This window comes from Syngnathus leptorhynchus, chromosome 7, assembly GCF_054491065.1.
Source record: "Syngnathus leptorhynchus isolate UIUO chromosome 7, UIUO_Slep, whole genome shotgun sequence".
NCBI classification, from domain to species: domain Eukaryota; kingdom Metazoa; phylum Chordata; class Actinopteri; order Syngnathiformes; family Syngnathidae; genus Syngnathus; species Syngnathus leptorhynchus.
Genome location: NC_141201.1, coordinates 12,208,791 through 12,349,809, shown reverse-complemented (window position 1 = coordinate 12,349,809; position 141,019 = coordinate 12,208,791). Strand labels below are relative to the sequence as shown.

Sequence of the window (141,019 nt, the reverse complement as noted above, 5' to 3'; positions counted from 1 at the left end):
TGTGGCCTGGGGTGACCTGATGCCAAGTGCACACATGGACACCCTTATGCTTGAACATGGTGTTCATTATTGACAATCTGTGTCGAGCACAGAATTCCAATAATAGAACAGCTGCAGGGCAATAAGTATACCCACACCTGCTTGACGCCTCCCACCATGGGCAACTCCAGAGTGGAAGAGAGTCCAGCCCCTCTCGAGAGTGCTCGTACCGGAACCCAAACTATGTACGGAGGCAAGTCCGACTATGTCTAGTCGGAAATTTTCTGCCTCGTACACCAGTTCGGGCTACTTTCCAGCCAGAGAGGTGACATTCCATGTCACAAGAGCCAGCTTCTGCAGCCGGGGATTGGACCGCCAAGGTCCCTGTCTTTGGCCGCCGCCCAGTTTACAATGCACCTGACCCCTTTGGCCCCTCCCACAGGTGGTGAGCCCATGGAAAGGGGGACCCACATTTCCTTTTTGGGCTGTGCCCGGCCGGGCCCCATGGGCGAAAGCCCAGCCACCCAACGCTCGCCTTCGAGCCCCACCTCCAGGCCTGGCTCCAGAGGGGGACCCCGGTGACCTGCCTCCAGGCAGTCCAGGTGTGACTTATTTGTGAACGATTACAGAGAAACCTAGAATAGAATGAAATGGTGGCAATTCTGTTGACAATGTAATGTACATGTGAGGCAGTCGAACAAAATCCCTGATAGTTTTTGAAATTCCCCCCGGACACATTTCTGGGGCTGAAAAGTAGGACATGTCTGGGGAAAAGAGGACGTTTGGTCACCCTAGCAAATGCCATGAAAACGAGTGCAGACACAATATTAAGTGAAATACAGTTTAATATTTTTGTGTCATCTCAAACTTAACGCTTTTTTTTCCCGTCGTTTTCAAAGATCTGATTCCTGCCTGTTCTAATAGATTTCATTTCAATAATGTTTTCAGAAAATAGCTTTTTTTTTTGCGGGGATTTGGGATATTTTTTATCCACCAGCTCAGTGGCCTAGTAGTAGAGTGTCCGCCCTGAGACTGGAAGGTTGTGGGTTCAAACCCCGGCCGGGTCATACCAAAGACTATAAAAATGGAACCCATTGCCTCCCTGCTTGGCACTCAGCATTAAGGGTTGGAATTGGGGGGTTAGATCACCAAAATTGATTCCCGAGCGCGGCGCCGCTGCTGCTCACTGCTCCCCTCTCCCCCAGGGGATGGATCAAAATCACATGGGGATGGGTTAAATGCAGAGGACAGAGCCCTTTGAGACTGCTTGTGATTTAGGGCTATATAAAAACTTGACTTGACTTGACGTGTAAATGGTTTAAAAGTTCATTTCTTTATAAATCTTGTTTAATCTTAAAGTGCATGACTGTTAATGTTTTAAGTTATGTTAATGTAATGCTTTTAATGTTTTGTAAAAGGAATGTTCATTAAATTTCAACATTTTCCTCATGTTCTTGTGCTTCTTTACACCAAAAAAAGATATTATTATATTTTGGTCATTTATAGCAGAGTATGGTATAATTTTAATGGTCCGGCCCACTTGACATCTACCGAGGCCGTATGTGGCTCCCAATGTGAAATGAGTATGACATCCTTATCTAGGGCACTTAGAATTCAAAACGACCTGAGGAAACGTATGAATGCTCCTGTGAAACATGACCACACTATTGAGAACTGCAGTAAAACTATTAACACTGCTACTGCTCAACACTTTTGTAGTCAACTTTCAACACAGTCTTCCTCAAACAATGTAATTTTCCAGGAGTTCAATTTAAGACAAAATATACTTCATGAGTCAAACAAACACAATGAAGATAGTCTCTCTCATTTTCAAGCATTGAATATAAAAATGCAATGAGACACAATTTTGAAATTGTCCAAAGTGGTAGCTACAGAAATTAACCACAGACAGGACAAGGGATATAAAAGGGATTAGTAAACCATTAATAAGCACTCCTGTATCTCAGAAGCTTCCTGTTTTATTTGATAAGGATATAGAAGAATGGTAGGGATTGTTGGGTGGCTTATTGGGAATGGATCTGTACATGCTAGACCTTTCTTGATGGGAATGAGAAGTTTGAGATGTGAAGAGAAAAGGCAACCTTCAACCTAACATCCCCCATATGGTCTGGAAAAAGAGTGCCTTGCAAGCCTCCAGGCAACTTCCAACCCACCCCAGCTGTTGCCTTTTCAGGGGAAGAGGCACTCCATAACCCACACCCCACCAATGTGTTTTTGGCAAACTTTGGCAACCTTTTTTTTTTTTCATTCGTCAACTGCCATATCCTCAACTAGCTGCTGACCTTGTCACTCAAATTTCTGAGCAAAACCTGTGAAGCAAGGTGAGCGCAACATTTGTCATTTAGAAACCCTAGTTTGAAAGAAATGGCAAAAGGCTGCGCCAAAGTAGTCAGCACATTACAATTTACAGTAGGCAATGTTAACTCAGAGCAGCTGTATTGACAACAATGCTGCAATGATCATTTACTGTGACTTCAAAAGTGTGTGTTAAAGCTGACCTATCATGGTTATAAATCCTTCCTTTTTACATTTTACTCATTCAGTTGTGGTCTATATGAAGTGGAACAGCAAAGTTTTTGTCTGGGGGCTATTTCTTACTCTGTTCAGTTTTGTCCATTTTCCATTAAGTTTTTTTTATCTATTACATCACAGTCTTTGGGGCGGGACTACCAAACAAGGTAGCTGGGTGTTCCCAAACGGTTCCGCAATTCCACCATCTTTATAAATTGGAGAGACTTTTGTTCAAACAACTCAAAGATCCAAAATTGGAGAGATTGTTGGATGCATCAAACACATTACAGTCCCCCAGCATGAGAACCTCAAAGAAGTGCCTGGTTAAATTTAATTTTTAAGAACAAAGTTTCTACATCTGTGGGCAAAATCCTGCTTGTCTGTGCAAAGCACTTCTCTTTTAGAGAGAGAAAGATTCAGCGAAAGACTGTTCCATAGGAATCACTAATATATACATCCGACCGGTAAGGGAGGCACACATCTTGCGGCCTGGAGTGGGCGGGGTGTGAAGTATGTCATTTGTATTTAAAGAGACTGCACCAAAACGTCTTGCTCTAAACCCTCCTCGGAACAAGGGTAAAAGAAGGGCCTATGGTACTGTGTAGTGTTGGGTCGTATGTGAACGATTCGTCCAAAAAGAACAAATCTTTTCACTGATTGTGAGTGAACGGATCACTTCCTGAAGTAATTCGTTCTTTTTTCAGTTCATATGACTTCAACCAGCATGTCCGCCTCACAGTTTGGAAGGTGCGGGTTCGATTCCACCTCCGGCCCTCTCTGTGTGGAGTTTGCATGTTGTCCCTGGGCCAGCGTGGGTTTTCTCCGAGCACTCCGGTTTCCTCCCACATCCCAAAAACATGCTTGTTCGGCCGATTGAGCCCTCCAAATTGTCCCTGAGTGTAAGTGCGAGTGCAAATGATTGTTTGTCTCTGTGTGCCCTGCGATTGGCTGGCAACCGGTTCAGGGTGTCCCCCGCCTACTGCTCGATGACAGCTGGGATAGGCTCCAGCACACCCGCGACCCCCGTGGGGACTAAGCGGTTCGGAAAATGGATGGATGGATGGATGGATGGATGGATGGATGGATGGATGGATGGATGGATGGATGGATGGATGGAAGTGATAATTTGTTGCACTAAAACCAAATGGACAGTTCTTCATTTAAGACCCTTATAATGGTGTTGGGATCTTTGTGAGAGTACAGGACACTTGTGTCGTCTGCAAATAAAATTTGGGACAGTTTGGCTGAGACATTTGACAGGTCATTAATGTATATCAAAAATAACAAAGGCCCAAGAATTGATCCTTGAGGCACTCCGGATTGCATATAAAGTAAGGAAGAATTGGTTCCATTGTAGGATACAAACTGTTGTCTGTCTTGTAGATAACTCTTGAACCAGAGAAGCGCATTATTTTTACTCCAATATGAGACAGTTTTTGCAATAGAATATGATGATTGACCGTGTCAAATGCCTTCGATAAGTCCAGAAAAATACCTATTGTGTTTTCCTTTCTATCCCTCGCACTATATATTTCATTTACTAAATGTAAGCGGGCCATATAAGTCTAATGTTTTTTCCTGAACCCATACTGGTGTGTACCGTAATTTTCGGACTCTAAGTTGCTCCGGTGTATAAGTCGCACCAGCCATAAAATGCACAATAACATGAAAAAAAACATATATAAGTCGCTCCGAAGTATAAGTCGCACTTTTGGGGCACATTTATTTGCCAAAATCCAACACCAAGAACAGACATGAACCAGCAACAACAGGCTAAACTATACGGTATGCTAATGTGACATACACAAATGAGGAGCTGAGAACGGGCCTAACGTAACATTCAGAGTTATTCAAATGAGTATTACATAAATAACACGTTTATCAAACATCTGTGTCACTCCAATTCATTAAATCCATCGATCGACTACAATGCCGCATACGCGCGCCGTCGGACTCGTCGTGATTTGCATTTCTAATTATTCCACAGACCCCTATAACGATATATCAAGTATATTTCAAATAACTATCATATAGCAACAATATTATCAAACCATCTGTGTCACTCCAAATCATTAAATCCATCGATCAAACTCCTCGTCTTTTGTCAACAAAGCCGCGCGTGCGCCCTGACGTCAGCTTTGTCGTTATTCCACAGATCTGGTCTATAACTATATTGTAGCGTTAACAAAGTACAAGCAAAGACATGGGTTTGGTAAACGGCTCTTTATTTAACAAAACAACAGTTCAACGAGCAAACAACTACTGAACTGTAACGATAAAAACATATACAAGTTGCTACGCAAAATAAAATCTATCTAATAACTATAACATAAATAACAACTTTTTCAAACCTTCTGTGTCTTCTGTCTAATCATTAAATCCTTCAAACTCTTCATCCTCCGTGTCACTGACAAACAACCCCGCTACTGGTGCCTGTAGTACGTGGGGCCCTTCGTCATCTCCGTCGCTGACGTCAGACTCCTCGTCAGTTTCAGTTGCACTTATTCCAGCTTTTCTGAATCCTGACAGAATGGTTTTGAGTGTAACCAAAGCCCATGCCTTGTCAATCCATCCAATGACGTCCAGGAATGTTGCACGTCGCATTCTCCCGGTTGCCATGAAGCTGTGCTCTCCGTCCATTATCCACTGCTCCCACAGGTTACGCAGAACTGTTTTGAAGCTCCTATTCACAGAGACGTCAAGTGGCTGGAGTATTTTAGTGCAGCCTCCAGGGATGATGGCAGGTATGGGGTTTAAGTTTTTTAATTTATTTTTTATCTCTGGTGTGATGTGCGCTCGCATGCTGTCCATCACAAGCAGAGCTTTGTTCGCTCTGAAGAAGCCATCCGGACGCCTAGTGTAGCACTTCGTAAGCCACAAGTTCATCATTTCTTGATCCATCCACCCTTTCTCATTTACGGCGACAGTAACTGAGGGAGATTTGATTTTTGGCATCGTTTTTTGTTTCAAAATGACCATTGGTGGCAATTTTGAGCCATCTCCGCAACATGCCAGCACCACTGTCAAGTGGGATTTTTTCATGACCGGTTGTTAGTATATTAACACTCCTCTGCCCTTTCTCTGCAACACTTCGGTCCATGGGAATGTCAAACGTGAGAGGGATCTCGTCCATGTTAATAATATGATCCGGTGTCACGTTGTGCTCACCTACATGCTTCTTAATGAACTCACGGAAACAGTCGATCTTTACTTGGAAGTTTGCTGGAAGTGATTGGGACAGTGTTAGGATACGGATTTTTAGCTATTGATCTGACTCCAAATTGCGATCAACACTTAACACAAGTTTCTATGTCCCAATCCACACACTGGCGCACCTAACAATTTTGCGAGTTCGTTCTGTCAAAGAGAAGACCAGTAGATCAATCAGACCAAATTTACCAATTGTTTATTCCTAAAAAAGCGCACTAATACAGACCTGGGTCCCGGGTCCCTCACACTAAAACTCGTGCGTGTTCTTGACCACCAAAAGACGACACATTCTTCTGGGTTGCCCAGTTTGAAAGAAACACAATATGAATATTAAAGCATGCAAATATTGTGTGATGATTGGTCGATGGCTATCTCCTCCCCGTCGAGGTGTCATCACTCTGGTCAGGGGGTTGGGTTTTTTCCTCTCGAAGCCCGACCACCTGGACGTGGTGTTGTTCTTTGTTCTCGTTCCTCATCGACCTTGAGGTGTTATCGTCCGGTACTCCCCTCGTCCCGTACCGTCCCGTACTCTCTTCGTCTGGTACTCCCTTCCTGGGCCTCCCTGTTCCACAACTCTTAGAAGAAAACAAGTTCATGCAGTGTGCCTGCACATTCCTCACCCCCACCATTCCACACAAGCACTCCAATACTAGATATTATATTGATATGATTATAAGTTTAACACAACCTTTAAAAATATGTTTGCAAACTGCTGAAAGCACATTTCCCTTTAACAGCGATGTTCTTGCTCTGATAGAATAATAATAATAATAATAATAAATTATATTTATAACGCACTTTATATTCGGAGGAATCTCAAAGTGCTACATGGCAAGTAAAAACAAGAATAAAAAGCAAGGACGTATAAAACAACTGGACGACAACCAGGATATAAAAACAGGAATTACAGAAATGCCAAAGTAAAAAGGTGAGTTTTAAGTCCGGTTTTGAAAGAGTCAATGGATTGGGGTGCTCTTAGGTGGTCGGGGAGGGAGTTCCACAGTGTGCGGGCTGCATGGCAGAAGGCCCGGTCGCCCATGGTGCGCAGCTTGGTGTTGGGGACATGGAGAAGGTGAGAATTGGATGAGCGGAGGTTTCGGGTGGCAGATTTGGGGGCAAGGAGTTCTTTGAGGTATGAGGGAGCATGTCCGAGGATGCACTGGTGAGTGAGGAGGGCGATCTTATAATTTATTCGAAATTTGATGGGGAGCCAGTGCAGAGAACGGAGGATGGGTGTGATGTGGTCGCTTTTCCGCACCCTCATCAGGATCCTAGCAGCGCAGTTTTGGATGTACTGGAGCCTCTGGAGGCTCTTGCTAGGGATCCCGATGAGGAGTGCGTTACAGTAGTCTAGCCTGGAGGAGACAAAGGCGTGGTCAAGTTTCTCAGCATCTGTCAGGGTAAGTGTGGGGCGGAGTTTGGAAATGTTCCTGAGGTGGAAGAAGGAGGTTTTGCAGATGTGTTTTATGTGTGACTCTAGGTTGAGTTGAGAGTCCAGTATCACACCCAGGTCGGTGACAGTGGCTGAGAGGGGGATTGTGTGACCGGCGAATGAGATGCTTGTGATTGGGCAGGTATGGATCTGATGGGGAGTGCCAAATAACATGGCTTGGGTTTTATCGCTGTTGACTTGTAGGAAGCCGAGATTCATCCACGCCTTTATCTCCTCCAGACACAGTGAGAGGATGGATGAGGGAGATGGATGAGGCTGGGTTGCAGAGGGTGGGGGGTTGAGTTTGAGGTATAGCTGGGTGTCGTCCGCGTAACAGTGATATCAATCAATCAATCAATCAAGTCAAGTTTATATAGCCCTAAATCACAAGTAGTCTCAAAGGGCTCTGTCCTCTGCATTTAACCCATCCCCATGTGATTTTGATCCATCCCCTGGGGGAGAGGGGAGCAGTGAGCAGCAGCGGCGCCGCGCTCGGGAATCGTTTTTGGTGATCGATGAAATGCCGAACTTCCTGATTATATTGCCAAGGGGTAGCATGTAGAAAATGAAGAGGGTAGGACCGAGTACAGATCCCTGGGGGACACCGGAGGTGACTGTGTGTGTGTCTGATTTTTTCTCTCCCAGGGAAACGTACTCGGTTCGAGAGGTAGGACTGAAGCCAGGTTACAGCAGTGCCAGAGAATCCAGTGGAGTGAAGTTGGTTAAGGAGGATGTTGTGGTGGACAGTGTCAAATGCAGCGGACAGATCCAACAAAATGAGGAGTGACAAGGAGCCTGCATCGGCAGCCATGAGAAGGTCGTTGGTGACCCTAACAAGGGCTGTTTCGGTGCTGTGGCCAGAGCGAAAACCGGATAGAAATTTCAGCGATGTTATTGCGGGTGAAATGGGCGTGAAGTTGGGCAGCTACCACTTTTTCCAGAACCTTGGGGAGAAATGGGAGGTTTGATATTGGCCTGTAGTTGGCAAGGTTGTCCGGGTCAAGCGAGGGTTTTTTGAGCAGGGGGGTAATAATGGCTGTCTTCAATGCAGGGGGTACAGAGCCAGACTGGAGTGAGAGGTTGATGACATTGGTTATTAGGGGACTGATGGCTGAGATTTGATGTTTAATGAGGGCTGTGGGGAAAGGGTCCAGGGCACATGTGGAGGGTTTCATCTTTTTGATGATGTCCTCTGTTAGAGATGTTCCGACTCTAACATATTTTGCAAGAACCACACGAGAGACAGTATGCCCTTTGAACACTTGCAAGTGGAGAATTTGTTCGTTACTGTAGATACAGCAATGTCCGAACAAAGTCTGCCTTTGCATTCTTGCAAGAGTGTATTTATTGAGAGAAGAAGGGTGGGGGTGAGAGTGGCAAAGGTGGGGGTGACAATTTACATGTGTGGTGGTCACCACAGACAATGGTTGACCACTTCAGAGGGTCCCAGTTTATTGTTTAACGAGGTCGTGGAAATAAAACCTAGTGGAGCCTTCCAGATGACTATCTAAACAACACACCATTTGGAGAGTGGCAACAACTGAATGGTTAAACTTTTCAGAGTCAAAGAAAGGTAGAAGGTTAAAACAAAGTTCATCATTCTAGTCTACATCCCAACATAATCATACGATCAAGATAGTTCATAAACCCTAACATATCCCTCCTGTTTATCATATGATTATGCTCACCCCGATCAATCAAACATAAGTAAGAAAATAAAATGTAGAAAGAAAAACAACAATAAAATCAAAACACAGAAATAGCACACCATTGTACCCATCAGTTGCGAAGCATTTTCGATGGTCAAATCATTAAGTTTCTGTAAAACATGCTCGGCTAAACATCATCTACGCAATCTACGTAGATCAATTTTAGTGCGTGAGTGAAAAACCTGCGGCAAGATGTTATAATGCAGGAAAAGTCTCACACGGTCCCTCTGCCTTAGGCGACCAGAATGTTACCAATAACAACAGTCAAGACAAAAATTGCTCGTGATTGTTCAGCCGTCGGGGGTTTGGTACGCCCACTGTTGGAGGGTGAGCACAATTCTCACCCCCTCTGCAGCACTGCTTCGTCGGGGGAGAACCTAGAAGTGTCTGCCGTGCGGTTGTCGTCTTCAGTCTTCAGTGGCCAGGGTAGACTACCTGGCCACCAAGGGGGAAGAGGATTATTCTGCCTCTATTTGAATTGGGGGCGGGGAGATAGTGGCTGTAGCAACGCTGATTAGCTAAGGAATGTAGTGTAGTGTGATCTAGCACTCGTCGGCCCTCGACCCCCGCATTGGGACTGCAGAGTCTGCTTTCTTCCCCCAACCAGTTGTCCTCTCCATGAGTGGCCGACTCCTCCTCGACTGTGATCAGATAACTTGAGGCACGTTGAATGTCGCTTACCTGTGGAACAATGCAACTAAACCCTTGCTAAGTTTATCTTCTTAGTAAACTAACACAACACATAATAATAATAATAATAATATCTAGCCCTACTTAAACATTTCAACACATATTAAGTAAATGTAAGGTAACTGGCATACAGTTCCTTAAACGAACATTGAGTAAATATGGGATAACTTTAATGTGACTACTTCAAACTGTATATATCCAGTTTCTATCATCTACAATCTATGAATCAAAGCTACAGTTAACTAAAAGGAATGAAGTCCCTAAACAAAGAACATCTCGCAAGCAAAGAAGACCTGCTCATTGTCATTGAAGACTTCTTACAAAACAAACACAAAAGGACAGGAAGGAACCATAGAGCTGACGGGGATCAATAGACTTTCTTTAAACCAAATACAAAGTATTTAGTTTAAAGGAGAGTCGTAAACCCGTAAAAGACAAGGCCTCCTGGTCTGGCAGGCCAAGGCTTCCCCCGAGATTATTCCAACAATTCCCTCCTGTTTATCACATAATTTGTTCAATCAATACATCACCAAACACAACCACTTCTCTCGATTCTCAGTTGTCGGATCACAAGTATGAGCACAAATATGTTCACACCAAAAGGATAACCGTTGCGACACCGTCATTCAGGAACTCACAGATCTGGGAAAAAGTCTGCGAACTCAAATGCAAGAATTCCGTCATCATCATCATGCTGGCGTTCAGACATTAGGCATACCCGGGCCATCTTGTCTTCCATAGGCGATATCGCTGTAGTGATGAGACGATTAAACAGAGCACGCAGACATGGAATACAACAACATCCACACAAGGTGAGTATAGCAGCAAATACTGCAATTGATATTATAATTGAGGACACAAGGGCTTTATACTTCCCAAAGGCATTCATCCAGGTGTCCCACACCGATGTGTCCACACCAGAGTGCTCTTTCATCCTCATGTTGAGGGACCGCAGGCCTGCAATGGCCTTCGTCAGGCTCCCATCAGGGGCAGTGTTGTTGGGGATGAAGGTACAGCATTGTTCTCCGAACATGGCGCAGACCCCCCCTTTCTCAGACAACAACGTATCAAGAGCAATGCGATTCTGGAAGGCCATTAGGGAAGTTGTGGCTAGCTGTTCGTGCACGGCCTCAAGCCCCGCTTGTGTCCAATTGCCCAATTTCTGCACATTGTAATGGATGTAATTTATCCTGTCTACGTTTTTGTTTATCGTACACCACCAACAAAGGGAAGACTCCCATCCTGCTGCAATTTGGTCAACTAATTTATATTCACTAGGAACCCCTCGGGGTACTCCAATTGCATCTATATAAGTTGGATCATGGTCACCCTTCCAATTTAAAGATCTTTTGCTTCTACCGACTTTAGCCCATTCCACCGGCATCACCCTTTGCTCCTCTACCACAAGATTCATGGCAGTCACTGGATATATGGAGGTGGGCAAAATTAACGTGACTAAAGCACAAATACCCATATGGTTTTTTGGCAGACGATCAAAAATCCTACTATCACCGCACCACCACCATATATCACTTCGTGACACAGGAACAAAGGATACATCGGCTTCAATTTTTTCACTGCACCAGTCATCTGACAGATTTCCCAGCTTTTTCCCAGATCCTGTTATGTAAATACACGTAAAATTACCTTTGGCTACATTCCTTGAAAACAATGTTTTTTTTTTGTTGAACAGATGTCATAGGGAACACTTTTCCCACACTTTACACTCTGGGCTAGGATTTGCAGTAGTCATAACAGATTTCACACAATCTTTGGATAACGACGACGGGACAACATACAACAATGGTCGGGGACCCATGCATACGACACATTCAGTTTTTGCTGCCTGTGCAGCTTGTTCTGCCAATAACAACCAATTATTACTCTTGCCAGTTACACCCGTAGTCACTTGAAACCAATCATCCACATCCATTCTCGATAGATTTACTGCCATTACAAAAGGTACCTGTGGCAAAGAAATTCGAGTGGCATCTTTTTGATCAGGCAGGCTTTGATGGATTAATTTTTGTGATTGTTTCTCATCAATTAATTTTATCTTTATCAGAGCCAAAGGGTCTTCACCCGGCACATCTACTCCCATTACCAGATAAAAATCATTAACTGAAGACACCCCCCCACAACCTGGTAATGGTAAAACAGGCGATCCATAACCCCCCACTGTTTGAAATGAGTATGGGTTACTTGTAAGATTTGATATAGTCAATAAAAGTGGATTGTGCTGGCCAAATTTCACTGGCTGCATTTGCCCTCTAGCCAAAGTAATCCCCTTCACTAACATCCTTTCCCATGGCCTAGTGTAAGTGGAAACATACCCCTTAGGCCCAGTATTCCACAGCACATTTGCCCATTGACACCATGGTACTGCTTCCACAGCATTTGTTTTCAAAGTACACATGTAAACATCATACGTTTTCCATGTGGGTCTGGATCCACGACAATGAATTACACTGCAGAGGTCAAATTGATAAGTTACCGTTGTCCCTTTCTGGTGCAATAATTCTACATAACTGCCAGACATTCTCACACACCTGTCTGTAGTTCGTCCCGCAGACTCAATAACAGGTCCAGTTTGTCGTTTAGCCCGATATGATGCAATAACATTTTTGAAGGCGGTATGGTCAAATTGCCCATCCATCTCTGCCTCACTCATCATGGCTGGGCGTGCCCCCACTGGTTCCCACAAATACCCTATTGCTAAAAACAACATAAGGTCAACAAATGCGGCTGCCAGGCATGCAACAGCCCCATTTGTCCACCTCCTTGGCATTGTCATTTCACTGGGAGGTAAGGTCACCTTAATCAGACTTTTGTTCACTTTTTTTTTTTTTTTTTTTCGGACGTTACCTCAAAGGAAATGACTTTCTTGCAATGTGTCAGGTGTATCCAGGTTGACCTCTCAGCTATTTTGATCGCTGTTGGAGTGGTCAACAACACTTGGTATGGCCTTTCCCACTTGGGAGAATGCCAGTGCTTTTTGATGCTCTTAATGAGAACCCAATCACCTGGTTCCACTAATTCCAGTTCCTGTTGAGGGACAGACACATCTTCATTAGTGGTTTGTTTTTTTTTTTTTTTTTTTTTTGCTTCTCAAATATTTTTCTCTGAATCATCATCAGTTTCCCATTCATTTTTAAAATATGGTAATCTATATCGTCGCCCAAACAGTTTTTCATATGGGGTTAAACCCGCAGTGCTTGTAATGTTGATGTATAGTTTAACCAAATCTAGACATTTTTTCCATGGTCTTCCGGTTTCCTCCATGCACTTTTTCCAACCTGCTTTTGATAGTAGCGTTTGCTCGTTCAACCAGGCCTGCACTGGATGGGTGCCAAGCACAGTGGTTTTTTAACGTTATCCCAAGGTGTACAGCCATGTTTTGTACAACTTGGTTCACAAAGTGTGGACCATTGTCACTGTAAATGATCTGTGGGATGCCATGAACCGGTATGACGGTTTTGCAAATGGCTTTTGCCACTGTTAAGGCATCTGCTCGTTTAGATGGAACTATTTCAACCCATTTGGAAAATGCATCAATCATCACTAGGCAGTATTTGTGAGGTCCACTTTGTGTGAGTTCAATAAAATCCATGTGCATGATTTGGAATGGGTAAGACGGTTTTGGAAATGAGCCTCTCTTAGGTCTCATGTTCCCTTGTGGATTATGTTTCACACAAACAGGACATGCTTTACAAAAAATTTTTAAGTAAGCATCTAAACCAAAGGTAGTGAATTGTTGATGTATGATGGACCTCATCCCTCCTGTCGACACATGGCAAGGCCCATGTGTCGCAATTGCTGCTGCCTCAAAAAGTGTCTAGAAGCGTGTGTGGGTCAGGCACATTAGGTGCTGCTTCATTTACTACTCGGAAATCTTGTATCATTCGCCAATCAATTTTATTGGCCTTTTGGACTGGAAAAACAGGAGACTTGCAAGGAGAATCCAAGCACTTCCTAAAGATTCCTCCTGACAAAAGACCATTTACGACAGGGGCTATCCCATTTATTGCCTCCTGGCCCAAAGGAGATTCTCTGATCCCGGTTAGATTTGGATGTTAAGTCCTGTCACAAATGGCTCCTTTGATCAGTCAAACAAATGCTGACTAGCCAGGGAAGCGCATAAGCGCGTGCCCTTCAAAACACCCACACCACTTCCTCATAGCTTCTTGAGTAATAGGCAATCCAAAAACAAAATTTTCTTTGGGTTTTTTGTTTTTGTTTCCTTAGGATTTAACTTGCACAAAATCACTCTTTCATCAAAGTTGCTCTACCAATCTCCCATAGTAGTCTCCAACAACCTCAACCATTCAACCTATATTTTCCTTTGATCCAGGAAATCATTCGTCCCTGCTCATTTGCATCTCACACACAGTCACCAAAGAGGAGTCTTTTCATCACATTGGTCTCAAGTTATCCAAGTCCTCCACACAACATTCATATACCATTCACAACACAATCCCTTTCGTAATTATTCCTAATGTTCCCGATAGAACAATTCACCAATCCCACAAAACTCAACACAAAAAAAAACAGCCGGCGAATTAATCAGACTATTATTATTTTTATTTTTTTTATTTTTTAATTAACCAACTCAACCTTTCAGATTTAACTAAAATATAGAAGTTTATAGACTCTTACAACACAACTAATCAATTATTTTTCTCAAATTAGTTTTGCAGTGTGTGAAAACCACAATTTTGCTTCATCCAATTCCAGAAAACATGTTTTCTCTGTGTTTCAAATTTGTCATCAGGGTGAGACACAAATGAGCACTAGTGTAAACCAGTTTTCTGTCTACAAACAGATTTCTTTCTTTTCTTCTCTTATTTATTTATTTATTTATTTATTTATTTTTTATTCTTCAAAATTGTTTCTGTTTTGCGGTGCAAATTGGATAGACCACAGTCTAACAAATTTCTTTGTACACAGGTTTAGCCAATTTTATCAGTTTAACAAATATGCACACACATGCACAGCTCTCGGAGCGAGGGGAGGAGACCTGGCATCAATGATTCGTCACAAGCTGGCCATTTCTTGCGGTCGATCATGAAGCTGGTCCCACCCACGCACGCGAGGACAGCACATTCTAATTTTTCTATTTATCTTTTAGAAACAAGTTGTATTACTTTACCACTTGATTTGCAAATTTTAACTTCAGTGTGCACACATAATTTGACCCCTTGTCATTTGCCGGGCATACAATCAGCATTTTCATAATTTCATTGTATGTACAGGAGTTCTAATAACCTAAAAAAATGTTTTTAAACCAAAAGTAGGAGCATGAGAGGTCAAAGGAGAGGAAGCCCGTTCTGCTGAAAATTTGGCTTTTCCTCTGCCCCTTCCTCCACCCTTTGATTGGTCTCGTTTTGCATAACGACACACTCTTGCAAAGTGTCCTCGTCTCCCACAGTTCCAACAGTTGTCAGAATCTGGTGGGGGTTTTGAACCATATGGCGGCCTGCGACCTTGTTGGCCTTGACCTCTTCCTCTGCCCCATTGGGAACTTTGGAAGAAGACTGTTGCATCTTCATCTACATGATTATCATCATCATCTAGATGAAATACATCAGAACCTTTGCCTTTCTTGATCACTTTGTCAGCGTCTCTGGCCCACTGCATGGTTGTTGTAACACAAGCAGTGTGTGCTTCCACCAAGTGTTTCCGCACCCTGTTGTCTAATTCAGGTGGGGAACCATTGAGGAGCGCATATTTTAGCTGTTGCTGATAAGCACTCTCAGCTGCATCATTGAATGGGATGCCATTATGCACCCTAAATTCTTTTTCAAATGTTAATGGAATGGCAGCCTCATCACTTTTTATCTTTCCATTTTTGGTCTTTTGAATTTGTTCACATCGCTCTTGTGAAGTTTTCAACCACACTCTAGCACATTGCAATTCTCCCTCTTATCTTTCCTTTCTCAGTCCTTTTGTCTTCCCAGCCACACTCTCCTCCAAAACATCAACCACTATTTTCCACATTTCAACTTCCCTTCTACTCCATACTTTTTCTTCCACTTTGGCATGTATCGCATACTTGCCATGTACTTCTCATCACCTTCAAGAGTTAGAGATTTACCGTTTTTTGTTTCCTATCTTAACTTGGTATTTTTCGATTTTTCCATTTTTTATTCAATTTTTTTTTTATTTTTTTTTAACTTTTTTGAGGATCCTCAATGCAGGATTAAATTTACCCTTCAACAAAATTACTAGCCTGTGTATTACCGTTGGTTTTTGCTAGTACTGCTTTTTTTTTTTTTTTTTTTTGTCAATTTATCCTACCATTCACACTCTCAACCACACAACTTTCATGCAAACAGCTCGGAAAAACAGGCAAAAAAAAGAATCTACGCCCTTCTTCAATTAAGAAAAAGAAGCTCTGTCTTTTTTTTTTCAACCTGTTCCTTCCACTGGGACTCCAACCCAAGCTGTTCTTTGGCTCGGAAAAACGTACAAAGAAAAATCTACGCTCTTCTTTGAATCACAAAAAAGAAGCTCTGTGTTCCTTAGCACGTTCCTTCCACTGGGACTCCAACCCAAGCCAGATCCCGCAGCTTGGAAGAACAGACAAAGAAGAATCTACGCACCTCTTCAATGAATGAAAAGGAAGCTCTGTTTTCCTTAGTCTGTTCCTTCCACTGGGACTTAAACCCAAGCTATATTCCGTGCACCTTGACTCTTACGCGTTTCACAACAACACAATCACACAATTTTAGGGCTTTAACTTACTTGTCCCCTGGTTCGTTGCACTGCCGGATTCCGTCAATCCACTGTTGTCCGACGAAGGCAGACCTAAGATGCTGGCCCAGCAAAGAATTTTCTTGCCAGGACTTTTCTTTACCAGGTCCTCCTAATGGACGCTGGCTTGTCGACAATGCAGCACGTCGTCCTCCGTCGATCAGCAGTGGGTATGTTGGATCCGGGTCACGGCACCAAAATGTTAGAGATGTTCCGACTCTAACATATTTTGCAAGAACCACACGAGAGACAGTATGCCTTTTGAACACTTGCAAGTGGAGAATTTGTTCGTTACTGTAGATACAGCAATGTCCGAACAAAGTCTGCCTTTGCATTCTTGCAAGAGTGTATTTATTGAGAGAAGAAGGGTGGGGGTGAGAGTGGCAAAGGTGGGGGTGACAATTTACATGTGTGGTGGTCACCACAGACAATGGTTGACCACTTCAGAGGGTCCCAGTTTATTGTTTTACGAGGTCGTGGAAATAAAACCTAGTGGAGCCTTCCAGATGACTATCTAAACAACACACCATTTGGAGAGTGGCAACAACTGAATGGTTAAACTTTTCAGAGTCAAAGAAAGGTAGAAGGTTAAAACAAAGTTCATCATTCTAGTCTACATCCCAACATAATCATACGATCAAGATAGTTCATAAACCCTAACATCCTCTACCTCCGACTGCAAGATAGGGGAGAAACAGCGGAGAGGCTGGACTGACCCAGGTGGAAGGAAGGGGAGTGGAGGTGAAGTGGAGGGGCCAGAAGAGGAGAGGAGCTGGGTGCGGATGTTGTCAACCGTAGCGGTAAAGAAGGTCATAAAGTTATTGCACACTACATCTGAGGATTCCGTTGGAGTGGTGGGTTGGGATTTGAGAAAGTGGTTGATGGTTGAAAATAGCTGTTTTGAGTTTCCAGGGGTATTGTTTATGATGTTGGAGTAGAACTGGGCACGTGCAATCCCAAGGGCTTTTGAGTAGGCCTTCTGATGTTCTTTATAGGCCTGTTTGTCAGACCTGAGGCATTGAGACGACGCTCCAGGATGCGTCCAGTTGACTTCATCAGCCGCAGCTCACTGGTGTACCAGGGGGCTGAGCGTGAAAAAGTCACTGTTTTGTTTTTTATGGGGGCGTGGATACCTCGAAGTTTGGTCAAAGAGTTATTGTAATGGTCCACTGCCTTGCTGACTGATGGAAAGGTCGCGGAGGAGGAGGAGAGAAGCAGGAGGTCCTGTGCTAAAGTGTCTTGGTTGATGTATTTGAAATTTCTGAAAGAGATTTGCCGCTTGGGTTTGGAGAGGGGGCGTGGGAAAGGCAGTTCCATTTGAATAAGTTTGTGGTCAGACACACCAACCTCGTGAACTTGTAGGTTGCTTATGGCCGATGAGGAAATGACAAGGTCAAGTGTATGCCCTTTGTCATGGGTGGGGACATTTACATGTTGAGTGAGGTGTAAACAGTCCAATAGTTGCAACAGGTCAGAGGCAGGGGGGCGGGAGGGGGTGTCGACATGGATGTTAACATCACCTAATATGATTAAATTAGAGGAAGTGGAGGTACAGAGGGTAGTGAGTAGATTGTATAGTTCTGGAATGAAAGCAGAGTTTGGTTTAGGAGGGCGGTAAATAAGTAAAACTGTGACAGGATATGGAGGTTTACATTTGAATGCAAGGGATTCGAATGAGGAGTGATCAGGTAGAGGGAGGGGGGACAGCTTTAGATCAAGACGATGGAATACAGCAAGGCCACCGCCAAGGCCAGTGCTGCGGGGTTTAGTTATGTATTTATAACCAGAGGGACAGGCTTCATTGAGGAATTGATAGACATCCGGTGGTTGCCAGGTCTCAGTCAGGCACATTATGTCTAAGCCTTTGTCCAGGATGAGGTTGTGAATGAATGATGATTTATGGGTGAGTGCTTGGATGTTGAGAAGATCCATTTTGATTGTGGATGTGGGGCTGCGTTTAGGTAGGGGGCGAAGAAGAGAGAAATCCACTCCACGTCTTCTGTTCTACATGAAGTGCAGTCCACTGTGTGTTGGAGTGAAATCCAGTTCGTTTTGTCCTGGCCACCCCGGGGCTGCTCCGTGTTGAAGTCCGTTCCGTGCCAGAGAGATATCCATTCCGTGTTTTTCCGGCAACCCGGTGTCTGTCTTGAGTCGGAGCCCGCTCCGTGTAAGAGTGGACTCCACACCATGTTTTTCAGGCCACCTGGAGTACTGCAGCCCCGCTTGGTTGCTACAATAAGATCCAAGTGTGCCGGGTCTCTGATGACGTGTTGGACATGCGACGGGATATCGGGCGGTGGAGGAGCAGATGGGTGGAATAGCGTTATGGGCAGGTTGGGAGAAAACAAAGTTACGATGGGTACTTCTGTGGATGTAACGAGGTCTGCGGAGAAGTCCGAGTTCTTTGATGACTGAGACACACCCTGGAATGGTGTGATTACTCAGCTCCAGCAAGCGGGGGATGGAGTAAGTTAATATAGTGCCGGTTGGAGAAAGCTGAACTTGCGTGTTAGCCATTTGCTAGGCTAACGGCTAATAAATAAATAAATAAATAAAATACTAAAAACACTAAAAATAAACTAATTCTGGTGGAAAATTAAATAAAACACTAAAAACACTAAAAATAAACTAATTCTGGTGGAGAAGCGGCGAACAATCAGCGCCAGCGTCCTCTCCTCAGATTGCTCACACAGGTGTGACCTCAAACATCAGCGCTCAATGATAGAGAGGCGATTGCCTTGCATGAAGCGATAACACGAAGCCGGTCCTCCTTGAAAATCTTTTAAATTCATCTCCTTGGCAAGCACCTGGGCATGGATTTAAAGGCGTTTGTGTTGCATGAAGCGATCACAAGATCCTCCCACTACAAAGTCATTTATATTGATGATTTTGGCAAATACTTGGGTGTGGAGACGCAATTGCATTGTTGATAAGCCTCTCCCAGCACGTTGTTCAAGCACCCATGTACAAACTCATTCTTCGAGCTGTGGCCACCTAGCTTTTAGCCCGCGATTAGTTTTTTTTGTTTTCTTCATTTTGTTTAGCGTAACCTCCGCTTTTCGCCAATCCAGGAGAAGAATCTTTCAGACCCTCTAGTGTCTTCCGAACATCTTCACAAACAGCTGAGAAATTCATATAATCTAGGATAGGTGAATTCATGAATTTGAGGGGATTATGGTTACTATGTGGGATCTTGGAGGTCAGATTAGGACCAATTTCTGAGAAAGATTTATTGAAATTGTTTGCAATTAGTTGAGGGTCAAAAATGAGCCCTCCTTTAGCCTTGAATTCTTTAGATAGTTTCTTGCAATTTTTGTTTTTCTTGCGAATACAGTTTATTGTTTTCCACAACATAGTCATGTCATTTTTATGTTTAGAAAGCTCTTTGATGTAATGTTATTTAGCTCCTCTAATAATATGATTTAATTTGTTTCTATAGTTTTTCAATTGAGCATGATTAAATGTTGTTGGACTAAGAAGATATTTTTTCTACAATCTATATTTACTATTTACAGATTTGATGATGGCTGACATTATCCATGGTTTGGATGGGTTATGATGAGGTTTGGAAGACACCAATCTAAGGGGAAAACACAGGTCATAAGCTTGACAGATACATTGTGAAATCAGAGTGTAAGATTCTTGTAGGTCTATAGAATGAGGGGTATCGGTCCATGGATGGTTGCTGATCACTGACTTAAATTTAGCTGTGTTTGTTATATTAACTGTTCTCGGAGAAGATTTTGTTAGCTCAATTTGTTTCTTGGATATTGTTGCGTGTTGTGCGTGTTAGGATACGGATTTTTAGCTATTGATCTGACTCCAAATTTCGATCAACACTTAACACAAGTTGCTATGTCCCAATCCACACACTGGCCCACCTAACAATTTTGCGAGTTCGTTCTGTCAAAGAGAAGACCAGTAGATCAATCAGACCAAATTTACCAATTGTTTATTCCTAACAAAGCGCACTAATACAGGCCTGGGTCCCGGGTCCCTCATACTAAAACTCTTGCGTTTTTGTGACCACCAAAAGACGACACATTCTTCCGGGTTGCCCAGTTTTAAAGAAACACAATATGAATATTAAAACGTGCAAAACATTGTGTGATGATTGGTCGATGGCCATCTCCTCCCCGTCGAGGTGTCATCACTCTGGTCAGGGGGTTGGTTTTTTCTTCTCGAAGCCCAACCACCTGGGCGTGGTGTTCTTTGTTCTCGTTCCTCACCGACCTTGAGGTGTTATCGTCCGGTACTCCCCTCGTCCCGTACCATCCCGTACTCCCTGTCTGGGCCTGTTTTACAACACTTCGCAGAAAACAAGTTCATGCAGTGTGCCTACACATTCCTCACCCCCCGCCAATCCACTCAAGCACTCCAACACTAGATATTATATTGATATGATTATATGTTTCACACTACCTTAAAAAATATGTTTGCAAACTGCTAAAAGCACATTTCCCTTTATGCGGGATGTCCGTTGTTGAGCCAGGACAGCAAAGGTGTGGAGTTTAGAGGTGTTCTTTTATTGGCAAGATCTTGGGTTGTTTAATGGTGGTCAATACACAAGGCACGGCAGCAGATGAAACAACAACTTCTGTCTCCTGGTCAGCTTGTTTTATACTGTCCAGAAAGGCGGGAACTTGTCACATAACCATTTCGTACCTGAGGCGGGAACTTGTCACATGATCAGTTCGTAACTGAGTGTGGGGGGCAGCACCCCCCTGTGTGCCTACGTCAGTTTGCCTATGTGTGTGTGTTCATACAGTTATGTGTGTTGTATTCGTGTTCTGATTGAGCAGTTATGTTTGCATAAAATAATAAAAGAATTGTACATATATGAGCATCATATTGTACAGAGATTGTCCACCCTAATAGAACATGTCCACATTGCTGTTGCTCCCTCTTCAATCCCCCTTTTGACCTCGAAAGAGGTCACCAAAAACAGAGCACAAAAAACCAACCCTAAACGTAAATGATAAGGGACATGTAGAGGATCATGAAGGGTGATAAAAAACAGCAAACAATGACAGCAATAATTCTCAGTGAAGAGGAGGTTTTGCCTCAATATTCCAGTTGAATTTTAGTGTGTGAGTGAAAAACCTGTTATAATGCAGGAAAAGTCTCACACGGTCCCTCTGCCTTAGGCGACCAGAACGTTATCAATACCATCAGTTTAAGACAAAAAATTGCTCGTGATTGTTCAGCCGTTGGGGGCTTGGCACGCCCACTGGTGGAGGGTGAGCACAAATTTCCGTCCTGGTAATGTCTGCTGCGCAGTCGTTGTCTTTGGTGGCTCAGGGTAGACTACCTGGCCACCAAGGGGGAAGATGATTATTCTGCCTCTGTTTGAACTGGGGGGCGGGGACGCTGTCGATGGCGGATCTGGTTCCTTGCAGGAACCCTTCACTGGGGCGCACTGGGACAGATGATACCACGTGTCTCCTTTGCCGGACAGCATGTGAGGTTCGTTTCACCACTTTACAAGGACCTGTCCACCTCGGCTCCGTCTACCTCCGTCTCAGGACCTTCAGCCAGACCGATGGAGTCATTTGGATCTCGGCTGTCCCTTCCGGGTCCGCTGTCGTCTGTTCTGCAAACCTGGAACCAAAGAGCTGGACAATAGTTTGGAAATTGTGTGCGAGAGCGCTTACCGCCCTCTGAATCTGCAACCGGAAAGGGTCGACGCAGGTCCCGGAAGACAGTGTCCATTCTTATAGGGTCTAGTCAACGCAGGCTCCGTCCCCCTCCTTCTTGGGACCTTCAGCCAGAACGTTGGAATGATCTAGACCTCGGTCTTTGCTTCCGTATCCGCAGTAGTTTGCTGAGCAAATCTTTTTTGCAACCTTTGCAGTCTTTTGAGATGTTTCTTCTGCTCCTCTCATCACTGTGTGTTGAATTCTTACGTCCTGTTAAGACTCCAAAAACAATTACATTTGACAAAACATTGAATCTTCCATTCGGCTAAATTATTCTACTCCCCCCCTTTTGACACATTCACGTAATGTGCCAATAGAGTTGTTGGGGATCAGACGGGACCAGCAAGGTGTCCCGGACACATTATCATACCCATCCCGGCTGGACTAGATGATCCTGTCTTGTCTAACCACAGGAAACGGGCCTTCTCCATCGAACCATTTGTCGTCAATGGTGCCCCTGAGTAATCCTCAAATGCTAGACCATTCATATGCGCGGACACACGTACACACTGACACAAAGGCGTCCATTCATTCAGTCCCTGTCCCACAACATGTAACTTCATGCTGGCCGTGAGCAGGTAGATATTGAAGTCCACTGGGCCTCAGTTACAGTCGTGCACATCCCAATGTCCTCATTCATTCTTCCATCATCCTGTCTTAATCTCGCTTGCCACCACGCCCTCAGCATACACCTGGAGCGGGTACGACTCCACTCCGCGCGCAGCCACAACAAGGGACGCAAGAGGGGGGGCCAGGCATTTCCATACTGATTCATTCCAGCCTGGCCAGTACTGGGACGATCAATGCCATTGTCCCCCACCCGCGCCAACCCAGCAAATGGCCACCCGCAGAGCCCAGACCCCCGCACCTCCATCAGTCTTCCCCACAATCAAATTACAATATCAATCACCCCACCCACATTCCAACATCTGTGTAGACAATGGAACAGAAAGGCACAGGTGACACACGCTCCAGCAGTCCTTACATAAGGAAATTACAACAATCACATACTCTCCCATTCACACTCCAACGCCCGTGGAGACAAAGAAAGATGGAGAGGCACAGGTGAGACAACTGGGGCACACGCCCCAGCAGTCCTTTCATAAGGAAATTACAACAATCACGCATCTGACTCATTTTCAAAGATCGCAGGGGGGGAAACGCCGCGGCCAACTGACCACACATAGATATTCCAAAAATGGCGGCCGCCACACGATCACACAAATACATAAAAAAAATTGGCGGGAAAAAATGCTGCCGCCACACGATCACACAAATACATTCAAAATATTGGCGGGAGAAAATGCCGCGGCCAAACGATCACACAAATGAGGAATCCCGTTTCCCAAACGCTGTTCCACAAGGCGTGAATCTCGAAATGCCTCGCAAAAACACGCTGCTGAGGAACTCGTTTATCAAGTTTTTCTCAAATAACAAACGCCGTTCCACAAGGCGTAAGTCTCGAAACTTTGAGACTGCAAAAACACACTGCCGAGGAACCCGTTTACCAAGTTTCTCTCAAATAACCCAAACGCCGTTCCACAAGGCGTAAATCTCCAATTGCCTCGAGACCGCAAAAACGCACCGCCGAGGAACACGTTCACCAAGTTTCTCTTAAATAACCCAAACGCCGTTCCACAACGCGTAAGTCTCGAAACTTCGAGACCGCAAAAACGCACCGCCGAGGAACCCGTTTACCAAGTTTCTCTCAAATAACCCAAACGCCGTTCCACAAGGCGCAAGTCTCGAAACTCCGAGACCGCAAAAACGCACCGCCGAGGAACCCGTATCCCAAGTTTCTCTCAAATAACCCAAATGCCATTCCACAAGGCGTAAGTCTCAAAACTTCGAGACCGAAAAAAAACGCACCGCCAAGGAACCCGTTTACCAAGTTTTTCTCAAATAACCCAAACGCCGTTCCACAAGGCGTAAGTCTCGTAACTTTGAGACCGCAAAAACGCACCACCGAGGAACCCGTTTACCAAGTTTCTCTCAAATAACACAAACGCCGTTCCACAAGGCGTAAGTCTCGAAACTTCGAGACCGCAAAAACACACCGCCGAGGAACCCGTTTACCAAGTTTCTCTTAAATAACCCAAACGCCGTTCCACAAGGCGTAAGTCTCGAAACTTCGAGACCGCAAAAACACACCGCCGAGGAACCCGTTTACCAAGTTTCTCTTAAATAACCCAAACGCCGTTCCACAAGGCGTAATGCAAGATGGCGGCGCGTGCACACGCAGTGGCCTCTCTCCGTCCCTGCCGATCGGTGTTTTTGTTCATTTAATGAGTGTTTGTCAGACAGTTTTATGTGTTTGTCTGATCGCACCACGTAGCGCTACGAGTACAGCAGGCAGGTTCTGCTCAACGTCGGCGAAAGCGAGTTTTGCGGCGTTTCGGACTTTGGTGCGGGGACATTAAAGTCACTGGGACTACAATGCCTGCATCATCGCTGGACTCGTCTGCTACTGCTTCCCCGGACCAGCAGCGTCGGAAGCGGTGTGCGAGGAGGCAGAAGAGGGGGAAGCGCGGAGGCGTCCGGGCCAGGCTAGCGGCGTGCCCAACTCGCCCGGCCGTGCCTTCCATTCTTCTGGCGACTGTCCGGTCGCTGGACACCGGACTCTGCTGTGCTACTGGAGCGGCTGGCGTGCTATCGAGCGGACCGGGCACTTATTACTTCTTCGTTGCTCTTGTCTGTTCGTTTTTACTCTTTGTGCTATTTGGTGCGAGTGTTGTGTACTGTCTAGTCACCGTGGGACGGTGGGGAACGTAATTTCGATCTCTTTGTGTGCCTGGCATGTGGAGAAATTGACAATAAAGCGGACTTTGACTTTGAGATGAAACAACTTCTGTCTCCAGGTCAGCTTGTTTTATACTGTCCGGAAAGGCAGGAACTTGTCACATGACCATTTCGTACCTGAGGCGGGAACTTGTCACGTGACCATTTCGTACCTGAGGCGGGAACTTGTCACGTGACCATTTTAACCCCCCCCCCCATGTGTGTTCATCCAGTTGTGTGTGTTGTATATGTGTCCTGATTGAGCAGTTATGTTTGCATAAAATAATAAAGAATTGTACATATGAGCATGACATTGTACAGAGATTGTCTCCCCTAATAGAACATATACACATTGCTGTTGCTCCCTCTTCAATCCCCCTTTTGACCCCGAAAGAGGTCAACAAAAACAGAAAAACCACGTTACATAAGAGTGCCCGGAAAACCGTCGGGCGGGCCTGCGTTATGCGGGCCCCCCTGGAACATCGCCCGGGGAGAACTGGATAATCTGATAGGCGGGCGGGCGGTCAAAGTCGCGTTTTTCAATGGCCGCAGTCATCAGGCAATTACACAACGACCGAACGCACGGAATACAGCAGCATCCACACACCACCAAAACAGAGCCCACCATGGCCAGAGAAGAAAGAATAGACAAAAAGACCGACTGGTATTTGCCGAAAATCCTCCCAAACACATCCCAGTGCGACGTGTCAACTCACGAGTGCGCCTTCATCTTCCCATTGAGGGTGCACAGCCCCGAAATGGCCTTAGTCGGTCTGCCGTCCGCCGCGGTGTTATTTGGACTGAACGTGCAGTCTCCGAACATGGCACACACCCCACCCTCCTTGGCTAACAGCATATCTAATGCCATGCGGTTCTGAAATGCCATAAGGGAAGTCGCAGCCAACTTCTCATGCACAGCCTCGAAACCGGCTTGTGTCCAATTACCAAGTTGTTGCACATTGTTGTGAAAAGTGCCCAGTGAGGGTTGGACTCCGCCAAGGCTGCCCTTTGTCACCGATTCTGTTCATAATTTTTATGGACAAAATTTCTAGGCGCAGCCGAGGCGTTGAGGGGGTCCGGTTTGGAGACCTCAGCATCGCGTCACTGCTTTTTGCAGATGACGTGGTGCTTTTGGCTTCTTCAGTCCGTGATCTCCAGCTCTCACTGGAGCGGTTCGCAGCCGAGTGTGAAGCGGTCGGGATGAGGGTCAGCACCTCCAAATCCGAGTCCATGGTCCTCGGTCGGAAAAGGGTGGAATGCCCGCTCCGGATCGGGGATGAGATCCTGCCCCAAGTGGAGGAGTTCAAGTATCTTGGGGTCTTGTTCCCGAGTGACGGCAGGATGGAGCGTGAGATCGACAGGTGGATCGGTGCAGCGTCGGCAGTAATGCGGACTCTGTGCGGGCATGTCCCACCGGTAGGAGACCCCGGGGACGACCCAGGACGCGCTGGAGAGACTACGTCTCTCGGCTGGCCTGGGAACGCCTTGGGATCCTTCGGGATGAGCTGGAGGAAGGGGCTGGGGAGAGGGAGGTCTGGGAGTCCCTCCTAAAGCTGCTGCCCCCGCGACCCGACCCTGGATAAGCGGAAGAAGATGAAGGTGAAGATGAAGGTCATGAGCCATCCTGAACTTTCCACCTTGCTTTTTGGGCACCTGCAAAATCGGGGTGTTCCAAGCGGGGTCAGGCTCTACCTGAAGAACACCAGAATGGAGGAGGGAGCAAACATTTTCGGAGACCCCTACTGCAGCCTCAGGGGAAATACGGTACTGTCGCAAACGAACCGGTTCCGGTGTGATCTCAAATATAATTGGGGAGACATTGCGACACACGCCTACGTCATTGGAGCCCTGTGACCAAAGATCGGCAGGGAGCGCATCCAACATCTCACCGGGACCCTCCGAATCTGTAGTCTCCCGGCCATGGTTGCGAGGCAGGAGAACATGTTGCAGAACGGAGGGCATCAGAGTCGCCGATAACTTTATTCAGTAAGAATCGCAAGACTGTCGAATTCAAATCCACAAGTGACCAGGGAGTATACTTAAACTGTGGAATCCCTCCAGCGGAGGACGTGGACGCCAAAGGCATAGCCAATGAGGTAAGAGGTCCGGGCTCCTCCCGATCATGCACAGCCCCCCCTGTACCTCTTCCCGAAATACAACCCCGAAGGATGCCCAACAGAGGGAAGGCCATCCCCATTATCAAACGCCCTTCCGTCCAACAAATTCAGTTGAATAGCCTCGATTGTTCTGACACAGTCCCCAACCGGATCCGCAGAGGGAGACCGCGGGGTCACCGGAGAGAACCGAGCGGGTATGAGCCAGAAGGTAGTTAAGTTGTGCCCGCCGGTTACCATGCAGAGGAAAGTCGTTTGTGCAGCTATAATTCGATCAAGCGCCAAAAGCGCCTTTGCAGGGGACTCCCCACCCCGGAAACAGGAATTTTTATGTCTACAACCGTTTCTGTAGTGGTGGACAAAAGTTGGTCAAAATGATTGCCTAGCATAGGGTCATCACCCCTTTGTGAAGCCACCGGAGCAGACGCAAGCGCGGGGACCCTGACATTGATGGGAGGGGTCCCGGACACGTCTCCACAGAGAACGGAACAATCTACTTGGCCACCCGTAATTTGCACAATAGGTGCTTGCAATGCTGGGGCTACACAGGTAGACTGGGATGCCGCCTGGGAGAAAGGGTTGAACAATGTAGGGTAGCGTGGCGGTCTTGGCACAAACAAGTCATCATACTTATTAGTTTCGGGCTTAGGGGGGAAATGCCCAGACCTCTGAGAGTCCCTTATCGAATCAGTTATCACCTGTCGATTTTGGATGCGCTTCTCTGGTGGGAAATTCTCCAGATGAATTGCCACCGTGGCATCAAATTGAGTCCGCACACTTCCATTCGCCAATGGGAGTGCCTCCAGATGAAACCAATCCCCTTTAGGTCAAATTCTCCTTCCATATTGTGTACGCAATTAGAGGTAGCACTATCAATATCCCTAAACAAACGCACCACTAGCCACGTATGTAGGATATATCCAAACAAGTATCAACAGCCCAACAGGACCGTTCAGGGCCACCGCTTTATTGAGGCCCCACACACGCAAGAACTCAAAACTCTTTCACAAACAAGTGACCATAAACCCTCACCCCACCCACATCAGTGAAGACAATGGACAATAGAAAGGCACAGGTGACACACCGGGGAGCACGCTTCAGCGGTCTTTTCACAAGCAAATTACAACGTTCGCCCCCCCTTTTCCCACTCCAACGTCCGTGGAGACAAAGAAAGATGGAGATGCACAGGTGGGACACCTGGGGAACACCGCCCAGCAGTCTTTTGACAAGCAAATTAAAACGATCACCATATCTGACTCACAATCAAAAATTGCAGGGGGAACACGCCGTGGCCAAACGACCACACAAGCCCATTCAAAAATCGGCAGGAGAAAATGTCGCAGCCAAACTATCACACAAACACATTCAAAAAATTGGCGAGAGAAAATGCTGCAGCCACACGATCACACAAATATATTCAAAAAATTGGCGGGAGAAAATGCTGCAGCCACACGATCACACAAATACATTCAAAAAAATTGGCTGGAGAAATTGCTGCAGCCACACGATCACACAAATGAGGAATCCCGTTTCCCAAAAGATCAACCCAAACGCCGTTCCACAAGGCATAAACCTCGAATTGCCATGAGACCACAAAAACGCACCGCCAAGGAACTCGTTTATCAAGTTTCTCTCAAATCACCCAAACGCCGTTCCACAAGGCGTAAATCTCGAAGAGCCACGAGACCTCAAAAACGCGCCGCCAAGGAATTCGTTTATCAAGTTTCTCTCAAATAATAACACAAACGACGTCTTACATATACCCCAATAAAAGGAGCAACTCCTGCCCACACCCGTCCGCTTTATTCTACCAGAACAAGTTCGTGCGCACAAACCCGTTCAACTCACGGCAAAATACGCTTAGCGCCAGACAGGGCAATGCCACCACGGTGCGGAGGTCCCAGTTCGTGAAGGAAAAAATCCTTTTACCTTGCAATGGCGGGGACCTCCGGACCAGAGCGGCAAGCCTCACCTGAAAGCGGCTGAACTCGCTCAACTGGACAAAACCCACGTCAGGGTCACCATTTGTTGCGTGTTGTGCGGGATGTCCGTTGTTGAGCCGGGAAAGCAAAGGTGTGGAGTTTAGAGTTGGTTCTTTAATTGGCACAATCTTGGGTTGTTTAACGGCAGTCAATACACATGGCACGGCAGCAGATGAAACAACAACTTCTGTCTCCAGGTCAGCTTGTTTTATACTGTCTGGAAAGGCGGGAACTTGTCACATGACCATTTCGTACATGAGGCGGGAACTTGTCACGAGACCATTTCGTACCTGAGGTGGGAACTTGTCACGTGACCATTTTGTACCTGAGTGTGGGGGAGCGTCACCCCCCTGTGTGTGATCATCCAGTTGTGTGTGTTGTATACGTGTCCTGATTGAGCAGTTATGTTTGCATAAAATAATAAAGAATTGTACATATGAGCATTGTTAGGCTACGGATTTTAGCTATTGATCTGACTCCAAATTGCGATCAACACTTAACACAAGTTGCTATGTCCCAATCCACACACTGGCGCACCTAACAATTTTGCGAGTTCGTTCTGTCAAAGAAAAGACCAGTAGATCAATCAGACCAAATTTACCAATTGTTTATTCCTGACAAAGCGAACTAATACAGGCCTGGGTCCCGGGTCCCTCACACTAAAACTCGTGCGTTTTTGTGACCACCAAAAGACGACAAATTCTTCTGGGTTGCCCAGTTTTGAAGAAACACAATATGAATATCAAAACATGCAAAACATTGTGTGATTATTGGTCGATTGCCATCTCCTCCCCGTCGAGGTGTTACTGTGATGGTCGGGCGGTTGGGTTTATCCCCATGAAGCCCAACCACCTGGACGTGAAGTTGTTCTTTGTTCTCGTCTCTCACCGACCTTGAGGCGTTATCGTCCGGTACTCCCTGTCTGGGCCTTTTCCACAACACTTCGAAGAAAACAAGTTCATGCAGTGTGCCTGCACATTCTTCACCCCCCACCAATCCACACAAGCACTCCAATACTTGATATTATATTGATATGATTATAAGTTTAACACAACCTTAAAAAATATGTTTGCAAACTGCTGGAAGCACATTTCCCTTTAGCATCACATTGTACAGAGATTGTCTCCCCTAATAGAACATGTACACATTGCTGTTGCCCCCTCTTCAGGAACGGCCGGGTCCTGCTACCTCCAGCAGAGACTTCCCCCTTATTATATTGTCTGCTGGATTGTTTGGACTGTCGACATATCGCCAAGCCTGGCGTTTGGTTAGTTCTTGGATCTCCGATACGCGGGTTCCAACAAACACCTTATATCGACAGGAATTCGATTGAAACCATTCCAATACTATGGTGGAGTCAGACCACAACACTGTCTGTCGAAGGGGAAGCGTCATCTTCTTGTCGATGAGCGTAGACAGTTGAGCTCCAGACAATGCCGCACAAAGTTCCAGGCGGTGTATGAACTGTTGTCGTTTTGGAGCCACCCTGGACCTAGCCATCACAAAGGAGGTGTGGATGTTGCCTCCAGTCTCGACCGTGAGGTAAGTGACTGCTCCACAGGCTCGCTCAGAGGCATCACAAAAGATGTGGAGGTCGTACTTTGCGTCTGCACTTATGACAGAGTGGCGAGTAACAGTGGGGGATGGATATGCTGTTGAGATGTTTCAGCTCGCTCTCCCAGGTTTCCCAGGCTTCTTAGAGGGCAGGAGAGAGGGCAGGATCATCCCAGCCTCTGTTTAGACCAAAGCTGCTGAATTAGCACTTTGACGCAGGTTGTGAATGGTACCATGAACCTTAGAGGGTCATACTGGCTGGCTAGCACTTGACAGGCAGTTCTCATTGTCAGGGTAGTGTGCTCAATGATTCGATACAGATAGCCGAGAGTGTCAGCAGCACAGTTCCATCTCAGGCCCAGCATGGGCTCAAGTGGGTCTGTCCGGCTCTGACTGAGTCACTGCTCTGTGACTGAAGATCTGGCCTCAGTTCAAAGATGGGCTATCACTGTTGGTTGATTACTGGCCCACTGCCTGAGGTTGAAGCCTCCTTCTGCTAGCAAGGTGTGCAGCTGGTTGACTCTCTGCTTGGCCGTGGACGTGGAGGGAAAGCTTTCTAAGCAGTTGTCAATGTAGCGACTGCAGGACCTCAGGGTGATCCTCTTGATGTTGACAAGCATGTTGCTGTAAGGCGAAAATCGCACAGCAGGTGCTGCCCTTCGGCACAACCAGCAGCCCCTGCTTCATAAACATCTGGTGGCTCCTCACAGCGCATGTCCCTCCAGATGACCCGAAGGAGCGGTCTGTCCTCGGGCGGCAGGCGGATTTGGTGAAACATTGCATGAATATCACTGCTCACTGCAATCTGATGCAGCCTGAAACGGATGAGAACTCCCACCAGCGATGGACCTAACTTCGGCACAGGTAAGAGTTGGTCGTTCAGGGAGAGATTTTGGTGTATGAATGAGCAGTTGAAGACCAGGCGTGGTTTGTTGTTATGACACACGAGATGATGGGGAAGATATCACGCTTCTGCAGACTATTTCACCTCTTTCTGTTGAAGCTTCATAACGTACCCAGCGTTAATCAGCTTGTTGATCTCAGCAAAGTAGATGGCTGCTTTCCCTGGCTCTCTCTCTTCAACCGCTTCTATGTAGTTCTAAGATGACCAAATGTGTGGAACTGTTGAGCTTGGGCGCTTCTGGTTTCATCAGAAAAGGGGTTGCATAACTCCCTCAACTGTCAGTCGCTGTGTCTTTGCCTCCAAGAGGTTTATGACAACCTGATCCTGACGAGAGCCGATGACCATCTTCTTATTACGGAAAGGTAAAACGTCAAGTTGCCATAGTCTCTCAACATTCCGGTACAGGAGATCATCTGAGCTGGCAACTGATGAAAAAAGACACTTAGTCACTGATGATTGCTCTGACACGTACCTCTCTGCCCCTTGTAGGGCCCATCCGAGGGCAGTGTGGATGGCGATGGGTCCGCCGTTGGATCCTCTGCTGATTGGCTCTGTGGCTGTGATGAGGTGTACGTGGTCTGAGCCGAGTAACACCAGTGGCCGTACACTGCTGGACTCAAGTGGTATTCCCCGCACGTGGGGATGACGTTTCTGAAGCAGTTGTACAGGATAGGTCTGCTCCACGAGATCTAGACCTGCTGCCGTGAATGCTCCATGCACTTTGAACCGCTTCCGTGGGTTACATCATGGGGAGATCTCAAAGTTTACCCCTCGGAGGTACGATACATCTGACCTTACAGTGCGCAGGGCAAGGGTCTCAGAATCACTATCCAAACCAAGCTGCTGGACGGCTATTGGCAGGATCATAATTTGCCGGGCTCCATCATCCAATTTGGTGAAGGTTTCTACTGACATTGAGTTGTTGCGCAGCAGAACGGGATTTACCTTCAGGAGCACTTTGCCGGAGGCTATGCTGGGTGTCAAGTAGACTCTTGATGCTCCTGACAGTTGGTCGGTGGAGTAGCACTGAGCCATGCTGTGGAGCACTTGTCACTGTCTCCACAGTCACTGCAAGACTTCTTGAGGTTGCAAGTTTCAGGTGCATGGGCAAGTGCACACTTCCAGCAGCATTTTCCCTCTGTGATCCATCTGTCCAGCTCTGCTGCTGATTCCGCTTGAATGCTGGGGGAGTGGCTGATGTAATGTTCTTTGCTATCAGAGAAGAGGCACTGCATGTTGAATTGTTTCTTGACGCCAGCCGACGTGGGTTTCTTTGTAGTGGTTGGTTGGTTGGGCTGTGCACCGTGATACACTGCTATGCTCTGACCTTTGCCTTTGAATGGGACTTTTCTCTCTTCCAGCAGGTTTCTCAAGTTGATAGCGTTGTACTAGTCTGCTGGACAGGCTTTGTTTCTGAGCTTTACCTTGAAGCCAACCATTCAAGTCTTGTAGGTTGTACGGATTGAGGCTTGTGGTGTTGAGCTTCCCTTGCAGCTGGAGATACTCAATAAATCCATCTCTATAATATTTAGGCAGTTTACTGAGTAGGCAGTCAACGTGAGAACAGCAGTTGAGTTCCCAGACTTTACATCTGGTGAGGTGAGGATAGCTGCGATTTCACTCTGGGCTAGCTGATGTGGCTGTCTGTACTGGAGCTGTAGTGTCTGCAGGGTTGCTGAGTATGGGAATGGATCATGTCTGCAGGACTGTGCAATCATCTGTGCTTCTTGGAGCTTGAGATGTTTGAGTAGCACATGGTATTTGTACTTCTCAGTAAGTTCTGGATAGGACTCAAGCAAGTTATCTAAGGCTAGCTTCAGGTTGGCAAACTCCCTTTCACTGTCTGTAATGAAATCTGGGATTTGGGGTTTAGTAACACCATATGCCAAGCGTGGTTGTAGGCTAAAGTTGTGATGAGCTGTAGCCTGGCTAGCAGGGAACTGTGACTGAGCAGCGAGGGGCGTGTTTGCCACAGCTGGGGGGAATGACAGGGAGTGAAGTGGCGCTACAGGTCTTGGCATAGGTGCATATTAAGGCAAACTGTAGACTGCGGGAGACTGAGGTGGAGGATAGTTCGACCCTGCCTGTGGTCTGTGATATGCAGCTGTGGGCTGGTAGGCCAGGGCTGCGGTTGTCAACAGTGGCTGGGCTTGAGGGGAGTGACTGGTGGCAACTTCCTCACCAGTATTTAGTCCTGTTAACTGGGGTTGCAGGGAGACTGGCTTTATTAGCTGTTGTGGTGCTGGAGTTTGAGTCTACTGGATGAGATGATGGGATAAGAGTGGAATGAGTGCTCTGAAAGAGCTGGTTGTACTGGTGTGAATGCAGATCTTGCTCGTGGTTCGGTGGTGTAGCCTCTTAGCTCAGCCTCGCCCTCTACTGCAGCAAACACATTTGCTGGAGTGCATTTCTCCGTGTGAAACTCTTTATTGTTCACCTGCTTTACTCCTGTTGGGTAATGGCTTGCAGAGTGTATGTATGATGGGGAGTGTAGAGGTGAGTTCAAATTGAAAATTCTCATCCTCCTCTTCTCTTAGAAATGACTTAATATTCTCCATCAACTCATGTCGACGACGTTGTCGATGTTCATATTGACGGAGTTTGTTGGTGACCTGAGCTATTTCGGCCTTTTCTTCCCTCACTCTGTTATATGGATTCCATTAACTGCTTGAGTGATGTGGTGCTCAGAGGGTCACCTGAATGGGGGCCTTGTGGGGCCCTGTCCATATCACCCCGGAAGCTTGCATCCGCTTGTCTACTGTCAGCTGCGTGAGGATGGGAGGCAAGGATGTAGTCCTCCAGGTGCTTGGGTGTGCGGCGGGCCCTCGCATGTCGCTTTCGTGCATCAATGTGTGTGGGAGGTGTATCTTTTCCTGATGACATTGTCTGTAGCAGTCAATTACCCGGCTCAAGGGACCATTTGTTGAGGATAGCGACCTCTAATGCTAGACTTTAAGGTGATTGACCACTACAGGGGTTCAGTCAGAAACCACGTTGAACATCAGGGAAGATTTTCTTGGTTCATACAGTGGAGTTGAATATGTATTTAGGCACGCAAACAAGCCATCCAGTTAGCAAGTAAGCAGCCAGCAGCAAGCAGTCTGCCCTGAGACTGGAAGGTTGTGGGTTCAAACCCCAGCCGGGTCATACCAAAGACTAAAAAATTGGACTCTTTGCCTCCTGTTTGGCACTCAGCAATAAGGGTTGGAATTGGGGGGCTAGACCACCAAATGACTCCCTAGCGCGGCACCGCTGCTGCTCACTGCTCCTCACTGCTCCTCACTGCTCCCCTCTCCCCAAGGGGATGGATCAAAATCAAACGGGGATGGGTTAAATGCAGAGGACAAATTTCACCACACCCAGATGTGTGTGTGACGATCATTGGGACTTTGACTTGACTTTTTAACGTTGTCGGCCCCCTCAGCGAGGTCCTCCGCGACAAGGGGAGGGTCGCACAGCCACAACAGAAGCAGCATCGGGTCCCTCTACTCGGGTGTAGAAGTATTTGGACACAGAATGGTGAGCCAGGCCAACAGCCACACACTGGCTACACCGCCAGTGGGACGTGAAGCATCGTGATCTGTCCAGGTGGCGCCAAGGCATGTGAACCAGAGGCCAGATGGTGCGACAGGATATCACTCTGTCTCAAAACGAGGACAACCCATGGTTTCAGTGGGCCATGGGACGTCTCGAGTTGCGTTGCTGAAGTCATCATGTCAGAGTAGCCACCCCATCTAAGGCGCTCCACTCAGCCTGCTCTCCTTGCTTGACATCAGGGGCAAGCCATTTAAAGATGGCGGGGATGTAGGAAAGCCACAGCTCCCCACAACCACCCTTCCGACCGTTCAGGCGAATTTTCGACATATTCAATCTACTAAGAACATAGAACGGTCAATCTCTCCGCATGGCATTACACTTTGACACTCTCTGACTAATGCCTTCCTAGACAGGCTTTTTGGAGCCCTGTTAAAGAGACTTTTATGATTTAAAAAGGAGGAAGTTGGGGCCGGGGATGCAAATTCCTCTGGTACTTCACTTTTTGTTTTTTACTTTCTTCTCTCAATAACTGCTGCATTTGGTCTTGGGTAACGGGACACACTTGGCATTGCTGTACCATTGTGCTTGACCCTCCCCCTCCTAGAAGATAAATGTCCTCGAACAAATTTATCCTCTACTTGCATTTGCAAATCAAATATAATGTTAGATTAGCAAAGTTGGCAGGTGCGTAAAAACTACTAAATTTACCTCTCTAAATTCGCACCATTCTACATCACCGTTGCTGGGGAGTTACCCCATCAACTCAACATAGCTGGGACAGTAAGCATACTCACTCACTAGTTCCCTATTTGTCTTGTAAAACATCTGAAGACCCGGGGCCGCAGAGGCTCCGGGAGTCGTCAAAACGTCAGTCCATGTGTCTTGCCTCCGAAGCACTGACGTCGTCTTCCTCCTGGATGCCTGGGTCTTTACTTTAGACTACTTCCACTTGACAACGATGCTCACAGATGCTCACACAGTGTTTCGTCGTCCCTGTTCCAATAAAAAGAGACACATCGACTAGGGACACAGCCCCATGTGGCTCTTCTCAGCAGGTCCAGGGCCCGACCGGACAGTTTTCTGTACGGTGTTCTTCGTATGATAACCGCACCTTTGCATGCGGCTAAACACACCAAGGTAGGGACAGCTAAGTTGTCAGCTGTGATCTGGTTCTTTCGGTTACTTAGCTCGAATCGGGTCAGCTGGCAATGGTTTCAACTGCTCACCCTCTGGATTATTTTCTTCTAGCGTCTTGATCACGCTCACGATTACTGTTGGCGTCGGCTCTTCTAACAGCTTCCAGCCCTTAATGTCTTGACAAAGAGTCCATAAGCACACTTCTTGCGCCATCGACTCGCATGGGTCCAGCAACATACTGGCCCCCATGGCACACTGCTTGAAAGTCAATCCGTCGGTTCGCTGTCCTCTGAGACCTGTGCTGTACTTGTTACACAATTCACGCAAGGTGGCACGAATTGCATTTTCGGAAATCCAGAGCTCCAGCTTCTCCAATTACTCCCGTGTAGGCAAGGGGCCCGTGGCCTAGCGCTAACTTTACGGTCGACACCACTTGCTTCACGGACACATCCAGGACCACTGTCCGCGAGGGGTCTTGTCCCATTTCTCAACTCCTACAACTATAATTCTCCTTTCTCTGACGTATTGATGAACCTTTATTGTTAACCAGCGGGCCCCCTCCTAGGGCCCATCCGGTCTTCCTTTCACACCCCCGTAGCCATGTTCTTCCCAAAAGGCCAGAACGTCTTTGAGGGCTTCCTCTCTGTAACGGCTGTCGGTTATGACTCTCACGCCTCCTGCATGTCTGTTCACAACCTCCAACAGTCTTTCCAGCACTTTAGGAGGGACTTATCCTGCCTGTGCGTCGTCTGTAGTTCTTCCTTGATGTTGGTAACTCCTCTTAGAGATGAAGCCCCAATGGGCTTTCAGGTCTCCATCCTTTTTTGATACGTCTCTTTTCGCAGTGTCTGCTTCTGCGGGCCTGTCCGCAACTCGTTTCCTTTTGACATCTCATCAGTCTTTTGTGTGTGTGTGTGTGTGTGTGTGTGTGTGTGTGTGTGTGTGTGTGTGTGCGCGTGCACTGGACACATACATATAGTTTCTTTTCGTGGCAATTGGACTGCCTCCACAACTTTTTATTGCTGGCAAATCTTCAGTCACTTTCCAGTAATCTCCTGATTGTTTACAGCAAAAATGTTAGAAATTTTGAAAAGAAAAAAAAAACTTCAAAAATGTTTAAGTCAGCTGGACTCAGATGTATCACTCAAGGATGTCGACAGTTCCCTTTTTCAAGACAGCCGTTTCCTGTTTTTCCTCTCTCAAAGATTCTGATAACCCACTCACTTCCGCAAAAGAAAAAAGGATCAACAAAACAACTGGCAATATTCATCAAAATTCTTGTTGTCTCAACTTTATATTACTTAATCTCTCTTATTTTCCTGTGCAAATACTTGTATAGTCTTGACACAGCCAATCAACTAGTTCTCCTGACTTTAGGATTGAAATGTCTTTATTTCATAATTTTGCTTCATCCAATGTCAGACAGAATGCTCTCTGTCTTTAAAAAAAAAAAAAAAATCTATTAGGGCTAGACCCTAAACCAGTGGGGACCAGTTTCTGTCGACAACTAATCCCCCTCATTTTTTTTTCCATTTTGCAGTATAAACCAGACAGGCTACAGTCTAGCAAAATCTTTAGCACACCATTATAGCAAATTTAGTCTTACAACACATAACACCGACAGAAAACATACACACACACACGCACACAGGCAATGCAGCGCAAATGTCGTCTTCTCCCCGCTTCAAACACTCTGTGGGAAACACAGACTGTCCCTTTAATATTCTCCTTGAGCACACTGAGCCCCCACCGGCCAAACGCCCTGCTCTGCTCTTCCTTCTTATCCTTTTTCTTTGTTCTTCATTCTCTATTTTTCCTTCCTCAAAAACCGCACACACAATATAGCGAGGCGCCGGTCCAACGCTAGCTCTACTGTTTATTTAAAAAACTCTGGAGGCCAGCTTCACAAGCCGTCTCCAAAAAGTATTACACAAACTGGTCATCTGAATGGCAGAACGCTTAGTTGTAGGTCGAAGGTGTTCATTTCCAAAGCTTCAACCTACAATTTACTGTACTTCGGGGCTGGGATGGGAGCTTCATAGTTACTCGACGGCGCATTTTGGGTTGACTCTACTCACACAAGAACACCAACCTGAGGACCCACGCCTCGCTATTTGATGCTCTCAACGACGGGATGCACTTCTTGCATTGCAATGTATCACTACGCAAGATACGTGCCCAATTACCAACCCCTCTAGAAAAAGTAATCTCCCTAGCGTCTTCACTTGAAAGCTGCGATGCGAGGGGCTTAGTGTCTTTATGCCAACTCAAGGCCGTTCTGACATGATATCAATCAGTGAGTGGAATTCTAACAGCTTTTGGAAAGAAATAAAAACTGAAAAAACTTCACACAGGTTCTTTTGGAGTCACGAGTGAAATCTGATATCAAACTTAAATTGCAACTCCCCAAACCACGTTGGGCGCCATATCCCATATCTGCACTTATCGACCGTATGTGACCCAACCCTCCATTTAAAGGGTTAAACTCCCCTTCGACCCCGCTGCTGTAACGCAGCCTTCATAGGGAGACGAGAGTTTCCAGGTCGGGGCGGGGAAAGATTCGTCCGAGTCTAACCGCGGGAAGGAGAAGACGCGAAAGGAGTCGCTCATTCCACACTTGGACAGCGGAGGAGCAACATCGTCATTATTAATCAATTCAAGTGTGCTAGACCTGAAGAAGGCCGATTTGGCCGAAACGTCGGTGCACACTTTTATTCATTTTTTCTTGGCCAAATAAAACCATTTAACGATTTTTTTCAATAAAAATTTTTTTTTTCAACTTTATTCAAAACTCCTTCATTTTAGAAATTTCATTTGAACAAATTGAATAAACAAACGTTTTTACAAATCCTTTTATTGTTGTCATTATTTATCACCCCGGCATGCCACACGTGCGTGAGGACGAATGGACGCTTGTCCGCCGTGGGAAACAGCGCCAGCCGGCGAGCCGTGGGCGAGGGACGGGGGCGGGCCGTGGGGGGATGGACCGTGCGCTGTCCTTCTCTCCCCGGGGAGAACGTCGGTTCCCCATTCCGGGTGGGAGGAGGGCTCCATACTCCAATCCTAACCCGCCAGTGCCTCCTCCTAGACCCCAAGAGCCGCACCTATGCTGAGGTGGTTCGACGTGGCCAAAAGAGGCCGGCCAGGACAGATGAGCCTCGCCGGGCCGGGCCTCCTGGTACCGGGCGACAGTCGTCGAGTACTAATTTTGGTTACCTGATACGCCAATTGCATAAGGTTATAAAGTTGTTCCACCATCTACACAACCTGGAGGGGAACCAACAACCTCGCATGATAGCCAGAATGGTGTCTATCCTGTCGTCCATGATCAAACCGGCGTGTCCATCTGAGGATACGACCTGGTTCATAAATGGCAATGCAAGAAACTGGGGTCACACTACCATCAAGTCAAGTTTATTTCTATAGCCCTAAATCACAAGCAGTCTCAAAGGGCTTCACATAGACAATCAATTGACAATAATTCTCAAAGCATCCCCTGATCTTAGGCTCCCAAAAGGGCAAGGAAAAACTCAAAAACCCCTACCAGGGGAAAAATGAGAAACCTTGAGAAGGGACCACAGATGGAAGGATCCCCCTTTCAGGATCATCAGGATGCAATGGATGCAAAGAGGGCACATAAAATACATAATATGGAAATAAAAAAGTGGATGTCCAGGCCAAAGCCAAGAGCTGTCGGAGGTGCCTTCGATTGTCCTGGCAGTGTCCTCCAGGAGGGTATTCCGCTGCAGTTCCCTCATGCTGAATTGGTCCACGAGAATCTAGATAGTAACCCCATCATCACGTCAAAACAGCACTACCAGGATCGTCTAAAGGAGAACCTCACAAAATTGAGGGACCTGGACACTTCAGAATGGGAGGCGGCGTTTGAAGTAGCGGTCAGATGGGCTAGGCGCAATTTGCCACATATCAACCAAAAGGTTGTGGACCAGGCGGCAGCTGAGGTGGCTGAACGCTTGAGGATGGTAAGGCCGGTCCCAAATCAACTTACGCTGCGGACGTCCCAGGCTTCTCCTCCTGGTGCGGCGCGCCCGAGAACAGGGCCACCACCCGCTTCTCAAGCCCGACCAGAATCCGCTCCGGTGATCCTCTCCGGGGGACCCCAGGAGATGGGAGGGCTGGAGACTTCGAGGAATACCCTCTACCTCAACGAGACTTCCGCCTGCAACAGAGAACCGTGAGGGGCAAGGCCCCGAGAGCCGGGGTGGACCAACCACGGGAAGATCCTGTTGTGTTAAAGCCAATCCAATGGGTTCCACCGGGGGTTCCTGGAACCTCGGGAATCACCCAGGTGCGACCACGTGTAGACTCCCCGCTTGATACTTACCTGGAACGGCCAATAGAGGGGACGCCACCAGGGATCCCTGGGACGCCAGGGATCACCCAGGGACGACCACACGAGGGCTCCCCGGTTGATACTTACCTGGAACACGGGTCGCCAGCTGGGAATGAGCGGTCACTTACCCTGGAGGTCAGCCAAACGGGAACTACGGGCCCGACGGGTGATGGCGGGGCTGACCTAGTTGAGGATGAAGGGGAAATTGATGAGGCCCTAGGTGAATCGATGGTGGAGATGGCCGAGACTCCCACACACAACACAGTCACTCGACACCCTGGGGGGGGAAAGAAGAGTAGATGGCACCTGCGGGTGGAGAAAGAAGTGGTGATAATTGGGGATTCTAACTTGAGCCGAATGCCGGATGAGTTGGATGACCACCTGCAGGTAGACAGTTATCCAGGGGGCCTCTTTAGGAATGCGGTTAGACTCTTCCAGAGGGCCGAGGTGGCCTGCGACACGAGAGTGGAGCAGGTGATTGTAGCATTTGGCATATGTGAGAAACTGAACAAGCCTAAGGAGACCGCGATCAGGGGATTGCAGATGGCGGTCAAGGCTGCAAAAGATCGATTCCATGGGGCGAGAGTGTGGGTGCCAATCATAAACTATTCATTCCTACTTACAAATTTTGAAAAGAACAACCTCTCGGTCATTAATGAACATATTGAGAGGAATTTGGAATTTATTCCACCGCTCCCGGAAGACCAATTCCAGGTGGTTGAACATGACATAGTTCATTGGACGCAACAGACTGGGAGGGCCATGCTAGACCACTGGGTGACATTTTTAAACTCCCAAGCCCTTGGAACCGGAATGTCGGGGGGGCACGTGACCCAAATGGTGAACACATCGACCCAAAAGTAAGGTCTGATGTTGTTGTGCTGGCCAAGAACTGCAAACTATCGGGACCGCAACGATCAGTGCTCAGTAAGGGCTTGTCTTTTGTCCCATCGGTTGGAAGTAGCGCTAATCAAACAATGCAATTCCAACACGACGTGCAAAATTACCATCGCAAAGTCAAGATTATGTCATATTTTGGTGGGTGTGGCAATAATAATATAATGCCGTTCGTAGGACCATCTACCTGGGTTCCTCCAACGTGTGAACTGCCGTTGGAAGTGACGCACCTGATTGATCTTGACACCAAGGCCCTCAGACAGCACCATGTGGGATCCGGTGGGTCTGGTAACTTATCTAAGGAAGAGAGAGAGGCTTTGAGGGAATTGAGGGACAACAAACAAATAGTCATCAAACCGGCAGACAAGGGCTCGGCTATCGTGGTACAGGATAGAGAGCAGTATACCAAGGAAGCCTTGCGACAGCTGCGTGACACAAGGTACTACACCGCACTGGACGAGACGATCTTTTGGGAAACGAGACCGATGATGTCCGCTATCATGGACCTGCTGAGAAAAAACAAATACATTACGTCCAGACAGCATGAGTACCTTATCGGGTCTCCGGAACCCAGACCGCGGCGGTTTTATATTCTCCCCAAAATCCACAAAAAAGTGGAAACCTGGCCGGTTCCGTATGAGATACCACCCGGCAGACCCATTGTTTCCGACTGCGGTAGCGAAACGTGTGCGTCAGCCGAGTATTTGGAGTACTATCTAACCCCGTTATCTACGAAGCACCCCTTCATATGTCAAGGACACTTACCATTTCATCCAAATTGTGAAGGACGTGCGATTAGACCTGGACCAGTCCTTCTTCTTCTTCACGATGGACGTCGACAACCTGTACACCAACATCCCGATATCGGCGGGTATGGAGTGCATCAGGGAAGTCTTCGAGAGGTTCCCGGATCCAAAAAGACCGGACCGGTACCTGCTGCAACTCCTGGAGATTAACTTGACAAGAAATGACTTTGTGTTTGACGATCGGTTCTACCTTCAAATAAAGGGGACGGCCATGGGAAAGAAATTTGCTCCAGCATACGCCAACATTTTTATGGCGCATTGGGAACGTGAGGCCTTGGCAAAATGTGGAAAGAAACCACTTAGATACGTCAGATACTTGGATGACATTTGGGGCATATGGGTCGGTTCGGAAACGGAATTTCAAGAGTTCTTCCACCTACTCAATTCCCACGATCCGTCCATCACCCTCAAGTCGGAAATTGGGCGTGACTCCATCAACTTTCTTGACACCACGGTGTTCAGGGGCCCCAACTTCCACAAGTCAAGTGGAGTTTATTTATATAGCCCTAAATCCCAAACCGTCTCAAAGGGCTTCACATAGACAAACAAATTGACAATTATTCTCAAAGCATCCCCTGATCTTAAGCTCCCAAAAGGGCAAGGAAAAACAAAAACAAAAAACTAGGCGAAAAATGAGAAACCTTGAGAAGGTACCACAGATGGTAGGATCCCCCTTTCAGGATCACCAGGCTGCAATGGATGCAGAGAGGGCACATAAAATACATAATGTAAAAAAATAGTAAAAACGTGGATGTCCAAGTCAAAGCAAAGAGCTGCCGGAGGTGCCCTCGATTGTCCTGGCAGTGTCTTCGAGGAGGGTAATCCGCTGCAGTTCCCTCATCTTGATTGGTCCACGAGAATCCAGACAGTCGCTGTCAGCTTGGGTGTCGCCTAACCACCTCCCCAGCCGGGGAGGGGTGGGGGTGGAGGGGGGAATCGGGGGAGAGAGCAAACTCCACACAAACTCCAGCCGAATCGGCCACTACAGGTTAATTAAAAGCCATATCATAGAAATGTGTCTTTCAACATGTCTTAAATGTTCCTACTGAGGTAGCAGTTCTAATATCCATTGGTAGGTCATTCCAAAGCTCTGGAGCCCAAATAGAAAATGCTCTAGACCCTGCAGACATTTTCTTTGCCCTCGGGGTAACTAAAAGACTAGCGTTTTGCGAATGAAGGTTACGAGACAGAAGGTAAGGAACAACTAGGTTGACGAGATAGAGACCACAGATGCGAGGATCCTCCTACCAGGATGACCAGGCTGCAATGGATGCAGAGAGGGCACATAGAACACAATGTAAAACAATCCAAAGAAAAAGTGGATGTCCATATTCAAAGTGCAGGAAGGTCCCTGTAATTGTCCTGGCAGTGTCTTCAAGGGTGGTAGTCCATCCCTCATCCCGATTGGTCGACAAGAAATCACCCATCCCACAGTTCTTTTAGGTGAGTGGATGGATGGATGGACAGACGGATGGATGCCGTGACCCTGTCAATTTGTTTTTGTCTGGACTCCCAATTGTATGAAGTACTTATGCTTGTGCTGCTTTAATAAAGTTTTTTCCTGTAATTATTAGTCTAGTTTTCTAAAATATGTGTATTTGTACCTACCGTATTTTTCAGACTATAAGTCGTGTTTTTTTCATAGTTTGGGTGGGGGGGGGGGGGCACTTATACTGAGGAGCGACTTATATGTGAATTTTATCACAAGTTTTCAAAAAAATAAATAAATAAATGAAACCGCGATAGACGAACCTCGATGTAGCAAGGGGTTACTGTAATTTGAATTTCAAGTGATGTCAGCGGCGCGGCGGTTGTTTACATAAAGGACAAAGATTCGATCACGGGATGACGAAGGGCCCCACGTACTACTGGCATCATTAGCGGCTTTGTTTGCAAATGACACGTAGGACGAAGAGTTCGAAGGATTTAATGATTTGGAGGGACACAGAAGGTTTTGAAAAACTATTATGGCTTTTACACATGCCTGGTCCTACTCTACGGAGCTCTTTTTCACCTCCGTGGATGGAAGTTGGGGGCCGGCCGGGTGGCTTCCGGGGACGGTGGATGGGGCTCGGACATGGCATTTACGAACGCCCGGTCCTATTCTATGGAGCTTGGGTGATTGGGGCCGTGTGGCGGTGAACTATTTATGTTATAGTGATTGATATATTTTATTTCGTGTAGCAACTTGTATATGTTTTTATCGTTACAGTTCAGTAGTTGTTAGCTCATTGAACTCTTGATTTGTTAAATAAAGAGCCGTTTACCAAACCCACGTCTTTCCTTGTACTTTGTTCACGCTACAATATAGTTATATACTAGATCTGTGGAATAACGATGAGGTTGACGTCAGGGCGCACGCGCGGCGTTGTTGACAAAGGACGAGGAATTTGATCGATGGATTTAATGGTTTGGAGAGACACAGATGGTTTGATATTATTGCTTCTATAATTGTTATTTGATATATAATTTATATATCGTGATATGGGGCCTGTGGAATATTTTGAAGTGCAAGCGCCGTCAGCGGCGGGCACCCGGCCGGCATTGTTGACATAAAGGATGATCGATGGAGTTAATGATTTGGAGTGACACAGATGGTTTGATAATATTATTGCTTATATAATTGTTATTTGATATATAATTTATATACCGTTATATGGGCCTGTGGAATATTTTGAAGTGCAAGCGCCGTCCGCGGCGCGCACTCGGCCGGCATTGTTGACAAAGGACGATCGATGGATTTAATAAATTGGAGTGACACAGATGGTTTTATAAACGTGTTATTTATGTAATAGTTATTTGAATAACTCTGAATGTTACGTCAGGCCCGTTCTCAGCTCTTAGTTTGTGTTTATGTCACGTTAGCATACCTATCGTTTAGCCTGTTGTTGCTCTTTCATGTCTGTTCTTGGTGTTGGATTTTGTCGAATAAATTTGCCCCAAAATGCGACTTATACTCTGGAGCGACTTATATATGGTTTTTTTCACGTTATTGTGCATTTTATGGCTAATGCGACCTATATTCCGGAGCAACTTTTAGTCCGAAAAATACGGTATGTGTATCTTTACACGAGGTGAAACTTTGCGATTGGCTGCACAAAGCACGTGTGTGTGTGTGTGTGTGTGTGTGTGTGTGTGTGTGTGTGTGTGTGTGTGTGTGTGTGTGTGTGTGTGCATGTGAACATGCATGTGCACTTTGTACCTGTAATAGGAACATGAAATTTGCATTGCATGTACTAAAAACCACCTGGAGCTGAACCCGCTCAAGACCGTGGAGATGACAGTGGATTTAAGGCGAGACCCTTCACCACTTTCACCCCTCACTATCCGCAGTAATACTATACTCTCCTCAGACACCTTCAAGTTCCTGGGTATCACAATCTCACGGGACCTGAAATGGACCGGCCACATAGACTCTGTCCGGAAGAAGGCTGTACTTCCTGAGACTGCTCAAGAAGTTCAACCTGCCGCGGAAGCTGCTAAAGACCTTCTACACCACCATCATCCAGTCACCACCATCACTGTCTGGTTTGGATCGGCCTCCAAACAAGACAAGCACAGACTGCAACGGACAATCAGGACTGCAGAAAAGATCATTGGAATCAACCTCCCATCTATCCAAGACTTATACCTGTCCAGGACGAGGAAACGTTCAAGCAACATGTCTACAGCCCCTTCTCACCCAGGTTACAGTCTGTTTGAACCACTCCAGACGGTGTTATAGAGCTCTGTACGCCAAAACCAGACACAGAAAGAGCTTCTTCCCCCAGGCTGTTGCTCTGATGAACTCACACCACTCTTAGACTCTCAGAGTCATTGCTGTGCAATAACATCCTGCTCCCCACACCTTTTGGGATTGTCTACACTGTACTATGTGTCTTCTCTGCATCCATTGCAGCCTGGTCATCCTGGAAGAGGGACCCTCCCATCTGTGGTCTCTTCTCAAGGTTTCTCATTTCCCCTAGTCGGAGTTTTGAGTTTTTCCTTGCCCTCATGGGAGTTTAAGATCAGGGGATGGCTGAGAATATTTGTCATTTGCCATTTTCACATGTCCTGAGTGTTGTTAGTCACCTAAATGTTGAACAGAGGCTGCGATGTACCGAAGTCAAATTCCTCGTTTGGCACGCTCAAACATGGCGAATAAAAAATTATTGAATCTTCTTAGGTGAGTGTATCTGTAACAATGCATATGAGGCTCACTGAAAAGGAGAAATTTGCGTGTGACATTCCCGAATCATGTTTCTAAATGTGTGGCACCAGCGAGCTGTGACAAAGCTCACTTTGAAAAACAGGCATCTTTGGCTCCAGGCTGTGTTGGCCTCACCTACAGCCTCCCCAACCTGATGAATGTTACATGATGCTTTGACATCTCATGAATAGCGCATTACCAAAAACATGCCATTCAATGATACACATCCAGCATTGGCACCTGGATTCGCCTTCACTCACAACCTGATCATAAATTTTTTATCTGTGGGAAGACTTTTTTGAGGACAGAAAAATGAACATGTTTTCTACCAACATACTTCATTGTAAAAGTCCGATTGTTGGACCTGATATTTTTCCCCCTTTTGAGTCTGGACTTGTTTTTAATTCACATTTCAAGGTCGTGTGTCGACAAGATTTTAAAATTTTACAAATCTTGAATTCCTGATTGTTTTTAATGTGTTGAATTTTCCCAGCTTGCCTCTCCTGATGTCATGTTCTTTTGAGTTGCGCACAACAGAATGTAAATCCCAATGTCTGCGTCTTTGTTTGAAATATCTAATAACTTTGTTAGGGACAGTTTTTTGCCCATCGCCTTACACCTGAAGGAATGGGGTCGAAATACAAAAAGTCCTGCCTAGCTCCATAAACAGATATGCTCAAACCTCATTGAATAAAGTACATAAGCAGACAAGTATTTATTAAATCAATAAAAGAAACATTTTAAGAATATAATTATACCTACACACCAAATCAATAAAAAAGACATAACTAGATATTTTTGATAGGTGGTAATGACAAAGGTTTTTATAACTTTATGATCTGTATTTCAGTGCACTTTAAAATAAGAAATGTTTTTTGATATATTGCCTGAATAGCTTAATGACCCTTAAGGAACTGTTTAATGCATGCCTGATGTTTTTCTAAATCACAGACACTGCCAAAGTCCAGGGCCGGCCAATGGATAAATGACACGTCATCAACACGTCGATGACGGCTCTGAGGAACACTGGTGTGCGCAGTCGAAACTGTCAGCAGCAGGTAACAACAACAAAATTCTAGCATTTGTCTGAAAAAGAGAATCTAATAATAGCATTCAGAAGACATTAGGAAACTAATTGAAATCATTCGAGGAAGTTATGGGCAAGACTCAGTCAAAGCGATCCGCCGTTTGGAGAAGCTACAGAAACAACGAGCACGCTACAAAAACCATCTGAGATTCAACTTACGATGCAGAGCTGAAGGAATAGCATCAACATAATGTGTTAGGAGACGGATTTTAGCTATTGATCTGACTCCAAATTGCGATCAACACTTAACACAAGTTGCTATGTCCCAATCCACACACTGGCGGACCTAACAATTTTGCGAGTTCGTTCTGTCAAAGAGAAGACCAGTAGATCAATCAGACCAAATTTACCAATTGTTTATTCCTAATAAAGCGCACTAATACAGGCCTGGGTCCCGGGTCCCTCACACTAAAACTTGTGCGTTTTTGTGACCACCAAAAGACGACACATTCTTCCGGGTTGCCGAGTTTTAAGGATACACAATACGAATATTAAAACATGCAAAACATTGTGTGATGATTGGTCGATGGCCATCTCCTCCCTGTCGAGGTGTCATCACTGTGGTCAGAGGCTGGGCTTTCTCCTCTCGAAGCCCAACTCTCGAAGCCCAACCACCTGGACGTGGTGGTGTTCTTTGTTCTCGTTCCTCACCAACCTTGAGGTGTTATCGTCCGGCACTCCCTTCGTCCCGTACAGTCCCGTACTCCCTTCGTCTGGTACTCCCTTCCTGGGCCTGTTCCACAACACTTCAAAGAAGACAAGTTCATGCAGTTTGCCTGCACATTCCTCACCCCCACCAATCCACACGAGCACTCCAATACTAGATATTATATTGATACGATTATAAGTTTAACACAACCTTAAAAAATATGTTTGCAAACTGCTGAAAGCACATTTCCCTTGAATAACAAAACCCATCCCGACCAGAAATACAGAAAAGTTTATCCAAAAGGCAAGAATTAAGTTTATCAGTTTGAACATTAAATATGTTGTCTTTGTAGTTTATTCAATTGAATATGGGTTGAGAAGGATTTTCAAATCATTGTATTTTGTTTTTATTTACATGTTACACAATTTTCCAACTTCAACCAAATCCAGTTTGTGTGAAAAAAAATCAAAATGTTCAGGGGGCCGGACCAAATGGGGAGATGGGCTGTATTCGGCCTGCGGGCCGTAGTTTGGGGACCACTGACCTAAATGAACGAATAATCGTTAGGACGAGAACAATGTTATAATGTAACATCTGTTACAGTTAGAGTTCAACTTTTGTGTTGTTATTATTGCTATGTATCAATAGATTTTAGTAATACATCTTGTGACAAATATTTTAAAAAGGCTTCATCTAGTCCAGGGGTCGGGAACCCAAAATGTTCAAAGAGCCATATTGGCCCAAATAAAATAAAAACCATACCTGTCTGGGGCCGCAAAAATCTAAAGACTATTATAAGACAAGGTAGACTGTCAATACATAAGCTGTAAATAATTATAAATAATAAAAATAGTGGTATCAATTCGATCATTTCTTCTTGCGGCCCATTAGAGTTCATGTACCTACATAGCAGAGTTGTCTGTTCGATATCGGAATTGATGTCCTTGATCTGGTGATTGGTGATATTGTTTGTGCGCACAGGCATGTCTTTAGTTTTCTGTATGATTTCGGTTTGATTTTTGAAGTCCCAAAATAGACACTGATATTTTAATGAATGAATCCCTTCCTATACTCGGCATCGGTGAATGGTTTTCCGCGCTTTATAATCTCCCGGGCTGCAACAAAATTTGCAGCAGTAGTAGAGTTTGGAGATGCAATCCACTTTTTGGAAATGTTTTTTCGGTCTTCAAATTTCTCCACCAGCACTGCAATTGCACGTTTCCTCTCAGTTGCAACTGGGTGATCAGCAGCAAATTTGGCATGCTTTATCTGAAAATGTCGCTCCAAATTCTTCTTCTTATTTGACAACTTCTCATTGCAAATCAAACATGCAGGCAATGCTTCAGCATTGGCAATGAAAGCAAATAGTTCAGTCCATTCTTTCTTAAAGCCTCTGTTCTCATCAGCAATATTTCTCTTTTTGCCTTTCGAATCCATGGCCAATCACTCACTTGCATGTGCTTTTGTAGACCACGACGCAATTTTGCTATTTGACGCCATTCTTAAATTCAGTATTTTTAATATATTTACAACTACATGCATTTTTACAGCATGAGAATGGTTGTCATGATTTCCATATAAAATAATATTTAAAAAACAACAACAAAAAAACAACATATTTTTTCATTTTCACGCATTTTTTCAAAAATTCCAGGGAGCCGTTAGGGGCGTGCTAAAGAGCCACATGCGGCTCTGGAGCCGCAGGTTGCCGACCCCTGATCTAGTCTAATTGTACACAGCTGCTTACCTTTCTCACCAGTGACGATTTCTCTAAGCTGCAAGGGAACCAGCTTGCCCTAATATGAAACCCTCCAAACAACGTGGTGAAGTATGTATTGCTGCTGTGTGTACATTAAGTTGAATAAATGATAAAATTACAGTAGAACTTCAGCTATTAACGCTAATTCGTTCCAGAGGGAGCATTAAGAAGCAAAACCGTTGAGTTCCAAAGCAATATTACCCATTAGAAATAACTGAGCGCAATAATCCGTCCTCAGTGAGCAAGTTTTTACTCTAACATTGCCTATTTTATACCACAATTGCAGAGCGAAAATGTACAGAGTTGAATATGCAATTTAAATTAAACGAGAAACACATCAGGGGGCCTCTGATGCTCTTCGAGACTGCTTTGGCACTACGGACTGGGAAATGTTTAAGCGGGCGGCCACATGCAACAATCGGACGGACATTGAGGAGTATGCTGACTCTGTGACCTCGTACATTGCAAAGTGCATTGATGATGTGACTCTCACTAAGTACGTCGTCGCTTGGGCTAACTGGAAGCCATGGGTGACAGGGGCTGTCCTCGGGCTGCTGAGGGCCAGAGACAAAGCCTACAGGGCTGGGGATGTAGCGGGCGTAAGATCAGCCAGGGCGAGGCTGTCCCGGGGCATCAAGGATGCAAAAAAGGCGTTCTCTTCCAAGATCACTGCCCACTTCAAGGACAGCAGGGATGCTCGGGGCCTGTGGCGAGGCATAGAGACCATCACGGACTACAAGCCCGCGCCGCGGAGCTGTGAGGGCAACGTCCCTCTGCTCAACGAACTGAACCGCTTCTTTGCTCGCTTCGACGCTCAGAACGACACTTGCCCGCTGAAGAACCCTTCCCCTCCGGACAAGCAACCCCTGTGCCTCTCTGCCGTTAGCGTAAGGAGGGTGCTTGCTGCTATCAACACCTGTAAGGCGGCCGGCCCGGACAACATCCCGGGACGGGCGCTGAAGGACTGCGCTGAGGAGCTGATGGATGTCTTCACGGACATCTTTAACATTTCCCTGCAGCAGGCCATCGTCCCGTCATGCTTCAAGGCTGCCACCATCATGCCTGTGCCGAAAAATCCTGCTCCTTCCTGCTTCAATGACTACCGCCCTGTGGCACTGACCCCCATCGTCATGAAGTGCTTTGAGCGGCTTGTCTTGGCGCACGTCAGATCTGTTCTTCCCCCCACCTTTGACCCCTTCCAGTTTGCCTTCCGACCCAATCGGTCTTCTGAGGATGCCATGTGCTCTGCCCTCCAATCTGCCCTCACCCACCTGGAGAACAGGGACTCGTATGTGAGATTGCTGTTTGTGGACTTCAGTTCTGCATTCAACACTATCGTTCCACAGCGTCTCATTTGCAAACTCGACAAGCTGGGCCTCAGTACCTCCCTTTGCAACTGGACTTCCTCTGTCAGAGGCCTCAAGTAGGCCGTGTGGGCGACAATGTCTCCGGCAGCATCACGCTGAGCACAGGGGCCCCTCAAGGCTGCGTGCTCAGTCCGCTGCTCTTCACCCTGCTGATGCATGACTGCACTGCGATCTACAGCAGCAACCGCGTGCTGAAATATGCAGATGACACGACTGTGGTGGGTCTGATCACGGGTGGCGACGAGACTAGCTACAGATCGGTGGTCGACCGTTTGGCCGCATGGTGCAGGGACAACAACCTTCTGCTGAACGTCATCAAGACCAAGGAGATTATCATTGACTTCCGGAAGGGTCACACCCACCACCTGCCGCAGACCGTCGACGGTGCTGTGGTGGAGAGAGTGAGCAGCACCAGATTCCTGGGGGTGCACATCAGTGAGGACCTCTCCTGAACCACCAACGCTGCGTCGCTGGCGAAGAAAGCTCAGCGTCGCCAGTACTTTCTGCCGAAACTCAGGCGAGCAAGTGCTCTTCCCGCCATCATGACCATATTCTACCGTGGCACCATTGAGAGCGTCCTCTCCAGTTGTATCGCTGTGTGGGGTGGTGGCTGCTCTGAGTACAACATGAAGGCCCTGCAGCGCATAGTGAACACTGCGAGTAAAATCATCGGGGCTCCACTCCCCTCCCTGAAGGACGTTTACGCCTCCGGTCTCACCCGCAAGGCGGCCGCGATTGTGTGTGATGTGAGTCACCCCGCTCACTCTTTGTTTGTACTTCTGCCCTCTAGGGGGAGGTACAGATGCCCGCGCTCCCGCACCACCAGACTCAAACAGCTTTGTACTCCAAGCTGTCCGGATCCTGAATTCCCTCCCCCCTCTGCTGCATGACGTCCTGTTCTTTTGCGCTATGATCTGGCTGTCTGCTATTAGCACGCTTGCTCCATTTTGCTGCTCTTATTTGTCCATTTATTTATTGTTTATTTATTTGGGTTATTTGCTTATTACTTATTCGTTGCTTTTGTCTGTTCGTTTTTACTCTTTGTGCTATTTGATTGTGAGTGTTGTGTACTGTCTAGTCGCCGTGGGATCTCTGTGTGCCTTAACGTGAAGAAATTGACAATAAAGCGGACTTTGACTTTGATATGGTGATTGACCTCTGCCATACTGTCCAGTCCGTAACACACAAACTGGTGGGATCTCAGGGTTCCCTTTGAAGTTGTGACCTGGATCTTCAGGAGGTAGCACTTGGTCTCTGTCACTGTCACTTACATCCCACCGACTCCACGGACCATGAGCGTCACATCCTCACTCCTCAAATCCAGCTCACTAGCAGCCTCATGGGCAATATAGTTCTTGTCAGACGCCAAGTCTATCAAAGTCCCAATCTTTTGGCCAGCATTTGCAGTGACTTCCAGGATCATCATTATGACGGGGAACTCTTCAAGGCCATTGTCTGCCAGCAGACTCCTCTCTGCCACGGTTGACCTGAATGTTTGTGAGACAGAATTGCAGAATGCATCTTGGCATCGCTGAGCTAAGCGGGGGGGCAGGCTTGTCAGGAACTCTTTTTGGGCCTCTGTGTACTGTCTCCGTCCACCTCTTGCTGGGCTGGGCCTTGGGCCTTTTGGCACATCTCCCTCACTTCCACTTTGGACAGGGGTAGTAGTGATGACCTTGAGCATCCTTACACCCCTCCTTCTTGCACAGGAAGGTTGTCTTGCATTCTGTGTCATTGTCATGAACCTCAAGGCAATCCTATTATTTGTTGCTTATTACTGCAAGCGCTCTTGGCTTTTTTAAACTTTGTCATTTCTTGAATTGTTTTTATGCCTATGTGTGGCGACCTTGAGTGTCCTGAAAGGCGCCTTATAAATAAAATGTTTATTATTATTATTATAATGTGTGGATTTTATTGTTGTTGCAGAGGTGAGGTGATTGTTCCACTTCAGTCCATTCAAAATCTGTAATTAAAGTGGATTATAGTAAACCGCGATCAGTACCCTGTTTATTCTTGTATTGGTTACATTTATGCCACAGTGTCATGGGTTGTTCCTATTAAGCTGCTGGCTGAACTTCTGGAGTGCTTTTGACATGTAATATTACAGTCGATTACTGATGCTTATACATGTATCAGCAGCCACAGTTCATTATTTGTGAATTTGGCCATGACTGTCAAAATCAAGCAATTTGAATTTGTGAAAAATCAGAAACAAAAATGTCTACTAATGTGAAACTTTGCATACAAATTAAAGCACATATGTCAGAGTCAAGGCCCGCGGGCCACATCCGGCCCGCAAGAAGGTTTTTTACGGCCCCTGGGATGATCTTGATTTATTATTAGAACCGGCCCGCAGCAAGCCGGCAGCCCGCAGATCTTTTACACGCACCAATACTACATTTCCCACAATGCAAAGGTGACGCACCGAGCAGTAGGCTGCTTCATTTCAATATTTATTGGCACAGCAGTCGTCAGCATCACAGTAAAATTAACTTTCAGATACCCATCAAAAATGGCAAAACGGAAGGTGGATACTGAGAACCGGGGGTTTCAAACAAGGTGGGAGTCGGAGTATATGTTCACGAAGGTAGCTGGAAAACCTGTGTGTCTTCTGTGTGGAGAAAGTGTGGCGGTACTGAAAGAGTATAATCTGAGACGACATTATGAAACGAAACACGCGGACAAAAACAAGAATATGGACATGGAACAAAGGCTACAAAAGGCAGAGGAATTAAAACGAGGCCTCAAATCTCGACAGGCTCTGTTCAAAAAAGCCAAATCACAAGGCCAGGCTGCTGTCAAGGCCAGTTTTATTTTGGCAGAAGAGATCGCTAAATCAGCCCGGCCATTTACGGAGGGGGATTTCATCAAAAACTGCATGATTAAAGTTTGTGACGAAGTTTGCCCAGAAAAAAGGCAACTCTTTTTAAATGTGAGTCTGAGCAGAAACACCATTGCCGAGAGAGTAGACCAGTTGTCCATCAATCTAAAAGAGCAGCTTGTGAAAAAGGGAAAAGATTTTATTGCATATTCCTTGGCTGTGGATGAGAGCACCGACATTTCTGACATTGCCCAGTTGTCAATTTTCATCCGCGGAGTGGACTCCAACCTAAGCGTGACAGAGGAGTTTTTGGCTTTACGTCCTATGCATGGCACAACTACGGGGCATGATTTGTATGAAGAGGTGTCAAGATGTGTAAATGAGATGGAGCTGCCTTGGGAAAAACTCGTGGGTTTGACAACCGACGGAGCACCTGCGATGTGTGGACACAGGAGCGGACTGGTGGCGAAGATACGGGAAAAGATGCAAGAGGAAAACGCGACAGGTGAGCTGACAGCTTATCATTGTATCATACACCAGGAAGCGTTGTGCGGTAAAGCCTTGAAAATGGAGCATGTAATGAGCATCATCACGCGCACAGTTAACTTTATCAGAGCCAAAGGTTTGAATCACCGCCAGTTCAAGGCATTTCTGACGGAGTTAGAAACGGAGCATGGTGATTTGCCTTATCACACAGAGGTGCGATGGCTAAGCCAGGGAAAGGTGCTTCAAAGATGTTTCGAGCTTCGTGAGGAGATTTGTCTGTTCTTGGACAGCAAAGGGAAAGACACAACACAACTCCGAGACGAAATGTTTCTGTGTGAAATGGCTTTTCTGTGTGACATTACGAGTCATCTGAATGCAATAAACTTGCAGCTGCAGGGTCGGGATCGTGTCATCTCTGATATGTACAGTACAGTGAAGGCATTTAAAACCAAACTGACTCTGTGGGAGACGCAGATGCGGAAAGAAAATTTGAGCCACTTTCCCAGCTGCCAGACCATGAAAGAGAAGCTCTCTACCAGTGCGTTCCCGAGCACACAGTTGGCTGATAAAATAGGTATGCTTGCCGCTGACTTTCGACGCCGATTTGCTGACTTTGAAGCACAAAAAAGCAGGTTGGAACTGCTCGGTAACCCATTTGCTGTTGACGTGGAAAGCTCACCACCAAACCTCCAAATGGAGTTGATTGACCTCCAATGCAATGATGCACTGAGGGCAAAATATGCGGCAGTGGGTGCTGCGGAGTTCGCCCGTTTCCTCCCCGGCACAATGCCCCAGCTGCGCATCCAGGCTGCTCAAACGTTGTCTATGTTTGGCAGCACATACCTGTGTGAACAACTGTTTTCTTTGATGAACCTGAACAAAACATCACACAGAAGTCGACTTACTGCTGAACACCTCCACTCAATTCTGAGGATTTCTTCAGCTCAGAGCCTTACCCCGAACATTGATGAACTTGTGGAAAAGATGGGACACCACCAAGTATCACCCTCAACCTCAAACAAGTGAACATTACTGTGCAATCACATATTTAGAGTTTTTACTCAGTTCAAGTTTAAAAGTTAAAATTTAATATTTGTTTTCACTGCATGTTACTTCTCCTTAAACAAAGTGTTGTTTTTGATTAATAGATTTTTGCACTTTATTTTTTTGTATTTCAATCCAATTATATTTTAAAAATATTTCAGTTGAGTGGATTGCTATTATTGTTTTTTCTTTGAAGTAAATTTAGCCCACTTTTGCTAAAATAGAAAATATAGTCTACTGATGGTGCCTTGAATACCGGTTTCTTTCATTTAATGTTCATGTTATGGGGATATTTATATAAAGGAAATTTGTCTTTTGTGTCTGTTGAAAATTAAAGATTACTGACAGAGCCATAAGAAAATATTGCTTTATTTATCTGATCATATTGTAATATATTTGTTATGTTTTCAGTAGGTTCAATTAGGTTCACTAGACTATATGCGTCATTTAAAAAATTTTCAATGAACATTCGAACAGTCCGGCCCTCGTCTTGTAGCTGATTTTTTTATTTGGCCCTCCGTCCATTTGACTTTGACACCCCTGAATTAAAGCATATGGAAGATTTGCGGATTGAAATACAATGTGCTTTCTTTTGAATTGTGAATCCGATCTAGGTAGATAAAACTTTCAATATTTTCTTGTCTCAGATTAATATTACGTATGATGGCTTTTTTCTCCACTGCAAAACATAATGGAATTTGCCTCAAGTTCCAATACGTTTGTGAGGAAGTGGGCAGACATTCTTCTCCATGAAGTTTGTTATCCTGTATTCCAACATGCCAGAGCACCCCAGGGCATGGCCATATGCCAGTGGCTTGGCCGGTTGATCAACACTGCTCCAACTTTGGATGGAAGCTCATAATGCGCGCAGACACAGTCACACAGAACCATTATGACAGATGGATAAAAAGGTGGGCCACATCATGTGTGAAGTGAACAGAGGGTGGGGTGGGGGGGGTAGCGATGTGTGGAACAGACTGCAGAGAGACGTATTTGTATAGCTGTAAATGAAAACGAGTAAATACAGAATGACCAAGAACACTAAACAAAATTAACTTTGAACAAACAGTGGATTTGTAAGTATATGGATACTATATATTACACTAGTAAATATTTATAGTGATTTAAGTTGAAACATTTAGAGCAATAATTTTTTTATTACCATGTCTGAACCGGGTGAAAGACACGAATAATCCTGTGACCATGCAACACAGATAAAGACAGAGGTATTAGTTTGACACAGGAGATTGAGCTCATTACAGAAATGGTGGACAACACACACAAATGGACAAGCGTGCGCACACACAAAAACGCACGCGTGCGCACACACACACACACGCGCGCAGACAAACATGCACACCGACGCACAATTATGTATAAACACGCGCGTGTGCATGCGCGTGCACACACACACCAAATGTACTGTAGAAAAGTGGTTAATGTCTGTTCTGTATGATGTAGGAATTAAACTGTACATTTCAGCATCCAAATACATGCAATTGTGATTTACTTTCCATTCTTCCTACCTTAATTTCAGGGTCTGCATCCATCCCAACCAAACCCCCCACCACTGGGTGTCGATGTGTGCGTGTGGCACTAGAACACCCTGTGAACACTCTTTGATCGGCTTTATAGTCATGTCATCGGATTTGCAGTCGCATGTTTTGGAAACTCGGGTGAAGAGAGAGGCGGAGCGGTCAACTGATCACCACCTGGTTGTGAGCTGCCATCGATGGTGGCGGAAGATGCCGGTCTGACCTGCGGAACCAAATGTATTGTGAGTGTTTGGTGGGAACATCTGGCAGAATCCCCTGACTGAAAGAGTTTCAATTCCCACCTCCGGCAGAACTTTCGTCCCGGAGGAGGTGGGGGACATTGAGTCTTAGTGAACCATCTTCAATGCCTCCATTGTTTAGGCGTCCGATCAGAGCTGAGCTATGGTCGTAAGGTGGTTGATGCGTGTCGTGGTGGACACCAGAGGTAAGGCATGCTGTCAAACTGAAGAAAGAGTCGTATCGAGCCTTTTTTGAAGCTATGAGCTTGCATAAGCCATGGATAATTTGGAGGGGCGGAATAGCTCTGTGTTACGCTTCCTTCAACACACAATATGGCGGTGACAAGACGTCATTTTTGGCATGACCTGGCTGCACTGCCGGTGTCTAAATTCACCCTACCTTCGACATCAAGCATTACTGCAGCCACAGCTATTTTGAACAGTCCAATATTATTTAAATCCGTTTTTATGGGGTTGTGTTTAGATTTCTATCTCGTTACATGATGAAGGATGTCACAATTAATTTGTTTGCATCTTGATCATAAGAAGAGTGTCTATTCAAACTAAATCCGTAACAAGGGGAAAATTGACAGTTTGAGTGCATTTGGCTTGTTTAGTGTAAGTAGCTTCACCGTTTTGGACAGTGTGATAATAAGGAAAACAGAACTTCATGCTCTTTGAAACAGGAGGGCTTTTTTGTATCCTTTGCTGGAGCGAAGCTGAAGAATGGGTGCCAAAGCATATAAATCTGCAGCACTTACCCACCACGTGCAAATTGTCTAAACAAGGGGCGTCAAATTCATTTTTTTTGCGGACCGCATTGTAGTCATAGTTTCTTTCGGAGGACCATTTTGACAGTCAACCCAAATAAATGCATGAACACCTCATATTATATACAGTATAAGCTACAAAAAAACCTGATAAATAACTCGTTTTCAAATCCGGCTAGTAAAAACTGGTCAATTTAAAAAAATATCCATCCAATCCATCTTTTTCCGCTTATCCGGGGTCGGGTTGCGGGGGCAGCAATTTGAATATCTTTTCCACCTCGTGTCATCTCCCCCTCAATGTTTTTTTTTTTTAGTTTTTCATGTTACCTGTGGCTCCACATGCTCCATTTGTCTAGACAGGAGCTCGGCCACCCTGGGAATCAACCTTGATGAGAACCGACCTATCTCACCAGAGAAATTAATGACATTTTATGTAGATTCATGCGCCCAATGTTCTTCTTAACTTTCTATTGACTGAAAGCAAAACGTGAGTAAGCCTAATTCCAAACTTCTACGTTTGTAATGTTTTCATGTCATTCACTCTATAGTACAAAGATACTCCTTGTACATGTGCTGGAAGTATGACTTCATTGTAATGTGATTTTCAAAAATGAATTGATTATGATATTATGTTGTAGCACAGCGAGAGCCAAGCATTTCAAGAAGACTTGTACAAGGGAGGCCTGCATCATGGAACACAAACTCCCAAACACACATGACTTCTCCTGATTCTTCTGTGAGTAGCCAACAAGGAAAATTGTCAGGAAGCACTCTTCGATTTTACCGCTTCTCCTCAACACCTCCTTCATGTTTTTCTAGTATGCTCTTGGCCCAAGAGTCTTGGGTCTTGCCTGTGGTTCTACATGCATGCAGTCATGCAGACAAAGAACACCTTGGCCTTTAACTGTCGGAAGCTGTCCCTCTGCGAAGCCTCATAGTATACAGTCTGTGTTCTGTTCTTATTTATTTATTATTTGTTGATGATTTTTTTATTTGGCTATTTTGAACTTAGAAGTTTTAACCGTTTTGGGTTGCACAATTGTCGGCCTTTCTATATTTCTTTGCCTTAAATTATGTTCACATTATCTTTTGTATATCATATGTACCTCCAGTCTGACTCACAACATCTACAATCATGCTATACTTAAACCTTTTAATAAAAATAGTTTGATTCAGTTGGGGGGAATAACCATTATCACATCAAATTATCGATTCAGTGAAACTTTTTTTTTAATTTCTGTTATTTCTTCAGAGTTTCTAAAAGTTATTTATAAAATTTCAAGCACTACATCTTTGATTCAGAAAACAAACCCTGTATTTTTGTCCCAAAAAGCACCAACTGTTTTTTTATTTTCTTGTGATCGGTTTATCATGTTTTGTGTTTCCAATATTTACACATAAATTTGTACACATACAAGTCAAGTCCAATTGATTTATTATTGTTTGTCATTTGTTATGTTCATTATTTATTGAAACAGTAAAACAATAGATTTTTTTAATTGATTTTTTTATTTTTGAAGAGTTATTTATAATAGTTCAAGCATTATATATTCGATTATGCCCCCCCCAAAAAAATCATACTGTATTTTTATTCCAAAAAGCACCATGCAACTTTTTTTTTTTTTCATTCTTGTTTAGAAAGAAAAGTCTAAAGTGTATGTTGACAACTTATGTTGTGATTTGTTGTATAAAACCACCTGTTTTGAATGACATTATTCATAATTTACATTTATTGAATTCCTTCTTTAAAAGAAAATAGGTCTTTTCCGTGTTCATATTAAATACTTATGTTTTATCTAAACTGTTGGAATAATCTCGGGTGAAGCCTTGGCCAGACCAGGCCTTATCTTTTACGAGTTTACGACTCTCCTTTCAACTAAATGCTTTGTATTTAGTTTAAGGAATGTCTTTTGATCTCCGTCAGCCTTATGGTTCCTTCCTGTCCTTATGTTACTTTTGTGTTTGTTTTGTAAGAGGCCTTCATTAACAATGAGCAGAGCTTCTTTGCATAGGCGAAATGTTCTTTGTTCAGTTTAAAGGGACTTCATTCCTTTTATTTAACTGTAGCTTTGATTCATAGATTGTAGATGATCGAAACTGGTTATATACAGTTTGAAGTAGTCACATTAAAGTTATCCCATATTGACTCAATGCTCGTTTAAGGAACTGTATACCAGTTACCTTACATTTACTTAATATGTGTTGAAATGTTTAGGTAGGACTAGATATTATTATTATTATTATGTCTTGTGTTAGTTTACTAAGAAGATAAACTTAGGAAGGGTTTAGTTGCATTGTTCCACAGGTAAGCGGCATTCAACGTGTTTCAAGTTATCTGATCACAGTCGAGGAGGAGTCAGCCACCCATGGAGAGGACAACTGGTTGAGGGAAGAGAGCAGACTCTGCAGTCCCAATGCGGGGGTCGAGGGCCGACAAGTGCTAGGTCACACTACACTACATTCCTTAGCTAATTAGCGTTGCTACAACCACTATCTCCCCTCCCTTTAGTGTGGCAACGCCTCTGTAACCAGGGCAACCAAGACATTAAAAAGAGGATGTTAGGGTTTATGAACTATCTTGATCGTATGATTATGTTGAGATGTAGACTAGAATGATGAACTTTGTTTTAACCATTTGCTGAGGTGACCACCACACATGTAAATTGTCACCCCCACCTTGGCCACCACACATGTAAATTGTCACCCCCACCTTGGCCACCACACATGTAAATTCTCACCCCCACCCTTCTTCTCTCAATAAATAGCATCTTGCATGACTTCAACGGCAGACTTTGTTCGGACATTGCTGTATCTACAGTAACGAACAAATTCTCCACTTGCAAGTGTTCAAAGGGCATATTGTCTCCCGTGTGGTTCTTGCAAAATAAGTTAGAGTCAGAACATCCCTAACATTTTGGTGCCGTGACCCGGATCCAACATACCCACTGCTGATCGACGGAGGACGACGTGCTGCATTGTCGACAAGCCAGCGTCCATTAGGAGGACCTGGTAAAAAAAAGTTCTGGCAAGAAAATTCTTTGCTGGGCCAGCATTTTAGGTCTGCCTTCGTCGGACAACAGTGGATTGACGGGATCCGGCAGTGCAACGAATCAGGGGACAAGTAAGTTAAAGCCCTAAAATTGTGTGATTGTGTTGTTGTGAAACGCGTAAGAGTGGAAGGTGCACGAAATATAGCTTGGGTTCAAGTCCCAGTGGAAGGAACAGACTAAGAAAAACAGAGCTTCCTTTTCGTTCATCGAAGATGTGCGTAGATTCTTCTTTGTCTGTTCTTCCAAGCTGCAGGATCTGGCTTGGGTTGGAGTCCCAGTGGAAGGAACGTGCTAAGGAACACAGAGCTTCTTTTTTGTGATTCAAAGAAGGGTGTAGACTTTTCTTCGTACGTTTTTCCGAGCCATAGAACAGCTTGGGTCCAAGACCCAGTGGAGGGAACGGGTTAAAAAAGACAGAGCTTCTTTTTCTTAATTGGAGAAGGGCGTAGATTCTTTTTTGTCCGTTTTTTCCCAGCTGTTTAGAAGGGTTTTTATACCCATCCGGGATAGGCCTAAAAGTTAAAAAGCGCTAAGTTGTGTGGTTGAGTGTGTGACTGGTAGGATAATTTGACTAAGAGACAATTGTTGTTGAACGGTCAATTTAATCCTGCATTGAGGATCCTCAAAAAAGAAAAACAAAAAATTGAAAAAAAATTGGAAAAATCTAAAAATACCAAGTTAAGATGGGAAATAAAAACGGTAAATCTCTAGCTCTTGAAGGAGATGAGAAGTACATGGCGAGTAGATTTCTTAAGTGTATGCGATACATGCCAAAGTGGAAGAAAAAGTATGGAGTAGAAGGGAAGTTGAAATGTGGGACGTAGTGGTAGATGTTTTGGAGGAGAGTGTGGCTAGGAAGACAAAAGGGATTGAGAAAGGAAAGAAAAGAGGGAGAATTGCAATGTGCTAGAGTGTGGTTGAAAACTTCACAAGACCGAAGAGAACAAATTCAAAAGACCAAAAATGGTAAGATAAAAAGTGATGAGGCTGCCATTCCATTAACATTTGAAAAATAATTTAGGGTGCATAATGGCATCCCATTCAAAGATGCAGCTGAGAGATCAGCAACAGCTAAAATATGCGCTCCTCACTGGTTCCCCCCCTGAATTAGACAACTGGGTGCGGAAACACTTGGTGGAAGCACACACTGCTTGTGTTACAACAACCATGCAGTGGGCCAGAGACACTGACAAAGTGATCAAGAAAGGCAAAAGTTCTGATGTATTTCATCTAGATGATGATGATAATCATCTAGATGAAGATGCAACAGTCTTCTTCCAAAGTTCCCAACGGGGCAGAGGAAGAGGTCAAGGCCAACAAGGTCGCAGGCCGCCATATGGTTCAAAACCCCCACCAGATTCTGACAACTGTTGGAACTGTGGGAGACGAGGACACTTTGCAAGAGTGTCGTTATGCAAAACGAGACCAATCAAAGGGGTGGAGGAAGGGGCAGAGGAAAAGCCAAATTTTCAGCATAACGGGCTTCCTCCCCTTTGACCGCTGATGCTCCTACTTTGGGTTTAGAACATTCTTTTTTAGGTTATTAGAACTCCTGTACATACAATGAAATTATGACAATGCTGATTGTATGCCCAACGACAAATGACAAGGGGTCAAAGTATGTGTGCACACTGAGGTTAAAATTTGCAAATCAAGTGGTAAAGTAATACAACTTGTTTCTAAAAGATAAATGGAAAAATTAGAATGTGCTGTCCTCGCGTGCGTGGGTGGGACCAGCTTCATGATCGACCGCAAGAAATGGCCAGCTTGTGAGGAATCATTGATGTCGGGTCCCCTCCCCTCGCACCGAGAGCTGTACATGTGTGTGCATATTTGTTAAACTGATAAAATTGGCTAAACCTGTGTACAAAGAAATTTGTTAGACTGTGGTCTATCCAATTTGCACTGCAAAACAGAAAAATTTTTGAAGAATAAAAATAAAAAAAAATACAAAAGAGAGGAAAAGAAAGAAATCTGTTTGTAGGCAGAAACTGGTTTACACTAGTGCTCATTAGTGTCTCATCCTGATGACAAAGTCGAAAGACAGAAAACATGTTTTCTGGAATTGGATGAAGCAATATTGTGGATTTCACACACTGCAAAACTAAATTTGGAAAAATAATTGATTAGTTGTGTTGTAAGAGTCTACAAACTTCTATATTTTAGTTAAATATGAGAGATTGAGTTGGTTAATTAAAAAAAAAATCTGATTCATTTGCAAGCTGTTTTTTTTGTGTGTTGAGTTTTTTTTGGATTAGTGAATTGTTCTATCGGGAACATTAGGAATAATTACGAAAGGGATTGTGTTGAGAATGGTCTATGAATGTTGTGTGGAGGACTTGGATAACTTGAGACCAATGTGATGAAAAGACTCCTCTTTGGTGACTGTGTGTGAGATGCAAATGAGCAGGGACGAATGATTTCCTGAAAGAAAGGAGACTATTGGTTGAATGGTTGAAGTTGTTGGAGACTACTATGGGAGATTAGTAGAGCAGCTTTGACGAAAGAGTGATTTTGTGCAAGTTAAATGCTAAGAAAACAAAAACAAAAACCCCAAAGAAAAAGTTGTTGCTAATTACTAACGAAGTTATGAGGAAGTGGTGTGGGTGTTTAGAGGGGGACGCGCTTATGCGCTTCCCTGGCTAATCAGCATTTGTTTGACTGATCAAAGGAACCATTTGTTACAGGATTTAACATCCAAATCCAACCGGGTTCAGAGAATCTCCTTTAAACCAGGAGGCAATAAATGGGACAGCCCCTGTCATAAATGGTCTTTTGTCAGGAGGAATCTTTAGGAAGTGCTTGGATTCTCCTTGCAAGACTCCTGTTTTTCCAGTCCAAAAGGCCAATAAAATTGATTGGCGAATGATACAAGATTTCCGAGTAGTAAATGAAGCAGCACCTAATGTGCCTGACCCACACACGCTTCTAAACACTTTTTGAGGCAGCAGCAATTGCGACACGTGGGCCTTGCCATGTGTCGACAGGAGGGATGAGGTCCATCATACATCAACAATTCACTACCTTTGGTTTAGATGCTTACTTAATTTTTTTTTTGTAAAGCATGTCCTGTTTGTGTGAAACATAATCCACAAGGAAACATGAGACCTAAGAGAGGCTCATTTCCAAAACCGTCTTACCCATTCCAAATCATGCACATAGATTTTATTGAACTCACACAAAGTGGATCTCACAAATACTGTCTAGTGATGATTGATGCATTTTCCAAATGGGTTGAAATAGTTCCATCTAAACGAGCAGATGCCCTAACAGTGGCAAAAGCCATTTGCAAAACCGTCATACCGGTTCATGGCATCCCGCAGATCATTTACAGTGACAATGGTCCACACTTTGTGAACCAAGTTGTACAAAACATGGCTGTACACCTTGGGATAACATTAAAAAACCGCTGTGCTTGGCACCCATCCAGTGCAGGCCTGGTTGAACGAGCAAACGCTACTATCAAAAGCAGGTTGAAAAAAAATGTATGGAATCAACAGGCAGAGCCTGGCTGGAGTGCCTAGACTTGGTGAAACTCTATATGAGAATCACCCCCAATTCAGAAGGGCTATCACCTTTTGAAATCATCCATGAGAGACCATATAGACTACCCGTGTTCACTCCAAATTTGTAAAAAGCAGATGAAGAACAGACCTTGGCAGATTACATGATCAGAACGCTCAAAATGAAAGATGTGTTAAATGCAAATTTACTGCCGCTTGATTTTTATTCCCCACAGGTCAACAACCGCTCCAAGCCAGGAGACTGGGTCTACATCAAGGTCATCAAAAGAAAGAACTGGGCCAGCCCACAGTGGGAGGGACCATTCCACCACCCCCACTGCAATAAAGATTGCTGAACGGCTCAGCAAGCTATTGAACAAATGGTCTTGCAAAACAGGATGGGTCTGGACTTGATGACTGCAACACAACGGTTCCAGCAAGGAAGCAGATCCACCATCGACAGCGTCCCCGCCCCCAATTCAAATAGAGGCAGAATAATCCTCTTCCCCCTTGGTGGCCAGGTAGTCTACCCTGGCCACTGAAGACTGAAGACGACAACCGCGCGGCAGACACTTCCAGGTTCTCCCCCGACGAAGCAGCGCTGCAGAGGGGGAGAGAATTGTGCTCACCCTCCAACAGTGGGCGTGCCAAGCCCCCGACGGCTGAACAATCACGAGCAATTTTTGTCTTGACTGTTGTTATTGATAACATTATGGTCGCCTAAGGCAGAGGGACCGTGTGAGACTTTTCCTGCATTATAACATCTTGCCGCAGGTTTTTCACTCACACACTAAAATTGATCTACGTAGATTGCATAGATGATGTTTAGCCGAGCATGTTTTACAGAAACTTAATGATTTGGCAATCGAAAATGCTTCGCAAGTGATGGGTACAATGATGTGCTATTTCTGTGTTTTGATTTTATGGTTGTTTTTCTTTCTTCATTATATTTTCTTACTTATGTTTGATTGATCGGGGTGGGCATAATTATATGATAAACATGAGGGATATGTTAGGGTTTATGAACTATCTTGATCGTATGATTATGTTGAGATGTAGACTAGAATGGTGAACTTTGTTTTAACCATTTGCTGAGGTGACCACCACACATGTAAATTGTCACCCCCACCTTGGCCACCACACATGTAAATTGTCACCCCCACCTTGGCCACCACACATGTAAATTGTCACCCCCACCTTGGCCACTCTCACCCCCACCCTTCTTCTCTCAATAAATAGCCTCTTGCATGACTTCAACGGCAGACTTTGTTCGGACATTGCTGTATCTACAGTAACGAACAAATTCTCCACTTGCAAGTGTTCAAAGGGCATACTGTCTCCCGTGTGGTTCTTGCAAAATAAGTTAGAGTCAGAACATCCCTAACAGAGGAGCACGTGGAGGAGGAATTCAGAACTGGTGGTAACTGTAACTGAGCTTCCTTTCTCTATCGTTCTCCTCGCGAGTAAACTCATCCTGGTTGTCTTCTCCTCTTCGTTCCAGCATGTGATTTAATGTCTGATCATATTTAGACCCAACATAAACTCTGCATGTTCATTCATTACTTTCACACTACTCACTAAGTATTTTAATGTCATGTTGTCATTATTCATCAGCCAATGCATGGATCAGGGCTGAAGTGGGTTGGGATAATCGGAGGTTTGTTTTTGGGGAAATGAGAAAATTATAGAAAGTTTACTATTATATTGTCTTGTGATCATAGTTTATTGTTATGTTGTCTTGTATGTACATTCTATAACTTGATATACTGTATATTGTTTTATCTTCGCGATTGTACTGATCACATTGCATTGAAATACTTTGAAAAATATCGGTAATCTCATGAACTGAGGCGATTAAAGTTATTACCATTACTGTAAAACTATTTGATTACTATCATGACCATTTTCTAAAGATGCTGAAACATGGTCACTCAATCGTATCGTCACGTATCGCGTGATTTTACAGAAATGTGTTTACAGTCTTTACTTAAAGTTGACGCTACCATTTTTCACGTTTTAAGGGGGGGTGATCTAAAAGCATTGAGTTCACGTAAATATAAACATGTATATGTTCACTCAATTGTGTAAACATATTTCACATGGATTTAGAGTGATGTGTTCCGCTCTCAGTGTTTTTCTTCTGTGTGTAAAAGTTTTGACGCTACAACAAAAAGTTACCTTCTGTTTTCAGACTTCCACAGACATGTCGCGCCGCTGAAAAGTTGGTGGAGAATATTTGAAGGCACATGCTCTCATTATTAGCTTGAAGACAGGAAAGGTAAGTGGCTTTTCAGACGTCTCACCCCCAACCCGAGATTTTCTCACAACTTTCTAAAAAACCCTGAGTATATGCTTAATTTTTAACCAGGATTTTTGCGATTGTGCGGAAAGTAGCACTTCCTCACTTCAAACTGAAGTTATTTCAGATCGTCACAGTTCAATTACTGTACTATTACTATTACTGTTAGGACTCGCCTCTCTAAGCCTCCTTCCAGGACCAGAGGTGCTTTATCTCGCACCTGAGGCCTGGTATATAGCTGCCTGCTTCCCAGTCACCAGTTGCAGGTTCGTGTTGTCAGCTCCAGTGTGAGGATCTCTCTCTAGCTGCTGCTGCTGGATTTCTTCTTGATTTGGATTACAAGCCTCCTCTCACCTGTGGTAATTCCTGACTTTCTGTGGATTTCTTTTTGTGGATTACAAGTCTAGTTTTTTCCCCCCCGAGTTTTTCCTGTGTGGATTTTTCAAGAGACTAAAGAGAATTACCTTTGTTGCCTTTATTTCCTGAGTTCTCCTAGACTGACTTGTCTTGTACTTTGAGAAATAAACACGCCTTTGAAGGCTAAATCTCATTTCCGTTGTGTCGTGCGTTTGGGGTCGAAGACAAACCTTAACAATTACATCTTATTACGCATTAACTGTACATATACATCGACGCAAAATTCATTTAATTCAGTCAAAATCTTGTAGTGTACGATGCATAAATGGATAATAACAAATCTCGACCATTCGTGCATTCACATCTTTGGTTTCCATCGAGCAAAAAAAAAAAAAAAAAAAAAAAAACAGGCCGTCATTACGTAATGCGCATATAGCAAATGAACATCCATCCATTTTCTGAACCGCTTTGTCCCCACGGGGGTCGCGGGCGTGCTGGAGCCTATCTTAGCCATCATCGGGCAGCAGGCGGGGGACACCCTGAACCTGTTGCCAGCCAATCGCAGGGCACACAGAGACGAACAACCATCCGCACTTGCACTCATACCTAGGGACAATTTAGAGTCTTCAATTGGCCTTCCAAGCATGTTTTTGGGATGTGGGAGGAAACCGGAGTGCCCGGAGAAAACCCACGCGGACACGGGGAGAACATGCAAACTGCACATAGGGAGGGCCGGAGGTGGAATCGAACCCGCACCCTCCTAACTGTGAGGCGGACGTGCTACCCAGTGCTCCACCGAGCCGCTGCAAATGTACTTGTAATTAGTAATTAGTTAGTCAGTCGAAAATACATATTTCTTTTGCGTTTCAATTAATTACAGAGGATTCCCAATTTTTATTGCTCTTGGGTATGACTATTTGGACCTATCATCCGCCGTTTGCTTCTGCCACAATCACAAAATGGACATGCCACGCCCATGATGCATGCACTTTGCGTTACGGAGTAAGGACATTTCTGGAAAGATACACGACGCGTAATTCATTTATTTCAGACGACATCTCGTAGTCCGCCACACATAAATGGATAAAAACAAGTTTTACAGTGTTCTTTTATTTAAATATTTGATTTCGGTTGGCCCCCAAAGATATTTACCGGCGCCATTATGAAATGTGCTTCTCAAATTATATAGCAGATGACATTGTAACTGTAAGCACTGATATGCACTGACCGAGTAAGCTCAGTAGTATAGAATCACCATTTTTCACGTTTAAAGGGGGTGACCTAAAAGCATTGAGTTCACGTAAATATAAACATGTATATGTTCACTCAATTGTGTAATCATATTTCACATGGATTTAGAGCAATGTGTTCCGCTTTCAGTGTTTTTCTTCTGTGTGTAAAAGTTTTGACGCTACGACAAAAAGTTACCCTCCCTTTTCAGACTTTCACAGATATTTTGCGCTGCAGAAAAATTGGTGGAGAATTTTTGAAGACGAGAAAGGTAAGTGGCTTTTCAGACGTCTCACCCCCAACCCGAGATTTTGTCACAACTATATTAAAAGCCCTGAGTATATGCTTAATTTTTAACCAGGATTTTTGCGATTGTGCGACTTCAAACTGAAGTTAATTAAGATCGTCACAGTTCAATTACTGTACTATTACATCTTATTACGCATTAACTGTACATATAGATCGATGCAAAATTCATTTAATTCAGTCAACATCTTGTAGTGTGCGATGCATAAATGGATAATAACAAATCTCGACCATTCGTGCATTCACATCTTTGGTTTCCGTCGAGCAAAAAAGAAAAAAAAAACCTGGCCGCCATTACGTAATGCTCATATAGCAAATGAACTTGTAATTAATTATTTAGTCAGTCAAAAATACATGTTTGTTTTGTGTTCCAATTAATTACGGAGGATTCCCCTTTTTATTGCTCTTGGGTATGACTATTTGCGCCTAGCGTCCACCGTTTGCATCGGCCACAATCACAAAATGGATGTGCCACGCCCATGATGAATGCAGTTTGCGTTACGGAGTAAGGACATTTCTGGAAAGATACACGACGCGTAATTCATTTATTTCAGATTACATCCCATAGTTCGCCACACATAAATGGATAAAAACAAGTTTTAAAGTGTTCTTTTATTAAAATCTTTGAGTTTGGTTGGCCCCCCCAAAAAATGCACAGGCGCCATTATGAAATGTGCTTCCAAAATTATATAGTAGTTGACATTGTAACTGTAAGCACTGATATGTATTGACCGAGTAACGTTCGTACGTATTGAATCACTGCCCGGTGTTAATTTGTAGCAGTCTTGATATGCTACACACTCATGAACTATTGCCTTTGTCACTCTGCACTGACATCTGGTGGATGTTAAAAATCCCTGCTGGCAAACTTTTTTGTTTTAGTATAACATTTAAATAATTGTGTGGTTTTCTTATTGTACGTGGCATTCATTTATGTTTATCCAATTTGAATATGATAATGATATCTTGTGTAGTTAATAAATTAATCGCAGACTCAGTCAGATGTATTATAATAGTAATTATTAAAAGAATAATTTGCCATTTTTCATCTACAAACTAAACAAGTCAATTTCTCCCTTTTTTTTTCTCTTTCAGAATGGCGACAAGAATGATCCCAGCGAAGGTGGTTGCAATCAGGAGTGCTGTTCGAGCACGAAGCTGGATCTGTGCTGATGATGGCACCTTGTCCATGCAAGGACAGCACAACAATGTAGCTGTTGCCCTCTGTGATGAGAAGAAAGCATATAAAGTAGTTCTGTTTGAACACTTGGCAGCCCTCGTCACAGAGGGCAACAGTTACATTTTTTTAAACTTTGGCGTGGACGAACGGGGGCCTTCATCATTGTCACGCGTGTGCAGGGTGCTGTGACAAAGATTGAATGTGTGAATGAATGCTAGAATTAATGCTTTAATGAATGAATGAATGTTGCTGCATAATTGAATGAATTGTTGACATTAATTGAATGCTTGAAATTAATTGAATGTTTGAAGGAATGGTGAGAAATAAATGTTTAATATTTAATTTTCTAACAACAAAGTGTTCCTTTTATTGATTAGTTAACACTGAGTATCTCTTATTTAACGCGTTTGTAGATTTGTTTGTGAGCTTCCTCTATTTTCATGCGTTTCAGATTCCATTTGGGAAGGTTAGTGGATATAGTTTAACTTTGCTCTCTCTTATTTGACTCAATTAACACAGTACAAATGAGCAAACAATATCAAACAGGAAACTTTAAATTTGTACATATAATATCCTTAACTCAATCACACTTACAATGCAACTGCGTTTAGACTACTGGTATTAACATAAAGACTTGTTCACATAATGTATGATGTGAACAGACATGCCAAAACGTTTAAAAATGTAGTATTTCGATCTAAATTTGAACTCAATATTGGAGCTTTTGCGATTGTTCATTGGGTCTGACGCAACTCAATCAAGTGTTATTTTCAGCTATATTTTTAAGTCATCCTCTCACTTCTCAATTGTTGTCAATTTTGACTTTAAATCATGAGTTTAGTTAGGCATGATTTTTTATCCCATCATGACGACTTTTAATCTCACCATGATGACCCTAAATATCATCAAAGCGCCCGATTAACTTTTGGCAATGGAGACTCTAAACGCTTTCATTTAGGTGCACCAGCACTAAATCTAGGTGCGCCTACATTTCACTTATTTCTCCATTTTTCAATTGATTCCAAAGCATTTACATTCTTCCAGTTTGACATTCACATCATTCAGCACATTCAAATCATATGAGTGACATTTTCAAAATTCCCAAATTCTCCAAAATATAAATTTTCAACTCTAATTTCTACAGTTTTCAACCGATTCAACCCGTTGCAACTTTCAACTGTTCTCATTTTCCTACCTATTCCAAAATCTCCCACTTAGCAAAAAATCCACATTTTTCAACCGATTCAACCCATTCCAACTTTCAATTGTAATTCCGAATTTTCAAATTTGATATTCGACCAAATTCCAAAATTTCCTTTTTCGAATCTAATATCTACATTTTTTAACCAATTCAACCCATTCCAACTTTCAATTGTAATTTCTAATTTTCAAATTTGAAATTTGACCAAATTCTCCACAATTTGGTTTTTCTACTCTAAATTTTACATTTTTCAACCGATTCAACTCGTTTCAACATCATTCTGCAGCATTCCGCAAGTATTTATTCAACTTCTTCACTTTCACACGCAATTTCTTCAGGAATTGCAAATTCTAGTTATTAGTGTGAAGGTGAAGAACTTCACACTATTGTTATTCCCGTCCTTTATTATCAGTGTGAAGGTGAAGACCTTCACACTATTGTTATTCCTGTCCTTTACTAGTTCGTCTTCACACTATTGTTATTAGTGTGAAGGCCTTCACACTATCGTTATTCTACTTTATTAGTGTGAAGGCGGAGGTTGTTATTCCACTTTATTATTATTTTTTTCGTATTAAACAACTTATTCGTGTTTAGCACAGTAGGTAGAACATTAGACTTCCAACCTCAACGTCGTGGGTTCGAGCCTCGCATTGGACAACTTTGTCAATGCCACTTTTATCATGATTTCTTTCCCTAACTTATCTTTATCATAATTTTATTAGCGGGGCAACTTCATCATTTTGTATTCATTTTATTTCTCATCATTTCTCATCATTCCAGCGCATCGGGCAAGTTCAGCATTTTTTATTTATTCATTTATTTTATTCAACATCATTTAACATCATTTTTTTCCCAAACTCAATTTTCTCACTTTTAATTTTAACACATCATTTTAAACCACTCATTTTATTCAACATCATTATCATCATTAATTTACTATTTTTATTTCTCCTTCATTTAACATTTTTTTCCCAAACTCATTTTTCCCGCATTTCATTTTAACACATTTTACCCATTAAATTTATTCAACGTCATTTCTCATCATTAATTCACCATTTTAAATTTTTCCCTTTTTTCATTTTACGTAAAAAGTTGAATAACAATAGCGTGAAGTGTCTTCGCCTTCACACGCAATTTCTCCAGAAATTTCAAATTCTAGTTAGTGTGAAGGCGAAGGCCTTCACACTATTATTCTACTTTATTATTATTATTTTTATTATTATTAGTGTGAAGGCAAAGGCCTTCACACTATTGTTTTTCTACTTTATTATTATTAGTGTTCACACGTTATTATACTTTACTATTTTTTTCCATATTATTATTTTTATTATTAAACAACTTATTCCTCCCACTTTTCTTACACCTAACTAATCCCACATGCTTTAACCGATTCACCCCATTCCAACTTTCACACGTTCCAAAAATTTACATTTATGTTTGCTACCATTTTTTATTCATAACATTTACCGTTCCTTAAAAATTTTGTTCCTTAAAATCCCTCATTCGTTCTTAATGGCACATCCAACACGAGCCATTTTCCCAAGTAGGTTCGAATCTCACTTGGCTGTTATTTGTATTCATTCATTCATTCATTCATTTAATTTTAACACATATTTTAATAATTTCTTTTATCCAACATCATCATAATTAATTCACCATTTTTATTTCATTTAATATTATTTCTCATCATTTTATCTTAATCATTTTATTTCTCATCATTTAGCATCATTCCACCGCATCAATAGTAAGTCACTGTTTAGCTCAGTAGGTAGAGCATCAGAATTCCACCCTCAATGTCGTGAGTTTGAGTCCCAACTCGTAATTCATTTATTTCAGACGACATCTCGTAGTTTGCCACACATATATGGATAAAAACAAGTTTTATAGTGTTCTTTTATTAAATTCTTTGAGTTTGGTTGGCCCCCCCAAAAAATGCACAGGCGCCATTATGAAATGTGCTTCCAAAATTATATAGCAGATGACATTGTAACTGTAAGCACTGATATGTACTGACCGAGTAACGTTCGTAGTATTGAATCATTGCCCGGTGTTAATTTGTAGCAGTCTTGATATGCTACACACTCATGAACTACTGCCTTTGTCACTCTGCACTGACATCTGGTGGATGTTAAAAATCCCTGCTGGCAAACTCTTTTGTTTTAGTATAACAATGGTTATGTTTTTTTTATTGTATGTGGCATTCATTTATTTTTATCCAATTTGAATATAATAATGATATCTTGTGTAGTTAATAAATTTATCGTTAACTCACTCAGATGTATTATAATAGTAATTATTAAAAGAATAATTTGCCAATTTTCATCTACAAACTAAACAAGTCAATTTCTCCCTTTTTTTCTCTTTCAGAATGGCGACAAGAATGATCCCAGCGAAGGTTGTCACAATCAGGAGTGCTGTTCGAGCACGGAGCTGCATCTGTGCTGATGATGGCACCTTGTCCATGCAAGGACAGCACAACAATGTGTCTGTTGCCCGACAAGAAGGCATATAAAGTTGTTCTGTTTGAGCACTTGGCAGCCCTCGTCGCAGAGGGCAACAGTTACATTTTTTTAAACTTTGGTGTGGACGAACGGGGCCTTGTGCTCCTCACCAAACCCAGCTCCAAAATTGTTATCGGGGCTCAAGTCACCACCAGCCCGGAATTGGAAAAAGAGGCCAGGGCCCTCGTATACCCTGACCCAGTGGTATCATCTCCTCAGAAGGTAGTGAGAAAGCTTCCTGAGGAGATGGTGTCACTTGATGGCATCATAAGTGATGTAAGTTACCTGCACCCACAAATGCACATATACACACATGTATTTGTGTACATCTGTGAAGACATGATGCATGTGCAATGATGTACATGCATGCGCATGCTAAGCCCCACCCACACACACACACACACACACACACACAAAATCATAGAAATCCTCTGTTTTTTTCTGTTTTCTTAATATCTGAACATTTGAATATGTATACTAAGCATTATAACTTCTCAGCTGCTGGTTAACCTGGCCAATCTTCGACCCACTTTTCTCCAGATTGTCGCTACAGTTCTCCATTTTCTGTTAGCTCTTCTCTTATTTTCTTTTCTTTCTTACTACTAATTTTTATTTTTCTTCTTCGTGCTACTGTTATTTTTATTTTTATTATTTTTAAGCCAAAGGCTTCCTGTTTGTCTGATTTGTTTTGATTTCAACTAAATAAACAAATAAATAACTAATAAATAAAAACTAAGTCCATAACTTCACAGTATAACAGTGCGTTTTGTCCACAGGATGACAAAACTAAGGTATCAAAAGTTTTTTTTTTTTGTCATCGTTAATTTTGTGTACACAGACACGACACGCTCATTGTCAAACACAATTATTGTAATTGGGATTTCAATTTGGTCCACTTTAGATGCGTCCAATCCGCATGGTCTGCCAGAGAGGCAACCACCTTGTGCCGTTTCGGAGTGTGACTCTGAAAAAGGTAAGTAGCCATTTGTACGTCACGTTTTGTAGCACTTTGCACACATACTTATATGCATTTTTAAACAACTGCAGGATGAAGCCTCTGTCAAATTTGGCCTCTGGCGGGAGGCCAATCTCGTGGAGCTGAAGGTCGGGGCTTCCTTCCGATTCACTCATCTGAGTGCTCGGGTGAATGATTCGGGAGTGATGCTCCACTCCACAGTTTACACAGAAGTAGAGGTTAGTAAATGGCTTCACATATCTGTACTTTGTTGTTTTCCACCATTGGTAAACATTGTTATCCATTCATCAAAACTAATTTGATTGTTGTTGTTTTTTATTCAACAGGCCTGCAACTCCAGCCTCTCCTTCAACATTTTAGGGATCCATTATGGGGAAGAGCTGGTGGAGGTCCTGTCAAATACAGGAGACGTCACTAGTATCAATCTTGACGTCTGGAAACTGACATTCACCCAGCCCCCCCATATCCCACAAGATGGGATCCCCGTCATTGTCACGCGTGTCCAGGGCGCTGTGAAAAAGATTGAATGTGTGAATGAATGAATGAATGAATGTTGTTGCATATTTGAATGAATGGTTGACAGTAATTGAATGCTTGAAATTAATTGAATGTGTGAAGGAATGGTGATACGTAAATGTTTAATATTGACGTTTCTAACAAAGTGTCCTTTTAGTGATAATAACACCTCAAGGTCGGTGAGGAACGAGAACAACACCACGTCCAGGTGGTCGGGCTGCGAGAGGAAAATAACCCACTCCTGACCACAGTGATGACACCTCGACGGGGAGGAGATGGCCATCGACCAATCATCACACAATATTTTGCATGCTTTAATATTCATATTGTGTTTCTTTAAAACTGGGCAACCCGGAAGAATGTGTCGTCTTTTGGTGTTTACAAAAACGCACGAGTTTTAGTGTGAGCGACCCGGGACCCAGGCCTGTTTTAGTGCGCTTTGTTAGGAATAAACAATTATGGTTAAATTTGGTCTGATTGATCTACCGGTCTTCTCTTTGACAGAGCGAATTCGCAAATTTGTTAGGTGCGCCAGTGTGTGGATTGGGACATAGCAACTTGTGTTAAGTGTTGATCGCAATTTGGAGTCAGATCAATAGCTAAAAATCCGTATCCTAACACCGAGTATCTCTTATTTAATGCGTTTGTGGATTTGTTTGTGAGCTTCTTCACATTCACATCATTCAGCACATTCAAATCATATTAGGAACATTTTCAAAATTCCCAAATTCTCCAAAATATCGTTTTTCAACTCTCATTTCTACATTTTTCAACCGATTCAACCCATTCCAACTTTCAACTGTTCATCATTTTCCTACCTATTCCACAACTTCCCGCTTACCAAAAATTCCACATTTTCAAATTTGAAATTCAACCAAATTTTTCAAAATTTCCTTTTTCCCTTCTGTTTTCTACATTTTTCAACCGATTCAACTCGTTTCAACATCAATCTGCAGCATTCCCCGAGTATTTATTCAACTTCTTCACCTTCACACGCAATTTCTTCAGAAATTGCAAATTCTAGTTAACAAATAACATTCCTCTTTCAAAGCGCAGACATTCAAGTCCATACCTTGGAGTAGCAAGAAAACGTGCATAAAGAAAACCTTATTTATAGTTCAGTTGGATACACACTGATCTACTCTGCTTTGTGTGTTTTTTGTTTTGATGTGATCCTCTAATGTTCCTAGCGCCGCTACCTCCATAGCCGATCATATCTTGACAGAGAATACACAAAACCTAAAGATGCCGTCGCGGCGGGTCGTGGGAATGCTCGCGAGTAGCCGAGGCTAACATTTGCCGGCCAGCTGGCCGGCCGCTCCCCCCCATGTATAAAAAAATAATTTTCACAACAAATTTACACGAACAACGAAAATGATACTTTCGACAGACAAAAACACGGAAATCCGCGGATAATTCTCATCCCTGACTTTTACAACAGTACAACAGCTACTTTTTACTTAATCCACACAAACGAAGTTTGCTAGCTCAAGTGTATAAATGGGGCAAAAGGTCTACATCACACCACAAAAACAGCAACGCGAAACTGCTCATCTGTTTGGACATTTCGATAATAACTCTACGGTTAGCGCCGTGTAAATTGAACATTTACTATTGTTTATATTGCACCGAGACACCACATTTATTTACGTCTGGTCAGCCACAGGCAATCTGAACAGGTGTGCGTAATCGACGGCACTGAGCTGTATAACAGATGATGCTTTCGCGTACAGTTGGAAATGAATGCTTTATTCCACCGCCACAAAACCTAAAGATGCCGTCGCGGCGGGCGGGGGATTGCTCGCGAGTCTATCTTAATATCGCACCAAGACACCACATATAGTTACGTCTGGTCAGCTGTGATATAGGAATGAATGAATTTTAAAGAAAGAAGAAATAAAAATGAAAAAATAATGGTGTTAATGATGTTGAAGAAAATAAATCATTAAAATGATGTGTTAAAATTAAAAGATAAGGAATAAAATGAACTCGGGAAAATGGCTCGTGTTGAATGTGCCATTAAGAATGAATGCGGGATTTTAAGGAACAAATTTGTTAATTACGCAAAAACGGTAAATGTTATGAACAAAACAAAAAAATGGTAGCAAACATGCCGTGAATTTTTGGAACGTGTGAAAGTTGGAATGGGGTGAATCGGTTAAAGCATGTGGTAGGAATAAGTTGTTTAATAACTAGAATTTGCAATTCCAGAAGAAATTGCGTGTGAAGGTGAAGAAGTTGAATTAATAATCAGGGAATGCTGCAGAATGATGTTGAAATGAGTCTAATCAGTTGGAAAATTTAGAAAATAGAAGGGAAAAAGGAAATTTTGAAAAATTTGGTTGAATGTTCAAATTTGAAAAATGTGGAATTTTTGCTAAGTGGGAAGGTTTGGAATACGTAGGTAAAAGATGAACAGTTGAAAATTGGAACGAGTTGAATCGGTTGAAGAATGTAGAAATTAGAGTGCAAAAAGGAAATTTTGTGAAAATTTTAAACGTGAAAACGTGAAATTTTTGAATTTGCCAAGTTTGGGAATGTCCCCAATGTGATTTGAATGTGTTGATTTATGTGAATTTCAAACTGGAACAACGTAAATGTGAAATGTTGAATCTGCCATTAAGAATGAATGGGGCAAAAATCGCTGGAAATTTGTGAATTTTGTGAAAACGGAAAATTTTTTGAATGGAAAAACTGTAAGCTCACGTGTCATGAATATTTGGAATACGTGAAAAATGGAACGGAGTGAATCGGTTGAAGTATGTTGAAGTAGTTAAGGGACAAAAAAACGGGCACAACAAAAAAGTACAATAACAATAGTGTGAAGGTCTTCACCTTCACACTAATAACTAGAATTGGCAATTCCTGGAGAAATTGCGTGTGAAGGTGAAGAAGTTGAATAAATACTTGCAGAATGCTGCAGAATGATGTTGAAACCAGTTGAATCGGTTGAATAATGCAAAAATTAGAGTGGAAAAACGAAATTTGAGAATTTGGTCTATTTCAAATTTGAAACTAGAATTTGCAATTCCTGAGGAATTGCGTGTGAAGGTGAAGTTGAATAAATACTCAAGGAATGCTGAAGAATGATGTTGAAACAAGTTGAATCGGTTGAAAAATGTAGAAATTAGTGGAAAAAGGAAATTTTTGGAAAATTTGGTTGAATTTCAAATTTGAAAATGTGGAATTTATGATAAGTGTGAATTTGGGGAATAGGGAGGAAGAATATGAAGAGTTGAAAGTTGGAATGGGTTGAATCGGTTGAAAAATGTAGAAATTAGAGTGGAAAAAGGAAATTTTGGAAAATTTGGTTGAATTTCGAATTTGAAAAATGTTAAATTTTTGCTAAATGGGAAGGTGTGGAATAGGTAGGCAAAAGATGAACAGTTGAAAGTTGGAACGAGTTGAATCGGTTGAAGTATGTAGAAATTAGAAGTGAAAAACGAAATTTTGCGAAATTTTGGGAAAATTTAAAACGTAAAAACGTGAAATTTTTGAATATATTATATTATCCTAATATTTAGGAGAATTTGGCGTGAATTTCAAAATTAAAAATTTGGAATTGTTGGTAACTTGAAAGTTGTGGAATAGGTAGGCAAAAGATGAACAGTTGAAAGTTGGAACTGGTTGAATCAGTTAAAAAATGTAGAAGTTAGAGCAAATGATAAATCCCCATTGAGAATGAATGGGAATTCTAAAAAAAATTTGCGCCAAAAAGTTTGGAAATTTGGAACAAAACGAAATATACAGCTTCCTAAGTGTCACTTTCGGAGTTAAATGTTGAAACGGGTTGAATCGGACAAAAGTTGAAAAAGTTAGCGAAAATGTAGCTATTTGGGGCACTTTTTGTTGCAATAAGGTCACTTCCGGTTTGATTTGGGGCACTTCCGGTTTTATTTAGATCATTTCCGGTTCATTTGGGTCACTTCTGGTTTGCCTGAGGTCACTTCCGGTCTATTTGGTGTCACTTCCGGTTCATTTGGTGTCACTTCCGGTCCATTCAGGGGTCATTGGGGTCACTTCTGGGTCAATCCAAGATGGCCGCCACAGTGGAAGTGGGGGTCAAGGGTTTAATTGTGGAAGCATAGTGGAAGTGGGGTTGAAGGGGCTGAATATGGTAAGCATAAGTTGAACAAAGTGAATAAAATTGGAATGGGTTGAATCGGTTGAAGAAAGAGTGGAAAAAGGAAATTTTGGAAAATTTGGTTGAATTTCAAATTTGAAAAATGTGGAATTTTTGTTAAGTGGGAATTTGGGGAATAGGTAGGAAGAATATGAAGAGTTGAAAAGTAGAATGGGTTGAATCGGTTGAAAAATGTGGAAACTAGAGGTGAAAAACAAAATTTAGCAGAATTTGGTTGAATTTCAAATTTGAAAAATGTGAAATTTTTGCTGAATGGGAAGGTGTGGAATAGGTAGGCAAAAGATGAACAGTTGAAAGTTGGAACGAGTTGAATCGGTTGAAGTATGTAGAAATTAGAGTGGAAAAAGGAAAATTTGGTTGAATTTCAAATTTGAAAAATGTGAAATTTTTGCTAAATGGGAAGGTGTGGAATAGGTAGGCAAAAGATGAACAGTTGAAAGTTGGAACGAGTTGAATCGGTTGAAGTATGTAGAAATTAGAAGTGAAAAGGAAATTTTGTGAAATTTTTTGAAAATTTTAAACGTGAAAACGTGAAATTTTTGAATTTGCCAAGTTTGGGAATGTCCCCAATGTGATTTGAATGTGTTGAATTATGTGAATTTCAAACTGGAACAACATAAATGTGAAATGTTAAATCTGCCATTAAGAATGAATGGGGCAAAAATTGCCGGAAATTTGTGAATTTTTTGAAAACGGAAAATTTTTTGAATGAAAAAAATGTGAGCACACGTCATGAATGTTTGGAGTAAGTGAAAAGTGGAACGGAGTGAATCGGTTAAAGTATGTGGAAGTAGTTAAGCGCCAAAAAAACAGGCAGAATAAGTAAAATAACTAGAATTTGCAATTCCTGAAGAAATTGCGTGTGAAGGTGAAGAAGTTGAATAAATACTCAGAGAATGATGTTGAAACGAGTTGAATCGATTGAAAAATGTAGAAATTAGAGTGGAAAAAGGAAATTTTGGAAAATTTGGTTGAATTTCAAATTTGAAAATGTGGAATTTATGGTAAGTGTGAATTTGGGGAATAGGGAGGAAGAATATGAATAGTTGAAAGTTAGAATGGGTTGAATCGGTTGAAAAATGTAGAAATTAGAGTGGAAAAAGGAAATTTTGGAAAATTTGGTTGAATTTCGAATTTGAAAAATGTGAAATTTTTGCTAAATGGGAAGGTGTGAATAGGTAGGCAAAAGATGAACAGTTGAAAGTTGGAATGAGTTGAATCGGTTGAAGTATGTAGAAATTAGAGTGGAAAAAGGAAATTTTGGAAAATTTGGTTGAATTTTAAATTTGAAAATGTGGAATTTATGGTAAGTGTGAATTTGGGGAATAGGGAGCAAGAATATGAAGAGTTGAAAGTTGGAATGGGTTGAATCGGTTGAAAAATGTAGAAATTAGAGTGGAAAAAGGAAATTTTGGAAAATTTGGTTGAATTTCGAATTTGAAAAATGTGAAATTTTTGCTAAATGGGAAGGTGTGGAATAGGTAGGCAAAAGATGAACAGTTGAAAGTTGGAACGAGTTGAATCGGTTGAAGTATGTAGAAATTAGAAGCGAAAAAGGAAATTTTGTGAAATTTTGTGAAAATTTGAAACGTTAAAACGTGAAATTTTTGAATTTGACAAGTTTGGGAATGTCCCCAATGTGATTTGAATGTGTTGAATTATGTGAATTTCAAACTGGAACAACGTAAATGTGAAATGTTGAATCTGCCATTAAGAATGAATGGGGCAAAAATTGCCGGAAATTTGTGAATTTTGTGAAAACGGAAAATTTTTTGAATGAAAAAAATGTAAGCAGTCGATTCCTGAATATTTGGAATAAGTGAAAAGTGGAACGGAGTGAATCGGTTGAAGTATGTGGAAGTAGTTAAACGGCAAAAAAGTGAGCACAACAAAAAAGTAGAATAACAATAGTGTGAAGGTCTCCACCTTCACACTAACAACAAAAAAGTAGAATAACAATAGTGTGAAGATCTCCACCTTCACACTAATAAAGGACAGGAATAACAATAGTGTGAAGGTCTTCACCTTCACACTAATTAGTTTTTTATTATTGTTATTTCCTTGTTGAATGTCATTAGCCTTTGGGAAAATGTTATTGTCAAAATTTAATTCAGAAGGCTGTACACAAAAAGAGGTGCATGGTTTTTATTTAAATTTATTTTAAGAAATTGATGTTTTTTTAATTTGAAATTCAATTTTGCATGTGTGCAATATTTCGTTATATATTGAAAAAAAATTAGGCTTTTCTTGTTCCATATGTTATAATCAAAACTAATTAGGGTCGCTATGAAAAGGTTTGTTATTAAATGTGGAGGAAGATATTTTTCAAGAAATATCGATGTTGGCCCTCGACCTCATCCAAGTTTCTAATTTTGGACCGCTGCGTGTTTGACTTTGACACCCCTTTCCTAGATTAAGTACAAAGTATTCATCGCAGTTGAATGTGCGCCTCTTGTCCCGAAGCGCCTTATGGTGCGGAAAATACTGTAACTAGATTGCATTTTCACCCAGAACAATTATTCATTACCCAATGCCATTACCAGACGTGTCATACAACGTGTTTCCCAACATCGATTTCTCAATGCACCTGTATACGTGGCTCTGAATAATTTCCCCTTCCAAGCTGTTCTATATAACTAGATTTTGTGGATAACGCAATTCCAAAATTCTGCACCACAAAGTCTGCATAAGATCAAGGGTTTGCTGTATTTGTTCTCTTTCTCTGCACAGGTCTGTGAACTGCGGCTGATCTGTGGGTGATCCAGCTGACTTCTGGCTGATCCTGCTGACCTCTGGCTGATCCCCCAATACCCTTTCTTGTCTCTGCTCTACCTATTTTTTCTACCTTCCTTCTGTCTAAACCCATATTTGCTGAAAACGATTTGATAACACCGTACCGAAAAAGGGCAGGAGATCACAGTCTGTAAAGTTGTGCTGGGAGCGTCGTGCTAAAACACGTCGCTCCCAAGAACCTCTTCCACCTTCTGCTGATATCTCTGCCCAGCATGTGTGTGCTGTTGAAGCAACTGAAATAGATACAAATGATTTGCAAATGGAGAAACATGATACAAATGATACGCAAATTGAGAGAGCTATTCCAAATGATATAGGACACTCTGAGAAGAATATTCCTGCTGAGGTTTCCACTGCGGTAACGGTACCAGTGCAACACGATTTGGTAATGTATGTGATGGCAACTCACAGCCAAGCCCATCTGAGATATGGCCAATCCAGAAACAGTCAATGTGTGGCTAATTCTGTAACATTTCTGGCTTTCCTGCAGGATGTAAACTTCACTACCTCTGACCTGGATGCTGTTCTCAGTGTGGGTAATGAACTGTATACATGTACTGTGGCTGCATTGAAAGCCCGAGGATGCTTTCTAAACAGTTTTTTGACGGTTGATGAACTTCCAGAGATTTTAAGTAGTTCTACACAACGGCATGTGTTAATAAGGAGTATGTCAATGTGTGGTTCTTTCACCTCTTTCCATGGAGATGCGCTCTTTCTGAACCTTTGTGACAGACTTGAGTGCTTGACATCAGAGGTCAGTAAAATGCTCCAACGCTTGTCAAAAATTCCAAAATCAAGTAGGAGAACATTTCTAAGACAAATGAAGGCACAGGAAAATTTGAATGATAAATTTGAACAAAGACGTACAAAACAGGAACTAAAGATAAGAAAGAAAAATCTGAGAAATAAGGAAAAGGTACAGTAAAAATTTTGAGATTAGACAAAAGAGGTGTTATGTTACGACGCGTTATCAACAAGATGTACATCTTCGCACTGAACAAATGTCCTATTATACACAACGTTGCAAGACTGATCATATCTTTAAGGAGAAAAATCGTTCCCGCTTCTTACTTCGTTATAAGACGGATGATTGTTTTCGAATGGGACGACGCACCTACAGAATGCAACGTTACCGTGACGACCCTGAGTTTAATGCAAGACAACGTTCCTATGTAACGCAACGTTACCGTGACGACCCTAAGTTTAATGCAAGACGACGTTCCTACGTAACGCAACGTTACCGTGACGACCCTGAGTTTAATGCAAGACAGCGCGTTTATATTACACAGCGTTATCTTGACGACCCTGAGTTTAATGCAAGACAACGTTCCTACGTAACGCGACGTTACAGTGATGACCCTGAGTTTAATGCAAGACAGCGGGTTAATATTACACAGCGTTATTCAAGCAATCCTGAATTCAGAGCCAAACATCAGGAAATCATGAGGTCCATTATGGGAACGAAATCTGATTCATTGCGGAATAAAACAATGACCAGAGCAAGTACGGTTTTACAAAAATACAAAATCATAAACCGGCTATGTAGGGAGCGAAATGACTGTGCATAAATAAAAGCTGTCTCCCTATTCAAAGACCAAATTAAGAATGGACCCACATTTGTTTGCACAGTTTGCCACAGAGCCTTATTTCCCAACCAGATACAGTCTTGTCGCCGTCGCCTTTATAAGAAGAACCGCGATGTTGTTGAGCGTTGTCTCACGGGACAATTTGTTCATATTTGTAATGACGAATGTCAGACGTCGTGTAGGGTGCCAGCTGAAAGAAAACTAGAGTGGGTATGTCACACCTGCCATACACATCTCAAAGATGGTAAAATGCCAGTAATCGCTGTTTCAAACAATCTCACGCTAGCTGCTATTCCAACAGTATTGCGTGGATTGAACATATTAGAGAGACACCTCATTTCCAAATGCATAACGTTTGCCAAAATTGTACTACTTCCCAAAGGTCAACAACGTGGCATTCGCGGAAATGTTGTGTGCGTGCCATCAGAAGTACAGGAGCGGTCAATGTCTTGCCGAGGATAAGAAGCAAGTCGCAGATGTTGAGAGTGAAACTGAAGAGACGACTTTGCCACAAAGGCCATCAGTTTTTTCAAACTGTCACTTGGTGCGAGCTAATGATGACGATAGCAGCTCAGGTGAAGCGGAAATGAGCGACAGTGAGTACAATGAGGAAGCTCTGGAGGAGATATACAGATTTGAGATTGATGCTCTGTGTGGAATGAACAGTGACTCACAAAATGTCAACAGGGGTAACAATCGGCAACAAGAAAATGTAGAAGATGGTGATCAACCAAACGGTGGAGTTGTACTTGAATCATGTCTCCAACCAAGTGACGTGTCAGAGGAAATTACGGGTTTTACTGAGGGCATTTACTCTGTTGCTCCTGCAGAAAGAAATAACCCAGTAAGCTTTTTCAAGACTCCCAAACTTGAGGCTAAGGCTTTTCTGGTGCAGTTCTCGCTCGATGGAGAGAGACCGATAAAACTCACACCGAGCAAGTATTTCAAAACCCGACTGTGTTGTGTGGACGACCGTTTTGCGAGGGACCCGACCTACTTGTTCTTTGCTCAGTTTGTGACCGAAATCTACCAGGAGACGTTGAGCATGAAAGAATTACCAACGCTATGCTTCAGGACAAACGTCAAGTTGAAAAGTTGGTGCGCAGCAAAGACGCTGTTCGCTTCATGACGCCACTGAGAGGCACGCCAGCCTATTGGGAGAGAACCACCAAAGATCTTTTTGCAATGATCCGACAGCTGGGTACACCCACGTTCTTTTGCACATTTTCTGCTGCCGAAATGCGTTGGGAAGAGGTCATCGCTGCCATTAAAGCGCAACGAGGTGAGGTAGTGAATTTTGCTGAACTGGACTGGGCCACCAAGTGTGAAATTCTACGCAGCAATCCCGCGACGACGATGCGCATGTTTGACAAATATGTGGAAGCTCTGTTCAGAGATTTGATCCTCTCTCCGGCACAACCGATTGGTGAAGTGGTCGAATACTTTTACAGATTAGAATTTCAGCACAGAGGAAGTCCTCACATTCATTGCCTCATTTGGGTTCGAGGTGCCCCTGTATTTGAGGAATCCTCAGACAAAGCCATCTGTGATTTTGTATCCCGCTACATCTCGGCTGAGCTGCTGGACCCGCAAAAGGAACCCGAACTGTACAAAAAAGGCACAGAAGTTCAGATGCACAGCAAAAGTCACTCCAAAACGTGTCAAACACCCGGGTGCAAATTGCAGCTTTGGATTCCCCAAACAACCGTGCCATGAAACGACGGTCGTCAGACCTGCCCCCATCGACGACGACGATCGAGATCGACGCGGGGAGAATTGGTCGGCGGCCAATGCCAAGCTTGTTCCCGTGCTAAATGTGCTGAATCAACCTGAAACTTCATCCCTGACTTTGCCTCAGCTACTGGCTAAATGCGAGCTTACCGACTACATGAGCTGTTTGCACGTGACCGCCTCGTCGAGTTCTGTCGTGCTTAAGCGAGAACCCAAAGACTGCTGGGTCAACTACTACAACCGCCATTTGCTTCTTGCCTGGGATGGAAATCTGGACATCCAATACATCCTGAATGCCTACTCTTGCATCGCATACATCTGCAGCTACATCAGCAAAGCGGAACACGGTCTGAGCCAATACCTGAGATCGGTGATTGAGAACTCCCGGAATGAAAATGTCAACGAGAGCAACGAAATGAAACAAATTATGCAAGCGTACTCTAAGAAGAGAGAAGTGAGCGCTTAGGAGTGTGTCGCGCGCGCATGCGGCTTGCATATGAAACAGTCCTCTCGCAGTGTGGTATTTGTACAAACCAATGACAATGCGCTGAAAATGAGTTATCCTATCTCAGTGCTTGAGGGCAAAACCCAGGACTCTCACGAAGTGTGGATGACTGGCCTGCCGGACAAATATAAATGCAGACCTCAAACGGAGGAATTTGAAGTAATGTGCTTGGCTGATTTTGAATCAACGTGCAGAATTGTTTATGGCAAACAAGTCAAAGGTAAAAACGTTTTGCGTCTGCTGAACGACATGGGATTTGTACAGAAAAGAACAGGAAAACCTGCGGTCATCAAATACTGTAAATTCTCAGAACAAAAGAATCCCGAGGAATATCACTGCACCTTGCTCAAGCTGTACCTGCCGCATCGTGCTGATTGCCAGTTAAAATCTGAACGCTTTCCCACATCTCAGTTGTTCCACGAGCACGCCTGTGTACCGTTACCGTATGCAAAAGGAACAGAAAAAGGTATGAGAAACACAGCGGAGACATCGACGATGCCATCAAGGAGATGGAGGAAAGTGGGCTCAACGTAAACGAATGGTGCCACCTGGCTCCCGAGAGTGTGCACAGTGGGACAAAATGGCCATATGGATGTGCTTGCAATTGGAGTTAACGAGGAATGACAATTAAAGTTACACAAATGAACGAAGGATAATTAATAAAATCACATGCTACAAAAACAAGCAACAGTCAATGTTGCCTTGGCTGCTTTCGGTCATCCCTTTTGCAATTGGATCGAGTAAAGGCAAAATGCTTCACCTTGTCCCCAAATGCAGCAGTGGGATATGCATATGCCAAATTGCAAACTACTTTGCACATTTTTAGACATTCACTTCACATACTTGGAGTCACATGCTCATAAATATAAAAAGTCTGGATCTTAATTGTCACTTTCTCTTTCAGAATGAACAAAAAAATACTAAGTGTCAAAGTGGTGGGCGTGAGGAAGGACACCTGGGCCAGAGGCTGGAAGCCAGATAGTGTGTCCTGCTTCCAGATGGATGGCAGTTATGACAATGTGACTGTTTCCCTCTGTGACGGTACCAGTCCAATGAAGGTGACTCTGTTTAGTCATCTGGCTGGAATGGTCACAGAGGGCAACAGTTATGTTTTTGCCCATTTTACAATGGACGTGGCCAACCCAAAAGTGCTCCTCTGTAAATCGACCAGCAAGGTCTACATGGGGACGGAGGTGGAGTGCACCGATGCCTTAAAGGCTGAGGCGCTTGCCTTAATTCCCCCCCCCTCGTTCCCAATGTCGCTCGGTGAATTAAAAACCCTCCTGAGGGACTGATCGACATTGAGGGCCGTGTTGAAAGTGTAAGTTTACTTCACACACAAATGTATGTTTAAATATACATTTAAAAAATAAATGTGTTCCCTTGCATTAAACATTGTCTGTTTGTTCCAAATTAGAAACAGCAGAGCAGATTGGTGTCTGTGTGCGGGGCTCGGTTGGTGCCATTGAGTGTCATTTTCGTTAAACAAGTAATCGATTTGTCGATTTACTGTTATTGTACTTCACACATGCGCATGGTAAAGTAATATTTGGTTTAAAACTATTGCAGGAAGAAGCTGTGGTGAGACTGGCAGTGTGGAGGGAGGCTAACTTGACCCCAATCAAGGTCGGGGCATTTTACACCTTTTCGCACATCAACGCTGTGACGAATGAATTTGGACTGTCACTCAACACGACCCAACATTCTAAGATATCTGTGAGTAGAAAAAGGCTGTGAAAAGGAATTTAATCAGTTTAGGTTGTTTTGAATGAACGAGTATAATATTACGAATGCCAGCTTTCCGTACAATCTCGTTCACATTTTACAACTTTACGAGAAAGGCTGTTGAATTGTGACCAGCGTGTCTGCGAACAACGCCCCCAGGTGGGGACAAAACGGTACAGATAATGGAAGGACTTTATGGACACCCTGTGAATTAGTAGTAATTACATGTGATGTGACCGTGATGAATTCACCTTAAACTTTATTGACTTATTTATGACCTTTTGAGGTATATAATTCTTCAGTTTTCACCTGAGCAAACCTAATTGTGTTTTTATTCACTAGCTCTACGAGTCAACGGTCCAATTTATTGCCATTGGAATAATGATGGAAGAGGAGATCAAGTTGGTGGATGGGGAGGGGGTGGAAATAAGTATTTTTGTGAGTGTGTGGCGCAAGGCTTTTTCTGAGATGCCAAAAATACCACAAGATGGACTCTCCCTTAAACTTGTATATTCACAGGGAGAAGTGGTCGAAATATGTCAATAAACACTATATTTTGCCAATGCTGTCCATTTGCCTACATTGATTTCTGCCAAAGTTTGGTGTTGGATGGGGTGCAGTCGCACTTTTCATTGGGAAGAGTTTAAATTTTCTGTTTGAAAGTATAGCTCTTTGTGCCACTTAAATATTTGACTGCATTATTTTGTCAGATGGATTGAAATCTGCCCTAGTTTGGGGTTGGATGGGGTGCAGTTGCACTTTTCATTGGGAAGAGTTTCAATTTTCTGTTTGAAAGCATAGGTCTGCGTGCAACTTAAATATTTGACTGCATTATTTTCTCAGAAGCATCAACAATGCAATGAAAACCAACTTTGAGGACAAATTTGCAGCAAAGTGTATAGTGAATCTCTGGAGGGTCCAATTCAGTATAATGAGGTAGGTACTATATGCTGAATGATCGATGCAAACTGTGAATTTGATTCCTTAATGGCTTATTTTACGAGCTCCAAATTAAGCGAATTCCACCATTTAAACTGAAGGTCCCCGGTTAGCTCAATTGGTAGAGCATCGATTCTCAATCTCATCGTCTTGGCTTCGTACCCCACATTGGGGAACTGTCAGATGTTGATCAATCTCAGATGGTGCTCGCCACAATTTTTGCCGTTCCAAACATTTACCGTTTTTGCTTAATAAGTAAATTTGCGTGCTTTAAGCGATTCACCCCGTTCCAACTTTCACATGTTCCAAAAAATCACATCATACTTGCTGCCATTTATCTTGTTCATAACATTTACCGTTTGTGCGTAATTAACAAATGTGTGCCTTAAAATTCCCCTTCCCACTCTATTTCGACACGAGCCATCTTCCCTTAGTGGGTTGGATTCTCACATTGGGCGTCTTGTCATTACACAAATTCACGCACTTGCTACCATTTTGCCCCGCATTTAGCAGTTCTACCGTTTCATTAAAAGGACACTGGTTAGCTCAGTTGGTAGAGCATCAGACTCCAAACCTTAGTGTTGTGGGTTTGATCCCCACATCGGGCAACTTTATCAATATCCTCATTTAATCCCTAACTCATTTAACCCATTTATCATTTTTCCCATTTATCTTTATCATCGTTTATTACCCTTTTTATTCAATTTATGTCATCATTTATCATAATTTATTTCCCTTTTTATTTTTCCCTCTTATCATTTTACACATCAGTTTACCCATTTATTTTCTTCAACATCATTTATTATCATTAATTTCCCTTTTCATTTTGTAAAAAGTAGAATAACAATAGTGCAAAGGTCTTCGCCTTCACACGCAATTTCTCCAGAAATTGCAATTCTAGTGTGACGGCGAAGGCTTTCACACATTATTAGTGTGAAGGTGAAGACCTTCACACTATTGTTCTTCTACTTTTTATTAGTATTATTCGTGTGAGTCGTCAACTTATCGTGGTGGAGGGGTTTGCGTGACCCTATGATCCTAGCAGCCACATTGTCTGGGGCTTCATGCCCCTGGTAGGGTCACCCATGGCAAAAGCGTCCTAGGTGAGGGGCCAGACAAAGCATGACTCACCAAAGCCCCTTGTAATGAGAAACAAAAATGGACTTTGTTTTTCCTCGCCTGGACGCGGGTCATCAGGGCCCCCCTCTGGAGCTAGGCCTGGAGGTGGGGCTCGAAGGCGAGCACCTGGTGGCTGAGCCTTCGCTCATGGGGCCCGGCCGGGCATAGCCTGAAAAGAAAACGTGTCCCCCTTCCCACGGGTTCACCACCTGTAGGAGGGGCCAAAGGGGTCGGGTGCAAAGTGGGCTGGGCGGCGGCCAAAGGCGGGGACCTTGGCTGTCCAATGCCTGGCTGCAGAGGCTGGCTCTAGGGACATGGAATGTCACCTCTCTGGCTGGAAAGGAGCCCGAGCTGGTGTGTGAGGCAGAAAAGTTCTGACTAGACATAGTCGGACTTGCCTCCACACGTAGTTTGGGTTCTGGTACAAGTCCTCTCGAGAGGGGCTGGACTCTCTTCCACTCTGGAGTTGCCCACGGTGAAAGGCGTCGAGCAGGTGGCCATACTTATTGCGCCTCGGGTGAGCGCCTGTACATTGGGGTTCACCCCGGTGAGCGAGAGGGTAGCTTCCCTCCGCCTTCGGGTGGGGGGACGGGTCCTGACTGTTGTTTGTGTCGATGCACCAAACGGCAGCTCAGAGTACCCACCCTTCTTGGAGTCCCTGGAAGAAGTGCTGGAGAGCGCTCTTTCTGGGGACTCCATCGTTCTACTGGGTGACTTCAACGCTCACGTGGGCAATAACAGTGAGACCTGGAAGGGCGTGATTAGGAGGAACGGCCCCCCCGATCTGAACCCGAGCGGTGTTCTGTTGTTGGACTTCTGTGCTCGACACGGATTTTCTATCATGAACACCATGTTCAAACATAAGGGTGTCCATGTGTGCACTTGGCACCAGGACACCCTAGGCGGCAGTTCAATGATCAACTTTGTTTCATCGGATTTGGGTCTCTCGGCTGGCCTGGGAACACCTTGGGGATCCCCCGGGATGAGCTAGATCAAATGGCTGGGGAGAGGGAAGTCTGGGAGTCCCTCCTAAAGCTGCCCGTGACCCGACCCCGGATAAGCGGAAGAAGATCGATGGATGAAATTCAACTAAATTCTCCAAAAGTTCGTCTTTCTACTCTGATTTCTACATTTCTTGACCGATTAAACCCATTCCAAATTTCAACTGTTCATCTTTTCCCTACCTACAACTTCCCACTCACCAAAAAATTCCATACTTTGAATTTGAAATTCGACCAAATTCCCCCAAAATTTGTTTTTCAACCCATTCCGACTTTCAATTGTAATTTCACATTTTCAAATTTGAAATTCGACCAAATTCTAAAATTTCGTTTTTCTACTCTAGTTTCTACATTTTTCAACCCATTCCAAGTTTCAATTGTAATTCTAAATTTTCACATTTGAATTTCGACTAAATTCTCCAAAATTTCGTTTTTTCTACTCTAATTTCTACATTTTTCAACCGATTCAACCCATTCCAACTTTCAATTGTAATTCCAAATTTTCAAATTTGAAATTCGACCAAATTCCAAAATTTTGTTTTTTGACTCTAATTTCTACATTTCTGTACCGATTCAACCCATTCCAACTTTCAATTGTAATTCCAAATTTTCAGATTTGAAATTCGACTCATTTCCAAAATTTCTTTTTTCAACCGATTCAACCCATTCCAACTTTCAATTGTAATTCCAAATTTTCAAATTTGAAATTCGACCAAATTCCAAAGTTTCGTTTTTCGACTCTAATTTCTACATTTTTCAACCCAATCAACCATTCCAACTCTCAATTGTAATTCCACATTCTCAGATTTGAAATTCGACCAAATTCCAAAATTTCGTTTTTCTACTCCAATTTCTACATTTTCAACCGATTCAAGCCATTCCAACTTTCAATTGTAATTTCAAATTTTCAAATTTGAAATTCAACCAAATTTTCGTTTTTCTACTCTGATTTTTACATTTTTCAACCGATGGGAAGGTCCCTCTTACAGGATGACCAGGCTGCAATGGATGTAAAGAGGACACATAGTACAAACATTGTAGACAATTAAAAAAAGGTGTGGAGAGCAGGATGTTATTGCACAGCAATGACTCATCAGAGCAACAGGCTGGGGGAAGAAGCTGTCTCTCAATGTACATATTCACCTGGAGTTTCCAATTTTTTTTTACATATTTGTATTGTTCCAACTTCAACAGGTTACGCTCAATCCCTCTTCATGTATACATCATTAATTTGACAGCGTTTTCCTTTCTATTTTTTTAATTTTGCCACCAATTCAACCCGTTTCAACATTTAACTCATGCATCTTATGTCTACCTACTCCACAACTTCTCACTTATCAATAATTTGAAATGTATAACTTTGAAATTCACATCAAATCATATGAAATTTGCTTTTTCCTTCTAATTCTTTCATTATTTGCCAAATTCAACCTGTTTCAACTTTCAACATAAATCTTTAAATGTAATTTATAACTTTTTGCGCTTCATGAAAAAAGCATTCCCCAAGATTTTTTCAGCTTCTTTGCCTTCACAAGCAATTTCTCCATAAATTGTATTTTCTAGTTATTATTCTATTTTCTTCTCTTTTTTTGTCCTTCTTGTTCTTCTTCCACACAATTCAACCCATTCACTCCATTCCACCTTTCACGCATTCCAAATATTCACGAGATGAGCGGTTCCATTTTTCTTATTCCAAAAATTCTCAGTTTTCGCAAAATTCCCAAATTTCTGACAATTTTTTCCCCATTCATTCTTAAAGGCACATTCAACACTTCACATTTACGTCCTTCCAGTTTGAAATTCACATCATTCAGCACATTCACATCACATTCGGAAAGATTCTCGACATTCCCCAACTTCCCATAAATTCCACATTTTCAAATTTGAAATTCCACCAAATCCTCCAAAATTCAGTTTTTCACCTCTAATTTCTACTTTTCTCAAGTAAATCAACTCATTTCAACATCATTCGGCAGCATTCCCCAAAAAGTTATTCAACCTTTTCGCCTTCACATGCAATTTCTCCAGAAATTGCAAATTCTAGTTACACTTTAATCTAGTACAGCCAAAAGAAAAGCATGTTCCCTGGTATAACAAGGAGGGCGCACACTGCTATTTGAGAAGCACTGGGGTAGAGGAAGCGGATAAGCGAGACCTGGGGCTGGCAGGAGCAGGTGCAGAGCGGCACACTCCGGAGAAGTGGTTTAACCTACCACATCGCTGGCACCTCTGTCTCACGGCCGGACAGGCAGGCGCGCGTAGGGTGTGACGAAGAGCCGCAAACGTGGTGTGGCGCCCCGTCGTCCCGCGACGTTAACCTCGAGCTTGTCGGAGGTAACCTCGTAGAGCGGGGCCATTTAAGCCACCGTCTGAACCTGCGGAGTGGGGTGGGAGGGGCTCTGGTCCGGAGCTGCAAGCCGGGACGCGAGCGTGGCAGCCGACTCGAGCTGGAAGGCTATTTCCACCGCCTAAGATAGCTTTGTATCGTCCAGTGACATACAGCTTCTCACGCAGCCTCGTGTCGGTCCTATGCTCCGCCAGGTGATCCCAAATCATCTCCTCTTCCAAGACGCTGAATTTACACAGGCTGGCCAAACCACGGAGACCGGCGACGTAACGGTGGACTGACTCACCGGGCCGCTACCGGCGCTGACGGAAGATCCACCGTACCATGGCGCTCTGTGGGGCCGCGAAATGTGCGGAGAGCAAGGCAACAGTCGGCTTACTTCGTCACTGGCCCGAGAGACCGGAAAATCCATTGTCCCTCGGTACCCAGGCAGTGGATTAACAAGACCCTTAGCCTTACATCGTTCGCATCGCGTAGCCCAACGGCCCCAATAAAAGTCTGAAAAGACTCATGCCAGTGGGACCACGGGAAAAGCAAGAAACGGTGGAAGAGGTGATAAAGGAAGCTTCATCCTCGTCGCCGATGTTATTTTCACAAACACGCGGACAACGACTCCGTGCTCACTGTCGTTTATTTTTTATCACACACACACACACACACACACACACACACACACACACACACACACACACACACACACACACACGCACTCAACATTTTTCCGACCAACAAACTGTTTTACAGCAGTCACATCACACTCGTGTACTGTGACAAAGTCACATACCACAGAAAGCAGGGGTTTTATTTTTTTTGGGGGGGGGGGGGGGTCGTTTTGACACAAATGACTTGATGTCTGTATAGCCATTGCATTTATTGGCCTGAATAACACAAAACAACATATAGAAAATAAAGATATATGTGCGCTGACGTTTTTTTTGTTTTATAGTGGTACACTACGTAAAAAAAGACAAAAGAAATATGGCCATCAGTGCAGCATTTGAAGAAAAAAAAAAAAAAGAGATCCTCTCCAGTCCTCCTCTTGTGGTGTGCGTTGGCACCTTTATTTGCCACAGACACATAAGTGCCTGCCTTGCATGTCAAGTACTCAGCTTCATAAGGATCACGACCCTGGCAAAAGCACGGGAATTTTTTTCTTCAACTCCTCCGTGAACGTGCATTTTCGTTTCGGCATTGCTTGTAAATGTAAACTGGCCAGCCCACCCTACTTCGTAACAAAGTGACTAGATTTGAGGAGAAAGGCGTGACTTATTTGCGAACGATACAGAAAAACTTGGAATTGAGTGAAATGGAACGGAGTGGCAATTCTATTGACAATGTGCTGTACATGTATTATGTTTGAGGCAGACCAACAAAATCCCGGGCGATTTTTGAAATTCCCCCGGACGTTTTTTCAGGGCTCAAATGTAGGACATGTCCGAGAAAACAAGGACGTCTGGTCACCCCATTATAAGTGACACAGAGGATGAAAATTTCAATGGATTTACTGATTTGGAGTGACACGATGGTTTGATAAACTTGTTATTTATACATACATACATTTTCTGAACCGCTTTGTCCCCACGGGGGTCGCGGGCGTGCTGGAGCCTATCCCAGCCGTCATCGGGCAGTAGGCGGGGGACACCCTGAACCGGTTGCCAGCCAATCGCAGGGCACACAGACGAACAACCATCCGCACTCGCACTCATACCTAGGGACAATTTAGAGTCTTCAATCGGCCTACCAAGCATGTTTTTGGGATGTGGGAGGAAACCGGAGTGCCTGGAGAAAACCCACACGGGCTCGGGGAGAACATGCAAACTCCACACAGGGAGGGCCGGAGGTGGAATCGAACCCGCACCCTCCTAACTGTGGGTAACTGTTAACATGGAATGTCAGGCATGTTCTCAGTTCCTTGTTTGTGTTTATGTAACGTTAGCATACCATGTCTGTTCTTGGTTATGTATTTTTTCAAATAAAGTTGCTCGAAAAATGCGACTTGTACTCTGGTGCGACTTATGTTCTTTTCTTTATTATGGATTTTATGGCTGGTGTAACTTGTATTCCGGAGCCACTTATAGTCAAGAAAATGCAACAGTTTCTATGGTGATTGAACACAGCCCTGCAGCTCTCTGTTGTACAACATTCATGTAATACCAGTTATGTTTTTGTATTTTTTTATGTCTGACTGCTTCAACAATATAGGCCTATCCTTTGAGATGATACATTATTTAGGCGTGTCTGTCCTTGTCCTCATCACTCAAAAACACCACTTAGGACAGCAAAAGGGGTTATCCTAAAGTTAGGACAATTTATTTAAGATTTTCCAAGGTTAGGATGCTTCTGTAATACACTTTTCTTCTCTTGAGATAGGATGCGTAAACAAAGTTAGGAAACTCTGTTCGATAATACGCATTTCCTAAATACGGTCCAAAAGTGCCAACGAGACTGTCACAGTTTTAGCGATTGTTTGACCCACATGCAGAAACCAACTCACAGGTCCCAGATGAATGTGGACTCTTTATTTAAAGGAGTAAGGTAGCGATATCGCCGGAGGGTCCGAGCCAGTGGTATGGAGTTGGATGCGATGGTGGAACATGTGCAGCTCGGTCAGAACAGAGTGGATCTGTTTGGAGGACCGTGGAGGGGAAATCCAAGAGCTGGAAGGCAACAACAGAAAGTCAGAGAGTTCTGTGGGAGTAAGGGGGAGATCAAACGGGCAGACCAGAGACTCAGGAGACGCAGCGTAGACGAGTAGGGTTGAATCAATAATTGCTAGAGCAGACCTGGGCATTGTACGGCCCGCGGGCCACATACAGCCCTTTGGTTGACTTTGACTGGCCCGTGTAAGATTCATTGGAAATTACAAAATAAACATTTTCTTATTTTACTTGATGCATGGACTGAAGCTGCGTAGCTTTTAGTTTGAAGTTGTTTTTTCACGTACATGATGACGCAATACGTATATCAAGGCGTGCGAGACGTGCGCATGATTTGATCATTGTTGCTAGCAAGTCACAAGACTTAAGCCCTCAGAAATGCCCGCTGCTAAAAAAAAGGTAGATGCCGAATGCAGGGTTTTCAACAAAAACTGGACCGCTAAGTATTTATTTACTTAAGTCGGAGGTAAAGCCGTGTGTTTAGTTTGCGGGGAGCAGATCGCCGTGTTTAAAGACTACAATTTGAGTCGGCATTACGAGACGAAACACGTGGAGAAATATAACAACGTGACTGATGTTGAGAGGGCGCGGACATCGGAAGCTTTGCTAGCTAAACTGCAAAAGCAGCAAGGCTTTTTTACCAAGCTTCACACATCCAGAGATGCTGCAACCAATATCAGCTTTGAGATATCGCACAATATTGCTAAAAACAGTAAGCCGTTCTCGGAGGGGGAGTTTGTCAAAGTGTGCTTGGTGGACTCAGCAGCACTAATATGCCCTGAAAAAAAGCAGCATTTGAGAAAGTCCCACTGTCCAGGCAAACCGTGATGAGAAGGGTCGAGGACATTGCGGGGAATCTGGAGCTTCAGCTTCAACATGAAGTGGCAAGTTTTGACTTTTTCTCCTTGGATTTGGACGAAAGCTGTGATGTCTATGACACAGCCCAGCTACTCATATTTGTCCGCGGGATTAACGCCGGACTTCACGATTACGGAGAAGCTAGCAGCAATGCGGCCAATGAAAGGGACGACTACAGGAACGGATCTCTTCAAGGAGGTAAATGCGTGCATGAACTTGGACTGAAATGGGACAGACTGGCAGGTGTCACAACGGACGGTTGTTCAAATCTCACAGGGTAAAATGTCGGACTTTTAAATCGTATGCAAGATGAAGTGACTGAAATCGACGCAGATCAGAAATTGGTGTTTTTGCCTTGTATTATTCACCAACCTGTGTTGTGCAAGTCAGTGCTAAAAATTAACCATGTTGTTGATGCTGTTACTAAAATAGTAAACTTCATCAGGTCACGGGCATTGAATCACAGACAGTTTGTCGCACTTCTAGAAGACCATGAGTCTGTGCATAGTGACATAGGCTACCACACAGCTGTCAAATGGCTCAGCCTGGGCAAAGTGCTAAAAAGACTTGGGACCTGAAAACAGAGATTCAAGAGTTTTGTGAGAAGAAAGCCGAAGACATCCCAGAGGTCTCAGATGTGGACTGGATGGCAGATTTTGCATTTGCTGTTGATGTGACTGCACTGATGAATAACCTGAACACCAAACTGCAAGGCAGTGGCTTTTTTGTCCATGAAATGCACACCCTGGTGAAGGCTTTCATGAGAAATATTTGGTTTCTTTCGAGCCAACTGGAGAGCAACAATCTCACTCACATGCAAACACTGAAAGAAGTCACACCATCAGCTGATCACCTCCGCAGGTACTCATCCATGTTAGGAGCATTGCATTGTGAGTTTTCAAGGAGATTTGAAGATCTCAGAACAATCGAGGATGAAATGCACATGATTTCCTCTCCATTTACCTGCAATGTGGATGATGCACCCACTGATGTGCAGCTGGAACTCATTGACCTGCAGTCTGATGCAGTACTGAGGACTTTAAATCAGGATCTCTGCTGGATTTCTACTCTTCTCTCAAGGAGGAGAACTTTCCAAACATGAAGAGACATGCTCAGAAGATGTTGGTTCTCTTTGGCTCTACCTACATATGTGAACAAACGTTTTCAATGATGAAGTTTGCAAAATGCAGGCATAGATTCTCTCTCACTGGCGATCATCTGTCAGCTGTGCTTCGCATCTCCACCTCAGACATGCAACCTCACTTCGATGCATTCGTTAAAGCACAGCAGACTAGATTTCTCTCACTGAACAAGAAAAAAATAATTTAAAAATGTAAGAAGGTAGAAGTTTTAAAGCATGTTTTTATGGTTGAGTTGTGCATGATTTTAATTGTAGTGTGGTTATTTTTATTTGCATGTTTAGTGTGTTTTTATTATGTTGTTTTATTGATTTAATTATATAATTACATGCTTTTCTTCAGAGATATTAATTACCTAATTGCCTGCATCTAAGTTTATTGGATAAATGTCACAGATAGTAAAAAACGTTCACATTTTGTTTACCATTGTTTTGGGAAAATTTGATTGAATAAATGACATTTTTTGCAAGGAAAACTCACTTTTTCATTACTTAATTATGATATATACTCTGACCAGCTTTTCAAAAATAATGTTATTTACTGCTTTTTATAAAGAAATGCAATTAATAATATGAAGAATTGAGTTCAGCCTTTTGGCCGGCCCTCCACAATATTTTCAGTTTCTCATGTGGCCCCATGGAAAAAATCATTGCCCACCCCTGGGCTAGAGGCACAACCGTAGAGGGGAACACGTAGGCAGACAATCAGGCGACGGTTACTGGCAACACGCTCCTTAAGAGCCTCCTCCTAACGAGCCTGATCAACCACACCTGTGGGTCCTCCGCCACCCTGCTCACGGCTGCCCCCTGTGGACAAGAGAGAAAACCTCCCTGACATAGACAGATAAGATAAGATTCTCAAGTTAGGACGTTTCTGTAAATCTGTTTCTTAGATGGGCTGGTGTTGTTCTGCTGACACAGACCCATATAAATGAGATACTCAAAGAAAAAAAGTGTGTGCGCGTGTGTCTGTGTGTCTGTGTGCGTGCTTGCGTGCATGCGCGTTGTATGAGTGGATGTGAGCATGAATCAGTCTCATTAAGACAGCAGTCCAGGAGCATTTAGGTTCCCGTCAGGCGCAAATCACTGTCAGTTATTAATGAGAGTCATATTTACTGCTACATTAGAGGAAAATGTCACTACACAAGTAGACATACAGAAACAGACAAAACAACCTTTATACGTATTAATGCACTCAGTTGTTTCTATGGCCAATGATAAAAGATGTTCTGTCAGGATTTTCCATTTTTTTCAATGTCTAAGTAGCTTTATACTCGTCAAACTAGTCAAAGTAGCATTTTTTACTCACACAGCAAGACAGCGTTGGACAGAAATATATGTACAGGGGCTATCTATTTATTAAGTTGTTACTCATGCTCCACATGTTCTCTGCAGTGTGTGTTCATGTGTACATGCGTGTGGTGTACCATACTAAATGTCTACAGTGGGTGCGACCGAATGACCCCACTCGTTGTCTTTTAATGCCTTTGAAATATGACTGATGCACACACAATGATAAAGGCAGACATCCCTGTCAAACAAAGAACAGATATAGGGAATGAGTCTGAGTGAGCAGTCTATCACCACAACTAGAGTCAGATGAACAATAAGGTCTGACCATAAATAGGTCGGTCAGTTTGCCTTATGCTTGTCCATATTATGCCACCATAAATGGAGCATTGAAAAGACCCAGAGTTCATTCAAATCCAAATGCATTTCTTGGAGTAGATGGATAGGACAGTGTGCAGTAGTGACTAATGCAAAAAGCTAACTTCAGTGTCCAGAATCAATCAGTGCACCTTCTTGTCAAACATCTCAAAACAGATGGACCCGTGCGTAGTGGCGGCGAGGGGTGTGTGTGTGGGTGGGGGGGGGGGCTATGTGTGGGTGGGGGTGGGGTTCATAGGGACCATCACCCTCAGATTCAAGATCAGCCCACAATGACAAAAGATGACAACAATTTCTGGTAAAGCACATTTACACGCACTACAAACCAAGTCATTATTTCCTTGAAATTTATATGACACCTGAATAGACCCAAATCTTAATGCCACCTCTAAGGTGGGACTTTCAACACGTCCAAACGTTGTAAAATCAAATCAGCAGGCACATATGGTGCATCTTAAAACCTACCATTGCCCTACCAACACAGTGGAGCTTCATGTCCTTGTTGAGAGCTTGCACACAAATACCATATTCCTTGCTTTATGTTAAAACTCACATACACATACACACACTTGCCAACTTAACCGATTTAGGCAGGATACTCCCGATTTCCAACCCTGTCTCCCACCTGCCCCTCGGTCTGTCATTTCTTCTGCAAATCTCGCAATTTTACTTAAAATGATTTAAATACAGGAATAACAAATTAGGTGGACGTTACAATATATTTTGAATACAGCATGATTTGGATACAGCAACGACAAATAAACTGGGAGATTGAATATGATTTGAACGCATCATAAAACAGGAAGTTTGCGTAAGAGTTGACATCAATCTGTTTTGAATATAGCAATGCCAAGTTGATTTAATTATATATTTTAACTGTTTGATGTGAATACAACAGTGACAGTTTAATCAATTTCGAGAGGGTTAGAGTCACAATCCCAAAGGCATCTTCCCCACCGACAGGCAGCGCTTGCACCAACCGATCACACAGCTAATCATCTCCCATGCTAGTCTGGTCGATTTCACTGACCCAGTTTAGGAGTTCCATAGCTTATGATACAGTTGGGTAAGTAAGTGCCTGTTCCTGCCGCTAGGAGATCTGTTTCCGGTGCGCCCTTAAGACTGCAACAAGTTTATATATTATTCAACATTCCACAATATTGTTTATGTATTTCGGTATCGCCATTTGACAAAAGTGTTGAAGAGTTTCATAATAGCATTTGCACACATCTGCAGCACAGGCTCCAGCCTGAAATGACATAATGCAAATGATTTCTGTTTCAGTATTTGACACCAGCCACTGGTAGCGTGTAACTCGTGCTTATTTGCAGGTGTTCAAATATCAACAGTCTTCCAACCCCAAGGTTATTTTGTCTCAGTCTGAATACATTTTGTATGTGTGTCTCCAGTTTGGCTATTGTTTTTTCTTCTTCAATCCAGAACCTCTGTAGGGTGCGTGTGCCATTTGTTTTCATAGTCACAGAATAATCAATGGCGAATATTTGTACCCATGCAGTATGTATCCTCACAAACTCCTTAATTATACACGTGTTGCCTCTGGGTGAAATTACACATAAAATACCAAAAGGAAACCTACTGCAATTTGATTATAGCACACACAAAAAACCCAGGCACATACAGAATCTACAAATTCTGGAAAAGGGGGTATTTCATTATCACACCAGGCCACTGTGTGTGACAAAAGACTTGTTTTCACTTGGAGCTGCTTAACCTAAACGAAAAGTTAAGTAGTGCATGCAAATGTTTAAACACGCTCACACTGACTCAACACAGGTGTGTGAGGCAAATGTAAACACACATTTGACTTGGATTCCCAGTGGTATTGTCTCTATGCACCCTGCAAAAAAAAGCTCACAACACCATGGCTCTTTTCACACCATCAGGCTACCATTACTTGGCGACTAACTACTGCTATGGCTTTTAAAGATTTTTAATTGGAACCATTTTGTTTTTGTTTTGAGTGGAAATGGAAATGATTACATGTGTTCTCCTCTACCAAAGGAGGCCCCTTTTTCTTCTTTTTTTTAAGGGGGGGGGGGTGACTTTTCCAGTCAAGAAATTAGGTCATAGCACCACTACCGTGCATCTTTACTGAAAAGTGAAAATTGATGTTGATTGAACTGAAAAAAAGCACCTTGAGCAATTGTCATGATTATAACACAAATTGTAATGACGACAACAAAAACAAACTCCAGCCAAATCGGCCCCGACAGGGCAATTCAAGGACCATATCATAGAAATGTGTCTTTAAACGTGTCTTAAATGTTTCTACTGAGGTTGCAGTTCTGATATCTATTGGTAGGGCATTCCAAAGCTCCCGAGCCCGAATAGAAAATGCTCTAGACCAGGGATGGGCAAACTTTTTGTCTTGGGGGCCACATTGACTTTTAAAATTTGACAGACGGGCCAGGTCAGCACAAGATACAATACATATAAAAATAACTGCATTTGTTAACAGTACATATCAAACATAAACAGAAAAAAAGCATTGAAGTATTAACATACTTTTTTAGTGAGAACAGTGTTGTTGATCACCCATTTTAGCTAGTGCCTCGAAGTCTGGTGGTGATTCTGTTGTGGCAATTCTCAGAACAGATCTGAGGTGTTCATCACTCATCTGGGATCTGTGGGGTGCTTTATTGGTGTTCATCACACTAAAAGTCTGTTCACACACATTTGTAGACCCAAACAACACCAGCATCTTCTGTGCCATCTTCTTAATGTTTGAAAATTTGGCTGCACTTAAAATGAAGCATAAAACTCATCCAGTTTCTGGGTGTTGAACTTGTCCTTTAACACCATGTCACATTGTAGATCAATCAGTTCCAACTGCAACTCCTGTGGCACCGTTTCCGGGTCGTGTGAGAAGGGACATGACACCAGCTGAAGTGCCCTGTCAATTTTTCCAAAATCATGAAACCGACGGCAGAATTCCTCATGCAGGTCATCCAGTGATTTCCCATATTTTTTCACATGGTGCGGGACCTCTTTTAACGTAGCCAGTGTGGGGAAATGAGCAAATGACTTGTCTAACATTTGCTTCGAAAATAAAACCAGCTTGGTTTTGAAGGCTCTGACGTTTGCTTGCATTTCATGAACAAACAGTTTTTTTCCTTGTAGCTTCACATTCAGCTCGTTCATGTGTCAGTATGTCCACAGTAAAAGCTAAATCACAAAGCCAATCTGTGTCATTCAGCTCAGGAAAATTGTCAGTATTGTCAAGTAGCTCCAAAAATGAAATTATATCCTGTTTGAGCTCCCACGCTCGTTGGCATACTTTTCCCAAACTTAACCAGCGGACATTAGAATGGTAAAGTAAGTCCGTGTGATCAGCATCAGTTTCTTCAAGAAAATGAATACATTGATGATGGTGAAGTCCCCTTGCTCGAATAAAGTTCACGAGTTTCACAACGGGGTTCACTACGTGGTGTTGGAATATATTTCTAATTTAACATGAACTCGAGTTACTAATCTGACTCCAATTTGTGACTTTACCCAACTGCCACTCATCCAACAATATGCGCGCTCGTTCTGCAATAGAAAGGTATCAGGAAGCCGGCATTTTCACACACGAGTGGATTTATTCCTAACACACAAATCTAATACATCACCTGGGTCTCGGGTCCCTCTCAGTACACCTCTGTACGCCTCTGTTGCCAACCAGCAGACGTACTCTACATCCGAGTTGCCCAGCCATTAATTATACTACACAATATGCAAATGGCACATCAACAAAGGCATTCTGTCATTATTCTATTGGCTATGTGTCAACTGCAGTTAACTTTAGCTTGCTCTCATTGGTCTTTCTTCTCCTGCCGAATAACTTGCTCGCTCCTCCTGGTTGTAGATTTCCATATAGGGTCACCAGTTGATATCCACCAGCTGTGACCCTGTGGGTCTTGTCATCCATGCTGCTCCTGGGTTATCTTTTTGTTCTGGAACGCAGACGTCCTCGCACCAACCACATATTTTGTTTTGTTCCCACTGTCACACACTCAGCAGTTTCATACTCTCATGCACAAGATGTCTAATGAACTATTTCAAGATCAAATTCTTATATTCCTTCATTCCCTCTCATGACCTCAGACCACTGAGGTCATCACTCGAATACCTTGTTTTCTTGTTAAACACAAGCTAAAAATCACTAGCCGTAAGCTAAAAATCAGCAAACAATTTAATTCTAGACAATCAGGAGAAAATTTCATACCCTCCCATGGCCCCAGGTCCCTGAGGCCACCTTCACATACTCACATCCCGGAGGGCCACAGCTGTCTCCGCCTCCTGGGGGTCCTTCTGAGGGATCATCATGTACTGGCCACCCGGAGGGAGTGGCCCCAACGTGCGTTCAATTGTCTTAACAGTTAATGATCTGATACATGGAATACAGCAACATCCGCATAACACCATAATAGCAGCAAACACAGCGATAGAAATCAGTACTGATGCAATCAAGCTTTTATATTTGCCAAAGACGTTTAACCAGTCAGAGTACCAACTGGTGTCCACACCTGAGTGCTCCTTCATTTTGTTACTTAGCGTGCGCAGACCCTCCAATGCCTTAGTGAGCCGACCGTCAGGAGACGTATTGTTGGGAATCAGAGTACAGCACTGATCCCCCAAAATACCACAGACTCCTCCTCTTTCCGCTAACACCATATCTAAACCTATTCTATTTTGGAATGCCATAAGAGACGTGGCTGCTAATTGCTCATGCACTGCCTGGAGTGCCGAGGTGGTGAAGTTTGCCAATCGTTGGACATTGTAGTGGACATAATTAATCCGGTCCACATTTTTGTTTACTGTAATGAGCAGGAAAATACTCTCCCATCCTGCCGCCACTTGATTCACCAATTTGTATTCATCAGGGACCCCTCTCGGAACTCCAATTGCATCTATGTACGTGGGGTCTCCTGCTTTCAACCATTCTTGCATGTCCTTTTTCTTCCTCACAAGGAAGGGGATTCTTCCCCACCGTCCAACGCCTTCCCAATTTATTCTGGACACGTCTAATGCTGTCACACTAATTGGCATGATCAGCGTTACTAGGGCGCACTTACCTGAGGCATTGGAGGGAAGCCTATCGTACAACACTTTTGCTCCACACCACAGCCAAACATCAGCACGAGCTAGAGGGATTCCTGCTGGCAAAGACACATTTTCATTACACCATGACTCCTGGATATTTCCAATCCCAGGGCCAGTCCCATTTAACTTTAGGCAGGTGAAATTTTGTTGTGCAACATTGCCGTAAAAAATTGGCTTTTTCTTTCCTGTGGGCGTACCAAGGGCCAGTCCTGGTACCGTGGTTGATAATTGTCCAATTTATCTAACAAATCAAGCCATTGTTGAGTCCAGTTGAAATTTGTCACCCAAGCTTTCACCTGTATCGGTTGTTTATACCTCAGATTTAGCAGTAGTTGTTGTGTCTGTGGCTTCAGCGTCTTACCACCATCTTGCTCTGCTTCATACCATACCGTTCCATTACAGGAATGATACACCATCACTCGTTCTTCTTTCGCTCCATCACTTCTGAAAATAGTCAATAAAGTTAAACATTTGCATCGTCGTCGTCGTTGTTCAGACACTTTCGAGTCCGACTTGGATCCAATTCCCGCCATTGTCACATTCCCTCTCTTGACCTGCCTGTCCAGGCGGTCAACCTTTAAGCCCACCATTGGCAGACACTGTGCCCCTGTGTCCTCCATACCTTTGGCTGCTTCCTTCGGCCATCGATATTGAGGACGGCGGACCGGACTGGAGCAATCAACTTCCAATTGGATCGGCTGAACCGTATGACAAAAACCAACATCAAATGGACCCTGTGACCACAAGGTCTGTGGCATTTGATCCAGCATCGCCTGTGCAGACTCATGGTCCGTCTGTTCCCGCCCATGATGGCGGTCCAGGAAGACCAATTCAAGGTCTGACTCATCTACCATTTTTGCCATTGTCCTGTAACTTTTGGTTGCGGCCGAATGCCACACATCTGGAATCTCAGTCATCATCCAGTCATGTTGTTGTGTTAATCGTTTCACCATGGGCCCCAATTGGCGGGGCTCATGGCCTGGCGACACAGCCAGTGACACGTGCGGCAAACCTTCCTCACTCATTCGATACCATTGCTCTTGCTCCGGCGACAACTGTACATATGCTGCCACCCCCTCGGGGCCCACAAAGATGCATGGTGATTGTAATGTCCAATCATCTCCCTCAATTTCTTCAAACGCATCTCTATATATCTCATCTGATTCTCTATCATAATATAGAGTGCAATGCAATGGATCCACTGGGGGGTGGTACGGTGCCCCTGCCTGGATCCACGGTTTCCACAAGAGGTACGTGGAGTAGACACCTCCCCCAAACGGAGTCTCAGGTTTCAATCTCGCCCAGTAGATTCGTGCCGTTTCTGGTACTGTGGGGAGTGGTGCCATCAACCACTGACCCTGAGGTGTCACAGGCTGGGAGCATTCCAGAACCTGTCCGTCAGGAAATGTCACTGTAAGTCCCTTCTCGCCGCACAGAATCTGGGCTCTCAATGCTGACATGTCTCTGCCCATCAAGTTGATGGGTGTGTCCATTGCATGAACATATGAATGATATAGTTTCTGTCCGGTGTTTGTGATTTCCGTTTTCAATGGTCGAGTGAAGGGCAGAGTCTGAGGACGTCCCGAGAAGCCGACCAACGTTGTAACTCGTTTTGACAACGCTGTACTTGGCAGTGGCATGTTGATCGATGAATGTGTTGCTCCAGTGTCCACCAACATCTGGACCGGAGTGTCTGCCACTGTCAACTGAAGCATTGGCTCTGCCTGACCAGTGCTTCCCGAGCTTCCCAGGCCCCCCTATTCGTCCGGGCCGTACCACGGGTCGGCTTGGTAATACTGCCCATGTGGATTCGGCTGTGGCCACGGGCGGGGCTGCTGCGGTCCCCTTTGGTGTGGTGGCCCTGCTTGCTGGTTCTGCTGCTCCGCCCCTGGTGGTGGTGGGTTGCCATTACAATCTCGTGCCCAGTGATCAGGGGACCCACAGTTGAAGCAAGTCCCTAGAGCGAACCAATTCCGCCCTCGTCCCAGGGGGCGCCACGACCACGCCCTCTGTATCCACCACGGAACCCTTGGCCTCGGCCCCGTCCAGCCCCCACTGGAGTCTGATACATCTGTTTTTGTTTAACCTTTTCTTGTTTTGCCTCACCATGCAACTTTGCCAACTGTAATTTAACCAAACTAGTCGCCAGAGCGTCAGTTTCCTTTTGATCTTTATTTGCTTTTTCCATGTAGATGCGGCAATGGTGTATCAAATGCCTCTTGAATCTCGGTTCCGGACAGACCAAAATGTCCGGATCACTTCTCATAATCGCTTACACCTCATTTGGGAGGCCGTTCAGCATCGCCGTCCTGAACATCATCTCAGCTTCAGGGTAGCTGCCTGGGTGTTTACCTGTGGTCTCAATCCACATTCATTTTAAAGATATTAATTTCATTCGTTAACATCTACATCGGTTGTTGACAAAGTACACAAATAAACATCATACTTTCTCCATGGCCAGATGCAACACAGCGGATCACACTGCAAAGGCCAAATTGATCTTTTTTAAATCAACACAATGCAGCATAATTTTGAGAGTGTTCTATATAAATTGCCAACTCATCTCTCCCCTATTCATTATGACTCTTAGTTCCCACAAATACCATATTGTTAAAGTTAACAAAACAGCAACCAAGATGGCCACCTAACATGCAATAACGTCATTGTTTCTTTACATAACGTTTTTGCCACTGTTAAGGCATTCAGTGTTAATTTTGAAACAATTCAATCCATTTTGAGAATGCATCTATTATGATCAGGCATTATAACCCTATGGATTCTCTTTAGCACATGTCAAACAAGCTCTACAAAATGTATGTTTATATAACTTAGAGAACCCATATAAGGTGTTATATTACTACATACGATTACATTATCATTTAATATGACACATCTTTCAAAATTGCTTTTGTTTTGCGGTGCAAATCAGATAGACTACAGTCTAATAAATTCTTTTTATTTACCTATTTTAGCCAATTTCATCCTTTTAACACATAACACTGACAGCACACAGAGAACACAAAAAACAGCAGAGACACAGCTCACAAACAATAACAACAAATAACGCTGCGCAAACGTCATAGAGGATGACGTTTTGGTTATACTTTTTTTCATCAGCGCCTTCTATCCTTCATGCAAATGTGCATCACTCTTCTTCAAACATTCTCTGAAAACCTCACACTTTCTCTGCCTCACCTGCAGCCATAACACGAGGGGGGACGCGGCATCAATGTTGATTGCTCACAGGCTGGCCATTTCCTGCAACAATCATGATGCCGGCCCACCACACACACGAGCATAGCACAGACCCACGACTACGCGCAAGCGCAGCACGCTCCTCAATCTCACCCTCTCAAAGGGCAGGCCTACTTTACTGTTCCCCCTTCATCATGTTCACATTCAACATCTTTCACTGTCTTCTACACAACATTTTGTTGTCTCTTATTCTCATCCTATCAGGCCACCTTTCTAGTCACTTTCTGTCACACACTTTATAGTCTCTACTGCCACACACCTTATTTTCTCTACTGCCACACCTCAATCATCTTAGTTTCTCCAACCAACTTAAACATACTCATCGTCTACTTCTCAACTTCCCTATTATCGCTCAACAGGCTCCTGAACATTCTCCATGACTAATTTCTTCCATAGGACACACATCTCACTCACACACACGTATACATACACACACACACACACACACACACACACACACACACACACACACACACACACACTCATTCATGAGGATCCTCTGCGCACACACGCACGCACACACACGCTACACACACGTTTGGCGCACAACATAAAAGACCACAAAGAGCACACTAAGAACACCTTTTTGCTCATCTTACTTGTCTGATTTATTCTCTATTTTACTTTTAGACGCTATTTGTAATTCTTTTCCTTTTATTTTGCAAATTTTAACTTCAGTGTTTCTCTCTTACTTTTCCTTTAACGCGAATATCTCCTGTACATTTAAGATAATTTCCGTTTCTTTTTTTTCCTCAGCCAGGTTCCCACTCTGTTACATGGGTTTGATCCGTTTATCTAGATTTTTATTTCGATCAGGATCCTGCCTTTCACTTATTTTCCAATCTTTACATTTTAAACTATCTCGGATATTAATTTTGCTCTTTCTCCATGAAACAATTCATCCTTCTTTAATTTCAGAAACAACTTCTGACACCGTTCTTTTTCCTTCTTAATTTTCTTACTTTTTATTCCATTAATTTGAAGGGACCCTTAATTTGAAGGGAACCCTTAATTTGAAGGGACCCTTAATTTGAAGGGACCCTGAGGGACCTTTAATTTGGAGGGACCCTTAATTTGGAGGGACCCGAGACCATTATCCCACTTCCTCTTATCCGCCATCTTTAAATCCACTCGTGTGTCTCCCAACCACTTTTTACGCGGAACAATTTTAGATTCCACACTCTCACTCCCACTCACACTGCTTTCACACTGATACGTAAATCCCAGATTTTAAACCGTATCGTAACCACGAATAGTTCCAAACTATTCTAGTAGGTAAATCCCAGATTTTATACCCTACTAAGTCCACACTTGTACTGATACGTAAATCCCAGATTTTAAACCGTATAGTAACCGCAAATAGTTCCAAACTATTCTAGTAGGTAAATCCCAGATTTTATACCCTACTACACACTTTCACTGTTCCGCTCATCCTTCCTCTTATAATTTAGCGTTGTCAATGTGCAGAATTTGAAAAGGAATCTGCTTACCTTGTCTCACTGTGGGCCCAAGAGGAAAGACGGTCGGACGTGTGGCGTCTTTATCAGGTCGTCACCTGGTGTGGACGTGGGTCCCAGACCCCGAGTCCCAGACTCTTGTGGTTACTGAAGTCCCAGACTTCTTTAGAGTCCCAGACTCTTTTACCTCTCATGCATCACGTCGGGGTCACCATAAATTGTTGGAATATATTTCTAATTTAACATGAACTCGAGTTACTAATCTGACTCCAATTTGTGACTTTACCCAACTGCCACTCATCCAACAATATGCGCGCTCGTTCTGCAATAGAAAGGTATCAGGAAGCCGGCATTTTCACACACGAGTGGATTTATTCCTAACACACAAATCTAATACATCACCTGGGTCTCGGGTCCCTCTCAGTACACCTCTGTACGCCTCTGTTGCCAACCAGCAGACGTACTCTACATCCGAGTTGCCCAGCCATTAATTATACTACACAATATGCAAATGGCACATCAACAAAGGCATTCTGTCATTATTCTATTGGCTATGTGTCAACTGCAGTTAACTTTAGCTTGCTCTCATTGGTCTTTCTTCTCCTGCCGAATAACTTGCTCGCTCCTCCTGGTTGTAGATTTCCATATAGGGTCACCAGTTGATATCCACCAGCTGTGACCCTGTGGGTCTTGTCATCCATGCTGCTCCTGGGTTATCTTTTTGTTCTGGAACGCAGACGTCCTCGCACCAACCACATATTTTGTTTTGTTCCCACTGTCACACACTCAGCAGTTTCATACTCTCATGCACAAGATGTCTAATGAACTATTTCAAGATCAAATTCTTATATTCCTTCAGTGGTCAAGCTGCAACACGGATTTACACAGTGCCTCTTGGTGAATTATGCAGTGTAGGAAAATTACCTCCTGCTCAGGGTTGTCCTCTCTCACCCTGTCCTGAATTCTCTTGAGCATCCCAATGTTTTTTCCTGTCAGATTTGGTGATCCATCTGTGGTAACGTTGGCGAGCGTACTCCAAGGTAACTTGTGCTTCAGTATGACCGCTGACACGCTGTTGAAGAAATCCTCTCCACGTGTTTTTCCTTTCAGGGATTCCATATCCAAAAACTCCTCCGTTATCTTGAAATTCTCATCAATCCCTCTGATAAAAAATAAAAGCTGAGCGGTGTCCTTTATATCATTGCTTTTGTCCAGTGCCAAAGAATATATTGTAAATGACTCCGCTTTTTTGTTTAGCTTGCTAGTTAAGTGTTCGTCAATTACTTCAATACGGCGAGTCACTGTCCTGCGTGATAAGCTCACTTTTTCAAATTTGTTCTTGCTCTCAGGACATAAAATACTTGCTGTCTCTACCATGCACTCTTTAAGAAACTCTCCTAACTTTGCTAGTTTGAATGCTGGTAAGTAACTTGTTTCGTGCTTGCTTCTTGGATGGAAGTTGCTCGAATATAGGTGTTTTGCTGAGCCTGCAAGCTAGCTACCAACCTGTCAGCGGTAGCTATACGTTCTTGTGGTTAAAGGTTGCTAGCGTAATTAGCATGCTTGGTGGAAAAGTGACGGCTGATGTATTCTTTTAAAACCGCTACGGTTTCTTGGCAAATAAGCCACACAGCCTTAGACCGGACTTCAGTAAAGAAGTATTTAGGCGTCCATTCTTTCTTAAAAACCCGGCATTCACTGTCGACTTTTCTTTTCTTTGACATTGCTGTAGATGGGTTCTGATCTGACCAGTAGAAGCCAATAGTATTGAATCTAGGCAACACCACCTTGAAAATTTCCGGTGCATGCCGGGAAAAAATAAACACGGATTCTACTTATATGGGCATGAGGCGGGGTCATGGATAGACGTATGGGCGGGACCAACGGCAGAGCGGGGAGGCTGCGATTGGTTGCGAGGGCTGGATCTCAAGGACATTGGTCAAAACCTGTCAATCACAACGTAGCCACGTAGCCTGCTTTATTGTCAAATAAAAAATCAGGGAGGCCAACATTTCACAAATGAACACCAGACTGCATTGAAGAAGGCTTTAAACTAGCGATTGAGACCATAAACACATTTTGAAAACGTTTACTGAGGTTAGAAATCAAGTGAGAAGTTGGTGAATTCTCCATTCTCCACACAACGGTCGCCCCCTGGTGTTGAAATGCCTGTCATTACAAGTCAAAATGAAATAAATGCAATCATTCACATCAAACCTTAATTCTGTACCAATCTTCGGCGGGCCGGATTAAAAAGACCAACAGTCCGGATGTGGCCCGCGGGCCGACGTTTGCCCACCACCACTCTAGACCCTGCAGACATTTTCTTAGCCCTTGGTGTCACTAAAAGACTAGAGTTTTGCGAACAAAGCTTACGAGACGGAACATAAGGAACAACTAGGTCGACGAGATATGAAGGCGCTTAGCCATGCAATGATTTGTAGGTTAATAGAAGAACCTTGAAGACACATCTTGAATGGACCGGGAGCCAATGTAAGTTGGCTAATATTGGGGTAATGTGATCAATTTTTCTTGTCCGTGAGAGCAGCCTTGCAGCAGCATTTTGTACTAACTGTAGACTTTTGATGCTGAACTTGGGAAGACCAGAGAATAATCCATTACAGTAGTCCAGGCGCGACATGATAAACGCATGTATAAGGAGGAGTATGGCATGGCTGCCCTGGGGCGCAGACTCGACACTTGACGTTAAGGATGATAGATTAGTTTGAGCCTTTGATTATGTTGGAATGTAACCTGTAATCATTAACCAAACTTGTCCTGTCTTACCAAAGTCGTAGAACAAAGTGCTAAGATCCCTTGAACTGATTGACCAGCTGCAGCGGAAGCAATCAAAGTTGTTCTTTTTACACAACATCGTAAAACACCCCCTGCTCTGATTTGACCAGAGGTTCACCAAACCTGTCCACTCTCACCCCCACCCTGCTTTCTGTCAATAAATACTCTTGCAAGAATCCAAAGTCAGACTTCGTTTGAACATTGCTGCATGCACAGTGAAGGACGATCTCTCCACTTGCAAGTGCTCAAAGGGCATACTGTCTCCTGTATGAGCATCACTCTAACATTTTGGTGCCGTGATTTGGATCTCAACATACCCACTGTTGATGGACGGAGGAGGACGTGCTGCATACTGTCGGCAGGCCAGCATCCATTAGGAGGACCTGGAAAAGAAAGACCTGGGAAGAAAATTCTTCGCTGGGCGAGCATCTTAGGTTTGCCTTCATCTGGCAACAGTGGCTTGACGGGATCCGGAAATGCAATGAACCAGGGGACAAGTAAGTAAATGCCCTAAAGTTGTGTGGTTGTGCTGATGTGAAACGCGTAAAAGTGAAAAGTGCACGAGATATAGCTTGGGTTCAAGTCCCAGTGAAAGGAACAGGCTAAGAAAAGCAGAGCTTCTTTTTCGTTCATCGAAGAAGTGTGTAAATTCTTCTTTGTCTGTTTTTCCAAGCTATAGGATCTGGCTTGGGTTAGAGTGCCAGTGGAAGGAACGTGCTAAGAAACACAGAGCTCCTTTTTTGTTAATCAAAGAAGAGCGTAGATTTTTCTTTGTCCGTTTTTCCGAGCCAATGAACAGCTTGGGTTCGAGTCCCAGTGGAAGGAACAGGCTAGAAAAAAACAGCTTCTTTTTCTTAATTGAAGAAGGGCGTAGATTCATTTTTGTCCGTTTTTCCAAGCTGTTAGCCTAAAAGTTGTGTGGTTGAATGTGGCTGGTAGGATATATTGACTAAAAAGCAATTCTAGCAATAATTCCCAGCAATAACAAAGGCTAGAAATTTGTTGAAAGGTCAATTTAAACCTGCATTGAGGATCCTCAAAGAAAAAAAAATGAAAAGAATAAATAAATACTAAAACTACTAAAATTAAGATGGGGAATGAAAACTGCAAATCTCCAAATAAAGGGGCTCTTGAAGGAGATGAGAAGTACATGGCGAGTAGATTTCTTAATTGTATGCGATACATACCGAAGTGGAAGAAAAAGTATGGAGTAGAAGGAAAGTTGAAAGTTGAAATGTGGAATATAGTGGTAGAAATTTTGGAGGAGTGTGGCTCGGTAAACAAAAGGATTGAGAAAGGAAAGAAAAGAGAGAGAATTGAAATGTGATAGAGTGTGGTTGAAAGCTTCACAAGAGAAGAGAACAAATTCAAAAGACAAAAAATAGAAAGATGAAAAGTGATGAGGTCAATTAAGATTTGAAAAAGAATTCAGGGTGCACAGTGCCATCCCATTCAATGATGCAGCTGAGAGTGTTTATCAGCAACAGTTTAAAAATACGTATGCTCCTCACTGGTTTCCACCCTGAAATATTCTTCTTCCAACGTTCCCAACGGGGCAGAGGAAGAGGTAGAGGCCAACAAGGTGGCAGGCCGTCATTCAATTCATTCGTCATTCAAAATCCCCATCAAAATTGGACTGTTGGAACTGTGGGAAACGAGGACACTTTGCAAGAGAGTGTCGTCATGTAAAACAAGACCAAACGGTGGAGGAAGAGGCAGAGGAAAAGTCAAATTTTCAGCATGACTAGCTTCCTCCCCTTTGACCTCTCATGGTCCTACAGAGAAAGAAATAGTAGATGTGCATACAGAATGAGATAATCTGAGCGTATTTAAAATCAAAACAAAAAAAAAACATGTTAGTTTTGGTTTAGATTCATTGTCAGATGATAGAATTAGAAATGACCAAGTATCAAATTATATGTGCACACTAAAGTTAAAATTTGCAAATCAAGTGGTCTAAAAGATAAATAGAGAATTGGAATGTGCTGTCCTCATGTGTGTGGGCGGGAACCGGCTTCATGATCGACTGCAGGAAATTGCCAGTCTGTGACGAATCATTGTTGCCCGAGAGCTGTGCATGTTTGTGCTGTTAGGATACGGATTTTAGCTATTGATCTGACTCCAAGTTGCGATCAACACTTAACACGAGTTGCTATGTCCCAATCCACACACTGGCGCACCTAACAATTTTGCGAGTTTGTTCTGTCAAAGAGAAGACCAGTAGATCAATCAGACCAAATTTACCAATTGTTTATTCCTAAAAAAGCACACTAATACAGACCTGGGTCCCGGGTCCCTCACACTAAAACTCGTGCGTTTTTGTGACCATCAAAAGACGACACATTCTTCCGGGTTGCCCAGTTTTAAAGAAACACAATATGAATATTAAAGCGTGCAAAATATTGTGTGATGATTGGTCGATGGCCATCTCCTCCCTGTCGAGGTGTCATCACTGTGGTCAGGGGGTTGTTTTTTTTTTTCTCTCGAAGCCCAACCACCTGGACGTGGTGTTGTTCTTTGTTCTCGTTCCTCACCGACCTTGAGGTGATATCGTCCGGTACTCCCCTCGTCCCATACCATCCCGTACTCTCTTTGTCTGGTACTCCCTTCCTGGGCCTCCCTGTTCCACAACTCTTAGAAGAAAACAAGTTCATGCAGTGTGCCTGCACATTCCTCACCCCCACCAATCCACACAAGCACTCCAATACTAGATATTATATTGATATGATTATATGTTTCACACAACCTTAAAAAATATGTTTGCAAACTGCTCAAAGCACATTTCCCTTTATTCCCTCTCATGACCTCATTTATGAGGTCATCACCCGTTACTCTAGCAAACAGCTACCAGCGCGCTATCGGTCCTTCCTTCCCCCGCGGCTCATGGTGAGTCACCAGGGTATATTGGCCTATCGGTGGCAACGGGCCAACGGTTTTCTCGATCAACTGGACAGCGAGTGATCTAATACATGGAATACAACAACAACCGCATAACATCAGAATTGTAGCAAAAATAGCCACAGCAACAAGGACAGACATGATGAGCCCTTTCCAGTTTCCAAATGTTTTTGTCCAATTAGACCAAATATCGGTGTGTAACACCTGAATGATCTTTCATCTTTTTGTTCAGTGTCTTTAGTCCTTCCAACGCCTTGGTCAGTCGTCCCCCTGGTGCCGTGTTGTTTGGGATGAAAGTACAACATGCATCACCAAACATTCCACGCACACCATGTTCCTTAGCCAATAGCATGTCCAACGCAATTCTATTTTGGAACGCCATTAATGACGTTGCGGCCAATTGTTCATGAACTGCGGCAAACGATTCAGCTGTATATTTACCCACTCGTTGGACATTGTAATGAACGTAATTAATACGGTCTACATTTTTATTGGGGGTGATCCATAGGAAGATACTGTTGAATCCCGAGGACACTTGATTAACGAGTTTATACTCATCTGGTACACCTCGGGGCACTCCTATAGCGTCAATATATGTTGGATCGTCGTCGCTCAACCACGGGGGCAAAACGTCTCTTTTGGCTCGTTTCAGGAGCTCCGCCAATGGGGACTCCAGGTCCCGATTGAGATTCTGTATTTCAATGGGGACAACCACCACAGGCATTATCAAAGACACAAGGGCACAGATACCTGATGCATTCTTTGGCAAGCGATCATATAATTTGTCATCACCACACCACAACCAGATGTCTGCACGAGAGAGAGGAGAGGTTACAGTCAGTGACAAATTGAATTTGCACCATGTGGAATCTATTGTCCCAATACTTATGCCGGTTCCCTTTAACTTTAAACATGTCGTATTTGTGGAGTCACATGATTGTCAAAAACGGGCTTTATTTTTTAGTGAATAATTGTATGCCGTGACTCTCCAATGCCCTCTCAACCGAGGGCAAACCAAACTCATTCCCTAAGCATTGAAAAACCATAAATAAAATAAACAACCACATTTTTCCATATGTTAACTTCTTTTGTCCATGACATGAAGCAACTACAAACCGTTCATCCTCTTCACCTTGGTGAATACATGTCCCTTCTCTGTCTGGTGGTGCTAAATCCAATACTTCCCTTACCTGTTCAATTTGCTTCCTCCACACCCTTCTCTGGTACTTTTCCAATTTGTCCTGTAACGTTTGGTTTGTCTCTGTCCTATTAAACAATGTGACTTATGTTTGCCAATTTCCGCTGTCACATCTCTGTCTCAAACCTCCCTGTTCCTCTCGTGAGAGCTCTTCTGTTGTGTTCACCTCAGCTTCATAAATTACTTTTCCTCTGCATCAATATTGTCTATAGGTGGGTGAAATTTGAATCTGGGACGTTTTCTGCTGGATGGTCTCATCAATTGTCATCAATGTCCACACAAAAAGACAACTTAATAAAAATAGCACTACTAAAATTAATTCTGAAAAATCTGAAAAACCTTTCGAGCCCTCCCCTTTACTTTTCCGTATTGCTGCTCCTTCTCTTTCTGTCCCCTTCTTTTTCTGTCCCCCCCATCTTGGCTGGGTCCGGGACACGGCCAAACAGGAATACCTTCATCCTGACGGAACAAACTCTTGGGCCGGACGTAGGTGTGAGTAGTGATACCACCGGCGTCCTTTGAAGTCGAGCTGGGCCGCGTGAGACGTCCTGGCCAAGACACGAAAGGGGTCCTTCCACCGGGGGTCCGTCCACTTTCTGGAGATGACTCGTACGTCCGGTGTGAGCTGTTTCCCCACCGACACGCCTTCCTCTGCCTTCAATCGAAGGCACCTCTGACAGCTCTTCGCTTTGGCCTGGACATCCACTTTTTGATTTCCATACTATGTATTTTATGTGCCCTCTTTGCATCCATTGCAGCCTGGTGATCCTGAAAGGGGGATCCTTCCATCTGTGGTCCCTTCTCAAGGTTTCTCATTTTTCCCCTGGTAGGGGTTTTTGAGTTTTTCCTTGCCCTTTTGGGAGCCCAAGATCAGGGGATGCTTTGAGAATAATTGTCAATTGATTGTCTATGTGAAGCCCTTTGAGACTGCTTGTGATTTAGGGCTATACAAATAAACTTGACTTGACTTGACTTGGCCGCAGCGGATTTCTCTCCAATCTGTGCAGAAACACTGGACACCAAAGCAGACAAATAGGACCAGTATGCTGTATGAGACAAATTTGGTACCGTAACATCGTCCGGTGGGACGAGCGTCGTTGCTGGTCCCGGCATTAGACGACCTGTTATCAATTCAAACGGTGCAAATCCAGTGTGCCTGTTAACAGATTGCCGCACAGACAACAAGGCAAGCGGAATCACTTGGAGCCAATTCATTTTCATTTGAGCAATAATTTTGATCAGTTTTTCCTTCAACGTCCGGTTCATTCGTTCAACTTTGCCCTGGCTCTGAGGATGGTAGACACAGCCAAATCGATGCTTCAAACCCAAAATTTATTCCACCTTGGCCAAGGCTTTGTTGTTAAAGTGTGTACCATTGTCAGAGCGGATCAGGGCCGGAAAACCATGTGTGGGGATCAACCAACACAAGCAAGCGTTTCCCATTCACTCTTGTATACATCTCGGTGAAATCAATGATCACCTCTGCTCCCGGCCACGGGGTCGGCTAAAACAGGCCGGGCTTAGGCTTCAACGTAGGACGTGCATTGAATGTCTGGCAGGACTCACAATCTGCAACGAATTTCCAGACCATGTCCGAGAGTCTGGGATGCCACCAACTTCGAAGATGGATCATCATGGGATGGAGACCCACATGGGAAGTTGTGTGTGCCTGTGACAGGCCATTAGCCTTCCTTCCGGAAGAGCGGGCTGGCCTTTGGGTCCTACCCACAAGCCATCTGATCGTTTGACAGCCTTTGCTGCCAGCCAAACTGATTTTTGTTCCGGGGACGTGGCATTCTGGGCGGCACACAGATCGGCATGTGAGAGCGACAAAGGCAAACAGGAGTCGGGGTGTTCCCCGTCCAGGATTACTGGACCGCGGTTCACCAACATCATCTCCAGCAATCCTGTGTCTGCCATGGGTTGTTTAATTTGGTGTGCATTCTGAAACTCAGACCAGTACAAATTAGGAATGTGAGTTTTCCGCCAATCGGTCTGTTGCAACAACTGCTTGACCATTGAGCCTAATTGTCTGGCCTCATGTCCTGGGGCAATAGCCAGCGAAATGTGTGGCACTCCTTTCTCTGTCATTTTGAACCACTGCATTTGTTCATATGTCAGTTCAGTTGCCGCTGCAACTCCCTCTTTACCAATCAGAATGCGTGATGAAGTTAAATCCCACATGTGCCCTTCAATTTCTTCTTAGATTGAAAACAAAAAGTGAGTAGCCGTGATTAAAGTCTTGTTGATTGATACATAGAGGTAAATCTTTTAAAAAACGCCCAGATGCAGAGTATAAATTATGGAATTCCCGTGTACATATCCCAGCTTCGAAATTGGGCTGGAAAGTTTTAGCAGCTATCTGCCGTCCCTCGTGGCTCAAAGCCAAATATTCAATGTCATGGTGGTGAAAGTTGAAAAGGGTTTAAATCTCTACGTCCCGTGAAGCTGTTGTGATTCACCAAAGCTATTACAATTTGTTTTGGTATATGTCCTAGAAAAAGGTTATCTTGATGACAAATCCGTGAATTTTGAGGTATGGAGAATGTCTTAATATTAACTCTAGTATGAGGGTATAAAGCGTTGCCTTTATGTCAGGCGGATGCGTGACCCAACGCCACCGCGGGGGATACTGTGACTTTTTTCACAAATAATGACGCCCCTAGTATCTTGAGACACGAATCGCTGTCAGGAGCGCTCATGATACAAACATCATCAGGAGCTCTAGTCAACTTCACACGTAGATCCACGTTATTCAACAGGTGGCGTTCAGAAAAAAACATGTCGGCATGAAGCGGGCCTAGGAGGTGGAACTCACGTGACCCGGCTATTCGCTGAGCGCGCCTTAGTAAACCCTCATTCACCCCCGCCACTTCGAATGGAATGGAATCCATACGTCCGCTTGTATCTTTTGCAAACATACAGGCTGTGAATTGACTCTAAGGACCCTTTTGAAAAGTTTAGTAACAATTCTATAATGGATTGCGAGATGAGCCGATACCCGAGAGAAAAATCGACTTGACCGAAGATTGTATTTAGCGGGAAGTTGATTAAGCTTCCAGGTTCATTTGGTGGTAAATTACTCCCGTCTCTCCGTGTTAGTTTTAAACATAGGTGTAGTAGCGTATCCAATAAATCTAAATATTTTGAACCATCTCCAGGGATAAAAAAATTCAATTGGACCATGGTCCAATATAGCGGATAAAGGTTGAACCTCGACATATTGACCGTCCTCAATAGAGAATTGTGTTAGAGGTGCTGTAAACAAATCTAGCTCGCTCAAAGCACACTGTTGGGAACGATAGTGTAGGAGAGCCAGTTTTTTCAAGAGAATATATCTGTCCTCCTTCTTGCACGCTTGCGGGTGGTAGAGCGTCGTTTCCCTTTATTATTAACCACTCTCTTCCTCTGCCCACCAGGATGCACCCCCCTGCGCGATAAAACTACAAGTCCCGAGCCTTCTTGCGCTGTTTCTGGTGTATCCTTTCTAGAACGCGCCCTGCTACATCCGAAGCTATGTTTTTAGCGGCGGTTTGGAGGTGTGGCTTCGCCAAGTTAAACCCGCTTTTGAACATCGGGGCCACGAAGTGGAAGAGTTTTGCGAAAATAGAACCTAGCCCACGCCTATATTGGACGGGGCTTCCTTGGAAGCCCGTAAATGAGGCACCTGCTTGGTTCTCGTAATAGCTAATAAAACGATACAGATCGGGATGCGTAGTTAACGTCACAATTTTTTTTATTTCAATCTAAAATGCAGAATGAGAATAACTTTCCTGTATTCAAAACCAATAGGGTTGTTTTGATCTGTCCGTAGACTGATCGTAATGGTCTCAATACGTCTTCGGCTCACCTTTAAATTGTATACGGGGTTGAAAGTCTTGCAAACAACATCACCGTATTCACCCTCAATAGCGACTGTTCTAAGCATGAGGGCAAATGCATCACCGACCGTTTGGTGGTGAATTAAATCAGTGTAGACAAAGATGTGATACCGTCCGGCTCTCTTGTCAGCGGGGCGGTGAGCACTGACACCTTCCAGTTTGAGTGATAACCAATGTTCGCGGTTCATTCCAACGATGGACGCTAGAGGGCCTTTAAACATAACTCGCAAACCTTCTTCCCCATAAACATGAACCTTTGCTTATGTTGATCAAATTTCACAACGCTCGTTTTATTACTCGCTTTAGATAATAAAGTTTGAATTTCAGAAGCCAAGGACTAATAGCTTTTGAAGAACCCACCACGTACTTTCAACATATGATGTGATTCCGAGTCACTCTGAAACGCATCACCACGGCCTGCATTCGTCTTGGGTTGCTTAAGGTAGAAACTTCGTTTTTTCTCAGGGAAGTCAAGAATTGAGTTAACGTAAGAGATTTCACATAAACCGACTTCCCACGACCCCGCTAATTCGATATGTTGAGCTAATTCCACCTTAAATTCTGAAGGGGTATTATCGCTGAAAAGTTGCATACTACCATTTGATGCTAGAGTTAGGTAGAATTCCCTCTGAACTTCACTCATCTTGTATTTTTCACAAAATGGTTGTTTTATCTTGCTTCAAATGTTTTTGACACTGCTCGCTGGTACCCAACTGTTAAATTTGGACGGCCAACCGACCCACTGGCTCAGCATCTCACATCTGCCTGCCACGACGCGTGATTTAAGAATTCTCTGTATACGGAATATTTTTTTTTTTTTTTTTTTCACGTTTTGCAATTCCGTTTTGAAGAGGGAGCAACAGCAATGTGGACATGTTCTATTAGGGTGGACAATCTCTGTACAATATGATGCTCATATGTACAATTCTTTTATTATTTTATGCAAACATAACTGCTCAATCAGAACACGAATACAACACACATATGCAAACACACGCACACACTGGGGGGTGCCGCCCCCCACACTCAGGTACGAACTGGTCATGTGACAAGTTCCCGCCCCAGGTATGAAATGGTCATGTGACAAGTTCCCGCCTTTCCGAACAGTATAAAACAAGCTGACCTAGAGACAGAAGTTGTTGTTTCATCTGCTGCCGTGCCATGTGTATTGGCCGCCATTAAACAACCCAAGATCATGCCAATAAAGAACCAACTCTAAACTCCACACCTTTGCTTTCCTGGCTCAACAACGGACATCCCGTACAACACGCAACAAATGGTGACCCCGACGTGGGTTTCTCCAGATGACCACGTTTCGGCCGCTTTCAGGTGAGGTTTGCCAGTTCGGGCCGGAGGTCCGCTTGGAAAAGTTAAGAGGAGTTGTTCCTTCACAAACTGGGACCTCCGCACCGTGGTGGCATTGCCCTGTCTGGCGCTAAGCGTATTTTGCCGTGAGTGGAACGGGTTTGTGCGCACAAACTTGGTCTGGTAGGATAAAGCGGACGGGTGTGAGCAGGAGTTGCTTCATTTATTGGGGTATATGTAACGTCGTTTGTGTTGTTTTTGTTGTTTGAGATGAACTTTTGAGATATGGGTCCCGCGGCGTGGTAGTTTCGCGATCTCGAGTGACCTTCGGGATTTGCGCCGCGTAGACCGCGTTTGTGTTGTGATTTGAGAGAAATTTGATAAACAAGTGTTCCTTGACGGCGCATGTTTGCGATCTCGAGACAATTCGAGATTTTCGCCTGGGTGGAACGGCGTTTGGGTGATTTGAGAGAAATTTGATAAACGAGTATTCCTTGACGGCGCGTTTTTGCGATCTCGAGACAATTCGAGATTTTCGTCTGGGTGGAACGGCATTTGGGTGATTTGAGAGAAATTTGATAAACGAGTGTTCCTTGACGGCACGTTTTTGCGATCTCGAGACAATTCGAGATTTTCGTCTGGGTGGAACGGCGTTTGGGTGATTTGAGAGGAATTTGATAAACGAGTGTTCCTTGACGGCGCGGTTTTGCGATCTCGAGACAATTCGAGATTTTCGTCTGGGGGGAACGGCGTTTGGGTGATTTGAGAGAAATTTGATAAACGAGTGTTCCTTGACGGCCCGTGTTTGCGATCTCGAGACAATTCGAGATTTTCTTCTGGGTGGAACGGCGTTTGGGTGATTTGAGAGAAATTTGATAAACGAGTGTTCCTTGACGGCGCGTTTTTGCGATCTCGAGACAATTCGAGGTTTTAGTCTGGTTGGAACGGCGTTTGGGTGATTTGAGAGAAATCTGATAAAGAGTGTTCCTTGACGGCGCGTTTTTGCGATCTCGAGACAATTCGAGATTTTCGTCTGGTTGGAACGGCGTTTGGGTTGAGCTTTTGGGAAACGAGGTTCCTCATTTGTGTGACCGTTTGGCGGTGCCATTTTTTAAATATAATTGTGTGTTCAGGTGGTGGCAGCATTGTATCCCCGGCAAATTTTTGAATGTATTTGCGTGATCGTGTGGCGGCAGCATTTCTTCCCGCCGTTTTTTGAATGTGTATGATTGGTCAATTGCCCCCCCCCCCCCCTGCGATCTTTGAATGTGAGTCGATACGTGACTGTTGTAATTTGCTTGTGAAAAGACTGCTGGGGCGTATTCCCCAGGTGTCTCACCTGTGCCTCTCAATCTTTCTTTGTCTCCACGGACGTTGGAGTGGGAAAAGGGGGGTGGGTGATCGTTGTAATTTGCTTGTGAAGGGACTGCTGGGGCGTATTCCCCAGGTGTCCCACCTGTGCATCTCCACCTTTCTTTGTGTCCACGCACGTTGGAGGGGGAGAAAGGGGGGGCGGGTGATCGTTTGTAATTTGCTTGTGAAAGGACTCCTGGAGTTTGCTCCCCGAGTGTGTCACATGTGCCTTTCTGCTCCATTGTCTGCACAGATGTTGGAATGTGGGTGGGGTGATTGATATTGTAATTTGATTGTGGGGAAGACTGATGAAGGTGGGGGGTCTGGGCTCTGCGGGTAGCCATTTGCTGGGTTGGCGCGGGTGGGGGACAACGGCATTGATCGTCCCAGTACTGGCCAGGCTGGAATTAATCAGTATGGAAATGCCGGGCTCCCCCTCTTGCGTCCCTTGTTGTGGCTGTGCGCGGAGTGGAGTCATACCCGCTCCAGGTGTGTGCTGAGGGCGTGGTGGCATGCAAGATTAAGCCGGAATGATGGAAGAATGAATGAGGACAAGTGATGTGCGCGACTGTAACTGAGGCCCGATGGACTTCAATGTCTACCTGCTCACAGCCATCATGAAGTTACATGTTGTGGGACTGTGATGGCGAATGAATGGGCGCCTTTGTGTCTGTTAGTTTGTACGTGTGTGTGCGCCCATATGAATGGCCTAGGATTTGATGATTACTCAGGGGCACCACTGACAACAAATGGTTCGATGGAGAAGGCCCATTTCCTGTGGTTGGACAAGGCAGGACCATCTGGTCCAGCCGGGATGAGTATGATATTGTGTCCGGGACACCCTGCTGGTCCCGTCTGCTCCCCAACAACTCTGTTGACACATTACGTGAATGTGTCAAAAGGGGGGGGAGTAGAATAATTTCGCCGAATGGAAGATTCAATGTTTTGTCAAATGTAATTGTTTTTGGAGTCTTAACAGGACATATAAGAATTCAACACACAGTGATGAGAGGAGCAGAAGAAACATCTCAAAAGACTGCAAAGGTTGCAGAAAAGATTTGCTCAGCAAACTACTGCGGATACGAAAGCAAAGACCGAGGTCCAGATCACTCCAAAGTTCTGGCTGAAGTTCCCAAGAAGGAGGGGGATGGAGCCTGCGCTAACTAGAACCTATAAGAACGGACGCTGTTTTCCGGGACCTGCATCTACCCTTCCGGTTGCAGATTCGGAGGGCGGTAAGCGCTCTCGCACACATCTCCAACCTATTGTCCAGCTCTTTGGTTCCAGGTTTGCAGAACAGACGACAGCGGACCCAGAAGAGACGGCCGAGATCCAAATAACCATCGGTCGGGCTGAAGGTCCTGAGACGGAAGTGGACGGAGTCGAGTGCGCCCCACTGAAGGGTTCCTGCAAGGAACCAGATCCGCCATCGACAGCGTCCCCGCCCCCAGTTCAAACAGAGGTAGAATAATCCTCTTCCCCCTTGGTGGCCAGGTAGTCGACCCTGGCCCACCGAAGACAACGACCGCACATCAGACATTTTCCAGGTTCTCCCCGGACGGAGCAGAGCTGCAAAGGGGGTGAGAATTGTGCTCACCCTCCACCAGTGGGCGTGCCAAGCCCCCAATGGCTGAACAATTGCGAGCAATTTTTTTGTCCTAAACTGATGATTGATAACGTTCTGGTCGCCTAAGGCAGAGAGACCATGTGAGACTTTTCCTGCATTATAACATCTTGCCGCAGGTTTTTCACTCACACACTGAAATTGAATTGGAATATTGGGGCAAAACCTCCTCTTCACTGAGAATTATTGCTGTCATTGTTTGCTGTTTTTTATCATGTATCATCCTTCACGATCTCCTACATGTCCCCTATCATTTACTTTTAGTGTTGTTTTTTTGTGCGCTGTTTTTGGTTACCTCTTTCGAGGTCAAAAGGGGGATTGAAGAGGGAGCAACAGCAATGTGGACATGTTCTATTAGGGTGGACAATCTCTGTACAATATGATGCTTGTATATGTACAATTCTTTTATTATTTTATGCAAACTTAACTGCACAATCAGAACATGAATACAACACACATAAGCAAACACACACGCATACACTGGGGGGTTCCGCCCCCCACACTCAGGTACGAAATGGTCATGTGACATGTTCCCGCCCCAGGTATGAAATGGTCATGTGACAAGTTCCCGCCTTTCCGTACAGTATAAAACAAGCTGACCTGGAGAAGTTGTTGTTTCATCTGCTGCCGTGCCGTGTGTATTGGCCGCCATTAAACAACCCAAGATCTTGCCAATAAAGAACCAACTTTAAACTCCACACCTTTGATTTCCTGGCTCAACAACGGACATCCCGCACAACACGCAACAGTTTCATAAAACATCCCTTCTAATCCCACATCGTCTAAATCAGCTATTTTGTAGACGGGTGGAACACGTCGGAGACATTCTGTTATTCTGAATACCTCATCACTAAAACTCTGCAAATATGCCTTGTCAAAAACTCCTAATTTAGAAATCCTCACAATTTCCCCTGGGGCAAAACGGAGCTTTTTTCCATGACGGACAGGAGCCCGTGCATACAAATTACGGAAAACAACATCTTTATTATCCTCTGTTACGGCATTTGGGGCCATTTTTATACTCGTGTGGTAACTGTTGTTATAACTAGTTAGAAGATTTGGAATCACGTCCACGTATCGATGTGTATTTTTAGCTGTAAAATATCTCCACATGCGTGATTTTAATGTTTTGTTGAATCTCTCCACAGTTTGCGCTTTCGTATCTGAAGACGTTGAAAAATGTTGGATATTGTGGTGAGTCATTAATTTCTGGAAGGGTTTGTACGGAAGAGGATTAGGGCCAGTGAAGAAAAAAAAAAAACGTGGGGTGACAGGATTCTGACTTTTTTTCTCAGAATTCTGACTTTAAAGTCAGAATTCCGACTTTAAAGTCAGAATTCTGACTTTAAAATCTTTAAAGTCAGAATTCTGAGAATAAAGTCACAATTCTGACTTTAAAGTCAGAATTCTGAGAAAAAAAGTCAGAATCCTGTCACCCCACGTTTTTTTTGGGGAAAAAATACTTAAACCAAGCAAAAAAAAAAAAAGGTTAAAATATAAAATGAAACCAAACAGACAGCATCAGAGGAGACATTCATATTAGAGCACACTGGAGTGACTTTAAAGTCAGAATTCCCAATTTCTGACTTTATCTGTCTGGAGCCGTAAAGGAGTACCGCTATCTGATAAGACAGATTCAAATGCCTTTGTAACCTGCAGTCCTGTTTTAGCTTTCAAAACCCGTGCATATGCACACTTTGTGAAAATATCAATCACGGTTAAATATATATTTGTAACCGTCGTACCGGGCTAAGGATTGCATATCACATAAATCTGCTTGAAATTGTCTCATAGGACCTCGAACAAAAACTTTGTTTCTAGGAAAAATTATTCTGACTGGTTTGTGTAAACTATAGGTGTCTTGTTCTGACAAAAATGCTTTCACGTTTTTAATATTAGTGTTTTTACAGCTAACAGCTGCTGCTCTGTGTAAACCCACTGGGCCTCCAAAACTACCTGGATTTTGAGCATTATAATAGAGTCTCTCATGACACCTCTTCTGAGCCATTGTGAGGTGTGTTATGATGCAAATCGGCGTGTGGTGGGGTTAATGAAACACACAGACATGTTTTATTTTTTTAATCGGTTGAACACAGAAAAAACAATCAGATCACATTAGTGTATAAAAAACATGATACACTTAATTATTCATTCATTCATTCATTTTCTGAACCGCTTTGTCCCCACGGGGGTCGCGGGCGTGCTGGAGCCTATCCCAGCGGTCATCGGGCAGTAGGCGGGGGACACCCTGAACCGGTTGCCAGGCAATTGCAGGGCACACAGAGACGAACAACCATCCGCACTCGCACTCATACCTAGGGACAATTTAGAGTCTTCAATCGGCCTACCAAGCATGTTTTTTGGGATGTGGGAGAAAACCGGAGTGCCCGGAGAAAACCCACGCGGGCTCGGGGAGAACATGCAAACTCCACACAGGGAGGGCCGGAGGTGGAATCGAACCCGCACCCTCCTAACTGTGGGTAACTGTTAACACGGAACCCTCCAAACTGTGAGGCGGACGTACTACCCAGTGCGCCACCAAGCCGCCCACACTTAATTAAAAAAGAGAAATTCAGTTAGTTCTTAAAAAACTACTAATGAGTAAAAAAACTGATCAGAGCATATAATACAGAGGGTGAAACTTTTGACTCAATTAGATTTTTAAATCTCTTTAGCTCTCCTGTAATGTCAATTGGTAGATTATTATGTGTATGAAATTTAACACAATCTGTAAATAATGTTACAATAGTCATCAAATGCCCTCCACCAATTTGAGTCCATACATTAAGAATGTTGTTAATTTTTTCTGTCAACCCTTCTAGACTTGACATGACCGAGTGCACGACTAAAATGTCCCATGGTGTTTAAAACAGTGATTCTGACAACGATCGGACTTTTGACATTATTACAAGCATTTTCTGCACAGAAACATCATTGACACTGTTTTGTGAGATGACTTTCTCTAGAATATCAGTCCAATTATGGACACGATAGTAATATTTAACAGTCATTTTTCTGATAATATTACCCATTCTTTTTTCCCGAAAATTCTTAAAAGCAGATCAATTTCTGATTCAGTCAATTCCACAATAGCTTTAAATTCTCTTTTTATAGCCCTAAGTCGCGTAAAGATACTGCACTCATGAGCTAGCTCTTGCAGAATGAATCCAGCCGTGTTGCGTATGTTTTTAAGAGGGGCTGATGTGTTGAAATAGAATAGCATGGTCGATAATGTGTGGATAAAATTAATGTTGCATAGTTCAGCCATTACCTTATCACAATTGTTGTAAAAATAGAAGTAGCAGTCCTCAACGTATAAACAGGTATGCTGCATTTGACTCAGATCATCAAGAATACGACCATCACACACCTCCTTGGCATGCTCGATCATTGTATTGTACAGAAGATGGACAACCAAAGGTTTAATACGCATGTAATCTTCAACTACTAACCAGGGTAATTGTGGTATTTTCATAGCGAATTCATCCCAGTCAGCGCCCTCTCCCACTGGGACAACGTCCATTGTTTGGATGTTGCGGGCCTCTGTCGTTGCAGGTTGTTCCAGGATATCAGGGTAGCATCCAAAATCCATGTCATCTGCTGAGCCAGCAAAATCACAGTCACCGGCTACCATGATGCCCTGGTCTGGATTGAGCATGTGCGCCACGTCATCCTCCGTTAATGGCGGCAGGTACATACCACCTTCCGGGTATGACGCGCATGTGTTGTCAAACAACTCTAAGGGGGAGACGTTGACCAAAACATCTGCTCCGCTGTTGCGCAACTTGGTCCGTCATCCCCCTGTGGTGGTGGTTGTGGTGCTGGCCTCACAGGAAGGGTTGCAGGAGTGTCAAATACATCGAAGGCTGATGACGATGGCAAGATGGCGCCGGCTCTCGCAAAGAGACCATCAAATCGGCTAGCATGTGCGTACACCGTTGCCTCTAACCGGGTTTGCTGCAATAGCGACGGGGACACAGCGCTTACATGATAAGCAGCCCCACAGCTGAAGGTGACACGCTGACGCTCGGCCTTGTTGTAGCCGTTGATAAGCCGGCGCTTGGTCTCTCTGGCTGCGGCCTCGTTGTAGACAAGGATAACCTGGCGCTTGGTCCCTCTGGGTGTGGTGATATGCTGCCCCCCAAGTTCGACTCTGTCGGGGTTGTCAGGAATAGACCAGAGTGTAACTGTACAATCCGGCACAGTTTGCACACCTCTGGAAATCTTTTCTCTTGGACCATTCTCCATGGCAGGAAAACTGGGTAGAAGCCGCCTCGCTGGTCTTCTTTGAGTCATCGTTGTTTTTCAGTCAAACTTTGTTCTCTCTTAGAGGGGGGAGCTGTGTTGTGAACGGCTGTGTCTGAAGGCCACTATTATAGTTTACACAGGAAAGCTAATGACTTTCTAATGACCTTTCTATGACATGAGGTAAAGGAGGGTTGGGGGGTGGTTGTGATTTGGGAAGGGGGTTGAACAATTTAAAGTTATTTAGTCTAAAACTAATCTCCGCTTCACTCCTACAATGTTGACCCAAGCACGGCTAGAAAGAAAGATTTCTGAAATAGTGTCTCCATAGTCTTCCATTCTTCGATACCATTCGGAAAGCGTTATATTCAACATTGTTTGAAAAACTCCACATTCGTTGCTAAACATTTGTATAGCAAAAGACAGTATTTCCTTCACCTCCCCATCTTCCAGGCCATCGATAGTTTGAGGAGAAACTTTAAACCGTAAAAAACATCTTCCGCTCACTGTAATCCTCGAAACCCATGTAATGTACAATTCGCCGTGTATTCCGCACCCATCAAGAAATTCTTTCAACAGTTTTGGTAGAAGTTCACTCACGATACCCCAATCGTTTGAGTTCAACGACCAATTCACATTGGCACCGTCACACGCTCTGTTTGATCCTGAAGAATTTGCATTGTCAGTCTGACACCCGTTGGATGCCCCTGGAGGGCCTTCGTTTCTCATGTAGAAAGATAACTCTCCAATCTCATATGAAAATTTAAATCCCCACAAAGTCTCCGGTGTTAGATGCCAGTTTTGCTCAAGTTTCTCTGTAGGAGCCTGCTGTACATGTTGGTGAAAGTCCAGCAGGGTCTTTGCGGCATAGATGAATGTTGACCGGGGTTTCAGCAATCATGATCCGATCTTCAGGTTTGTAGTTTAGCTCCATAGCTTTAGCTTAAATTTTTTCTGTGAATTTACCTCTCAAGAGAGCCGTAATATAAGCGCTGACGGACCCACCCCTTCTCAAACCACACCTCTCTGTATCACGTTTTTAGTCAGAAAATGCTATTAACCGACACAACTTTCATAAACCTATCTAAACAAATTATAACATATGTATAAGATATATTGCCGGCAGATCAGATTATACAGGCATATACTTCATCTTCTTCCGCTTATCCGGGGTCGGGTCGCGGGGGCAGCAGCTTTAGGAGGGACTCCCAGACCTCCCTCTCCCCAGCCACTTCCTCCAGCTGATCCCGGGGGATCCCAAGGCGTTCCCAGGCCAGCCGAGAGACGTAGTCTCTCCAGCACGTCCTGGGTCGTCCCCGGGGTCTCCTACCGGTGGGACATGCCCGGAACACCTCCCCGGGGAGGCGTCCAGGAGGCATCCTGATGAGATGCCCGAGCCACCTCATCTGGCTCCTCTCAACGTGGAGGAGCAGCGGCTCTACTCCGAGTCTCTCCCGGATGACCGAGCTTCTCACCCTATCTCTAAGGGAGAGCCCGGACATCCTGCGGAGGAAACTCATTTCAGCCGCTTGTATCCTGGACCTCGTTCTTTCGGTCACGACCCATAGCTCGTGACCATAGGTGAGGGTAGGAGCGTAGATCGACCGGTAAATCGAGAGCTTTGCCATTTGGCTCAGCTCTCTCTTCACCACGACGGACCGGTACAGAGTCCGCATTACTGCCGACGCTGCACCGATCCGCCTGTCGATCTCACGCTCCATCCTGCCCTCACTCGTGAACAAGACCCCAAGATACTTGAACTCCTCCACTTGGGGCAGGATCTCATCCCCGATCCGGAGAGGGCATTCCACCCTTTTCCGACTGAGGACCATGGACTCGGATTTGGAGGTGCTGACCCTCATCCCGACCGCTTCACACTCGGCTGCGAACCGCTCCAGTGAGAGCTGGAGATCACGGACTGAAGAAGCCAACAGCACCACGTCATCTGCAAAAAGCAGTGACGCGATGCTGAGGTCCCCAAACCGGACCCCCTCAACGCCTCGGCTGCACCTAGAAATTCTGTCCATAAAAATTATGAACAGAATCGGTGACAAAGGGCAGCCTTGGCGTTGTCCAACCCTCACTGGGAACGAATCCGACTTACTGCCGGAAATGCGGACCAAACTCTGGCATCGGTGATACAGGGACCAAACCACCCTTATCAGTTGGCTCGGCACCCCGTACTCCCGAAGCACCCTCCAGAGAACCTCCCGAGGGACACGGTCGAACGCCTTCTCCAAATCCACAAAGCACATGTGGACTGGTTGGGCGAACTCCCATGCACCCTCGAGGATCCTGCCGAGGGTGTAGAGCTGGTCCACTGTTCCACGGCCAGGACGAAAGCCACACTGCTCCTCCTGAATCCGAGGCTTGACCTCCCGACGGATCCTCCTCTCCAGCACCCCTGAATAGACCTTACCAGGGAGGCTGAGGAGTGTGATTCCCCTGTAATTGGAACACACCCTCCGGTCCCCCTTCTTAAAGAGGGGAACCACCACCCCAGTCTGCCAATCCAGAGGCACCGTCCCCGATGTCCACGCAATGCTGTATAGGCGGATTCCCGCAGGCCAAAAAGGCCCTATAGGACTCCTTCTTCAGCTTGACGGCATCCCTTACCGCCGGTGTCCACCAGCGGGTTCGGGGATTGCCGCCACGACAGGCACCAACAACCTTACGGCCACAGCTCCGGTCGGCTGCCTCAACAATGGAGGTGCGGAACAAGGTCCACTCGGACTCAATGTCCCCCGCCTCCCCCGGGACGTGGGAAAAGCTCTGCCGGAGGTGGGAGTTGAAGCTCTTCCTGACAGGGGATTCTGCCAGACGTTCCCAGCAGACCCTCACAGAGCGTTTGGGTCTGCCCGGTCGGACCGGCATTTTCCCCCACGATCGGAGCCAACCCACCACCAGGTGGTGATCAGTTGACAGCTCCGCCCCTCTCTTTACCCGAGTGTCCAAAACATGCGGCCGCAAATCCGATGACACGACTACAAGGTCGATCAACGAACTGCGGCCTAGGGTGTCCTGGTGCCAAGTGCACACATGGACACCCTTATGCTTGAACATGGTGTTCATTATAGAAAATCTGTGTCGAGCACAGAAGTCCAATAATAGAACACCGCTCGGGTTCAGATCGGGGGGGCCGTTCCTCCCAATCACGCCCTTCCAGGTCTCACTGTCATTGCCCACGTGAGCATTGAAGTCACCCAGTAGAACGATCGAGTCCCCAGAAGGAGCGCTCTCCAGCACTTTCTCCAGGGACTCTAAGAAGGGTGGGTACTCTGAGCTGCCGTTCGGTGCATAGACACAAACAACAGTCAGGACCCGTCCCCCCACCCAAAGGCGGAGGGAGGCTACCCTCTCGCTCACCGGGGTGAACCCCAATGTGCAGGCGCCCAGCCGGGGGGCAATAAGTATGCCAACACCTGCTCAACGCCTCTCACCGTGGGCAACTCCAGAGTGGAAGAGAGTCCAGCCCCTCTCGAGAGGGCTTGTACCAGAGCCCAAACTATGTGTGGAGGCAAGTCCGACTATGTCTAGTCGGAACCTTTCTGCCTCACACACCAGCTCAGGCTCCTTTCCGGCCAGAGAGGTGACATTCCATGTCCCTAGAGCCAGCCTCTGTAGCCGGGGATCGGACCGCCAAGGTCCCCGCCTTTGGCTGCTGCCCAGCTCACTATGCACCCGACCCCTTTGGCCCCTCCTCTAGGTGGTGAGCCCATTGGAAGGGGCACCCACGTCTTCTTTTCGGGCTATACTGTCTCCAGAAAATTTGCCTTCATCAATTTACACATTGACGGCTCGTAGCCATATGACATCACCCAGGATGGAGCTATCTCAGCCAGCCAAGATGGCGCCTCCCTGCCTAATGACCATCTCCCAGAGACGGCTAGGGCCATCAGCACCACCACCGCAAAATGGAGATGGACAGGCGTGATGACCTTAAATACCTGTCTGGCGACAGGTAAGCTCATCCCCCCGGAGACGGCTAAGGCCATCAGCACCACCACAAAATGGAGACACCCAAGATGGCTTAGTAAAGTGAAAAACACGTTGGTCACGCTTTCATTTGCAGACATTGTTATAAGGGGCATGGATACAGCCAAAAAAATGCAGCCAAATACATTAAAATGCCCCAACATGCCTCCAACAATATGGCGACAGCTAAAATGCCACCAAATACCTTAGTATGTACAATAGAGTAATATTACCCCAGACCAATATGGCGAGAGCCAAGATGGCCTAGTAAAGTGAAAAATATATGCCCAGACATGTCTCCAACCAATATAGCGATACCCTAACACATTAACATGCCCCAACATGCCTCCGGCTGCGACAACCAGGAAGGCGCCATCTTGACCAGCCAAGATGGCGCCTTCCTGTCTGACGACATGATGCTACACTAGGATGTGACACCTGACCGAAAGGTGCCATATACATGAGCATATACACCTGCTACATTTGCATAACAATAGACATCAAAGGTAGCTGCATTCTTTTATTCTCTCTCACAGATGATCTCAGTAAATCCTATAAAAATTGTGTAACCATGGGAAAATTCACCTGTATTACCTGTATTGAATGAGCTTTGCAAGACTCTCACTGAGTGTAACTCCTCCACCTCATGTATTGACCCTGTACCTACAGCATTCTTTAAGCGTGTATTCAACAGTGTCTCAAGTCATGTCCTGAACATTATTAACACATCTCTTCAAACAGGCATCTTCCCAGATGCCTTTAAAACAGCTGTGGTAAAACCCTTACTAAAGAAGCCCAACCAAGATGGAAATGTACTGACCAGCTATAGGCCGATATCTAACCTTCCTTTCATCAGTAAGATACTTGAAAAGATAGTTTCAGTGCAAATAAACCCGTTTCTGAAAGAAAACAATATCCTGGAGAAATTTGAGTCAGGCTTTAGAACATACCGCAGCACTGAAACTGCTCTTACTAAAATAATCAGCGACCTCAGACTAAACTCCGATGAAAACAAGGTGTCAATTCTTATCCTCTTAGACCTAAGTGCAGCGTTTGATACCATTGAGCATGATATCCTCATCAATCGTCTTGAAAGGTTAGTTTGTCTTTCGGACTGTGTGTTAAACCGGTTCAGAACATACATCAAAGGGAGAAAGCTCTACGTCAGCTTAGGAGAGCATGTGTCTCACACACATGACAGCCGCTATGGGGTTGCACAAGGCAGCTGCCTTGGTCCACACTATTATTCTCACTTTACATGCTGCCACTTGGTGACATCATCAGAAAGGACAATGTATATTTCCATAGTTATGCGGATACACAATTGTACATATCTGCAGAACCCAATGATGCTACACTTATAAACTCCATCACCAACTGTCTTCTGGCTATAAATAAATGGATAAGCAACAATTTCTTAAAGTTAAACGAGGATAAAACTAAAATCCTACTAATCGGCCCCAAAACAAAAAGAGAAATGCTGTTTAATAATTTGGGGAAATTAACTCCCTGGATTAAATCCGAGGTTACAAATCTTGGTGTTATCTTAGATTCTGATCTAAACTTCAGGTCCCACATTAACAAGGTAACGAAAACATCATTTTTCCACCTTAGAAATATAGCAAAAGTAAGAGCATTCATAAATCAAAATTATGCTGAGAAACTGATTCATGCCTTTATTTCAAGCCGGCTTGACTACTGTGTAATGCACTCTTTACTGGTCTTCCGAAAAAAAAAACACTGATAGACTTCAGCTCATCCAAAACTCTGCAGCTCGGCTATTAACCAGGACCAAGAAGATAGAGCACATTAGACCAGTTCTAGCTGCTCTGCACTGGCTTCCTGTAGCATTTAGAATTGATTTAAAGTCCTTCTCCTTATATACAAAGCCCTCAACGGGCAGGGACCAAGCTACATTGCTAACTCTCTTGTTAGCTACATACCTCCAAGAACCCTGCGATCATCTGCTGCTGGTTTATTGGAGGCTCCCAGCAACAGCAGAAAGAAGATCGGTGATGCAGCCTTTGTTAATTATGCCGCCAAACTATGGAACACACTGCCCATAGATATCAGGGAAGCCAGTTCGCTAGATATTTTCAAAACAAAACTTACAACTTGTTTCTTTACCCGAGCATTTAATTAATTGTTTTGCAAATTTCATTTTAAGATTAATTTGACCTTTATTCTTTATTTTATACCTTTTCTTAAAGCTTTATTATTTATTTTATTAAAGCTTGCTCCTATTTTAAGATCATTTCATTATTTATATGTCTTTATTTTATATTAGCAGTTTCACTCATCTATGATCTAAAGAGATGTTTTGTGTTTAACAAGTCTTGAAGTCAAAGTTTTTAAACACACACACGTGCGTACAGTTCTGAGAGAGCAGAGCAGAAGGGGTAGAGGAGGCGTGTCCAAATTCCGGCCCGCGGGCCAATTGCGGCCCGTGGTCAAATTTCATCAGGCCCGCAGCCTCTGTGATAAAATCTTTAGTATGTGGCCCGCCGCCATTGTTGACCAGCGCTTTAATACACACGTACCAAAGCTATTTTATATTTATGCCGCAGAAATGTAATCTCGCGCGACCCGGCGTGATTTCACAGCGAGAACATGACTCCAGCTGTCCTGCTATGCGGAGCATGCGCAAGTCAAATGCGGAAACAAACCCGTTGTAAAAAGGCTACGCGCGAACCGGCTGCGTGAACCCTGTGTGAAATGTTCATGAGGCAAAAATAATTTTAAACTCATACATACAGGTCATACAGTTTGTTCAATGTTATCGTATTTTATGTATTACTTATAACTCCTGTTTAAAATGTTCATGAGGCGAAAATAATTTTAAACTCATGTAAATTTAAGGTATTTCATACAGTTTAGTCAATGTTATCGGACTCTTCAGATATGAATGAAAGGCAGAATTTGTGTTTTTAGAGTTGTTCACATCTGCCTGAGTGGCTTATATTTGGTTATTTTGTCATTTAAAAAATAAAGACAATTGGGAGAATGAAATTTGTTTTATAACAGTGTTTATTTGGATGAAATTGTAGTTAAAAAAATGTCCGAAAAAACTACTGGCCCCCGGGCCCCTTCACTTTATCAAATCTGGCCCTCCTTGCAAAAGGTTTGGACACCCCTGGGGTAGAGGATGGAAATCAAATCAGATTAGCATTACTTAAGCATGTAATAAGAGAAACAGAGAAGAGAGACAAGAATAATGTTTAAGTAAAGACAGAGAGACAATTAGAGAAGACGGAGAGAGAGACAGGTAGAGAAGACAGAGACAGGGAGAAAGTGAGAAAGGGAGTGAGAAAGTGACACAGATACACACTGACACAGCTAAAGTTTACTAGAAACCTAGACTTTTACTGACGAGTCACTAGATAAGAAAAGGGTCGAGTACGTGGTTAGAGTCCACACAGTACATGTTAGAGTGCGTTTTAACATGTGTTCTATTCTTAAGTGATGTTTTGTGTGTTTAACAAGTCTGAGGTGAGTTTAAAATTTTTAACTAAGGTTTAGTAGAAACCTTTAGTCTTAAGTTTTTAACTAAGGTTTAGTAGAAACCTAGACTTTTAATTGTGTATGTATACATTAATGTTTTTGTTTTAATGTGTTCATGTTCTTTTTATGTCTGTTCCTATGTGAAGCATTCAATACTTATAATTTCTTTCTTTGTTGTAAAGTGCTTTGAGCTGCATTTCTTGTATGAAAGGTGCTATACAAATAAAGTTTATTATTATTATTATTACAACTTTTTTCATAACAAGGTACAAGTGTACATACTGCAATTGTGGGGGCACTCCCTGCCTTCTGCTGGCGTGCGGGCAACATTTGTGCCATAATTCTTCAATTTAGAATTTTATTTTGAAGTTTAGATTGTTTTTGTATTTAAGCCGCGATAAATGAACCGCGATATAGCGAGAATTACTGTATTCGACAAGGCTACATCACAACTGCACTTCTTGTGGCATTACAGAAAATTACGAAAAAGTGAGTTTTGCAGCAAATCAATGTTGCAACAATGATGCAACAAGGAAATACCATGTGAAATAACAGATTAGAAGTAAAGCAGCTGAATTGTAGCAGTGTGTGTGTGTGTGTGTGTGTGTGTGTGTGTGTGTGTGTGTGTGTGTGTGTGTGTGTGTGTGTGTGTGTGTGTGCGCACACGCGTGTGTGTGTGCACACGCGTGTGTGTGTGTGTGTGTGTGTGTGTATTTTCACTGGCAGCTAGTCATGACATTTCCATGCCTTGTTTGCACGAAAGCATTTCCATCGCTTCCTCCGGTTGCCCCCGAATCTCTGTCTTCCTCTTATAATTGGGACCTTCGCTTACAATTATCCCACCCCCGTTGTCTTGTGGAAGCCTGATTGCATGGCACCTTACCCCTAACTTCAAGCGCGCCCCGAATCCTGTAGCCCATTGCATCCTCACGTCCTCTGAGTTGCACTGAGAGGTTACAGCGGCATAATTGCCAACTAGGTTAAGGACCATCAGAGAAGGGCCTACCGCCCAGCCACCCCTATCCCCACTGGTCAGTCATGAACTAATTCAATAAATGAGCTGAACGTCAGGGCAAGAATCTCACAGCCTCAGACTTATACACCCACATACTCTGTATATAGACACATGGCATTATGGGAAATGGCAGTTCTTTGTGTTTTACTACACTTTTCTATACCATGTTCTTATCTGCATATGTATACATCTCTCTCTTACATTACGTGGAGAAGTCTCTCTCTCTCTCTCTCTGTTTCTTTCTCTCTCTCTCTCTCTGTTTCTCTCTCTCTGTGTTTCTCTCTCTCTAACACACAACACACATGTGCAGATTGAGAGCTAGACAGGAAGTGGTGCAGGAATTCCCAAGTTGACATTTCTTGCATTCATGCAGTGATTGGAAAAACACTCCTATAAAATGGTGTGAGGGGACGGGGAGACAGAATTTCTTTTCAGGATCGGAATGGAGCCGGGCGACCAAATGCTGCTTGGACCAGGGTTAATTGAAGGGAAAAGGGAGTTGGAAGGGAGAATGAAGGGGAACAGACAACGGATAAACTGACATAACCTAACAAAACAATAACGGGACAGACCGACAGACTGGCTAACAGAATTAGAACAGACAAAGACGTGAGACAGGAGACATGAAACGAGAACGATCCGACAGGGGAGTGAGGGGCAGACAGGACTAAAATACACGACAGGTAACGAGAGGCAGGTGACTGTGATAAGTACATAGATTGTGAGTAGTGTTGCGTGTTGTGCGGGATGTCCGTTGTTGAGCCAGGAAAGCAAAGGTGTGGAGTTTAGAGTTGATTCTTTATTGGCAAGATCTTGGGTTGTTTAATGGCGGTCAATACATAAGGCACGGCAGCAGATGAAACAACAACTTCTGTCTCCAGGTCAGCTTGTTTTATACTGTCCGGAAAGGCGGGAACTTGTCACATGACCATTTCGTACCTGAGGCGGGAACTTGTCACATGACCATTTCGTACCTGAGTGTGGGGGCGGAACCCCCCAGTGTATGCGTGTGTGTTTGCTTATGTGTGTTGTATTCATGTTCTGATTGAGCAGTTAAGTTTGCATAAAATAATAAAAGAATTGTACATATACAAGCATCATATTGTACAGAGATTGTCCACCCTAATAGAACATGTCCACATTGCTGTTGCTCCCTCTTCAGTAGACAGGAAGGAAGGGGCGAGTACACAGACACGTACAGAAACCATGACAACCTACACATAATAAAACAACCGGGGATGAGTTGTGACAATTTCTAGGTGAGGAAAGAAAGTGTAACTTTTCTCTTTCCTTCTGTCTACCCAAAAGCCTGCAAAAACAATATCCGGATAGTCTTCCCTTTCAACGGACACATAATACCTCTTGTAAAAGTTTTAAGCATTCACATTGCTGCAGTTTTGTTCGAACTACAGTTTTTTTTTCCAAAACGACTTACCTTAATTAGAAACTCACATTGCATTGTGGCCAACAGTAGAATCTGGGCCAATAATAGCACACCTTAGTCTTGGTCTGATGTCTTTTACATAATTGAACATTTTTGAAAAAAATATTGAAATAATTACTTTCCCTAGTAACTAGTTAAATTTATGAATGGGTAATTCACATACCAATTCAATAACTATTTTGGAAAGGTATCTAGTAGCTGCAAGTAATTACATGATGAAAAAAGGCATTTACATTGCCAATTCCTCTTCAAGCTGGTCTGTAACTGTCAGAAAAGTTGTAAACTAAACGGCAGTTCCGGTGATGTCACACCATCTCATCCGAGTCTGCAAATTATAAATCGGATTAGTAATTACGAGTCATTTGTACACAGCATGCACATTGCGATCCCTCACACCATTTTACAGGAGTGTTTTTTTAATCACTGCATGAATCCATTGCAGTATATGCTAAGGGAGCAAATTTGTTCTTTGGTTTGGAGTACAAACTTTATACTGTGCAAACAGGTACATGAATCTTAAAAATCTGTGTGTGTTTGTGTGTGTATGTATATATATATATATATATATATATATATATATATATATATATATATATATATATATATATATATTCATTTCATTCCGAGATTGCTAGTTTTTTTGTGGATGGTTGTGTGCAAGCCTGAGAATCAATGTTCATTACAAATCCTAAATCCACGCTCATAAACTGAGGAGCTGAAGTGAAGTCAATTTGATGCTTGGAACCCCTTACCCCTGCCAATATATTAATGCAACCCAGCATAAGAACAAATCTGTTCAAAAAGCTTAAACTTCAAACACTCCACTGGGTTGGCAAAAAGGTGAACGTGTGGCAGATGCCTGACACATTGGCGTCTGTTCAGTCACTGCACAGAGCAGTTGCTCAAGCTTCACTGACCCTGGCATCATGATGCACGCATGCACGCACCCACAGGGCAGCACAGTAAATGCATTGTGCACTTGCTGACACTAATGCTGCCATTCATTGTGTTCCTCACAGACTGTGTTTGAATATGTGTGTGTGTGTGTGTGCTTGTGTGTGTGTGTGTGTGTGTGTGTGTGTGTGTGTGTGTGTGTGTGTGTGTGTGTGTGTGTGTGTGTGTGTGTGTGCGCGTTCGTGTCTGCGTGATCCAATTATCCTCTGAGCTAGGTAGGCTTTCTGGTGCTTTATCCCTACCAGGGTCATGGCAACTTATGATGTACAGGATTGTACAGGGAGGTGTTACCGCCTGCCGGGCATTGCTGCCTGTCGCACCTTCTCCGGTCCCCATGGGACAGCTGCAGGGCTATCAGCCAGAAACCACCATTCACCAACATTTCGCTCCTTTAATTGTGGTACATCTCCTAGTGGCGGAGTAGTAACAGGGACGTCTCCCTGCAGCTGAGGTCTTATCCCTGCAGCTGCTGTCTGGGGTTAGATGTTCTTCCCCCAAGTTCTGTCCTTCCCCTGCAGCCAGGGCCAAAACATCCTTTGTCCGCCTCCTCTGCCAGATCCTTTGATGCCTTCCTCTGGTGACTCCTACGTCCTTTAGCAGGCATGTGGTCAACAAACCCACGAAGCCCCGGCATCCAACCTCCACTGAGTAGATGGATGTCTTCCAGCCAGCCTCCCAGCAGTCTGCACCCAGCTCAGAGTACTTGACCTTTTTTCGCTCAAAAGCGGGCTTGATGCCCTCCTCCATTGGTATGGTGAGCTCAGTGAGGGTCACTGCTTTTATCTTGGTAGACCACACAACTATGTCTGGCCAGAGAGATGTTGTGGTGATCTCGGTGGGGAACTGCAGCTTCCTGTCCAGGTCTACCTTCATGCTCCATTCCTGGCCAGGAGTAGAGGGCCTTGCTCTTTCTCTTTGCCTGGTACCTTTCCTGATTCTTCCATCACTTCGGCTACCTTCCTCAGGACCTGATCAAGGCACCATCTATGGCGGCCCTGTGAGAGTCCAATTTTGCAGCCTGATAGGATGTGCTGGAGGCTTATGCTGCGAGAATTGCAGAGCGTGCACCATTCCTCGTTCCCAAACCACTGGTGGAGATTCCTAGGGCAGGGAAGCATGTCATAGGTTGACTGGGTGAGGAAGCTGAGTCTTGCCTGTGGGATCTTCCACACGTCTGACCAGCTGATGTTCCTGTTTGAGATTCCCTCCCAGGTTGTCCAGCTTCCTTGCGGCCCTGAGACACAGCCTTGATCTTATAGCGATCTACCTCCATCTTTGTCACCTCTGTTAGGGTTGACAAATTATTTTGATCGTATGATTATGTTGGAATGTTGACTAGAATCATTGACTTTGTTCAAACCTTTCTACTTTCCTTGACTCTGGAAGGTTTGCACATTCAGATGTTGAAACCTTCCAAATGATGTGGAAAATTCTTGCTTAGTTAGTTATCTAAAATGCTCCACTAGTATATTTTTCCACAACCTTGTAAAACAAAGAGCGAAGACCCTTTTCACTGATTAACCAGGCTGCAGAAGTGACCCCCAAAACCTGTTCACTCTCACCCCACGCTGATTTTTATCAATAAATATTGTCTTGCAAGAGGCGTAGGTCAGACAGCTTTCAAGCATCATTGTACCACACAGGGTGATGATAGCTTTCTCCGCTTGCA

At 44.0% G+C, this 141,019-nt stretch overlaps 3 protein-coding genes, 1 long non-coding RNA gene and 3 pseudogenes across 24 annotated transcripts in view; 3 read left to right on the top strand and 4 right to left on the bottom strand.

Moving 5' to 3' along the window:
* Positions 1-7,676: 7,676 nt before the first annotated feature.
* LOC147054803 (uncharacterized) lies at positions 7,677-18,945 on the bottom strand. Its single transcript, XM_085916646.1, is given in 1 exon segment — positions 7,677-18,945. A coding segment is annotated over 1 exon segment (2,160 nt). The 5' UTR covers positions 12,347-18,945; the 3' UTR covers positions 7,677-10,186.
* Positions 18,946-38,874: 19,929 nt separating this feature from the next.
* LOC147054802 (uncharacterized) lies at positions 38,875-44,116 on the bottom strand. 8 transcript variants are annotated; one of them, XR_015066784.1, is made up of 7 exons: positions 42,448-44,116; positions 42,258-42,340; positions 42,027-42,194; positions 41,668-41,770; positions 41,492-41,558; positions 40,746-40,816; positions 38,875-40,670 (listed from the first exon to the last, which is right to left on the bottom strand). It is a non-coding gene; the product is annotated as an uncharacterized LOC147054802 (long non-coding RNA). The 8 variants fall into 8 exon arrangements; XR_015066782.1 differs by having other exon boundaries at positions 42,258-44,116; XR_015066786.1 differs by having other exon boundaries at positions 41,492-41,576; positions 42,027-44,116.
* Positions 44,117-53,409: 9,293 nt separating this feature from the next.
* LOC147054801 (general transcription factor II-I repeat domain-containing protein 2 pseudogene) lies at positions 53,410-55,597 on the top strand (annotated as a pseudogene).
* Positions 55,598-59,597: 4,000 nt separating this feature from the next.
* LOC147054800 (uncharacterized) lies at positions 59,598-88,522 on the top strand. 9 transcript variants are annotated; one of them, XM_085915559.1, is made up of 6 exons: positions 59,598-66,223; positions 66,758-68,723; positions 73,507-73,916; positions 74,542-74,613; positions 74,688-74,834; positions 74,943-75,599. In XM_085915559.1, exons 3-6 carry the CDS (start codon positions 73,584-73,586, stop codon positions 75,156-75,158), a joined length of 768 nt encoding a protein of 255 aa, XP_085771685.1. In that variant the 5' UTR covers positions 59,598-66,223; positions 66,758-68,723; positions 73,507-73,583; the 3' UTR covers positions 75,159-75,599. The 9 variants fall into 9 exon arrangements, 7 of the variants coding, with proteins under 7 accessions (XP_085771685.1, XP_085771687.1, XP_085771686.1 ...); XM_085915561.1 differs by having other exon boundaries at positions 59,598-66,844; positions 68,664-68,723; XM_085915560.1 differs by having other exon boundaries at positions 59,598-66,844; positions 67,035-68,723.
* Positions 88,523-96,839: 8,317 nt separating this feature from the next.
* On the top strand, positions 96,840-97,571 carry LOC147054799 (general transcription factor II-I repeat domain-containing protein 2B-like; annotated as a pseudogene).
* A 4,535-nt stretch (positions 97,572-102,106) lies between these two features.
* LOC147054798 (general transcription factor II-I repeat domain-containing protein 2B-like) lies at positions 102,107-112,526 on the bottom strand (annotated as a pseudogene).
* A 26,917-nt stretch (positions 112,527-139,443) lies between these two features.
* bcas3 (BCAS3 microtubule associated cell migration factor) overlaps positions 139,444-141,019 on the bottom strand; it is a 211,359-nt gene continuing 209,783 nt past the window's right edge. For all 6 annotated transcript variants that reach the window (XR_015066690.1, XR_015066691.1, XM_085916434.1 and 3 more), the window contains one exon: positions 139,444-141,019. This exon is cut by the window's right edge. The gene's annotated coding sequence lies outside the window, so the exon portion shown is untranslated.

Excerpts from the sequence above, each read along its gene's own strand:
- LOC147054800 (XM_085915559.1), top strand. The coding sequence starts at position 73,584 with ATGATGGCACCTTGTCCATGCAAGGACAGCACAACAATGTGTCTGTTG. Across the intron at positions 73,917-74,541 it reads TTGATGGCATCATAAGTGAT|ATGCGTCCAATCCGCATGGT; the intron begins GTAAGTTACCTG and ends GGTCCACTTTAG. Across the intron at positions 74,835-74,942 it reads CAGTTTACACAGAAGTAGAG|GCCTGCAACTCCAGCCTCTC; the intron begins GTTAGTAAATGG and ends TTTATTCAACAG.